Genomic DNA, 135899 nt, shown 5'->3' on the forward strand with positions numbered 1-135899 from the left:
CCGTTGCCTACCAACAACAATTCAGAGATTCTGCTGGTGGTTCAGACTTCAGAAACCTGAAGTGTGCATTTTCTTTTTTCTTTTTATCAACATGTGCTCTGCCATTCCAGATACCGGATCAAGAACCAACAGAGAAATTGCCAAACGCAGCGACATGCGCCCATTCAGGCATTCGCGTACGCCACCGCTAAGGGCTAAGGTAAACGAAAACCTTTCCTAAAGAAGGCACAGAGAGAGAAAACAACCACACCAAACAGAGCAATGCATTATGTACTGAAGAGCATGACGACTGATCACCGTTAGCTTCTGTCCCCGCAGCAGCAACGCTGACACCGCCACACCGGCCATGCACACTCATTTCATCACAAAAAAGGACTTCATGTTTTCAGGAATCGGCGGCTAACTGGATGGATAAGCCGTGTGTGAGTGTTCAATGAGGTGGCCGAAGAAGCCTCTAGGTACGGTGGCACTTGGATGGTAGAATTTTCCGGATAATGTACGTGTCACTAGTTCTTATGCAACCCACATGCTATATGCGCATATGGTGGCAGTAAAAAGAATAGCATGACGGCATGGTGTCCAACATGCAGAGTTTGTGCCATGTACATACGGTGTCTGATTTGCAGAAAAGAGAGCAAAAGGAAAAAAAAATCGAGATGTGTAAAAAGATTTAATGAAGCCTGTCAGACAACCTGTGAGCCACCCCAGCCAGGTAGACCAAACCGGGAACGATCCTCTACAGCACCGGATCGAGCATCAGAGCTCTGGTCGTGGCCGTTAATCACGCTCTGGCCCACAGGTCATGAGTCATCAACCAAGCTTTAGTGCTTGTCTCCTTATTAGTCAAGGATGCAGCAGTACGATCCTATAGAACAGATCCTGTTCAAGTAAGGTCGTGCTGGATGGTACAAGGCTCCGCTTATAAGCCGGTTGTGACGCGACAAATCTTCCGAGGTGGTATTTGTTTCGCTACGCGATGGCTCTCCCCGAGGTTTAGGCCGGGCGGGTTCAACTCATGGGGTAGCTCTTCGTATTGGGCCGCTGGCCTTTCTTCTGGCAAAAAACGGCCCACAATTCGCTATCCTGACTCGCGCTCGCTGGGCGCGTTTGTTTCATTCTTCCTTAAAGCTCAAGCTAAAACAAACAGCATCGAACAATCAGCTTGAAAAGAATTAGTTTCTCCAAATCCAATGTCTCAATCCACGATCGGTTCTTACAAAAGCCACAGAAAACTTGTCTGGTAACATGGTGTTAAAGGGAGTGGGCGTTAACAAGCATTAGCAACAGCAGTTTACCACCATGTCTGTCAACGCAGATCCACTGTCTCATACGCTAGCTACCAGGCTTGAGAGATCTGCCTCTCGAAATGTAGCCAGAATTCTACCATCGATCGTCGGCATCGTGGGATCATCAAGAACTAGGTCTGTGTTGCTTAACATTCGACAACCTCAGCCATTGATAGTCTGTCGTCCGGCTTTTCCTGGACGCAGCGCAGAGAAGCCCAACCTGGATGCAGTTCTCTGGTGAAGTAGTTGACTCCTTGTCTCCCAGCTAGTCCTTGTATGCGGGGATGCTACCCGGGTAACTTGCCCTGGAGTAGTTAATTTTAACACTGTTTTAGAGATAGAAAACTAAGTGAAGAAATTTAAGGTATGACACTGAGGTGTCATGAGCAACTATCAAGGTAATCCTCTTGGCAAAATGAAGAATACACAAAACAGTGGCAACCCTGATGTTACACTAGCCGAGCAGAGTAGATGGAGAGTAGACAGCTGATTTGTCCTAAAGCTTTCCCTCCTTGAGGAATGGGTCTGAACAAATGAAGGGTAATGAACTGTTAGGGTAGGGTTTCGTGCTATCCTTGTTCGCCCTTCAAGTCGGGTTAGGGCTTCGTGCGATTTTTGGTTCGTTCGATTTGTCGCGTTAGGGTTTCGTCCGATTTTAGGTTCGTATGATCAGTAGCAGTTATTTGTTTTGATAAGCTCTCTGGGTTGTAGAGATCGTTTGGTCCCGTCACAATCGTGGGCCTGTTCCTATTGTGTTCTAAAGCCTTCATATGAATCTGGTAAACTGCTTGGATCGGATCATGTGCGATTGAGAAATCTATTAGATGCTCTAACTCATCCCTTGGCTAATTGTTGTACTAGATATTTGTTGGTAGTCTGGTCCTGTAGATGCAATTTCCAGTTGATAATATGTTCTAGCTTAATGATTTGTTTCGATGAGCTCCTACATCATGGATTCATGTAGAACTGATTAGTGCTAAATTTCTTCACTAACTTGCAGTTGATTGAGTCTGTTAGTTGCTGGAATTAGGTGCTTCCGTTGTGATTTTGTTTTGTCGTTCAAAGACCAGGCTTGTTATCTAGCTTCGCTAAACAGTAATTGTCTACATGTCAGTTGCTAGTTTGGTGCTTTAATTACAGTTACTGGTTGATGATATATTCTGGGTAATTTGTGTGTGTGTAGCTCTTGGATCATGTAGCCTCATTTGGAAAATAGTTTGTTATCTAGGCTTCCTATACTGATCCCTTGTAGATTCAGATGTCAATATCACCCTTCCATGATTTGTACTTGTGATGTCCTATTACAGATGCAGATCTTCGTTAAGACCCTCAGTCCCTCACCGGCAAGACCATCACCTTGGAGGTCGAGTCCTCGGACACCATCTATAACGTGAAGGCCAAGATCTAGGACAAGGAGGGTATCCCTCCGGACCAGCAACGCCTCATCTTCGCCGGCAAGCAGCTCGAGGACGGTCGCATCCTCACTGACTACAACATCCAGAAGGAGTCCACCCTGCACCTTGCCCTCCGCCTCCGTTGTGGTCTGTGACCTTTTGCTGCGATGCAGCATTAAGTGTCCTGATAGTAGACTTTGTGTCACCGTGCTACTATGTCGGTGTGCAAGGCCGTGTGAGCTTTTTAGGTTGTGAAAACCATGTAGTTCTAAACAAATATTATCCATTTTAGTACCGTTAAATCTCTGGTGAATCTATTGCTGCTCTTATCTCTTTGTTTGTGTGTGTTCTTAGATGCTTGATTGCCATGGGCTTTCTATTGACCATTGGTGACACCATTTTTGTTGCTAAATCTTGTGCTTCTGTTGTTTTTTTATATCAACCTCTGATGTTGATTTATCTTGTTTGCATGAAGTTTCGAGGCTTCAAATTTGAGATACTATTGCAGATCATGATCATGTACCTTGTCTGGTGCATGAGAATTCTATTTGATACTCTTTTGTAATATAAAGAACTTGTAATATTTGTTCATGGCGTGCTCCTTGTAGGTTCACCCAATGTCGTGCTACTAGTCTTTCCATTAACGTAGCTGCAGGACTGCAGGAGGCGAATAACAGGCGTGCTCCAATGTCCTGGTTTTACCTTTTCCCTTTTGCTATGTAGTGCCATGAAATCCCAAGGTCCTTGACTTTGCTATGTCACACTGCTATGGACACATGTAACTCGAAGCATTTGTTATACACCTACCGTATGATGCTATCTCATATCTAGTTTTAGTTTTATTAAAATGATGATATGGCAATTATAATTAGGACTAGCATTTTTTTCTCATTTAGATACACTTCTATGTTTGCCTGTACTTGGTCACTTTCTGCAGTCCATTTAACTTATGCTATGCTATTGTTCACAATTCTCACTTAAATGGTAATATTCCTTGATGAGCAGCTAAAGAGTGCTCCATCTGAGAAGCAGACCTCGAGTCATGTACTGCACTAATCAATGGCTATTCCATGGATAAGAAGCCACAGTTGGAGATGCAATGAATCTCTTCTGTGACTGTGATATTCACCGTAAAGGTTTAAAGATCGACCTTGTCCTGTTAAGCTCCTTGCATGGACTTCGTGCTAACACCTAACATTGCATCATTCAGATTCAGGAGACAAATTTATGCTTATATGTCCAAGAAGCAGCCTATGGGGGGTGGTGTGGCAGTGGACAAAGGCACAAGAAGTATTTCCTATGAGCATCTTCAACTTTCCTAAATCTCAACCGACTTCTCAACCGTCTACTCAATTAAACAATGCGCAGCCATCCATCGTGTTCCTTCAGTGTAAGTGCATCCTTGTGAATGTGAGGGTTATGATCCTTGTGAATACACATCTTGCAACGGTTCTTGTTGTAGTCCTATATTGTTTGGACAGTTGTAAGAACTATGGGTCTGGGAGTGCACATTTGATTCAAAAATTTTAGTCAGTATTTCACATTTTTTAAGGGGAAACAGTAGGGGAAACCCCTACTGTGTTAGGATACTTTTATTATATATAAAGAAAAATACAACAAACTGTACAAGCCCCCAAAAAAGGAAACAGGAAAAAGAAAAGGAAAGGAGGAAAAGCTATACAATAGAGGTGAGCCAAGCAGAAACAAGAAGATTCAGAGACTCATTCATCGTGTGACTTTGCAGAATAACTTCTTTTTAAAAGGTTTTCCTAAACCTTTAACAGGAAGGACAGTAATTTTTATTAGTACTTTACTTGCGTAAACTCTCTCTTTTCTTAGAGAAGCGCAGGATTCCCTTTCTTCCCGGAAATCTTTTTTCTATCCTTGATAAGTAGGATTCATTTTCTGAAGATTAAATCATTCCTTTGTTTCCATATATTCCATGCAGCAATAATAAAGACAGAACTGTAGGGGTTTCACATTGGTTCCATAGTTTTGATTGTACAGACAGAACTGTTCTCTCTTAATCCTTTTCTTTTTATTCAAGTTGTCTGCATCAATTTTAATTCCCTTAAGAAAATTGTGAGAAACATACAGTAGATAACTAGATATGCAGGAAGTTACCGAACTCCGTGTTGGTATGAATGCTATCTTATAACCAGGTTGTGATTTTCCGTGGAAATGACTGAACCTATCGGTGTTGAGTGAAGCAGTCATGGCCCGAATTGTCTTATATACTCTAACTGGCGTTGAGTGAAGCAGTCACTGCAAGCCACAATGGGTCAACAGAATAGTTATGTATGATCTGTTAATGGCTTGGACTTTAAGTCTTGAACAACTAAAAGCCATCACGTTTCAGTTACTCAATGAACAGTTGAATACGTCCCTTTCAAAAACAGTTGAATACATTGTCCAATCCATGCGCTTAAACACCAGGTCGTTGTTAGTTTCTTAACTTGGTTTAACTTGTAAATTATCTTTATACTCACTAATTGTGATCTAAACACAAAATTCGAACTAAGTTTGTAGAAAATATGGGAGAAGTTTGCTTAAATTTGTGGAAAATTTCATTTCATCAGTAGCAGGTGAATGTATAGTCTGACTGATACACCAAGTTTGCTCAATCATGATAATTGATAGGGCATCACTTATATATAACTAGCGCATCAACCTGTGCGACTGCACAGACTAGAAATTTAACTTACAGCTGAATTTTAGATATTTGTGTTAATAATGGTTGTATGTTAAGATACATCAGCTATTTATATTTTAAATATTAGAATGTAAAATATAAATGTAATTTTTATTCATAATATTGGAATCATATTTATTATTTGTGAATAGATCTAATTTATAGTTTTCATTTTATGTGTTATGCAAATTGATTTTTATTTGTTTCTTGATTTTTTTGAAATTATTATTATTATTAATGTCGTCACCGTATCTCATATTTTTTTTTAAATACATTATAAATTCTTTGATATTACTTTTATGTGATAATCTGTAATATGTTTGCGTTCTGTTGTTTTAATTTTGTAATGTTTGATTACACGTATATTTAATTGGCATATTTTAATTGATTTAGAAAAGTGTGTTTATTGCTAACGTAACTAAGTTGGAGTTTGCTAATGTAATCTTGTTGGACAAAGGGTATCTATAAAAAAAAAAGACAAGGTAAGAAGTAGTCTTAGAGTTGGACTCTATGATTTATTTTTTAATTTTTTGTTTTTTCTGGTTGTTAATCTATGGTTACAGTTAGTTAATCGATCAATTCGACGGTTGGATGTTTTGCTTTTTTATGAGATTTTCTAGGATTTTTCTAGGATTAATGTGGAGGCACCAAAAGAAGCCTCCAATTAGTAAATATAAGATTCTTTTACACAAGTCTGTTTTTTTGGCTTCGGGCTTGAAAATGTGTTTTCAATACACCATGCTATCATATTTCTCGAGTTATATATACGCTTGACTAGACCTAAATTTTGCTTCAAAACGAAGTAGTATTTCTGTATACCAACTTTGGTACTACACCAACTTGATAAGCTTAATCATCAACTAGCGCCGATCTTATCTTGGTTATCTCCATTTTTTTACTTGATGATTTGCTTCTGTGAGATGAGCACAATCAACATGGATTTGAAATGCCTTTTCCTCAACTTTATTATTGAAAGATAAATAAATTTTCATCAATAGATTGTTGCTTCAATATATTGCCATAACTGCCTAGTGCTAACAGAGAACTAATTTTGTTGGTACGTTGTTGTTTGCCTAGGAACTGATAATGCAGCAGACATGTACAATATTTCGTGGTGTTAAGAACCGGAAAACAGACGTTTTGAAGAGGGGTCTATTTGGTAGAGCTCTTTTTTATCTGAATTTTTTGTGATAAGTAATTCTTTAATGAAAATGATTTTGTAATTGAAAATAATTCTCTAGGATAAACTCTATGGAGTAAATGATTCTGTAAAAAAAATGAATCAAGAGAAGCTAATTTTTTCAGCTAATAGCATTTAGTTTATTTTAGAGTATCACTCACAAAATCATTCTGGGAGCTCTGCCGAACAGGTCCGAGAAAAGGCCACTGATATTTTAAATACATTAACTCCTTTAAACTAGTAAAGGAGATAGAAATTCATCTTTTATTTCTTTTACTTTCCCGTGCGTGAATTAGATTTTCTTCAGACCGATGAAGGATAGAGTGGCAATCCGTAAATTCTACTGAGAAAATCATTCGGTAGTAAACCATGTGCGTCATCTTGAGAGTGTGGATTACACAAACGCACGAGCCACGAAGAATGCCCACCATTGAGCTATCACTTATGTGCAACGTAAGCAACTGAACTATAAAGCAGGTTGCAAGTCCTAGTTCACCTCAAAGATCATCAAGAAAGCAACTCTCTAATCATACCTAGTCGCTTTACATCACTCATGATGCACAGCGTGCTTTTCAGACTCTTCTTCGGATTTGCCCTTCCCCTCGTCCTACGAGCCTCATCATTGCAACCCAATCCATCAGGGTTGACGGTTGGCTTTTACCAGTACACATGCCCAAACGCAGAGGCCATTGTTCGCGATGAGATGGCCAAGATCATCTCCATCGTCCCCAGCCTCGCCGGCCCGCTGCTTCGGATGCATTTCCATGACTGCTTTGTGAATGTGTGTTATCATCTTAGTCTTCAGAAGAAGAAGAAATCATCTTAGTCTTTTATGAACTGTTTCGGTTGTGTTCAGAAGGTATGTGACTGAAGAACTGTTTGTGCTATGCTGCAGGGTTGCGACGGTTCTGTTCTGCTGAATAGCACACCGGGATCGCCGTCCGAGAAGGAGTCGGTACCGAACCTCAGCCTGCGAGGCTTCGGCACAATCGATCGTGTAAAGGCTAAGCTGGAGCAGGCCTGCCCTGGAGTGGTGTCCTGTGCTGATGTTCTGGCTCTGGTAGCAAGGGATGTCGTTGTACTGGTAAGAGCTAGCAGTCCTGTTCATTAATCTTGGTTCATTCTTTAAGTAAGATAAGTTATAAGCTTGGAGGAAGTGACCGGAATTGGCTTGTTCATGTCGAAAATGGCGGTAAAATCACACGGTTTTGACTGTCGTTGATTGAATTTGACCATCTTGCACATCACTGGCTCTCTCGCTGCTGATAATGACTGGAGCTGAAATGGTGAACTATAGTTAAGCAAGATCCTTTTTGCTCTTTTCAAACAGACCAAAGGTCCTCATTGGGATGTTCCAACGGGGCGGAGGGACGGGAGGAGATCGGTGAAGGATGAAGCTTTGAACAACCTCCCTCCACCCTTCTTTGATGCCGGTCGGAACCTGTACCAGTTCTTCATCCCCAAGGGCCTTGATGCAAAGGATCAGGTGGTTCTGTTAGGTAATATACTATTCTTCAGGAGCTAAACTCGATCCATTATCTTTAATAAAAAAGGGTACTTAGATGATTGACAATGCTGCATCTCCCACTGGTTCTCTGTTCTTTTAGTTTACCTAGGCTGTGCTGATCCCAACAGATCTGTAGGAGTAGCATTCTCCAATAAAGGCGATCATCTGTAGCACTAATTTTAAGCAACTTGTAAATGAAAGAAGGTAGCGTGTGCACGTACCAGATCGGCGGATATGGGGAAAACGAGACTACCTGGTTCTTAGTCTAATTATATGACATCATACTGTACCTTTGTGAGAACCCACTTTATTCTGAAAACAAATATTGAAACTTTTTTAACAGAAAGTTGTAGTAGTATATTGTTTCCTGTCCAGCACAATAGACATCAGTAGGAAAATGAAGGGAGAAGAGAAATCTGTACTTCACAGCAAACTAAGAAATGCTTTAGCACTTTATTTCTAACCATTTATTTCTTAACGTCTTGCTAGTATAGAGACCGGAAGTTGTATTTTCTTCGTCTGAAAAAAACATGTAAAAGATTGACATGCAACTCTTTGTTAGATGAAATTGACATGCAACTGAAAACCTCTCATCATGCGAATTTGCAATGATCCTGACTAACATGTTTACCATGCATGTTAATTATTGACGTCTGTCTCATATACGCATGGTTACTGAGACACTTGACTTGTTCATCCGCAACAGGTGGGCACACTCTCGGGACCTCCCACTGTTCGTCCTTCGCCGACCGGCTCTACAACTTCACCGGCACGCTCATGCCCGACCCGTCGCTCGACAAGCGCTACCTCCCGAAGCTCAAGAGCAAGTGCGTGCCAGGCGACGCAGCGACGCTGGTGGAGATGGACCCGGGCAGCTTCAGGACGTTCGACGCGAGCTACTACCGGCACGTCGCCAAGGGCAGGTCCCTCTTCACCTCCGACCAGACGCTCATGAACGACCCCGCCGCCAGGGACTACGTCCAGCGGCAGGCCGCCGTTGCCGACGCCGGTACCTACCCGGCCGAGTTCTTCGCGGACTTCGCGGCGTCCATGGTGAAGATGGGCAACATGCAGGTGCTCACCGGCGCGCAGGGGGAGGTAAGGAGGCACTGCGCCTTTGTGAACTAGACGCGCGCCGGCGCGCGCGTGTAGCTCCGTTAATTCGTGTGACCGTAAGAAGGATTACTAATGGTTAATTTCTTCCATGTGTAAAACTGGCGTGTTAAGTTACAGGGTGTATGCATCATAGCCTTCCTTCATTTGTATTATTGTGATGTCATCAAATAAACTGTTTGGTTGATCCAGTGACAAAATAATGGCGTGTGCATGCTCAAGTCACGCAAGAACATAGTTGTAGTTGTGGTAACCATTTTTTTTTTTGTCACGCTTTTTATATTTCATACTCCCGTGTTAACACGTTGCCACATTAAGGGGAAGGGGTTCAGGGTGCTACCTGATTGGGTGCTAGATTTAGAGGGAGACTAGGGGTGGCAGCTAGACTGGAAGTGGGCGGAGTTGGCAACGTGTATAGGTTGTTGAAGAAATTGCGTCGGGCGAGTGTCAAGAGGAGGCAGGCGTTAGGTTTTATCAGTGGCTCACAATCGTCGTCTGAAAAAACAAATAAAAACCAGCGTATGAGAAAAAAGCAACACCTTTTTTATCATGGGAGTGAATTTACTATGCCAACCAATTGAACATTGCTGGTATTTCTATTTATCAGCTGTAATAATAGGAAACTTGAAACATGCTCTCTGAAACACTTGGCGAGTAAAGTTTACCTTGTGCATTGGGTATCCATGAAGTGACCCTATCCAATGGATGAAGCATAAGAACTCGTTAAGCTACCTCCACATGGACCACGTCCACGTACTGGTCAACCTCTCAAGCCTATCTCGCACTCCTCCCAGGTGCACTTTCCACCCTATTGCCTTATCCAGTAAAAAATGTATAAGCGTCACTACATTCTTCGTCAAGATGCTATATCTTACATCCACATGCACATAGCAATGAGACCAGATCGAAATTACCACGGTAATTTTTCGATGTTATGTGAGTCAAGCACACGCTATTACGATGCCGGTGCAATAATCCTCCATGGACCATGGTGCAACGTTGCTGGCTTATTATTTACTTCAATCTTTTCACTACCTTTCCTTGCTCCTACAATCCCAACTGAAAGAACCAAGAAAGTGCTCGAATATAACCTACACCAAAGCACGAAGAAAACTGCTAGCTCGTCTAGCTATCATGGTTTCCTCTCCTTTTGTTCCTTCGGCTCTCTTCAAAGAATCATCATGCCCGCCAAGCAAAACCACAACAAAATTTAACCTGTGTCACGTGTACTTGGACGGCCATGCATGCTAATGCGTGCGAGCGCGCATACAAACAGAGGAAGCATCCACGCCGCAGGTACGTCGACCATGCCGCCGACGACTACCGCCACGGGCTCCGTCACGAGCCGCACCCGCCCGCTGCTGGCGGAGCGGTCGCACCTGACCCGCTGCACCAAGCTCCTGTGCTCGGCCTTCCTCACCGTGCTCCTCCTGGCCGGCGTGATCCTCTTCGTGGCCTACCTCGCCGTCCGCCCGCACCGGCCGCGGTTCCACGTGACGGCCTTCTCCGCCGCAGGCATCCCGTCCGGCGGGCCGGTGGTCCTCTCGGGCCAGCTGTCCGTCCACAACCCGAACCACGACGTCGCCTTCTTCTTCGACCGGCTCTACATGTCGGTGCAGTACCGCGGCGGCGAGGTGGTGAGCGACCAGGACCTGACGGGCGGGCCCCTGTACCAGCCGCCCAAGTCCACGTCGCCCGTCGCGTTCCAGGGCGTGGAGGTGGCGCCGGCCACGGTGGGCGGCCAAATGGCGCGGGACGCGGCGGATGGAGGCACGGTGGCGGTCACGGTGAAGGTGCGGTCGAGGATCCGCGCGCGCCTGGCGTTCTGGGGGAACCGGCACTGGCACCCGCTCCACGTCAGCTGCGACGTGGCCGTGGGGCCCGACGGTCAGCTGCTCCCGGAGTACCAGCAGAAGCGGTGCAGCATAGACTTCTTCTAGGAGACCAGAGAGGCGATAAAGTACAGATTTAAGAACTGGCCGTGTGATGCCGTGTGGGTATGTGATCTTTATAAAAAGTACGGGTGGCATTCGATCACCATGAGCAGAGCAGCCATGTACAGTGTAACGGGTATTCTTTCCTTGCAAGTATGGGCGAATCTTCCATTCGATCATGTCCATACAAGACGACAATTACTCGATTGCCAGTAGACTCCACAACATATCACAAAAAGCATGTGTTCGACATTAGCCTAAGCTAGGTTATTGGGCCAGAGACCCGTCAATACAGGCATAATAAAGTCTGCAACTGCATCAAGCAAAGGGCAAGGACTGATATATACACATCTCAGCGGAAAACGAAGTCAGCAGGAGCTACCAAATCTCTGGTGCACCAACCCTGTTCGGGGAGTTGATCACCGACGGAGCCATCACCTTTGGTCGAGAGCGCCATTGACATATATACATAGACTGGTCGAGGTCTTCCGGCGACGAAAACTGCAAGCCACCTTGGTACTTCACTGCAGCATGGCATGCACCCTGCCGGGATGGGAATCATCCGAGTCATCAGCACATCATTAGCTTTTATGGCGCTAGCAGAAACTGGGTGATATTTCAATGAACCGAGCTTTGCGCGTCATACAACTAACACTGCTATAAGTGAAGATGTGAAAAATAAAGTGCCTCAATTGTCTTGATACTAGGACTGAACAAAGTATAGGATCTTAACATTTTATCTCATCCAATCTCGAATACAAACAAGTGCCTCAATGGTCTTGATGCTTAATGTACTGTGGTGCTTTGGAATTACTGGTCCACTGCTACTGAATGCTGCTTCAGAATGAACAGCAGATACTGGGATCGCCAAGATGTCCTGTGCGATTGTTGCAAGCGTTGGGTACTTTGTGGTATGACACATCCACCAATTTAAAATATCAAAATCATCCTTCCTCGGAACTAGCCCATCCTCAAAGTAATTGTCAAGTTCTGTAGATATCTGATTGCTTGCTTGTTCATTGAGATGTTGATCCCAATCTTCCAATGAATCATTATCGACTGCATCAAAAGCTTCAGTACTTGAAGCATCTCCATTGGGCTGATCCATAGAGTTACAGTATTCATTGAAGAGTTCCCGGATTGTTTCACGTATGGCAGATAAGCAGCTTGCTGAATTTGTTCCAAAAGCTCGTTTCAGACGAAAATCAATGAAACTGATTTTGAATCTAGGATCTAGAATAACAGGTATTGACAACCACAAGTATGAATTTTGCCAATACACATTGAACGTTTCCTGCATCTCCATAACCATTGTAGCAAGTTCTCCGTGCTCATTTGATGCTTCTTCTTGCAAAACTGTCCTCACTTTCCATATCTCATTGAAGTATATATTTGCTGTCGGAGAGCTAGGGCTAGAAATGACTTCAATAACACGATAAAACGTCCTCAAAATCTTACAAATGGACTCAACAACTCTGATATCTTCTGGAGACACCACTTCTTCAGAAGGAAATGACTTCTTGAAATGCAAAAGAACTTCAAGCCTAAAATAAAATCTGTGCCACCACTTAGCATCTTCTTGTGGGCACTTCAAACTCATCTGTGAAATGACTTCCAGAAGCTGTTGTTGGGTCAATGATGAAGATGTATGCGCCACAAAAAAATCGGTTACCATGTCACCAACAAGGCGAAGGATATTTTGCTGCACTTTGGAAACAATACTGTTAAGAATATCATCCACACAAGCAATATTGTATAGCTTGCCTCTGAGAGGAAGGCACTTCTTCTCTACAAGTATTTCCATCAGCTTTGAGGTACTTGCGTCATTCCTAACCTCACCAACAGAAGTCAAGCTCAAAAGCTTCTGATCTAGATTCCAATCTCTAATGGCATCCCATATGACAATGTATGCTCCACTTTCAGACTCTGGGACACAAGCCTCCTTACAATGTATCATCCTTTCCACATCAGTAGGTGAGGACAAAAACATGCCAAATTTGATTATCATTCTGCGAACCTTCCAGTCTTCATCAATAAAATGTGCTGTCAAACAAAGGTAATTTACTGTTGGCTCAGCTCCATCAGGAGTCCAAATGCTTGCTGACAGAGAGACACGCCGGGAGGAAAGTGCAAGTTTATCCTTAAGATTAGCCTTTTCCTTCTGAAATAGAGCACAGCAATGTCCTTCCATATCATTATGAGAGAGTGTGTTAACCATAGGGTTGAGGTTCTCTACAAATCTTCTCATTTCTTCATGCTCTACAATTGACAAAGGATAACCATGCGAAGCTATCATTCTGGCTAGCTCTTGATAAGCTGTTTCTTGACCAACCTTCCTTGTGCCGATGTCAGTCATCGTGGTCATAAATGAGGTCCTCTGTATCTTCAGGCTTGGAAAATCTGGTGACGGCAAAGGTTGATGTGCCGGCACCACTTGAATGGGCCGGACTATAGGGGAGGTATCGCCAGAGCTACTAGCCCTTTGGAGCTTGCTGGAGTATTCTGCGATCTGAACCTTCCCATTTGTCAAGGCAGGTGAGAGCTCATCTTGCTCCCTGGACTTCAAATTAGGTAGACTAGAAGGGTAAAACATACCCTTCTGATGACTGTAGCCCCTTCCACTTCCTGCTTGACAGGTCTGAAGATGTCGACTTAGATGGCTTCGCCCCCCAAACTTATTTGCAGTGAGGCGCTTGTGGCAGTGAACACAGTCTGCAGCCTGGAGTTTTCCCTCAACATAGATAGGCTTAAACTCCTTCCACACCTTTGACTTGAATCTGCTGGGAATTACTAAGTTTATGTCCTCAAGTGTCTCTGTAATAATCTGGTTGACCGGATCATTTGGTGTCATCGGGTCATTCTCATTCTCATTCACCAAAACTGTACACAAAATATGGATGTGTCACACATATGCCACAGGTAAACTGTTTTTAAAAAAAGGAATATCTAGACAGCTAGATCCTAAACTACAACACCATGCTAACTGGAACTGAAGAGCACTTATAAACTCAACCAAACATCACGAACCAACTAGTAATGCACAAAGTCTGAACAGGAGAAAGCGAAAAATACCATATCGGAAGTAAGAATCCTTCTGCCGCCGCAGCGCCACTTCCTCCTTGCCCGGGCAGATCTTCTGATGCCGCCACAGATGGCTCGTGCCGTTGGAATCCTTGCAGCTCATGCGACTGCGGCAGTACAGGCACTCCGCAAACTGAACCTTCCCATTCAAGAAGATGGGCTTGTACTCCTCCCACACCTTGGACCTCTTCTTGTGCTTGTACCTGAACGGGGTGTGCACCCCCTCGAATGCCGCCTCCATCTTCATGCTGTTATTGTTATCCTCCTCCTCATGCTCGTCGGGATGCTCCACAACTTGCTGGATCATAGGGTGTTCCATAGCTGCACACGCGAAGTATCAGACAAGAGGATACGATCACCAGCATGCGGCTAACTACAGAATGGACAGAGCAGAGCATACATCTGGAGCAAGACACACGAAACAACCAGGAAAGAGCAAGATCTGCATACGCGTAGTACTCGGCAGTAATCACCAAAGCTAATGGATCACGACACAAGCGACACACTGTGAGCCCAAATCGCCGGAATACACGCGCATACAGGCCGCTAGAGCAAGAAAATTGAGGAGGAAATCCGAGCGAAATCGCGGCGCGGTGGGTACCTGGAGATGGAGAACGCTTGGGGAAGCTCGCGGGAGGGGATCGAGACTCTGGGCGGGATTAGGGCATCGAGTTGGATCTGCGGGCGGGCGGGCGGGCGGGCGGGCGAAGCATGGGCAAGGGTAACCCAGTTCGCTGACTCGGGCCGAGAATGGGTTCATCCTGGGCCCACGTTGTTCAGATTCGGAGTTGAACCTTATAATGGGCTGGCTTGTCAAGACATATTGGGTACATGGGCGGATGGGCCTCGGCTCAATAGGCTTACATTGGGCCCAGCTTTCGATGTTCCCCTCTCCTCTGGCATTTATTCTTTGGGAGCCCTGTTTAGATTTTATTTTATTTATGGGTTTTGGATCCTGCCACTAAAACTGGATTAGTAGATAAAGGAGAAATCACACAAAACGAAAGCTGGCAAAATCAATCTCGAACTGACAAAAGAAGTGTAAATATATCACTTTGATGAAATTATAAACTTCGATTTTAAGTACATATGCTTGCACAGCATAAACACCCAGGAGGGAACGTTTGTATGCGCAAATTTTTGTGTGTGCACATTATACATACAAATGGCAATTCCGCTCTTCCAAATGACTTGTTTGATTGTAATGCATTGCTACATGGCATTGTTTCAGCTACAAAATTTTCTTCCACTCCCTAACAGATTATTCCAACATGCTTGGGATAAAGGCTCTGTTGTCGTCGTCGTCGTCGCCCCTAACAGATTCTTCCACCCCCCCCCCCCCCCCCCCACACACACACACACACCTCTACCTTTATACACCCCTCAAGGAACATATAGAAATGTACACAAAAGATTAAGTGAATAAGCCAACAGGAAGTGCAGCATTAGCCACCTTCCAAGTATAGGACAGAACGACCCTGTACTGTACCCAAAAAAAAACATGTACAACTCAGATCAAAGTTCTCAATCGTGTCACTAAGGATTGCATGCCCTCGAGCTTTTCATTCAGTTGTCTGATATCCTCAGCGCAGTTGTGATCTTCCCTCGTGCTTGCCTGGGAAATCAGTGTCGCGCATTTGGCCTTGGATTCAGAAATTTCGGCTTGTAATGAGGAAATTGTTGCTTCCAGTATGTTTTTCGATCCCAAACCATCTGCGATTGCTTGCAGAGTTGGAGTCCTAGGAGTGCCTATGCTGCCAAAACTGTTCTGCCTGCTGAGCCTCCTGGGAGAGAAGATATTGTCCATGCCACCGCTTCCTGTGACAGCACAACTTCATAAAGACATTTGAATCCTCTAGAAAAGGGCACTTGCAAACCTTTTTTTTCTTGGTTAAAGCAAGCTGTAAGCGGAAGGGGAGTGAAAGAACATAAACAGGAAACATTATGAGAGCTACAACACTGAGAACCGTGAAACACGAGCTTGCCCTTCGTGATGCAAACTTAGTATAAACCTTTTAAATTTGCAATATCGTGGGTTCTTTTAGGAAAGAGAAAGCATGTCCTGTAAATACTCTAATAACCTAAGTTACTTGTGGGCAGCTCCATACCTAGGTTTCGGAGCTGTTCTATAGTTCCCTGGCCAAGAGATTTGTCAAGCTTAAGGAGACGAAGAATTCCAGCAGTGATCCTCCCCATCGCATCAGCTTCAGATCTGCAAAGCATGGCAAGGTGCTCTAGTTCTTCTTTTGTTGCAACTGCCTCGATCTGCACTCTCATATGGGTAAAATAGTTAGTTAAGTAAGCAGATTCAAATTTGAAACAGGTTTAGAGAAGTAATTAAGATGTGTTCATACCGGTTCTTTGACAGAAAATTTGACATTATCCATTGTCCACTGGGCACCATCAACCTCGTCTTCGCCAATAACCATGGATGCTTCAACATCAACACCTTGGTCACCAACAGAATTTGCATTATTAAATTCACTGCCCATTTGATGAGTGTTTGATGTTCCTTTTCCAGTGAGTTGATCTCTCAAGCGAGGTTTTATTGCCTGTAAACCTTCAATTCCAACCTGCAAGTACAGGGTATCACACAACTGGACAATATTGCCAAACTGAAATAGAAAAAGGCATGGCAGTCACGTATGTTGTACCGTAAAGCATTCCACTGGAAATGCCTTTTTGGGCAACACCTTTTCTGTGCCTCCCAAGTTAAGCCGATCACTGCTCTTGCCAGAGACATGTAGATTCCTGAAGGTTGAATGCCAACATTTTTCTTCTCTACTGATAAGATCACCACGAGCAGAAAAACAATCTCCTACTTCTTCTGTTCCTTCAAGTGCGAATAGCCAATTTCTAAGCTCAATTGACACATCAAGATCATCTGGCACCCCGAGGTCAAACTTTGAATTGTGGCCATCAACTTTGGACCTTTCATCTGTAATTTTAGGGGAAAGAGGAGAAATTCATGATTAATGCACTAGAAAAGCAGCAAAGTGAAAAATAAGAGAACTTGGCCTGCATCTGAAATAAGGACTAAATCATTTTCTTCATACACTATTTCAATAGTAATAGTTACTGAAGTTGGGTATGTTACAGTTAAGAAAGGAATCGCATTCTGGACTGAGATGCAAAGGAGACATGTCGATGGATGGTGGAGAATGAACAATAGTTATTGATCTCAAATCATGGATTTTGTGAATTTAAACACAATCATAATGCGAAGAGAAGTTAGCATCGGCTCATGCTAAACTATGTAGTAAAAACTATCCTGGGTACCCAAGAAATGCTGGATATACCTATCTTATTATCACATCTCAAATCTCACAACTGAGCACAAGCAATCAAGACTCAGGCATATAAACAAAGTTTACCTGAATTAACGAATTAATTGCAGTAATTAATTGGCACGGATGCAAGCACTTACCTTCCTTCTCGGTGAGGTGAGACGATTTGAATAGCTTCGCAAGTGGGCCAGAAGACAAATCCTTTAATCCCCTCAAGAGGCCTTCTCCTGGACCGCCATCAGGACCCAGGATACCAAATCGATGCAGCAAAGACTCAGTGTAAGTCATTCCACCTCCAAGACGAACACCAGATACCTTAGCTAATACATTCAAGCTATGGCACTCCATATCCCGCATGTCATAAGGCATTACATGGGTGATGTTTATGTCAATAAATTGAGCTTCTTTGGCCTGGTGTTTGCTCCGATGATCAACCCAAAAGACTGCTCTCATCTTGGAATGCCCATTTTCATGCAGCACAATGTTGTGTTCACCTGTCACTGCAGTGCCATTCTCACAAATCATAGCACTTTCTCCTTCCAAGCAGTTCACTGAGACAGTTCTCCACATCAAGTTAGTTGTGACTGCAAAGGCACCACCCAGAGTGCGATGAGAAACTTTCAGGAACAGATGCTCTCCACCAAACTGAACCAAGGGCATATGTAGGTCACTTGTTAACAAAGATTCCAAGAAATTGAGCTGGAGGTTATTCAAAGTTAAGCTCACAGCTGTATCACTTGGCAGTTTATTCTCAAATTTGTCAGCTGATGATTTGCTCGTCTCAGACCTGTTACCTTTGCTGACCTTTGAAATACGCTCTGCAACTTGACCAAAGTAAGTATAGAAACCTAAGACAAAAAACAATTGCTCAACTGAGGTGTTGGACACAAACTGTTCGAAAGCAACACCAATTCTCACAACACCCTCTGGGGGTGGCACATCCAACAAAGGGCTACCATCTGCTGTAACCATAGCTGCCTCAAATCGGATGTCATCTAGTTCAATACATTTCCACAAATTTGCAGGGGAGTCCCTAATTGCTCTCTGTCCATTTGAAGTGCTAGAAGTTTCAAGCGAGAGGCTTAGATGAGAAGCCCGAGTAGCCCACTTCATCTGACTTGCATCAACAGGTTGATATTCCCATAGAAGGAAGCAAGCTGGATCTCTATCAAGGTTTAGCAATGCACACTTTGTCGATGGTGACTGGCAGAAGTACAGGTCTTCCACATGAAGTCGTGCACCTGAAAATGATGATTGAGGGCTTGTATTCTTGGTTCCACTGCACCTTGTGATTTCCTCAGCATCTAATGGAACAGAGAGATCAAACTCTTTAAGTGAAAATGTCAGGCTGTTTATTGAAGAATCAGGCAACATGGAACTGCGATTGGGCACAACTCCATCAGCCAAGAATGAGGCAATTCTTAAGCAGGACTGCTCCTGGAGGGTTACCTAAGAATGACGAAGCAAAAGCAATATTAATTAAGCAGAAAAAGGCTAAACGAACATGCTTCATTGCTAATGTAAAGAAGACAAACCGTAAGAGGCTGGCATGTGATGACAGTTTTTGAAGCAAACTTTGGAGGTGATGGAGAAGGAGTGATCTGAAGACAATAGAGGGAAAACAAAGGAACTCCGGCAGCGAATTCTAATAGTTGATTCCCAAATGGGTAGATTGGAGGGCAAAAATTTTGACCTGAAAATCAAACTATGAGATCAGACTCAACCATATCATGGATACCTAATCTGCTACAACAATTAGAAATAATTAGGTCACCGAAGTCAGGCACAGGCGGAGGCTCTTGTGAAACTGCTTGCATAGACGGCTGTATCAATGTGCATGGAGGGCGAGAAAAGGTGTCCCTGCAGTAACATATCTGTACATGAGGCACAGCAAAGGTTCTTGAATTGATCCGATAGCTCAGCTAGATCAAATATTCCCTTATTTTAATTTAAATTAAATTTTGCTATTTTTTACATCATGAGCACCTTGTGTAACCTAATCGTGTGCACCTTGAGTAACCTAAGTGATACAATTGTCCTCACTATGATGGTTTTATGCCATTTGATACTTTCAACATGAACAGTCCCGATATCCTATATTCAGCTTGTATGCACCCTGGGTAACCTCCGCAGTGCATTAATCAGACAATATTGGTTTAATGCCATTTGATACTTTAGACATGAAGAGTCACAAAGCCCTCAATTTTAGCAGGGAGTAAGTGAATGACTATAAACATCAGAACTTGTGCAATCTCTAGCAACAAGGATATAGGATATACATAGTACCTCAGAAACAGCCCGCCGACCTTTATGCAAGACAAGTTCTTCGAACTCTCCCCATCTGAAATGCTCGCCTTTAAGATAAATAAAAACATAAAATCAATTTCTCTGTAAGGTCAAACAGTCTAAATCAAGCATATCATCAGCGGAGGGTATCCCCAGTGAGTAAATCATAATACAAAATACAATGCAGTTAAAAAAAAATACCCGTGAGAAGAACAAAGACTGCATGAGAAGTTCAAGTTGAAACTCTGTTGGCACAAATGGTTTAACAAACAAGTCACTATAGCAGCACTAAAAGTACCATATTTGAAGTAATCCAGTGCTACTACTAACCAGTATCTTTAATACAGAGGAATATGTGATCTACAATAATGGACACCAAGGAAGATCCTGCTGCTTCTGCAAGCTGGTCAAAAAATAACAGAACGAAAAGGAATAAGGATACAAATAAATCCTATACCCACCATACTGCATGCAATGCAACGATAAAAGTACACAGAAGAAAAGGTAAACCTGCTGAGATTTTGGATCCACATCTCCCCTGTTTAGGCAAACAGATACTCCAGTCAAGAATCGGAGAAAAGCCCGTAAGCCTGTCCAAATATTTTTCAATTTTGAATTATGCAAACAATAATTGAAGTACTGGACAGAATGGTCAAGCTTCATGGACAGGAACTGGTTACCAGGTTCACTTAAGGCAGGACAGACAGCTTCAGTAATATGCAGCTGAACCTCAAGCCCAAGTGGATTATTTTGTTCTGTCCGCTGGACCGTGATCTGATGGTCCATAGAAATGTGTAAGCCAAGAAGCCAGGAAAAGGGAAGTTCGACATCAAATGAACAAATCAATGAGTTTACACAACATATTCCAAAACTCAAAGCACTCACGTTAGCCTCCCCAGATATCCCTTCCAAAAATCTTTCACCGCCGAAGAACATTCGTTTCGCACCATCATCGTCTCGTTTGTTATCTTGACTGCTGGAAGAGTTAAATCTTGCATCGGTGAACATGTCAGGATGAGGTAATAGATCAACTGACAGTGATTGCCACTCCAATTTCTGTGAATTTTAAGAAGACATATGAGAGATCAGAAATCCATTTTGAGTTTTTGCAATAGATCAGTAAACAGTGAAAGCAGACATATGATCTTCTGGAATCAAGTAGGGGAGTATCAAACCTTGAAAACATAAATGAAACCTTTGTTGTTGGAGAAATCCCTTGCTTCTTTCAAATTTACTACCTATATGCAAGGCATTGAAATCAGGCAATGAAGCACAATCATTAATAAAATTAATTATAATTTAAAATTAGTATGAGTACCTGCCATTTTTCATTTGTTGTGTACAGTACAAGATCGCGAAATGTGATAGCTGCTAGTGGTGGTGACCTGAATAGAACGAAGAAATTAGGATTCCTGTTTCCAGGCGCAGCATTGCAGCAAAATCTACTTGGTGAAAAAATTAAGACAAACCAACAAGAACTGAGATATGCACAGAACCCATAAAAAAATAAGGGGCCAAAGTCACTGAAACAAAGGTTAATACCATGTTGCACCTCCTTGACGGCGGGCACCTCCATGTGTTTCCAGAAGCAGGTTCACAATACCTACTTGTACAGTCATTCCATCTGCAATCTAAGTCCGACATAGCACATTAAACCTCATCGCAAGTTCAGTTCTTGCAAGTATATTTTGCTTCGATAACTTTATGTATAGTCTAAAACAGGGTAATAGTCATAAAAGGGCAGAATATCAGGCATGAGAACAAAGAGGAAATATCAGATCATTGAGCAAATGGATAGATTGAATTTCAGCTATCATGGAACTGGCATTTCAGATCTTTGAGGAGCAGACTTGTAATATTAATGATTTTACATCATAAACATGTGGAATGTGTGAGTGGCTGTGTGCTGAACATCAAGCGCAAGGAAACAAACCTTATCAGCATAACCATATCCACTGCTTTTAGTTGCTGATGGAGATGATGCACTGCTAAAAAGGGAAGAAAATAATAGAAAGAACTACAATTACTGAATGGTCACACAATGGTACAATATCACAACGTAAAGAAATGAAATTACCTGCTAGGACTGGAAAGATTTTCAGAATCGTCCTTCTCTACAAGCACAAGATCAAGCTTATCAATGTTCACCACAATTGGCTCCACTTGCACATTTGACACAGATGGTAACTGCAGCGATAAACAAAAGATAATTTCGTTACTGAAACTACAAATACACGGTTATTAGCCATAGAGAATTGTCTAACTATTAGGCCATTTTTAATTTCAAACTCAGGCTTCAACTGTCAAGTGAATGCAAGTGTTCAATCTACCCGAGATGACCACCTAGCCACAATCAGCAACATCTGGACACCAAAAACACTAAGTCCCACCCTTCCCACTGGAAATTCCACAATTCTGACCACAGGTCAAAAATTAACAAGAGTGCAGCAAATTTCACACCAACGCCGAGCTGAATTCGAAGGAACACTTCATAAAATCATCATTTCATCATGACCCAAAATTATTCCACTTTAACTTTCCCAACCGAGAACTATAATGTATCACAGTGACAGTCAAAATAACAACTTCGCCACAAGTCTTTTTCTATCCACGAGCACAACTAATGTGCAATTTTTTTAAAAAAAATTACCCAAATATATGAAATTTTGACAACTTAGCAGCAGTATGGACAAACATCTACCACCAATGCGCCTTGAGACCCGAGAGAAAAATACAAAGGCAACTGAAACAAACAGAAGTTACGAGCCGAAAGTGGCGCCATTTTACCGTGATCTGGAGCTTCCCGACGCGCGCGGTGTCGACGGTGAGCGCCGGAGGCAGCCCCAGGCTCGCGTGCAACGCATCTCCATTGATATCTGCATACCCCCCAAATCACACCGGAATTAACGCCGAAATCACAAACCCCCATGAAATCGGCATCCGGGTGGAGGTTTTAGCGGGGCAAACGGATCCCACCTAGGTTGGAGAGCTGCGCAGTGCGGCCCTGGAGCTTGAACTGGTCGCGGGAGAAGGACTTGAGCCAGTACTTGAGCGTGTACTCCAGCGCCCGCGCTATGATCGACTCCATCCCCGCCTCCTAGAACGCCCCGCACCACCCCAGAGGCTTGTGGAGCGGCGGTAGGGGCTCCCCGGCGTCGGTGGTGGCGCGCCGCCGGATCGGAGGCGAGATGGAGAGGGAGAAAGAGAGAGTCACAGAGGAGGGAGGTGGAGGGTGGAAGGAGATGAGAAAGAAATGGTGGGCCCTTTTAGGTCTCAGACTGACACTTCCTTCTGGTTTAAGCTTTTTTTTATTTATTTCCTTTTTTCCTTCTTTGTGTAAGAGTGCCATTGGCTGTTTGGCCAACATTGCATTGCTGTGATTCTTTTTCTTTACTGGGGATCTATTTTGGGTACAGGTCAAGGTTAATATTGTACCATGGTTTGTTGATTTAGAGACGAATTCACCTTGTGTATATAGATAGGATGATACTGATTAAATTTTTGCTTTACAATGATTCATTATATATAATACTTTCTGGTTTAATAAGTATATAGATAGGACACCTGAACCACTAGCAGTTTAATCTGGAACATCCAGTTATTTTTGTTATGGGTTCACTCCTTGTTGATTTTTGGTAATTCAGTATGGTATCTTCATTGTTTGAGAAACAGATGAACTATCTGCAACAGAAGTGTTTGGTTAAAACTTTTTGTGGTAATTTAATTGTGTGGAAGTTCTAATTAGAAAGCATCATTTTTTATGGAGTGGAAGTAGTTCCTTGAAGCATTTCAAAAATAAGCTGATGATGTGAGCATATGTTTTAATAAATGAAATAGGCACTGCCTTTTAAAAAAAAATGATGTGAGCATCTTACCGTTCCTGATGTACCTTTACACCTCACTTTTCCCTACAATTATCCATTTTTAATTCCATATATCTCAACCCTATTCAAACAAAAGCGTATGATCGGGTAACCATGTTACTAACTACAAAAACAAATCTAACTGACGATCCACGAGCAAAAAAAGTTACTGAAACCTTCAACCAAAAGTAAGCTAATTCCGAAGCAATTACCAGTACTGTCAATCGCTGGCTCTACACGAAGCTTCATCTGACGGTAAAGCTTAATCAGCCTCGGAATCCACGGTCGCCTGCTCGTTCATCAGGGACAAAATCAAGTGCTCCCTGTCATAAATACATAATATTTTAGATAAAATATAGTGATCACTATTTTTTTATTAAAATATGTTTATAAAATATAATAAATTTATGATAATATGATAATATTTTTCAGAACAAATCTACGCATGTGATTGTAATGTTTCTAAAATAAATATTTTAAAAGATATTGTTAGTCAAAGTTATAAAAATTTGACTAAACCTTATAAAAACATCATGTTTTTAATGACAGGAGGAGTAGCTAGATTTATTGTACGGGGTTGGTTAAGTAGTTGGGTTAATTACTGTCACTGCGACACCGACAGATGGGCAGATCTGGACGTTTGTTCCCAGTGGGACCATGAAGGCAAGAACTGTGGTCTGCAGCACATGAGATGGGACAAAGTTTATTCCCACTCGCTCAACTCCTCTCAGTTATCAGGTTGAGAATAAATTAGAAGCAAGAGCCACGGTGATTAACTATGCTAAGCAAGGTAGAGAGGGACACTGACTGCGTGTCCCTACATGTCTGCTCACCTCTGTTCTACTGAAAAGTTGTTAAAACTTGGGCGATTTTATGACTGTGCAGGACCAAAGAACAGCTGAACTTTCATTATACCAGAGAGATTGGGAATTGCTGTGGACTCGTAGTGTAAGAAGGGTATCAGAATTTGGCTAGCGATTCTCTGAAGTGGAGTTCCAGCTAACATGTAGGCGAGTCCATCGCAAGAATTACGAAGATATATACTACTCGCAGTACGTAACTGTGAGTTGTCTAGCTCCATGCCATCGGTTCAGAAAATGTTCTGAACCATCGTCCTTTCCTGTCCTTGCTTGCTCCGTTGCATGATGCACCATCACATGTCAATTCAGTTGATCAGACATTCAGACCAGAAGACGATTAAGCCAGATTTGCAGCTTCAGGTTTTCCCAGATCGAGCCAGGAATCCAATGCACTGCACTGTCCTGCAGCAATCATAAAAGGAAAAGGAACGACGAACGAGGAAGGAGAAAAAGCCAGAAAACGGTTGTGGTTGCTTTCAGATGAGAGAGAGGGAGCTCAGAGTCAGAGGCCGGAAAACCACCGGCGCCCAGCTGGGCGACGTGCAGACATCGATCGCTTTGCTCCCACGTTGATCTTTCCCTGGATTCCCTAGCACACAAAGTGGCATGGCATGGCATTGGCATCCCAAGTTGACATGCTTGCTTCGTTCCCATGTGTGCTTGGTGGTGAGAAAGCGGGCAGTGAGCCAGTGACTCTCGTAAGAAAGCTGCTTTGACGTGTGAAGAATCTACTTCCTCTGTTTTTCAATACTTATCATTTTTATTATTTTATTTATTTTCAAATACTTATCATTTCATATTTTTTAAGACAGTTTCTAATTTTACCCCTATAAAATATCTCTTACCCGCCTATTTACGATATGTTCTAGAATATTTGGGTTGATTTTTAAGGATATTTTTGTTATTTCCCATTTAAAATTAGTACTACATTTAGTATGCCTTAGTATATGTGTTGGTCAAAAGTGATAAGTATTGAAAAATGGTAAGAGTATGTACTTGCAGGGCAGACTGCAGGGCACTGGACTGCTTTGATGGAGGGAGATAACGAAAAATATTTAAAAAGGACCAATTGGGCCTCGGGCTCAAAGACACTATTGGGCCGGATTGTCATACTGGGCTCATTCAAGTGCTACGCACGGGAAGCCCGGAAACACCGCACAGTCGCACACTACGAGCTTGGCTTAATCATTTCTGCATCACAGATTAAGATAGATTAAGATTCGCACTTTGGCTTGATCTGCCGACAAAACCGATGGAAGCAAGAAGAAGACTGTGCCTGCCGTCTACATCGAAATCAAGCGAAGAAAAGCGAAAGGATTTACGTTCCTGTTCCATCCGGTTTCGTGTGAGCCCAACGGGAGAAAGCTCCACCAGTCGAACCACATCGCATCCGACGGCCAGGCCCCACCGGCGGCTCCATCACCGCCGTCCGTAGCCGCAGCTAAACCACCGCCAAGCAAACACACCGAGCCATTGATGCGGCCACACTGGTCGGTGGTCTGTGCATGGACGCCCCCGGCGAGACCTCCCCGCCGACGTCGCCGCCGCCACCTCCTCCAGAGCTGGCCATGGTGGCGCGGGCCGTGCAGCGGCTCGTGGCGCGGAACGACGCGCTGGCGGCAGCGACGGGTGGGGGAGGCGAGGGCCGGAATCAGGGGATGGCGGCGTTCGAAGCTGCCAGGGGCGCGCCAGCGCCGCGCATCGGCGTGGCAGAGTACCTGGAGCGCGTGCATAGGTACGCGGCACTCGAGCCCGAGTGTTACGTGGTGGCGTACGCGTACGTCGACATGGCGGCGCACCGGCGGCCGGCCGCCGCCGTGGCGTCTAGGAACGTGCACCGGCTGCTCCTCGCCTGCCTCCTCGTCGCCTCCAAGGTCCTTGACGACTTGTAAGTACCCTCGCTTTTGCTAACGTGACTTGCTGCATCGATGCTTCCATACTTTAGTCTTCGGATTCATGCTAGGAAGAGTTCGTTTCAAACAAAAAAAAAGATTCATGCTACGAAGAAGACATAGATTTCTCACCATTTAATTATGTTCTTATATTTTCCGTGATCTCGTTCCTGCAAGAAAAGAAGTCCTACGAGTTATCATCGTTATCAAGAACTTTCAAATCATAACCACAATTACTTGTGTACGTTGATAATGTCGCGTTCTAAGGGCTGAGTTGACCGACCACGCATGGCCACAACTTTTTTTTAGGGAAAACCATGACCACAATTAATCGAGAATTAGAGAGTCTAGCTAATTTCCAAATCAGAAAAAGGAAGGCGTCTGCATCTTTCCTATTCTCAATAAGTTCATGTTACAGCAATTCGTTGGCTGCTGTACTCTGACAACGACATCGGACAAACATGTAGTCAAGTTGGTACTGGTGCGCTGTCAGCATGACAGCTTCATGACGCTTTCGAGATATAAAAGTTCAGAAAACGATAGTATCATACTATCATTAATTGGGGTGTTCAATCACGGCTTTGTCAAAACGTTCGACGACCAGGTGCACCTACACGTGAACAGTGAAATGAGGTTCTTGTTGGCAGACTTCTGATTCTAATAATTCGTAGAGCTGGATACTGAGTGTATTTTGATAATTCATCTTATTTTTATTTAAAACTAAAAATAATAATTTAAACTATTTTATTATAGTCTATAACTTCAAAATCCGATGCCAAGCTCTACAAAACAAGTTTGATTGTCTATAGCACTCATTTGTCCTACAAGTAAACAGTAAAAATGCATGGACGGTTTGGCAAAACCCGATATGTACACCCCTAACTATCATCATATATTTGCAAAGTTGCTGGTCATCCGCGTGTCTAACACCTAGTTATATTTATGGATAAATGTCAGGAGAGGGATATATACCGATGAATGTCATCGCATCCATGAGGGGTTCTATGTTTATTACTAATTTGTACTGTATCATGGTTTCTCACTAGCCGAGAATGGCGAATGCCATGGCCCATGTGCAACTCTCACTCCGCGCGCGCCATTATGCATGCAGCCACCACAGCAACGCCTTCTTCGCGCGCGTCGGCGGCGTGAGCAACGCGGAGATGAACAAGCTGGAGCTGGAGCTGCTCGACGTGCTCGACTTCGAGGTCGCGGTCGGCCACCGCGCCTACGACAGGTACCGCGAGCACCTGGAGAAGGAGAACCTCAGGGAGTACGGTCTGCCCGGCGCTGCATCCAAGGCGAGAGCGGCCGCGTCCATCAAGCCCCTGCCGCCGTTGGCGGAGGAGCGCTCGGCCGAAGTTGGCGACGGCCGCCGCGAAGAACACGACCGGATGCTGCCGAACGGCGTGCCGGCCAGGCCGTCTCTTAGAGAACTGTGGGCCTTCGATTACTAGCGACAGCAAGTAGCGATGTGCAAGCTGCAAAGCGTGTACATATATCTCTGCAGAGTTGTGTTATGCCAATGTGCCATACATGTACGGATGCTGAATTTGCTGGTGATTATTGGATTAATGTCGCGCATGACGCATCACCCGTACTGCATCAAAAATAATTATCGTGCCATGCCACTGCGATGCTAAATGGTTCGTGAGGTGAGCAGAGAGCCAGTGAGCTCGATCTCACATTCTCACCTGCACGATGGTAGACTGGTAGCTAGCACTCGTTGAAAAGAGTAGAGAGGATGGGTCAGGTAAGTTGGTTGGTAGTTGCAGCGCCAAACTCTGACCAGAAAAGTCATGCCCCCTGCACCGCACCGGTCCAAGGCAGACGCACGCATGGTTGGATGCGACGAGAGTGCATGTAGAGTTTCTCGTCGGATCTTGGAAAGCTGATGCGGCAGAGATGGAAACCAAATCGAACCGCCGGAAGAGGTCAGTGCGTTGCGCAGAAAAGGGTAGAGGTGTGACGAGGACAAGCGACGATGCTCGCGTTGCCTTTCCGTTCCATTTTAGCAAGGACGGCGACCGGGTATTTCACACCGATGCCCCCCCCCCCCCAGGCTAATCTTATTCCAACTGAGTTGTTACATCTTGCGTGCAGGTTTCAGTGACCGTGAGCATGATTTAGTATATTATGCTTTTAGTTCGATACTGTTTACAACATTTGATCATCAGATTTCTCTATTTCTGGTCTTTCTTAACAATTAGATCTAGATCAAACAATTATCGATCTCTCCCGTTACTTATGTATCAGATCTGGTCCCACTCTTAATCCTAACTTACCCTCTCATTTCCGTCCCCACCTACCTCACCACCACCTCTTTCTGTTTTCACTACTCCTTTTTTCCATCTATCTCATCGGTGATCTCTTTCCTCCACGACCACCTCTCTCATCATAACCATCCTCTCTTTTTTTTTTGTCTCTGTCACCTGTGTCTTCCTACCAGTCGCACCCTCCTCTGTCCTATGGTTGAGATCGGTAGCACCCTCTGGCATTTCCTCACTATAAGATCTGGATCGTGATGAGCACAAGCAACGTTACTCGCGTTGCCTTTTCATTCCATTTTAACAAGGACAACGATGCGAGTATTCCACATCGACACCCTGGAGACTCATCTTATTCCAACTGAGTTGTTACATCTTGTGTGCAGGTTTTAGTGCCCAAGAGCAGGATTTGGTACATCATGCTTTTAGTCTAACACTATTTACAATATTGGATCACTAGGGTTCCTCTATTTCTGATCTTCCTTAACCATTGGATCTAGATCAAACAACACTCGATCTCTCCCTTTCACTCATATATAAGCATAGCACCCCTCTTAACCCTAACTTGGCCCCTCACTTCGTCCCCACCTCCCCCGCCGCCGCCCGCCCCCTCCTATCTCCACCACACCCTATTCCGATCTACCTCATCAGTGATCTTCCTCCACCACCTTCCTTTCTCTTCGCCACCTTGCGCCTTGCTGCCAATCGCACCCTACTTCATCTTATGGGTGAGATCGACAGTGCTCCCTGACCTTCCCTCACTATAAGATCTATATTACGTTGAATCCAAACCCTTAACCCAACAACGGTGGGAGACAACTATGCTACTGTCGCTGGCGGCAAAGGGGGATGACAACCTTGGTCGAAGCGCGATTCTCATCGTCAATCCCATGGTGAGTAAAAATGACTAAGAATTTACAAAATTTTTAGCCATATGTGATAGCAAGTCCAAATTATTATTATGGAAATCATTCATAAAAATGGCGCCCCCGAGTTAAAAGGTTACATGGCTTTCATTCTTTTACTACCAATGTATTTTACTCTCTACCGTTTGTGGCATAGTTCCATTCATGAAAAAAAACCATGTTCCAGTACTGTTCCAAGAAAAACAGCACGGAAAGGAAGGGCGACAGCCAGCAGATGGTTGTTCTCCTGACAAATCACGGCAAGAAATCCGAAAAACATACTAGTAGTACTGGTATCAAAATCAAATTACAAGTAGGCCCAAAAGAGCAGACCCTTCCTAGAAATAATACAATCCTGAGGCCCTCAACTGCAAAAGGGCGCCTTCTTCGTGCTGACAAAAGCTCTCATCTCTTATTCCCCGTTCTTCCGACATTTCACAGCCCACCTCCTCGTACAACACCCCAAATTGCACTCCCCTCCCTAGCCACTCCCCACCCCTCGCCGGCGCGCGCGCGCCGTCTGTCCTAGGGTTTCCGCCGCCCCCACCCGGCTCCTCCTGTTCTCCCCTCGCCAGCGGCGATGGCGTCGGCGTCGTCCCCGGCACCTGCGGCGGGGGCGGGGACCGGAGCCGGGGGCGGGAAGGACGACGAGCTCGCCGATCTGGTGCGGCGCCTCGTGGACGCCCTCGCGCGCTACGCTGATCGCCTCCCCTTCGACCTCGATCGCCAGGTTCGCGCTCGGATCTGTGATCTCGTGGCGTGTGCTGATGCCTTTTTTGACCGGTTGGTGCCTCGCTGTTGGGGATTTGTGGGGTCCGGGTGCGCAAACGTGGCGCCTTGTTTGGGGGAAGATTGGGTTTATACCTATTGTCTAGGTTGGGTATTGTTCTGTTCTCAGGTTAGGTTGTAGATTCCCAAAATTTACACGTTAGTGTTAGCTCTTGTGTAAGCTTGGGCCCCTGTATGCCATGCTGGATACATATACGTGGTGATTGGCAGGTGTTCACCGCAAAAAATGGCTCCTTTTTTTAGTATCGTGGTCGGATTTTGCGAGATGTTAGGTGATTATTGCGGCCCCTGTGATGTCGATGTGTCTCTTATTTTTAGGTTTTCCAAAAAAAATGCTGCAAAACAAAATTTAATGTGAATCACTGGCTTAAGTAGAAGATTTATTTTTATTTAGAAGATGCGGAATTTTTAATGCTTTGTTTATGTGGTGTCAAGAAATGATCTACCTTAGTGGTCGGTTAATGAAAATTGTGTAGTGCCACAATTTTGTTTTGCTGTCTCTTGAGTGTAATGTACTATTAAGTTATATTCCCAAATACTATGTAGTTGCTAGATCGTGCTGATCATAGACTTAGTAATGGATGTAAATACAACTCCTTGCAAAACACTGAGGTCTGTGGCATCTATGTTGCAACAGTTTAAAGATTGACAAGATGCCACAAAGAAGTCGCTCAGTGCAAGCACTGGACGTGTTCGACATGGTTGGTTTGATTGGCAGCATCATAGTGTTGCTGGTTTAGCCGTGTGAAAATAAAAAACAGGCTCATAGGGATTTCACCGAAAAATGCAGGCATTGTACCAGAATGTTCTATGTCTTTTTGAATCTAGCTTATCTGAGGTTTTGGCTGGTCTTTTATGACTGATGTCAACGTGCATTACTTTGCTAGAGCAAAAGGATTTAGCAAATTTTATGGGACCACGGAAACAAACCCATCACTGACAAGTTTATGATGTATTAATTTCAGCCATTGCTAAAAGAAATATTTAATTTCTTCATGTTCATGCTTCAGAAACTTCGTTCGCTTACCACACTTGCTGCGATTGCGATCACACTTCTGTTTGCCTGGAAAATATTGAGAGCTCCTCAAGAGCAACTTCAGAGGCCACGTAGAAGGGCTGCCCCATCATCAAGTAACACAAGCAGTAGATCACGGCCAAGACCAGGTGCTTTGACCTCAACAGATGCTTGCACATCTTCAGCAGATTCAAGAGCACATGAAGCAATAAATCAGCTTTTCCAGCCAGTAAATGTATTGTTTGTTTCATTTGATGAATACTGAAATGATGTAGTCTTTTTAACCTTTAGGTTTGATAATTACTCGTTTTCTTCTGCAGTTGACTCTTGAGCAGCTTGTCAGGCATAGGCTGAGTGAAGGACGAAGGGTATTTTGCAAACTAACTGTTTTCTCAATGTTTTCATCAAATTTACTAGAGTAATATTCTGCTGATGAATGCTTTTCATAACAACTTTTAGGTCACATGCCGATTACTTGGTGTGATTTTAGAGGAAACAACTCCAGAGGAGCTTCAGGTAGGCAGTAATGCTGCTGCATTCTTTTTCTTCTTTTTTACTTATCAATTAAATGGATTTATGTCTTGTTACAGAACCATGTCACAGTGAGGCCTTCTGTTGTGGAGGTTCTCCTAGAAATTGCAAAATTCTGTGACATCTATTTGATGGAGTGCATTCTGGATGATGAAAGTGAGGTAAGTCTAGAAGGTGTCCTTATGTATTCTCGTTACTTTTATGTTGTATATAGTTCAAAAGATGTTTTTTTATTAGGAGTGTTAGTAGATAATGAAAGCATATGTTAGAACAGTTTTTTGTCTACTGTTTGAATTCCATAGGTTTTCAGAGTTTGCATTACTATGAATTAGTACTATCCGTTAATTACTCGAGAGCTTAGACTTGGGACCAGAGCATTATAACTGATGCCAGCAAATTTGAATGACATAACGCAGGAAAAGGTTTTGGCTGCCCTGAGTGAAGCTGGACTTTTTGCTAGTGGTGGCTTGATAAAAGACAAGGTAGGCTGAAATTTGATGCCATTTTGGAAATATAGCTGATCCATTGATATTCTAGCATTTGTGAAGCCAAGTTATTTGCAATGTAACTCTTAACATTTCTTGAAATCTGCAGGTTCTCTTCTGTAGTACAGAAAACGGCCGTACATCTTTTGTTCGGCAACTCGAACCTGATTGGCACATAGACACAAGTCCTGAAATTGTTCACCAATTAGCTGTAAGTCATACAATCATAGTTGCAACAATGTACTATTATTGTCACTTTCTAGGGATAGGTTTTGATTTGCCACTTTATCTTGTAGAGGTTTATCAAATATCAACTACATATTTCGCCACAGCGATCAGAAAGAATAGCATCCAATGTTTTCAGCTCTCAAAGCTTGGAACAGTATTTTGGAGGCCTGGATCAGAGATGATACGAGGTAGAGCAGGAGAAGAAATTAATTAACTTTACATGTGCATTGGTTTGTTATGATATTTTATAATTTGGCATGGAACATTTTTAAACAATAAGAGGACACGAGTCATGATTCTAGCAGAATGTCCTAATTTCTATTAAATTTCTTTACCTGCAGGTCGAACACAAGCAAGTCGTGGCATAGTGAGAACTGAGCACACCATTGTCCATTCTTTTTTTTTCTCCTTGAATGATGGAACTATTTTTCCTGTATCGTGTGTAAAAGTCTCGTGGCATGTACTACCCTTGTTCTGCAGTGCCTCATAAGCTATGGAAGCAGGTAGCATCTGTAGTATACTTGATGTATCAATTGTGTTCATGTTATCATGTAGAACCATATAGTACTTCTAACTGCCCCCTGTTCCTCTCGCCATTCATCCTGTGGAGACCATGCATGTAGGTCCCACGAGTCTGCTAACTGCAGCAAGCAGTTTCATGAAAAAGAGGGAAATCAAAGGCCACCTGGACGAGGCCAACGACGGATTGGCTGTAACATTTCAACATGAGCACCAGTATTCATTCGAGCAATAACATCCCATCGTGTTACAACTGGAAAAAAGGCCCATCTCATCTAACTCTTTTTGCATATCCTATCTCAATCTCTTAAAGCTATCAAAATTCCCCAATGAAAGAAACTACGAGAAGATACTCCCAAAATGCCTTGCAATATGTCATCCAAGTACAAACTGTCTGTCCCCTTTCAATTTGGTCGCTCTTCTCGGCACTTCGAGCACGTACATGTGAATCCATAATCTGCAAGCTGCGCCTGCCTCTCATCGTATGGAAGATCTTCGTCAATGTAGGAGATGGTAATCTGGAATGTTCACAGTTAGTAGGTGACAACATAGCGTAGCCAATTTTTTTTATTGCATAAACGATATGGTAATATGGAATGTTCATAGTTAGTAGGTGACAACATAGCGTAACCAAAAAAAAAATTTATTGCAAAAACAGAGTACCTCGTCATCCTTGCCGATAGGCCTGAGAGCGATTATCACTGCATGGCCATCCTTATCCTGCAGTGGTAGTTTTAAAGCTCACATCTGCATTGCTGATGGCAATTTGGTAGGAAATGAAGATTTTTTTTTAGTCCTTTTTAAACTAATATTTTAAAAACAGCACGTGCGACACTAAATTTCTATAAACTAGTTTATTTTATCACGTCATATAGCCAAAGTATATGGCATGACTCAACTTGGTTAAACCAATACATGTGGTGTGACCAAGGTGACCACACTAGTGTCCCGTCCTAACGCCTTGCTGTGTGGCCCTTTTTGTCACGACAAAGTACATAACATGAGTCACACCTTAGTCACACTATATGCATTTGCGTGGCCACGTGATGAGTCATACCATGCACTTTGGCATGACAAAAATGACTATTTACTTAAATTTATTGTCCCATATGCTATTTTTAAAATATTAGTTTTAAAAGGGCTAAAATAAAAAAAAATCCGAAACTGAACTAGTCAGCCCGATGAAAGTGAACGTACCGCATCTCTTTTAAATGCTTTAGCATTTGGACAGCATGAATGGTTCATGCAGCTCTGTAAAGGGAAGAATGCCGTCCCTGCCAATGAAAAGAAAAGGAATTTATACTGTTGAGCAAAATCGAAACAGGCAAATGTCGGTACTGTGGAAGAACTTGTGCATACCCTCGCAAGGAACTGAATAATCTTCACCTAAAGCATCTAGGAATGGTCCCGTTACCTTCTCTGCTTCCTCCTAGTTCACAGTGCAATCCAGATTAACAAAATTACTGGGTACATTTCAGATTAAAAATCTCACGAATCTGGGCCAACCATCAAACAAACCTTCTCGCTATCCGGAAGATCATCAATGTGTATGAAATAGTCTTCAACTGGTGATGCAACAACTAAATCACTGCAACAAAACAGAGGGGAGTATTGAGAGAATATGAATGCCAAATGCAGCACAGATATTTGTTTCCATTGTAGATGGAAACAAAAAACAATGAAAAAGAATGTACAATCATCAAGATGAAACAAATAGTTTGGATACACTTACAGATTGTTCAGTTCAAACATGCCAATTATATGGCCATAGACGTCAAGCGAAAACACTAGATATTGTCAAGGCAACTTCAAACTTGCATGAGAAAACAATGTCAATGAAACAAAACTTATGTGTCGAACAGATCCCGCGACTACTGAAAAGGATACAAGGTGCACACTCAGGATCAAAGATTGCATCCTTGAGAAGCTGCAGTGACTGCAAAATACATAAGATATGATCAGCACATCGTGACTGTCATTAGATACAGGACATCAGATTAGCGGAATATGTTGTCGTTTATTTAAAAGTTATCTACTTTCTCCTTGCCAGTACTATTTTTTAAATTGATACGTTAATGAAAAAAGCTCCAGTGAAGTGGGGCCCAGAGTACAATACCATCAGCAGAATATGGACTATTAGTTTCATAATGTCTCATAAAGTGAAAGATCTGCTGACATAATTACCGTAAATGCCAGATCTCTTATTTGCCGCCTAAATGAGTCTTCTTCACTGGAATCTACATCCTCAGGCAAAGCAACACACTCCCACCATCTGCAAGCACATGTTTGATTTTTTTCAGAAGTTTGTAGTAGATAAACAAAGGGTATCCCATTAAGGGACATGTTAGGTGGAAGCCATGCGGAGCTAGCCTGCTGGCTGTTATATAGTGCAAAAACTCCCACAAAAGAAAACAAGGGGAGGAATAAAGACTCAAACCATGCCATGGACATGTCATTGACTACTAAAAACGGGAGTGGAGTATAAATATACTAACTCCGTCGAATTGTTACTAACACAAGTGAAAAAGGACCATCAATATCAACAACTGTGTTACATAACACTGTTGCTTGGTGCTGTACAAAGAATTACCAATCATCTGAGGAGGAAATGTTACATAAGCTCATTCTTTGTACCTCTTTTTGAAGCCCATTGAAAGTGGTTTCCAAGCTTCCATAAGGAATGGAAAGCTTGATTCATCTTTTTTGCTTTGAGATGCAAGCTGCCTTTTAAGTTTCTTGTACCTCAACATGGTGACAGTGATAGCCTGACATATAACACACAGGTTTTTGGATGAGAATCGAGAAATGTTAGATGAATCGCAACCAAGAGGACAGAATGAAACCGCCTCTGATTCTTTGATTGCTATTTAGTATCTTATTGTGCAATGGTCGATCCTGGTGCACTAAAGATCAGTCAACTGCAGGTTTGTAGATTTTCTGAGTTCTGACAGATATTAGTGACTGATATCAACTCTAAGTTTGATGCCCAAAAGTTTTTGCCTTTGACCAACGCAAAGTTGCACTTTTCCCAAACAAATTAAGAAAATGCCACTGGGAGAATATTAGGAAATGAGAAACAAGATGGATATTTAGACGTGATGCTTGGAATTTTGGATGCTTAGATGCTAAACATTCGGCATATTTCCATCACTTACCTTAGCAGCAACCAAGAAAATATCATTGGTTCCTGAAATAAAGAACATTTATTGTTAGACAATAGATTTACAACCTAATGAAAGATGACAAAATCATGCAAGACTTAATCCAGTATCTGTAATGACTAATGAACAATGAACATACTGCTATAATGATACAGATCCATGAATACTTAGTGCTGGCTTACCATTAGCATGCTCTACAAATTTCTGAAGGGCAGATCTCCGGAATGGTCCAGTCTTGGATCCAGTACACAGCAAAGAATGATAAGAGTCCCAATCGGAATCTGCACATGATTGGCTATACAAAATTGCAGAAGCAATGAGCCAAGTTTTCTTCTCAAGATTACATTTATATGAAATATCTAAGAGATAACAAGAACAACTTCTATGCTCTACAGATGCACGTTTTTTATGAGGCAATTAGGTATGAAGTGATTATAACTTTGTGAGAAAAATATATATACATATATCACACCCCATTTGTAGAGAAAAGGTTTCAGCCCTATATAATTATCTCTAATATCACTACAGAGTATGCTGTCAAAGAGAAATGGATACTGTAAATTACTAGCAATTCAGACCTGCAGTAGAGTTCTCCCTCACATCCACCAGGGCAGGCAACAACTGACGGCAAACCAAACTGATCAGTAAAAGGCAGTGATGTGTCACCAGTCATAAGTGACATGAGGACCTCTTGTGGCACAGTATTACTATTTCCCTTTGTTGCACCAGAACAACCGATACTTGACCCAACACCACTTTCATGGCAATGTCTGTCATTAGTCCCATCAATGCTAGCACCAATGCTTTGCAAATACAATCTTCGTCCAATCTGGAACTCTATAGAGCCAATGAAGCGGAAGCAATAGCTACACACAATACAGTCAACCTGCAAAAGGGCACATAAAACCGATATAACTCTTCTGAGAACCTTCACATAAAAAGCTGGAAAGAAATTATTTACTTTCGATCAAACAGGATAACCTTGTTCAGACTGTGCTGAGCACCGACCAACATTCGATCCTTCAGAACAAAGTCCCCTTCAGCAAAGTCCTTGGTTGCACAAACACCTGGAAGAAGCAGTTGGTTGAAATGGCCGGCTTTTACCTTACGCACATTTTACACACGCATCCCGGATTGCAGGCCCATAAGGTAAGTAGTATTCAGTAACCGGTACCTTTCCCATGCTTGTCGCTGTAGCTCACTCTTATGCCATCGTGTTTCTTAGACTGTATAAGTTCATCATAATATTCCTGAAAAAATAAAAACCAGAATGGTTACGCACAGAAACCTATCATGGAGACAAACACCACCGAGACTACCACCCAAATAATGCCATCTCGAGGCGAAATTTTATCACACCAATGCCATGAAAGCCCTAAAATTTCGAATATTTAGATCAAACTAACAACTGCGGCGACACGAGACTGTTCGATTAAGGAATTCTCAAGCAAACACATGAGGGAACAGAGGAAGGAAGTGCCTGAGCGGATTGGAGAGGCGGCGCAGCGAGGAGCTGGGCGATTTGGGCCGCCAACTCCCTGTCCAGATCGCACGGGCTGACGCTACACCCACTCATGCCGTCGGCGTCGACCCGAGTTCCTTGCGGCGGGTTCGTCAGCGGCCGGCCGCCGGCCGCCGCCGCCGCTGCAGCTGCGTTGGCTGGCTCCTGGGGTTTTGGGGTTTTCGAGCTCTAGTGTACAGCGGCGAGGGGATGCGGAACGCGGAAGGGGTTGGTCCGGTCGCAAGTGGATACGCTCCCTCGCTGTGAACGCGTAAAGCAATCTATTACGCCTTTCATGAGCGAAAGTGTAAGCAGCGACATTTTCGTTTAGATTAACATCCGGCGTCTGCTAGCAGGTGATTTCTTAGCACAGGCGGCGATGGACGACGTGTTTCCTCTAGTTACGAACTTATTTATCTCTCCGATCACAAGAAAGTGGGGTAATATTTCATGAAAGACGTACGGCTAACCAATTTTATTTGATCTATAATGATGTCCTTCTATGTATTTAGAGTGTGTTTGGTTTGCAGCCAATCTTTACCAATATTTATACCTTACCAAAACTTAATTAGACACCTTTTCTTTTAAATTGATCATATGATAAAATGGTCTATATATTTATGTCTCGAGAAAAACCTTCAAAATATCATAATCTTATTTGGTTCCAATAAGCATATATTACTCCATATTCTAAAGGGAATTGATAATGTGCTGGAGACTATGACCATGTCGAAAACGTGAGCTTCGTCGTGATTCAAGGAAGTAGCATATGAGTAGAATATGCAGCGTATTTTCCCTTGGAGCATTCGAAATGGTCACCCTGAGAAGTGCGAACAGGTCCTCCTCGATCGGGAGGTAGGTAGGAGCGGAGTGAACGCACATACAATGATAGAGCATTACAGCCTAAGTACCGTACCACTTATTGATAAAGAACAAGTAAACGCCAACCCATCTAATCACATCACAGCACGAGTATTGTATAACATTCAAATGCGATAACTTGTCAACTCCCTTCTGATCAATCGATTCAACTAATTAACTCCGTCGTGCAGATCTCGTGAACTGCAACCACAAAAGACCCAATCAAACAACTGGCATTAGCATACTCTCGCCTTCCTGTTGGTGGCGATGCAAATGGGGCATGTGATACGGGCGACTTCCTAGCTCGTCGTCAACCGTACCAATCGTCATACATTGCGCGATGCAGCCACCGGCCGGCTGCCGCGAAGCTCCATATATTCGCGTGCCAGATGCACCGTACCATTTGCCTGTGCAACACATCTCGATCTCCAACTCTTCTGCAGCCTCTTCCAGCCATAGCTTGTGCGAGAATGTCAGCGCTGGCGAAGGCTCTGGTCGCCCTCACGGCGTTGGCCGCCATCGCCGAGCTCGCTGCCGCCAAGAACTTCACGATCGAGTGGGGGCTTGGCGTGGATTTTGGCGACTGGTCGACCAAGAACCCGGTCAGCGTCGGCGACACCGTCGGTACGTGAGCTCCCGAATCCTCCCTGCTGTATGTCACCCCGTGTCCCTGTATTTGGCTACATCTCGATCTGATATGTGCGTACGTGTCCATGGCGTGCACGGTGCAGAGTTCACTTACGGGTCAACGCACACCGTCGACGAGCTGTCGGAGGCGAACTACAATGTGTGCAGCTTCTCCAGCCCGGTGTCATCGAACAGCAGCGGCAGAACCGCCTTCAAGTTCGACACGGCCGGCACGAGGTACTTCGCGTGCAAGACGGGGACGCACTGCAATCAGGGCCAGAAGGTGGCCATAACGGTCGCGGACTCCGCCGCCGCGCCGCCGCAGGGCGAGAAGAGTCCGGCCTTGCCGCCGCCGCCGCCGCCGCCGCCGCCGACGCCGACGCCGACGCCGACGCCGAAGGGGAACTCGGCGGTGCCGACGGCCAGCGCGGCCGATCTTGCGGTGAAGCTGGTGCTAGGCCTTGGCGTCGGAGGAGCCTTGCTTGCTGCCTTCTGATCGAGCTCCCGCGTGAACATTTCACATTTGATTTTGGTTGGTCCATGGTTGTACTTGCACCGTTGTTTTGTGTACCCAGATAGCTCTTTTTCAATACATTGTATCTCCATGTGTCGCTGAGTTGAAATTTGAATATTCTTCATTCCGGTATCGTCGTTGTGTCGCAATTCTTGAATTCGAAACCTCATCGGGAAGGAAACATCCACTCCAACTGAATGTAGAATTCTTGCAAAATCCATGCTTTCAGAACAGGGCTCGGTAAATATACCATGCTTTCATAAGTCCAAAACCACAAAACAACGTCATATACCCTGTAGCATTCTACAACTTCTTTTTTACATAATGGAAATAATGTTCCGGCCTCTGCATGGTTCAATGCACGTAGCCTAGTCCTTATTACAATTTTTAGCATCCAGTTGAGTTCAGAGGGGAAAATAAATCGTTACATAAATGATGTCAAACATGGGAAAGTGTATTATTAATTCAAAAGGCACCAGCGGTATGAAGGCCTGTACGAAGCTGTAATCACACATCAAAGAGATATCTGAGTTCTTTGCTGAGCTTGTCAGTTGCGTGGTCACGGAATATGTCCCTGCCGATCCATCTGTTATAGGTGTGGATACACGGGTTATCTTATCCATTCATTTCATCTGATATTCATACACTCATTAATTCTTTTACTTATCTCATAATTTTTTTCACATACCATATAACACGAATATCAACACAAATAAATAATCCTGGTAACCTATATGTCGGAGAGTACTAGTGGAATTTTCACTTTCCTTTCATCATCCTTCTCTTGTTCGGACAAACTGACAAAACAAACACACACGTTTTGAAAAAGAAAATTCGCAATGATGGGGAGAAAGAGAAGACAAACACAAGCACAGTAAGATGATCCGCAAAGAGAAATTATCAGGGAAGTATAATCCAATTCGTATTGCATGTGCAATTATAATTAACTAAACTAACTCTCTAATGAACAGTCAGGAGTAAAAAGCCATTTAATTCTAAAAAAATGAACAGTCAGGAAAGAAATGAAAGTAGGACAGTGATTTGCATATCTACAAATTTAATAAATAAAAAAAGATGTTGTTCAACATAGATACATGAAATGATTTAGCAATTTGTGAAATCTAATTTTAGAAGAAAACTACTCAACAATTTGTGAAACCTCATTAATTTTTTTAGCAAAAACGTGCTCAATATTTTATGTACAATTTGTTAAAATACCTTCATTATTCACTCTTTTTTAAAAAAAAAATTGACTCAACATTTTGCAAAACATAATTCAACATTTAAAAAAAAGATTGGATCCATCAACATTGAAACATGAAATGTGAAATTTTTTAAATCAACATGGCTTGTAAAAAATGTTGAATCCTTATTTTTTCGATGACATAAAAAATGTTGCATCCACATTTTTAAGATGACTTGAAAAATATTGGATCCACGTAATGTAAAAAGTTAAATCAACATGTCTTGTAAAAATGTTGAATCCTCATATTTTTTAGATGACATAAAAATATTGGATCCACATTTTAAGATGACTTGAAAAATATTGGATACATGTAATGTGAACAAAGTTAAATCAACATGGCATGTGAAAAATATTGAATCAACATGGCTCGGGAAAAATATTGAACCAACAAGGCTTGTAAAAAATGTTGAATCAACATGGCATGTAAATACTGTAGAATCCAAAATTTTCTAGCTGACATAAAAATGTTGGATCCACATTTTTCCTTAAAAAAATGTCGAATCAAGTCCTTGTATTGTACCAACATAATGTGCAAAATATTGGATCAACATGGCTTGTGAAAAATATTGAATCAATATGGCTTGTAAAATATGCTGACTACCGATTTTCTAAAAGATATTGATCAAATAAATAATGCATGGAAAAGAAGGAAACAACTGACCAAAACTGGAAAAGCAACAAAGAAAGGCAGGCTGAAACTAGTCCATCATAGCACCTTAGATGGCCTGTAGAAAGAAACCAAACCAAGGAAAAAAGAAAAAGAAATGAATTAGTACTTGATTAACAAATTTGTTAATTCAAACACAACGTTTTCTGAGGGAAAGGAGGTACCTATTTATTAATTGAAATCAGAACACCTGATTTGAAAAGCTAAATAATTAAAACTTTTAAACAACCGAATTCACATTTGTCCCACCCCATCTATCTACAACGCGTCATAAGTAGCAGATAAAAAATAAAATAAAAAGAACGGGAAAGAGAACTAGGCTAGGCCACTGTTGACGCTAGTTGACCAAACGCAATTAGCAATCTATTCTTGTGTAGAACCAGATAAAGATTTCTCATTTCTGTGTTAGGTATGCCACGATGAAAGGAACAAATTCTACGGGTATCTATGTCGTATATACACACACAATTTCCTCATGCAGATGGAGGAGTTCTCTTACGAGCTCCCCTGGGCATAATTACAAAAGCCAGCTGAGCCCTGCATTGGCCAACATACAGAGCAATGCAAAAATGAGGCTTAGGCGGAGGCATCGACAATGGTGAGGTGCATAAACATGCACGACCTCAGCTCCAAAATACAACCTACTTGCATAACCAATGGTGCCAAAGACTCTGATCAGCTGTAACTAGCCTATGTGTAAGGATTGTCAGGGGAAAAAATCATCAGACCTACAAAGAATTACAAGGTGCCATCACACCATGAAGAGATATCTGAGGTCTTCTACGGTGAGCCGAGTAGCATTGCCGCTGGACTTGTCCTCGCCGAACACAGATTGGACCATCTTTCTCTTATTCTCCTGGCCAGAGAAATATACACATTGTGTTAGCAAAAGTGAGAAAAAAAAAGACAGAAGACAAACACAAGCATGGTAAGACGGTCCATAATGAATTGATCAGCAGTGTCTGCTCCATAATATGTAGAGTACCTCAAATAGAACTTCCAACAAACAGTATTTCGAAAAAAAGATATGTGTTTCAAATTGCATATGTGCGCAGTCTGCAGCTGCTTTGTGCCAATCATCAGCCTCACATTGATCATTATTTCATTATGGATCATCAGATATAAGATGTGGCACGGAATTCGGCTTCAAATTGGCTGACCACCTCCCAACACACAAGATTAAAAAAATAACTGAAAGTGGGAGACACATCAGGTGTCTTAAAAATTAGTACTTTTTATGATTCTAAACTGAATCTGACCATTTTGCTGTTGAGCTGTCAATGCCATCCAAACATTCCCTAAACTCATACGACTAATAAAATGTGTGTCCTCTAAGTGGAAAAAAAGATCATGATCTCAAAATGAAAATACATCAACAAAAGCATTACCTGCAGAGCTAAAATTCGATCTTCCACCGTGTCTTTAATTGTTAAACGGGAAACATTAACAGGGCGGGTCTGACCAATTCTATGTGCTCTATCAACTGCTTGGTCCTCTGCATAAGGATTCCACCAAGGATCAAGCATAATCACATGGCAAGCAGCTATCATGTTTAGACCAAGATTGCCAGCCTTCAGTGACATAATCATTACTCTCACCTGGAGAATGAAAATGATGAATGAACTCTATATTTACGTGGCGAATGTTTACACATAATGCTGAATAAGAAGAAAAAAAAGATAGAATGCAAGAAAACGGACCTCTGGGTCAGTCTTGAACTCTGTCACTGCGCTTTCTCTTATGTTCAGAGACATCGACCCATCTAGTCTCCTGAATTCAATATGATTGCTTTTCAGTGAAAGCTCCAGCAAATCCAACATGCCAGTCCACTGGGTGAAGACTATTGCTTTAACAGGAGCTGTCTCGCCTGGCACTGATTCTGTAGTGTCACCCCCTGTAAGGGTGCACGTGTTGATGATTGAGTTAAGTATGTCCACGGCTGCCCGGATCTTTGAGGAGATGTAACTACTTTCACAGATTGAGGACAGTTTGTCCGCAGCTGTAGAACAACTAGTTGTTGCATCAGACTCCAATTTAGACAAGATACAAAGGTTTAATGCTGCAGGTGAAAAAACAGATTGAGCACTTATTTCCTTTCTGCAAAGTGGAGAGGGGCAGACATTCTCATCGCTTATTAAGCTTCCATATACACACTGATAGCAAAAAACATGACCACATGTTGCTACAACAGCATCCTCAGGTGGGTCCTGCAAAATGGGGAGAAAATGAAATATTTTACTCCTCAAAACAGTTGTGGACTAAATAACATTTAGCTAAAATAAAACCCAGTGATCATTTGCTTAGTTCATAAAATTTTGAAAAGCCCTTGTTTAAGTTCACTTTTTTCTCTTCTTCATAAAATGAAATATTCGATGAGCAAACGAAAAAAAAGTTTAGGTATCAAACGGAAAACTATTTCAAGGTAACAAACTTTGCATGTACAGATTTTGAGTGACCTGATTGCTTACACTGCATATGGAACAAATTGCAGAATCTCTTTCCAGCTTTTCAAGCAAATTTGTCACTGTTTCCTTAGGAAGTTGCTTTGCCCTTTCTACAGAGCCATTGTCAATCAAATCTGATTTTTGCCCCTTCAAAAGAAGAGGATGGTCACAAGCCTGCCGAAGCCGCAACAGCAACACAAGGATGTTTGCATAATTTTCCTTTATCGTCCCAGCAGCATCATATGCCTGTATTGTGAACACAACATATGAGCATCAGACATTTCACGCTGAGATTTCTGAACAACTAAACCTATTTTGAAAGAGAAAAATGCAAACTGAATATGGAATAATTCATTAAAGGCTTGAATCTATTTTTATTTGATAATGGAAAGGTAAACCTAATGTTCATTAAGGTAATGCAAATATTTGGCTCATGCTCATCAAAAGTGAAGAGCTCTAAAGTATATTGCCCCACTATATCAACATGTATTTAATATTTGTCACGTAGGACGACCGGAGGACAGGGAAATCTATTGTACAGGAAGGAATGACTGAAACGAGAGAGCATTAAAACCATTAATTTTCTATGTTCAAAATTTCAGATAAGAAACGAGCATCCAGCAAGGATACTACATCTGAGATTAGACAGTATAATGCAACATGACTGCAAAAAGATTGCATAAGAAAAAGTTGATGTAAACTTGAAGGTACCTTGAACTTTTGCCGAGAGCCTTCTTCAAGTGTCAAGTAGAAAGCTCGCTCATCTTGGGTGAAATCTATTTTACTCAGCTGAATTGTCTTTGGTGGTAGTTTAATGATTGGTTCTCCATCAATAAGTGTTTCTGAATGGAAAACAGTTCAAGATAGATCAATGAAAAAATATCACAAACAATGAAGAACGAAGTAACAGTCAGATACTGAAACATCTAAAAGGTTAAGATACACGAAACACTAAGGATCTTTTTTGCAGAAAAACAAAGTACAGAACACAAAGGAAATCGAAAGGTGCCGAACAAAGTTTTCATGGTTGTGAGTAGTTCCAGGTTAAGTGGGGAATTACTAAGTTTTGTCGGCCAAAGCATTAAAGCGTGCACCGGTGCAGGTTTTATGGTGTAGCTCATAGGTCCAAATTGCATACAGATATATGTAGTCAACGTATTTTATTCACCTTTTGTGCGCCGCAGTAGAACTATCCTCAAGATAGCTTGAAGCTTCTTATAGCCTCGAACTGGATCTTTAGAAATTGGGTTCTTTATCATATCGGAAAACGAACTAAATTCAGAATATGGTTCGTATTTCAAGAAACAGAAATAGCTGTATAGATCATCAATTTTATTTTGTATGGGTGTTCCTGATAAGCACCATCTCCTTTCCGCGCTCAGTCCACAACAAGCTCTAGCCACTTGAGTCCGGTAATTTTTTATTGTCTGAGCTTCATCTAGTACAACTCTGAACCATCGTACCCTGGCAAGTGGCCCTCCATTTGGTTTATTTTCCTTTGCCTTGCTCTGCTCTAGTGGGGGTTGTTTTCTTTTGCTGCCGACGCAAAATTCCGGACATATTCCATACATTTCATTGTTCTTTTGCTCATCATCAGAGTTTTCTTTAGGCACTTCATGGGCCACAGTTGTGTATGTGGTGACAACAACATCATATGTTGCCAACTCAGTTGGATCTCTAGTCCTTGAACCTCCATGATAAACCAAAACAGACAATTTAGCACTTTCCATAACCTTCACAGACAACTCATTAGCCCACTGCTTAAGAACACTAGCGGGGCACACCACCAATGTTCCTGCAGCTGCTCTAGTATTGGACTTCAAGGTTGATGCAGTGGATCTCACTCTGGTCTTCTTCTTGGGTTCAACTTCAATGGTCTCGACTATACTATCCGCAGCAGCCCTTGACCGACTAGCACAGGACTTAAGACCGGTGGCAACATGCAATGGTGTAGAATTATCTAGCTTATTCTGGGGTTCGTCCTTCAGTTCTTTCTTGTCCATGACAACCACTACGTCATCATCGTCATCAACGCTTAGTACAGATTTCGTACGGTAAAAATCAGCCATGAACCTAGACTGCTGAACCCTCTCCTTCTGTATAAGTGCAATCGTTGATATTGTCTTCCCAAGACCCTGTGTAACAGAAATTTAAGTGCTTAGTATAAAGGAATCTGGTAGGAAGAACTAAAAGCTACTTCAATAAGGTAGAAAAAACATATAACCTGATCATCTGCCAAAATTCCACCTGGACAATGCGAACTATTCTCCTTGGAAATCATCCAAGCTAATGCTATTTTCTTTCAAACATAAAAGAACATATAAGTGAAGAGGGCTTTCAGAATAAGCATAATAATTGCATAACTGAGATTAAAAAAAGGTTACCTGATGCTTAAGGAGTGATACTGACATAACACCTTCAGGCAGATCTTCTTCCTTTTTTTCCTGACTGATATGCTGCATATAGTTTGGGAGAAATTAGTATGGTTCGTACCGAGTATGATAAGATAGAAATACCATTCAATTAGGTATCTATGTCATCAGAGCGCCATGTCTGTATCAATCAACCAAAGATCCATACCTGCAGGGCTTCTTCATATACAACTTTCTCATTAAAACCAAAAAGCCTTTTTTCAACGTCATTAGCAACTTCAGCATCATTAACAGAAGCCATGGATGGCATCGGCGGAGGGAAAATCCTATGTGAACGTGGACCTCCATATACATAGACATCATCTGACAGTTTCAAACAAAATTATCTTATTATCCACACTTCACACAAATACAAATCCTTATGTAGGATTACTCAAATCAGAATGTTTCATGGATAGCAGTACAAATCACCTGTTGGCATTGTAGATGAAGACATCCCATTTCCATTGGCAAGACATCTTTGAAAACCATTAGACTTCACAGTGAGCTCTTCCTTGATCCTGTTGTCACCTAAACTTGAATGATTGGGCTCAATTGATTGATGCAGAATCCTATTTTCACTGAAAATTCTAGAGCTTCCCTGAGTGAAAGATTGTGGAAACTGATGCGCATCATTTGAAGCATAGAAATGTTCAGATTTTGCAGCAGTACCATTTGTTAGTGACAATGGAAGAGTCTTCTTGTTATCGTCACTTACATGCAGTGTCCCCACATTATCAATCCACTGGCCAATAGGAATAGCATGTGCAGAATCATGTGGCATCCCCATAAAAGAACCATGGTTCACCGGAGCAAAAGGAACCTTGCTCATTTCAGTGGTTGACCTGTTCTCAGCAGGCCTATGGGAGGATGAAGCCTGAATACAACTTAACCAATCATAGTCTTCCAAGCTTATTGGTGGTTGTACGCTATTCTGGTCAGATGTTGTGATGGGAGAAACACGAAGCTGGTGAAAACTATTATCGGGATCCTCACAACCAAGATCATCTTCTCTGTCTGAATGCAAATCAATGTTGTCTTCACTATCTGAGCACAGGTCAATAATGTCTTCACTATCTGAACTTACATCAATAATGTCCATACTGCTTGCAAACATGGGCGTCGAATTTGTGTTTTGTCAGATATCTGTTATGTTTAGCTTTAACCACCAACTATAATCAAAGTAATCGAAATCAGCACGCTTGGATACCATCTCGTGAACAAATAGTGCACCAAGCACTCAAGCAGATCACATTGTGGTTAGATCTCAGTGGATCAACTAGCATGTAAACATCAAGATGGGAAACGAAATTGCAGCTACACATGTCAGGGTTGGCAATATTACAAGCTCTGAAGTCTAAATTCTAAACAAGAAAACAACACTTCCACAACAAGAAATGTATTTGCCTACACGAAAGGACGAGACAACAGTGTGCAAGAGGCAGTCAATAGTAGATACTCGACAGCAAGATGTAAATTCCAACGAAGTTAACAAAATGCATTTTTTCCCCTTTTTTCTGCTATACTGTGGTCGAGAAGTCGCCACTTCAAAAATAAAAGAATTGAAAACTCCAACGCAGTTATCCAAGGGCAACAACATAAGCGAAGTAGATTTATCACAACAGGAACAGGAAAAATATCATCGGATTGTTATTTCACTGTCACACCCGTTGCCACCGACGAGGTCGCCGGGACGTGAGCTATACACGATTCCCAGATAGGGGAGGAAACTTGGAGAAGAAGAAGAAGAATCTGAGAACGGAGGGAATTGGTTCAATCCATTTCTGTCTTAGTCTTTCACCCAGTACACGGCTGGGTTATAAACCCCACAGCCAGACACTGCCCTCCGGGCCCCACACACGCTATCTGACCACTCCCAACCCGACAACTCTTCAATTCGAACTTGCTTCGTTCCCACGTGCTCAGGTCGCCGCCACATCTTGCGCTAGTTCAAGGCCGGCCTGACACTTCCCCCCGCTTGAGACGTTGCTTGTCCCCAAGCAATGGCATGAGGAAAACGCTGCTGAACCACATAGAGGTCCTCCCAGGTAGCAAAAGCCGCCGGCAAGGTCGTCCATTTGAGCAACACTTGTGGAACAGCAGCATTTCCTTTTTTAACCAAACGACGATCCAGAATCTCTTCAGGTTCAACCTCCTTCGCATCCAATTCGGCCACCTGAGGCAGGACAGAGTAAACTGGAGAGTAATTAGGTGTAAAAGGTTTCAATTGGGAGACATGAAACACTGGATGCACCGCAGCCCCATCTGGCAAATCCAGCCGATATGCAGCCTCACCCACTTTGTGCAATACTTTGTAAGGACCGAAATACTTATAAGCCAATTTGGGAAAGGGCCTATGCACCACTGAAGACTGAGCATATGGTTGCAGCTTCAGCAAAACTTGCTCCCCCACTTGAAAAACACGGTCCGAACGATGGCGATCAGCTTGGAGCTTCATCCGATTCTGAGCTGTAGCAAGATGTTTCTTTAAAGCTTGGTGATGGGCTTCTCGTTCCTTAAGGAAATCAGCCACTGTTGGTTGTTCGGCAGAAGGTAAATCAGGCAGGGCTCCCAAATTTGGATCATGTCCATATAAAGCCTTAAATGGAGAACATCCCAATGACGAATGAAAGGAGCAATTGTACCAAAACTCAGCTAAGGGCAGCCAGGAATGCCACTGTTTAGGAGAATCATGCACAGCACATCTGAGATACATCTCCAAGCATTGATTTACCCGTTCCGTTTGACCATCCGTTTGCGGATGATAAGCTGTGCTGGTCAGCAACTTAGTATCCAACAGCCGAAACAGCTCACGCCAAAACGAACTGACAAAGACTTTATCTCGATCAGAGACTATGGTCTTAGGAACTCCATGCAACTTAACCACATGATCCAAGAAGAGTTGAGCAATTTGAGAGGCAGTGTAAGGATGTTTGACTGGTATAAAGTGAGCATATTTAGAGAATCTGTCCACCACAACCAATATGACCTCACATCCTGCAGATTTAGGCAATCCCTCCACAAAATCCATTGCAATGTCCTGCCAAGCTCCAGCAGGTATAGGAAGAGGCTGTAAAAGTCCAGCAGGGTGGATATGCTCATGTTTGGCTTGTTGACAGACCAAACAGTGCTTGATAAAACTCTCTACTTCTTGCTTCAAACCTTTCCACCAAAACAACTTCTTCACTCTATTGTAAGTTGCCTGAACTCCAGAGTGGCCTCCAATAGCACTAGCGTGCAGTGCAGCAATCAACTTAGTTTTGAGGGCAGAATTGTTGCCAATCCAAATTTGATTATGATGTCTAATAACCCCTTGAGTGAGAGAATAGCCATTTGAGTCTGGACTGGAGATAGCCAACTGTGCCAGCAAGGATTGAGCTTGTGGATCTGTAACATAGGAATTCACCACCTCTTGGATCCATACCGGAATAACTCCAGAAATAGCTTGCAATGTCAACAAGTGACCCACTCTAGATAATGCATCAGCAGCACTATTTTCACTTCCTTTTTTATAAATGATTTTGAATTGGAGTCCCATGAGTCTGGTCATAGCCTTGCGTTGAAGATCAGATTGCAGTTTTTGGTCACCCAAATAGCATAAGCTGCGGTGATCAGTTTTGATAAGAAATTCTTGTCGCTGCAAATATGATCTCCAACGGTCTACTGCCATGATGAGAGCCAAGAATTCTTTTTCATATATAGACAAGTGTGTATGTAAAGTTCCCAAAGCTTTGCTCATAAATGCTATGGGTTTTCCCTTCTGCATGAGGACTGCTCCAACTCCAGAATCACATGCATCGGTTTCAATTTCAAATTGCTCATTGAAATTGGGTAAAGCGAGTACAGGAGTACTGGTCATTGCCTTTTTTAACTGAACAAAAGCCTTATCAGCCTCCATATTCCATTGAAATTGTTTCTTTTTCAGCAAATTGGTTAAAGGTTTGGCCATAATACCATAATTCTTCACAAACTTGCGATAATATCCAGTGAGGCCTAAGAAACCCCTTAACTCAGTGACATTAGTAGGTTTTGGCCAGTTGTTCATTGCCTCAATCTTGCTAGGATCAGTGGAAACACCTTCAACCGAAATAATATGGCCTAAATAGATTAACTGTTGTTGGGCAAAAGAACATTTAGAAGGCTTGAGATAAAACTGATGTTCTCTCAACTTGTGCAACACTTGTTTGATATGATCCAAATGATCTTCAAAGGTAGGGCTGTAGATCAGAATATCATCAAGAAAAACTAGTGCAAACTTTCGGAGGAAAGAACTCAGCACATCATTCATGACACATTGAAATGTCGCTGGAGCGTTTGTGAGACCAAATGGCATAACACGAAACTGATAATGTCCATGATGTGTTTTAAACGCCGTTTTGAATTCATCGGCAGGTTGCATTCTCACTTGGTGATATCCAGCCGTCATGTCCAAGTTTGTAAACCATTGTGCTCCACTCAACTCATCCAAGATTTCATCAATAAGGGGCATAGGGAATCTGTTCTTGACAGTCAGAGAGTTTAATTTTCTGTAATCCACACAAAAACGCCAAGAACCGTCTTTTTTCTGCACGAGCAACACAGGAGAGGCAAAAGGGCTGGTGCTTGGAATGATGAGGCCAGATTCCAATAAGTGTTTAACCTGCCTCTCTATCTCAGTTTTATGAAATGGAGAATATCGGTATGGTTTGGAATTTACAGGGACAGCACCAGGAATCAACGGAATAGAGTGATCATAACATCTAACAGGTGGTAAGGTGGTAGGTGCGCCAAAAACATCTCGAAAATCCGACAATACAGACTGCACTTGGTCTGAAATTGGAGTGTCAGTAGGTTGGTCTAAAAATTGCAGAACAGCTAAAGCCCATACCTCATTGCCATGACACCATTTAAGCACTTGTTCAGCAGGCATTTCAGTGACACACGCATCAGGTGTCCCTATGCCTTGCAATTGAATTTGTGTACCTTTGTGGCAGAACCGGATAATCTGCTGCTCCCAGTGGCATATCATTGGGCTGTGAAGTTTAAGCCAATCAAAACCCAATATGGCATCATAAGCTCCCAGGTCAAGGATTCTCATGTCATGTTCAAAGGTATGTCCCTGAGCCCACCATGCCAATTGAGGTACCATGTGGTCACACACCAATATCGCTCCATTAGCTACTTTGACTGACACTGGCTGGACAGATATGGTCGAGAGACCTAGCTTATGCACTAATGCAGAATTCACAAAACTATGTGAACTACCACTATCCACCAGCATTAGCATGACTTGATTCTTGACCATTGCTCTTATACGCATTTGATCCTTCGCCATGGTGCCAGATATAGCATTGAGGGACAAATGATAGGAATCAGGGGACTGAGTATCCTCCAATTCCAATTGTTGAAGCACTGTATCAGATAATGGCATTGTCAGATCTTCCAAAACCAAAGCATGAAGTTGGGCTTGAGGCTTCTTAGTGCAAGTTTGGGCATGAGCAGCATCAAACTTGTCACCACAATAATAGCACAATCCATTTGCTCTTCTATAATCCCTCAATTGCCTTTCCTTCCATAGACCAGTCCCCATTGTAACTCCTTTGGACTCATCCTTGCCTTGAGGAAAGGAACCCTTAGCACCAGCACTGTGAGAAGAAAACTTGAATTTCCCTCGTGTCCATACCTGCTGCTGCACTCTAGCCAACAATGAGGCTCTGTCTACAGTGGTCGGGATCTGAGATTGCACAGCTCCTCTTAACTCAGATTTGAGCCCTTTTACAAACTGAGTCACAAAGAAGAGTTCATCATATCCAGAATTGTGCATAGAAACTTGATACCTCATATCATCAAAAGCTACAATATACTCCTCCACTGTTCCAGATTGTTTCAATTCCAACAAATCCCCAAGTGCTGTGCGATAATCCTGAGCACCAAATTTGTTCTCAACTGCTGCAATAAAACTCTCCCAAGTACCCAGGCCATACTGCAGTTTATAGAGTTGCAGCCATTTAGCCGCATTGCCCTCCATATGCAGAGAAGCAGCTGTTGCCCAGAAATCAGTGCTAATGTGATACAAATGAAAATAATCCAAGCATTTATCCTTCCAAATGCGGGGATGAGCACCATCAAATTTAGGGAATGATAACTTGGGCAATGAATTACGCGGAATATGCAGAGCATCATCTCCCATCCGAGATGGACCACCAGGTGAACAATGGATAGGAGGCGCACATGAAGAGGCTGGAGAAGGAAACTGGGGAACCTGTGATCCTGGTCGCGGCAGCAACGGATCGCCCTTGGTGTTGCCGAGACGAGGATGATTGGGGCCGTGGTGATCAGCAGGTTCCGCCAACTGGGTCAGCGTCATTTTCACCACCGCCTGCGATGTCGCCTCGACCTGATGTGCCAGAGCCAGATGGTCACGAGCAGATTGATCGACCGCTTTGGATGTGATCTCCAATTGAGCACGCATGTGCTGTTGCGCATCCTCCATCGTGCCCACCTTGGCGAACAACAGCTCCAAGCTCTCCAGAATACGATCCCATCGCTCATCCGTCCGCTTCTCCGCCGCCTCCATAGCTTCCAACACGAACGCTGTTTGAGGAGAAGGCTTTGGTGGCGCCGTGATCGTCAGGTGGTCAGAGAGGATCGGTTCGGACAACTCCTCCCCAATTCGTCCCCTCTGCCGAGTCTACCGCCGCCGTGATTGGGATTCAATCGAGGGATTTTACGCTCGAACAAATCAAGCAACCCAAATCGAAATCCAACCAACCTTCGTCACCACCGCGGACTCCGAATCGAGTAGGCTCCAGGAATTTTACGCTCGAACACCTGCCGAGCAACCCTGGCCGAAGCACGATTCCACCGCTGATTTGCCGAGGATCGCGTGAATCTGATACCACTTGTCACACCCGTTGCCACCGACGAGGTCGCCGGGACGTGAGCTATACACGATTCCCAGATAGGGGAGGAAACTTGGAGAAGAAGAAGAAGAATCTGAGAACGGAGGGAATTGGTTCAATCCATTTCTGTCTTAGTCTTTCACCCAGTACACGGCTGGGTTATAAACCCCACAGCCAGACACTGCCCTCCGGGCCCCACACACGCTATCTGACCACTCCCAACCCGACAACTCTTCAATTCGAACTTGCTTCGTTCCCACGTGCTCAGGTCGCCGCCACATCTTGCGCTAGTTCAAGGCCGGCCTGACATTCACATCGCAAGAATCGATACAAACTAGCGAATCGCGGCGCTACTGACTAACGTACAGAAACCAATAATATAATTCGCAACCCCAATCTCCACGATCGATTAAACCTGCCCCAACTGCCAATCAAACCAATCCCAAAGCCCTAATCTGCTCAAAACCACCGCTTTTCCGTCACAAACCGAACCAATACCGTCCGATTTTGCCGCCAATCGCAACACTCGCGTCCAACGAAAACATCTAATAATAAAGTTACATTTCAAACCAAGAACTGGCCAAAGAAAGCACAACAGGGAGCGAAATCGGCACCGGTTTACCTCGTCCGTGCCCGCGAATCGGCGGCTGGAGACCAACGGGAGACGGCACGCCGGCGCGGTGGCGGAAGCGAGGAACACGACGCGGCGAAATTATTCGGCGAGGTGGTTGCGTTGCTGAGTTTTGTCTGGCTGCGCCTGGGCCCCGGGCGTTCGGGCCCACTTGTCGGCGAGAGATCGCGAGCGGGAAACGGAACGTTTTGATTGGTCCAGATGTTTTTTTTTGGTGAGAAATGGTAGGTCGAAGATTTGGAAGCGAGGGAAGGGTGCCTTATGATAGAAGGAAGGCAGGAAGGGGCATTATTAATTTATATAAGACGCCATCAAAGACCGTTTAGGACTTTCACGGAACTTTCTTGGAAATTCGCAAGATCAAGTCTAGAAAATTCTGTTTCCGCGTCAAGCTGAACATAAACTGGAGGAAACTAGTAAAGTAACGATACACTCTAACCATAATCATTGGTCTATCCGTTCCACGAAATGACGAGGACACGACAGAGTAATTTACCAAGTTTTTTTTTTTACTCTTCACCACTGAATACAGCTGTAGTATCTGAACATGAACGCGCGCGCACTTACCCCTCACACACGCACCCACTCCACACACACCTAACGCACGCACATGCTAGCCCTACAACTACACACAGCTTGAAGAAAGCGTTCATCCAAAGATCACCAGGACCTATCAAGAATCCCGTAGACGACGAGCACGTCGTAATCCTTTCTGTAGCACCACGCTGAAGAAGCTGGAGAAATCTGAAATAAATCAGAACTCCCGTGCGACAGCCGGACTTGAAGCCTGGCTGGGTTCGGCACAACGCCGGCGCCTTACCATCGTGCTGAAGGCACGTTCACAGTAATTTACCAAGTTGTACAGCCGAACGAGTCAGACCTCACCTAGCAACGATATATCTGAACGGTATAAAACACGACTTTTATGTGTCATATCTTCTCTCTACTCACTTTTATCTAATAAAAATCTTTTAAATTTAAATAATTTATCTATTTTTATTATCATTATATTTCTTTAGCCTCTTCTTCCCTTACCGACTATAGATATGATACTCCTTTTATTAATAAAAATAAAAAATAATTAAAAAAATTAGTGAATAATCTCTTCGTTATTTTTAATTGTATCCGAGATCAAACTAAGTATTACTCTCAACGTATTTATTTAACAACACTTTATGACATATTAACATCTCTATACTTAGTTTAAAGGCACGGGCAGTTAGCTAGTTGAAAATAATGCACAGCGCATTTTTAATTTTAGAGAGATTCAAACCAAAAACCAACTCTGGCTCCCAGCAAAAAGAAAAGGAAAAGGAAAAGACAAGAAAAGAAACTGACTCTTCGCCTCATGCATGAGCCGCTGGGCCGAGGCCCACCGAGAGCGGGCCAGGCGGCCCAAAGGACGGCATGCTTGCAGGCGGCGCGGCAGCGGAAGAAGAAGCGGCCCCGGGGAACGCGGCCACGGCCGGCTGGGTCAGCGGGTTGGGCGGCGTGGTGGCGGCGTTCCCGGTAGCCGGGAGGAGCGGGTCGCCGAACACGGGCTCGTCAGGCTGCTGGCAGTCGGGCCACCGGCACGCGGGCTGGGCACTCCGGGCGCCCCACGTGCGGCGGGCCAGCCCGAAGCCGAGGACGAGGCCCGCGACGAGGAGCGCCGAGACGAGGCACAGGAAGATCTTGGTGGCCTTGCCCACGTAACAGCACATTGGAATGGAAGCTGGTTGCTCACTTGCTCTTCTCCTTCCTTGCTCCTCCGTTCTGATCTCTTCTTCTTGCTCTGCGACTCACTCTCTCTAGCTACCACTCTCTGACAAGCTCATGCAGAAGAGCACACACGGGGAGAGAAAGAGAGAGAGAGAGAGGTGTGGAGGTGATGGTGGGATGGATCCAGAGGAAGGGGCACTTGGCCACCTCGCTGTTTTTGGTGTTGGTGCTTGTTGTCGGATTAGTACTCGTGCATGGCTTCCCGTGAAGGAGAGAGATTTGTTAGTTGCTGTTACCAACGACCCATACAAAACAATATAGGATTGTATCATTATACTACGGGTGAGTAAACGATGAACAATCTTATTTTACTCAGTGTAGTTCAGTTTTCAGTTGCAGTGCTATGTGCTCTGTTGTTTTTGTGCAGTAGAAAGGTCAGAATACATCAAGATAAGTCATTTTCTGCGGTGTGTTCTGCACACATAATCTGCTGCATTCACCTGGCAAATTCAAGTATGTACCAGTTGCCATCAGTAGAAAGCAAGCAGAAATTCAGTCGACGAAAATAATTCTACCCATCTGTTGTAGCTTGTCAGTGATGGAACTTACTCTGCCGACACAGCTGGTGAAGGACAAGATGAAAAGAAAGTACGAAAGTTCAGGACAGATGTGAGATAATGGAGGTTATGGTGACAGCATTGTTCACCACAGTCCATGTAGTTTCTCCCAACAATGCTTTGCATCGTCCTCTTTTCCCCTTTCAGCTTTTCTTCTGTGTTTCTGATAAGAAGATAGAGAAATGAGCACGACGCTGAAGCCAACCTGTGACATCTCAATATTTGGTCACGAGTTGCACTGGGCCACAAACAGCTTGCAGTTTTGTGCATTATCCTAGGTGGTTAGGTGTGCTGCTTCAGGTCCATTTCTGTTGAAAACTCTTTTGATTCAGGTGCATAATTGCTTTGGTTACACTGACAGTCTGACACTGCTAATATGATACTCCCACCTACAAGCTAACCGCCCTGCCTACCAACATAATCTGGAATTTTACATGATGCCTGTCCCTGGGGATTTGCACAACTACAGTGCTGCAGACATCATAAAACTTTGATAGCTCATCGTCAGAGTACACTTTGGAACTAATATATCATTATCAACCATTGCATTGTGAGGTTGTGAAACCTGGAAAAAAAATAAGAAAAGTTTAGAGCATCCTGCATGGCGCACATCACGGTAACAGGCAAAGTGTGCTTGAAGCGAACTTTATTTTTCATCTCCAGAACACATGCAACATTCAGAGTCACACTACAGTCACAACTGCAGGACCGGACAAACAGGCAAGACTACTGCCAGTTGAAAGCGACACCCATCAGAGTCACGCGAGCGATATTGTACAGTCTGGAACATTCAGACGCATTTCAGAAGACCTGACCAAACAGTATTCACGGTCACAGAGCAGTTTCTGAAGACAAGACTGCGACGCCTATTCTAGACTATCTGAGTTTCCAAGGGAAGTGGATCAGCAGAAGCTTCCACCAGCTTCTTGAGCTCATCCGGATTCGCCCCAACGATCTTCCTCACCACCACCTTGTTTTTTATGAGAAAAAATGTTGGCATGGCCTTCACTCCATACTTGGATGAAACACTCTGCATGTATTTACAGCGCGTCAGTATGTCATGGTAGCAACACGTATTCAGGCCATCTTCAGAGCATTATACTACTACCTCCGTTTTTATTTACTTGTCACCAATTTTTTTACTGTAGCAATTTTGATCTTACGATTTTTTCCCAAAAAATTTATAAATAATTAAAACTTTCGTATCATTAGATTCATTATGAAATATACTTTATTAATATTAGATACTTTTAAGTATTCGTAAATTTTTCGTAGAAAAAAATAAGGTCAAAGTTGCTACAGTAAAAAAAGTTAGTGACAAGTAAATGAAGACCGAGGTAGTTCGTTGATAGACATGTTCGAAGAAGAGTACTTTTCTGACAAATGTTTATATCCTAATTTTCAGTAAGAAAGCTAAGAAACATATTAGTAAATACAAATTCCTCAAGATACAAAGAGATTCTAAAGATAATTTATACCAAAGCATCAATCTAGACTTTCCTTCCACCCCTTCTCTCTCTCTATATATATTTTTTTGGGAAGCAATGTGATCATGCGAGGTCCTTTTGCTAGAACATAAAAAGCCAAGATAGAAGATCAGCAAGATTGAAGAATGATTACCTGGACATCATCCACATCCACATGGAGGAACAATACCTCAGGGTGGGTCTGAGCTAGCTCCTCAAACTTGTAGTTCATGGACAGGGATGTCACACACCATGATGCCCCAAAATGAGCAACAACCTGCACGACATGGAGGGACAATATGAACAAGGTTTAAGTTTTTGTGCGGATAAAAATTTGGGTGCAGAATCACTGCTCCCTGGCGAAGACCCATGAGGCTAATCTTTTTCCCAATTCTACTCATTTCGCTGATTATAACAAAAAGAAAAGATGTAAAGGATACACAAACAGCAAGGAGCAAGGAGCAACGACGTTATGATATACATCTAGTCATTTATCATTTTAGCATAATCATAAACAGAAATAAAGAATGGACCAAACCAGAAATCATTGAGAGCCCACAACATCAGAGGGCATCATTAGAACTTTGAAAATTGAACAGAATCACAACAAGAAAGGAACCAGTCCAAAGGAAGGAGGTGGGGAAGAAAGGGGAAAGGAAGGGGAACTCACAGGGCGGGCTTCATTGCTTGCTTGGTTGGTGAACAGCCCCCATGCCTCCTCGCTCTGAACCTTCACAACTTTGGAATTGCCAACCCCCCGCTGCTGCTGGATCTCCATATGGCCTGGGAATACAACCCTCTTCCCCTTCTCTGCTTGTGTTCGTCTCCTCCTCCTTGACACCTTCCTCAACGAGAAAAGGATTTTACAGATTGTCTACAGGAAAGAAAAGTGTGGCAATCCACTCCACTCAGATAAGCATGGGAACATATTCTACAGCTGGTGGGCCCTGCCTTATTTTGGCTAGTCTGATTTTTCTGGGGTCGGGAGGATCCAATGCAGAATTTGAAAAGTTATGAGTCTATATGAACCACACAGAAGATATTCCCAGTAGTAATAAAAAACATAGCATAGAAATGGAGGCATATTAATACAGTGCTTATAAGGTAAAACTTGTAAAGTAAAAGTATTAATACAATGCTTATCAGGAGAGAAGTCGCAACATAAGCCTGTAACATGGGCTAGTCAATTAGCATGATAATAAATTTCGTCCATCAATTCTACACCATAGGATGTCGTTGGCAGTGCTAATTCTCCTGTGGTGTTGGTATTGTTAGCTTCTTGTAATTGACCATAAGATAATTGTTATGACACTGATTTGATTGAATATCCAATGCTAAAGCTTTACTTGGCCTACTTCATGTGCTATTATACAACAATTGAGTAGAGGCAGAAGATCCACATGGACGGAGGAGGAAAAAAGGCAGCTTGCTTACCTAAGATGGCACACAGCATCACACCAAGGAGAGCACAAAGCATTAACTAAAAAACACGGGCCTCACGAGATTAGGATTACTTTGGTGCCACTTCATGGAACCCTGCATGGTTAGTAATGGAAAAGTGCCATTTTCTGGAGTACCTTGTACCTCAGAACTAAAGACTGGGAAAATAAGTTTTCAAGTGTCATTTTTTTTAGAACACATGTGAGGCTATGCAGCATGTAAATCAAGTATGTAGTTTCTTACAAGCACTACAAAATAGGCTATGGCAAGAAAAATACTATCCGCAACCAGTAGCATTAACTTATCAAAATCTAACTTAATTTAGCTCGTATAGTTTGAAGTTGCATAAGACAGGACTTCAGGGAAAATTTAATCTGGACTCTGGGAGTATTACTAAGTTCCATCCTATCGTATCAGGATGACTTGCCTTTTTAGTGCTTTCAACTTTGAGAAATGACCTTCTTGAACGGGGAATTAAAAAAGATAGGCACCTAGAAGTTATTTTCTTAATTGTTGCAGAGACACAGATCCAGAATCATCCATACATTTTTAAGCATGGATCCAATTGATCTATTGAATCCGTGCTGGTGCTGCATCCTTAGGACAGACAGACTGCTTGGGTGCTAAGATCCAAAGTCGGGGGGAAACGGCCCCCATCCTGAGCTTAATGCAATGCTTCCGTATGATATAAGGAATAATTGAGCTGACAATCTTGGCTTAGCCCAATCCCAATCACTAAGTGCATAATTCCAGATAGTGGTGGACCACAAACAAACATGTAATGTCGAAATCAATCGTACAAGAGAACTAACCATCCAAGATGGAAATGGAACAGCCCCTAGCCGTAACTACACGGCAGCTTACATTGTAAACAAAACATCACTGTTGTCCGAAAGGTCTAATCATGCTTACAACTGAAGTTTACCTTCTTGTCTCATATGAAGCGCGTAATGTAGCATATTTTTACCCAAGGTTCGTGCCATCTTGACCCTGGACATGGCAATCGACAGTGATTTAGGAAAGGAAAGAAAGAGAGAGAAAAAGGAAATTTAGGAGCAGAAACTACCGTAAAACCCTAGCATTCTAGCTGTACACATACATTCACCAATTACCGCACGAGAGGAAAAGGAGATGCTCATCTTTGCCTCCTGTTGGTTTCTTCGGGATGGGATTCCTTCCATAAGGGGGGCGCGCTCGAGGTCACATGGCGCAGCGCCATCGGAGCCTCCGATCGCCGCCGAGAAAGAAACAAGCCGCCGCGGATTCTGACGAACTCCCTCGCTTGCAATGCCGCGGTTCGCGTCGGCGTTGCGCGGCCTACCCCTGGGCCGTAGCCGTGCGTGTGCCTCGGCCCATGACACGGATGGGCCGTACGGGTCGGCGCGCATGACACAGCCTCGTCCTGCTATGCTGGCCATTGTGGGCTTATGGCATCCTGCGTTATTTATTTTCTTTTCTTTTCAAAAATCCATCCTGCATACAGCCCAGGGGATTTGTGAATAATTTAAATAGTTTTCAAGTAAAATGGGAGACTAAGATTCCAGAGGAAATCGGAGTTACTTACACACCAAAAAGCTTGATTTTGGCTTTCAGTGAGAAGGATTATACAACTTCCCTTGCTTCTTCTTGTAGACCCAAAACAATTCAGAACAATCCGTACATAAAAGGGACGAGCAAGTGGAATACTCTATCCAGAATGTTTTACACAAGAATGAAAAGAGTTCAGGGATCACACATCACACATGAATTTATCTGAAAAACAGTCGTTCGTTGACTCGTAGTGTAGTAAAGGAGAAAACATGCTCTCAATTGTTCATCACCCTTAGTTCAGTTTCATAAGCTGGAAACTGTTTCGGAAAAGGATCAGCCGGAAACTGACTATTAGCTCCTCAAAATTATTTCTCCAGAATAATATATGGCTTCTTCCCAGGCAATACTTTAGTTTTCGTTGTGTTGTCTTTATGAAAAAAGAACAGCAGCTCCTGACTCAGCTAAGTACAAAGTAAACGAACAGAAATGCAGAGATACGGACATGTCCAATACTCGAAGGTTGCACAACTGGGTGCAAGATTTCTCAGTGGCATATAATATCGTTGCTGTTGTTACAAGACAGCAGCTGAGTTCTGCCTGGCAGAAAAAATATACAAGTTTCAACTCGCTGTTGCAGAGAACACAGAGGCAATTAATACTAGTCAAATCTGCTACAACAGAAGGAAATCATCACAAGATGTCAGCACTCGTACGCATGCTGTTCTCAGCACCTCGCCGACGTCCTACTGTACATGCTACAAGAAGCCAGCTGCCCAGATGTGGCAAAAGCCAACTCATTGTATAGCTACAACTACTTCACCCATAACTCAGCCTGGAATCCAAGGGTCGGGATTGTGTGTGACGTCTCGGTATTCCGATCTCGCAAGCATTCACCCTTGAAGCAAACCTCAACGAACATATCGTCTCCCCAACGGATGACCCCTCCGGTGAAATATTGACAAACATGAGAGTTTTTGAATCTCCTCCAAGGCATGGCTGCAAGGCAAAGTTAAAGCTAAGGACTTCTTTGACATGCACTCTTGAACATACAAATTTAAATGGGCATCCCCTTCTACAGAACTAACCTGCAACAGGTACGTAAGTTTAGAATTTCTGAAGGGAACATGGTCATCTCCTTTTGCGATCGCAAATATTACGTCACTTAGAGCTGATAGACTTTTATTTATTGCCTAAAACATAAAAATAATGTGATTGGTAATACATGCCGTTATCAAATACTGAGAATATTGTAAATCTGTATAAGCAAAAACTCACTTGAGTTTCCTTCAAGCGATCACCTGTGGAACCACTTTTAGCAAGACGCTCACTCCCAGCTAAATCAATCAAGTTAAGGACCCCTTGGACTTGTTGGCATGTGTTCTGCAAGATCAAAAGAAACATGTATTCTCAACCATTTATGTTTGTTTAGTAGGAAAATATTTATCTGGAAAAGAATTGAGACTCTTCTAACAGACAATAAAGCATAAGGTCGGATGCTATATATTTTGGTTTGTCTTGACAATAATGTAAGAAATTTAGTTAGTCTCAATACACTCCATATAAGAGACTTTGGCATACCTCGTTTGATCCAGATATCTTCAGCGTGAACACAAAATGGCTCCGAGATGATTGTTCATTCATCTGGGTCCTACCGACAGATCTGTTTAAATGCAGTACACAACATTACATCCAATAGAGATATGTAATCACAAAAAGACATATGGTAAATCCGAATGATATGTAAGACTCCATTATCTACATACTAAGTTGTGAATGTTCAACAAGGAATACGGATCATGTACTTCGTTGCAAACAATAAATATTACACTGACTTACCTGCTCTTGGATGCTTTCTCAAGAAGAGAAGTCACATCAGCGATATCGAAAACATCAATAACTGTGAGGTCAGACACAGTTGTATTTCCATGCGGGTCATGCTTTATAGAGTACTGTTTACTAGTGGTCATCTCAAAACTATTCGAGCGATCCGGTGCTAACAGATCACGAATTGTCTCATTATATATTTCCAGCATCGATGCCTGCACCAGAATAACATATTATACATTAAATGTATTAATATCAACACAAACTAATATAACACTTTAGAGGCTAAATAGCTATGCAATACTGACCTGCATAGAATACTTCCATCCTTGAGATTCTAGAGATCGACTTGTCTTAAAAATTTGCTCCAAAGACCGAGGTATGATGCCCTTTTTATCAACGCCTGGTTTGCCCATCATCGTGTATGTTTTACCGGATCCAGTTTGACCATATGCAAATATGCATACCTGTATCACAGAGATATATTAAGCATGATAATTGCTTCATAAATGAACAAATATTAGCAGATATGCTGAGATGTCTAAAGAAAGGCTTGATGAGCAATATGAGCTAAAAAAAATACAAGATGACGGTGACGTGTGTGTGACGAATAAGGCCTATCACATGTGAAGATGTGCGAAATAATATTACTATGGAATGTTTTTTAAGGATATGTTGAGATGAATAGATGAAAAAATCATAGTCAGCAGCAGACCAATAGACAAGATGAAAGATCGTACTGAACATATTAACTATTATTTTTGTTGCAACGCAAAATTATTACCCTGTACCCATCAAGTGCGCTTTGGACTAGTTGTGATATTTCCACAAATACATCTTCTTGTGAAGCATCATGGTCAAAGACCTTGTCATACGAAAAGGAAAGCTGCTGACCTACATAAGAATAAACAATAAAACAATATCCAATTAGTGTCATCATCTAAAGTTCATTGGAAAACCCAAGAAATAACAGTGTTGAACACATAGTTCACCTTGGTTAATCAAATCAATACCACGCCCAGCAGATTCTACTGATGTTGGATATGAGATAAAGGCTTCTTCAGAACCATTTGAATTACCATCAAACAAAAGTGGTCGAACCCGACAGAAAACTCTAATGTTCCCTTTCAATTCCTGAAAATATGAGGTCAATCAAAAACCAGAATATAAGGCATATACAATAATCTTTATTCTTTTATTCAATGACTTTTTAAAAATGAATAATAACTTGTATAAAGGGATAGCATGTCCTTTAGTATTACCAATATAGTATTGTGTAATTTTTTCCGCAACTTGTCACCTTCAATAATTTGGGATTCAGCATGTGCCAAACGGTCCTCGAGATATTTTATTTTCTCTTTCTGCTCTTCATATCCTGTCATCGCCTCAATTGCGGTCACATCAGCAAGCTGCATAAGTGAATAATAGAATCAAACAACAAAGAATGAAGCAATGTGTATGTTTCATAAATTTGATGTAAATGACACTAGTAGCATATGAAACTACTTGTAACCTTCAGCTTCTCAGTTGCAACTGCAAGTTGCTTCTGAAAATTCTGAATTTGTTCTTGTTGTGTGTTGCATGTTTCCTGATAACAAGAATAATTGTAAGACCAATAGTTATTCAAACGAGACATAAGGATGAATATGAAACTACAAACCTCAAGTGCTGATACTTTTACGCTCATGCTCTCACATGCCATTGAAGATTTTCCATATCGTTCCTTGTAATTAGCAAGTTCAATGTTCAAGTTGTTCAGTTGCACAACAGAATGATCACGATCATCTCTAACTTGATTCAACTCAGCTCTAAGGCACTCAACTTCTTTTCTAAGTTCTTCTTTCACCCTAATTGCATCTTGCTGAGAAACCTGAAAATATTAGTGGGGAAATCATAAATTTTAAACAAATAAATATATGTAATACATTGTGAAATATAGATATACATAAAGATTAAAGCACAAAAATATATCATTCAAATTCAATGAATATACTATGATTTTCCTTATGAAAACACACAAAATTCGTAAATGGTTTGTCAAAAGTATTCTGTTAAATACTCACTCTGGAAGATTCAAGCTGATTGTTCATTGAGCTATTACATTCTCTCAGAACAGCCATAGTTTCCATCATGGCGCTCTTCTCCTTCTGCAGTTTTGAGATAGCCTCGCCACTCTTTGAGGCATCAGCCTGAAGGTTACTGTTGTATTGCTGTAAGCTGGCGTTGTATTCTTGAAGCCTTTTGTTCGTGTCTTGGACCATTTTTAGCTGGTTTATCGGTTCACAACATATGTATATGTTAAGAAAGGGTCTCTAAGATACAAAACCACAACATTATACTAATCATTCCCTAAAAAACATTTTGTTAACCGTTACCTGCTCACTAAACCGCATTGCGTCATGAGTGACCCTTTCTAGGTCCACAGTCAGTAATTCCCGCGAAGTCTCGGCTGATTCCCGTTCCTTCTTCTCTTTCTCGTAATACTCCACAGCAATCTGGCATTTATAAAGTTGAGCAAATTAAATTTTACTTGAAGTATATTGCAAAACAATGGCACAAGATTATTCCTCACCGTTTTCTCGGACATCTCTTTGTTGAAGCTCTCCTCTAGAGAATCGCAACGTCTTGTCAAGTCCAAGTTAGCAGCTTTCAACTCTTCAATAGCATTGCTAAGCTTGGCCTCTGCATGTGAATGCATTAAACACCGTGACGCTGAGAGAAACTCAAGATGATCAACAACAATTCAGAATGCTAAATAGTGTTTATGTGCTCAAAAGGGTTAGATTTCCACCACACGAGATTAACCAAATGCAAAAGGACAAAAAGAGAGTTATGGTTCATTACCCAACTCGGTATGACGGGTATTCTCCGCATCCATAGCACCCCGGAGCTTCTCCTGCTCGGCCAAATAGCCATCCTCCAGCTCCATGTACCACCGGACGCACGCCCTCAGCTTCTTGATGTACTCACTCATCTGATCAACTCTCCCCTGCAGAAATCCAACCAATTCAAGAAGGTTCCAAACCTGCAACAAAAAACACACCAATAAACCCAACCTTGAAATCGTTCTTGCTCTTGCCCTTCATCTTCTCGGCAAGGAGCCGCTCCGCATCCTCCCTCCCACTGAACTCGACCACAGGCGCCGCCTCCGCCCCGCTGCCGCCGCCATCTGCCTGAGCCGACGGCGCCCCTCCGTTCGCCGCGCCGTTGTTGATAGCTGACAGCACGTTCCTTGGCGATGCCACCTTGAACCCCATCCCCCGCCGCGGAGTCCCCAAGTTCTCCTTCTTCTGCAGCAATAACACCACCACGACATTTCATCCCAAGAACTCAGAACGCAAGAAAGCGAGAAATTTCGAGGAGAACATCAAAAAAGACAAGGAAAATTACCACGTAGGGGCCGCGAGGCGGTAGCGACGAGGCCATGGACGGGATTACTAATGGGATTAAGGGTTATAGCTAGGTTTTTCTTGTCGTCGGTGGGGGAAGGGGAGCTTTCTTGGGGCGGGGTGGAGTGAACTCGAAGGCAAAGAATCTCGTGCCTTTGAAGCGCCGATGAACTCGCACTTTGGATCGGAAAAACTCCGAAAAACCTCAAGAGAATCGCGGAGTCGAGGTGCTCGCAGGAATTTGGAAGCGCCGAGCTGGCAAAAAAAGCCTCGATTTTTGATTTTCCGTTCGCCCGGATCCGAGCGAGAAGCGTGGAGGGGAGGAGCCGAGGCGGCGGCGTAGCTTTTCGAAATATTTTGAACTGAAACGACAAGGGGTACCCTCCCCAACGTGTGAGGGTGGGTATATTTACGCGGCTGCCACTGTGGGTGGTGCGGGCCGGCGCGGCTGGTGGTGACGGCACGCCGGCTGCTCATGGCAGGCCGGCCTGGGCTGGTGCCACTCTCGTGATTTAGCTTATTCATCAGGGGTGGTTCCGGTACATTCGCTGAGGGGTCAACGTCCGTGTCCTGGCTTCGAGACGGGCCGAATCTGGGCCGGGTCGAAGGAGTTGCGACGTTGCTCTCCTGCTTTTGTCGTTTCAGGTTCGGCGCGACTAGGACGACGACGAGCTTCCGTCACTTCAGTGCAGGACGAGGACGACGACGCCATGGCCATTAGCGGTAATTGCCGTTTGTTAATCGCTGTTTTGTCTCGTCGTGTTAGGGTATTAACTCATCTTTTCAGATGATTATTTGCTGTTAGGGATTGATTAGGGACTATTCAGTAAAGCTTCTTGGAGAGAGTATTTCTAACTTAAAAACTCATAAAGTTAGAATTAGAGCTGAGGGTACATTAAAGACAGACTCGGCTCTCAGCTAGGGCTAAAGTGCGATAACCTATGGTTAGACTCTAAACCCATGTGTATATATAAACTCACGTCAGTCTAATATCTAACTTTTAGCCAAGTTCAAAGTCTTTCTCAGACCAAACACTATACTGTAATTCCTAAAACCTTGGAAGCTAGCAACTTAGTAGAGGTAGGCAGGTAGTGCCTAGCAGCCCACAGATGATTTGCTAATATTCTTCTATGTTCTTCTCCTAATTCCTAGCTCTGATATGTTGATTCTCATCTGAAAGAAGTTTCTTAAAGTTAAAGTTATTCAAAAATTATTTGAGGTCAACTATGTCATAATAAATATTGAATGGTTTGGTTATACTTGTATTGAGAAGAATGTCTTGGATAATATTAATCTAAATACTATCCTTAATGTGTTTGCATCAATAAATGCTTGAATGAGTTGTTTTTTTATGAGAGACAATGGATGTTTGTGGTATCATCTTTTGCGAAGTGATGCCAATAGAGTTGTTCGAGTTTGGTTTTTATTCAAGGTAATTATATTAGTTTCATTTTGTTGATCTTTTAGTATTTCTATCATATTATTGATATTGTTCATCAGTGATCGAGAACTAAGATTCTGTCGTTGGAAGTTGACTCTTATTATTTGATTTATGTTATCAATGTTCATTTTTTCCACAATTTGTGAATGGATTATTTAAAATGTACATTTTGCAAGTGAAAAGTATATATAGCCTTAAAGGCTCATGGTGTTGAGTTCACCCTAGGGCCTTCTAAACTGCAAGGCCAGCCTTGACTGGAGGTGTTTAAGGCTTTGTCAGGGCTCTAACTCCTAATTTCACATCAAATTTTGAATTTCTAAACTTAAATAAAATAGTTTAAATCTCTATTTTTATACTAAAATAAAAACAAAATGTATCACCTACACACCCTCTGTTTACCCACAACTACAGTTTCACGAATTCTTTAAAAAAACCCAAAAAATTTTAAAGTTAGAACTCTGCCAAATAGACTATAAGTAAGTCATCTTTATTTATATTATAAATTAAAAATACTTAAATTATTTAATATTAACTATAAATAATATATTTATAGTGAAATTGGGAACTAAGGGCTCCCAAACAAATCTTAAAAGTCTGTGAGGTTTGAAATTTATTTTTAACCGAGCTCCTTTACCTGGTCTTTTTTAAGACCTTTTACAGGAGGTACGAACGTGGGATTCGAATCTGCAACTTGCAATGCGTCTTGCTAGTGAGCACGCGCGGCGTGGGGTTTGAGATTTACTTCCCATCTGCAACTTGCAAGCCATTTATTTCGCGTACCTCGGTGAGCGGCCGGCCGTGTTGTTTGTGTTGCCGGTCCTGAAGTTACTGTACAATGCAACGTTTTCTCCAAAGCACCACGTCGCCAAACACATGCCGCACGATCTTCAGAGTTCAGAGACATCAGGAATGCCTTTTTCTTATTAAAGATCTGAACATGTACGTCTGAAAGCGTTTCTCCGTCGCATTAGAAGTAGTAAAATGCAGCATGTCGTGCTTTTAGTACTGTCGATGCATCGGTATTACCTATCTGCTGATTCAGAGTACATCGGTCTGGATGCTGGATGGACACATTAGATAATGCGACTTGTAATCATCCAGCTTAGAGTAGCTGAGTGCCCACTTGCCCTGCAGGTTGCAGGTGAAGCTAGTATTATCTCGCAATAGTTTGGTGCCAGCTTGAGCTCTCTAGGCCTTGACTCTTGCCAAATCAAAGCTTTTGTTGCATCAGTACCGACCGGGACCATAAACGTTTCTGATGAGTACATTCTCCGAGAAAGATTTCAGCTGGCTGACTGACTTGCCGGTTGCTGCAGAGAGCACGATCGAAAGTCGCGATGATGAGCACGCACCACCTCACCTACAGAGAAACGAGGGAGGGAAAGGGCGATGCCCGCGTTTGGTTGCCGACAGCGGCTTCGAAACCGCACCGCATCGCGTGCCTCGCCTCCCGACGAGCCCCCTGCCGACACGAGGCACGCGCGATTAGCCCGTGGGTCAGTCCATTACGGTGGATCAGACGGAGACTGTCGCGGGGGTCACTAACTCGCTACTGGCGACGGCGACCGGGCGCGTGTCGGATCTCCCAACTCCGAAGGCGCGGGCGCACCAAATGGCCGAAAGAACCGTGGGTTGGATGGAGCGAGCGGAGGCATGGGCAGCGGAGAGCGACCGCGCAGCAGCGAGAGAGGGGTCGCGTCGGCCGGACGACGGAGAAATGCTTCTTGCGCGCGGAATGTTCTTGAGTTCGGAGCACGTAGGCGTGGGGCGATTGGGGACCCCGGTCGGCCGGGGAGGCTGAAACGCGAACGGATCGTAGGGCCAAGCCGGGCCATGACACGGGCGATGGATGTCGTCGTGCCTGGTTTTATTTGGGGAGCGTGGTGGGCTACTCCACGCAGATGGCCGAAATCTGCCACGCAGTAGGGGGGCTGTTTGGTTTTTGCGTTTAGTTAAGGGTGTGTTTGGTTAAATAACGAGGTTAGACAGGATATGATTATTTGTATTTTTTTTAAATGATGATCTAATTTTTTTGTTTGGTTGAGATAGATAGAATGAGAGTGGATAGGATTAACTATTTTTTTTTGGTGGAATTATATTGGATAATATGATCCATTCGTATTTATAATATATCACATGAAAAGAATATTAGTGAATTTTTTATTTTAAAAATTTTATTTGAGGCATTAAAAATTACTGGAAGTTACAAAGTAGACTTTTTTTAGAATTTTAATTAAATATTGACTCAAGCTTTTTAGACCAAATTAATTAAAATGGGTTGCTAGTAAGCTCTAATTTACTTATGAAAATATTTAGAATTTTTAAAACATTCATGTACTTATAGACAAAATGAAGAGTTAAATAAAAAAACATGAACTCATACGAACCTACCGAACGAAAACTTGGATGAGCTGGTCTGGTCGATTTCGTTAGACAGAGCCATCTGGCATAACATCCACCTCTCATCCATCAACTAAACAGCATAAAAATGGGATGATAAGCTTCCGGACGGCTCCGTCCCAGCCAACCAAACGCACGCTAAAGTGTCTGGCCTATGCTCATGCTTGTCATCTGCCGGAGGTGTGTTTGGTTGCAACCCTGAATCAAAAGTGTCTGATGCTATCTGCCTAAGAGTAGACGCTTGACTCAGGTGTAGAAAATCAGACGCCTGAGTTTGCTCTCGAAGTCTCGTTACTTGCTTGAGTAGAATCACCTCCCATATAAAAAACAATTCACATCCTCATTTCTTTTTCCCTCCACAACTGAAGCATAGCGTTCTCACTAGAGGGGAACTCCTCTATGAATCGGGTCATGGGGGTAATGGCTGCCGGCGAGATCGGTTGCTGTTGAAGGTCGCGTCAGGCCTGAGCAGACGATGCAGCTTTGCCGTACTGCGGTAGTTCTAGCTCGCGTTCTTCCTCTCTAGCTTTTCCTCTTCCCAGATCTATCGTTCAGCAAGATTGGACTTCACCAAGTTTAGTTTACAGCAATCATGTGTAGCTAGGTGAGAAGGGAGGTCCCCTATTTGTGCTCTCTTTTCCCCTTCCTTTTATTCCTTACGAATCAAGATCTCTATAGAATATGCATGGTAATTTTAAAAAAAGAGAGAGAAAACAAAGTATGGATATAGGTGGCATACTACTAAAATAGAGTATATATGTTTCCTTTTGAGTTTACATTTTCATAATTTTATTTTCAGTAATGTGAATAGGAAATGTGAATGTCCTGATAGTAAAAAATCTGATTCGACTCTATGTTATCCTTTTACAATGATTTTTTTTTATTTATTTCTATCATATAATTCCAGATGGATGTAGAATCTGCTAATTATATTATCCAACAGCGAGCTCGAACTTTAGGTGCTCTAGCTATTGTATTGGCTATTATCCGATAGCGACAGCTTAGGCATAATCGTAATAGAAGGTCTCCCAGGAAATATGCTCTATTGGTGAATAGAAATCTGGTAAGAAAAATAAGGTTATATGAGCTATACAATGGGACTGATGCAAATTGTATCAATCAGCTTAGGATGAGGAAGCCTGTGTTTTGGAAGCTTTCCTCATGATTACGTGATGCTGGTCTGCTACCATGATTCAATACATATCTCAGTTGAAGAACAATTAGCTATGTTCTTGTATACAATTGGCTACAATTTGAGAAATCATGTGATTGGATTATATGTAAAGAGATCTAGCGAGATAGTCAACCGATACTTCAATGAGATCTTGAAAGCTTTATGCATTCTCGCCAAAGATATGATAAAGTTTAGGTTCATAGATACCCATACAAGGATAACCAGTAGCCCTGGCCAGATCTATCCCTATTTTGAGGTACTTTATGGTACATTTGTGATTTGTTCAACATTCTAATTCCCATCCTTCTCTCACTTGAGTAATAAAAGTTTTTCTTTAACATAGGATTGCATTGGGTTTAGAGGTTTAGAGGCTGTAAGTCCTATGCAACTCAAAATGTGATTGCTATAGTGGACTTTGATTTGAGGTTTACCTATGTTCTTGTTGGATGGGAGGGTTCAGCGCATGACTCGGTAGTGCCCAAGACTGCCCTCAAAAGAGCAAATGGAATTCCAATGCTTGAAGGTGTGAAAAAAAGTCCTACTGGTTGAGTTGTGTAATATTTTTTGATAAGGCAATAAGCATATTCATCTTATATGCTGTAGGCAAATACTATTTAACTAATGCTAGTTATGCAGTAAGACCTGGTATGCTACCACCATATAGAGGTGTTCGGTACCATTTGAAGAAGTATGAAGGAGGGAGAGAACAACAAACATCGTAAGAGTTGTTCAATCTTCGTCATTCCTCACTGTGCACAACTGCTGAGCAAGCATTTGGAACCTTAAAGAATCGTTTCAAAGTCCTGGCGGGCCAGCCATTCTTTCTATATAAAGTGCAAGTTAAGATTGTGATAGCATGTTGTGTGGTACATAATTGGATCCTTGGTAATGGTCTTGACAATATCGTATATGATGAAGCTCGTATAGCTCACTGCCTAAGTCGTCTAGAGCAGCTACAAATCAAGGAGAGGAAAATAGACTTTGGTAGCAAAACGGGATTCTCTAGCTGACTTGATATGGAGGGAACATTAGTATTCTCCTTGTTTTGATTTGTAAAATTAATTCAACATGTGTAAACCACCGTTCTCTATGATGTATGAATTCTAAGACTTGTACTTCAGTTATTTATGGTACTTAACCTATTAATTGGTTCCCTATTTATGTCTGTTGTTTCCCTCTTTTATATTTTTCTTGTTGTAGTTTTGTCATATTTACTTACATGATTAATCCCTTTGTAGTTCATAAGATGGACACAACAGAAAGCAAAAAGATTGCCAAGGGCAAGGGAGGCACTAAAGTTGGGTTTTCGACCAGTATGGCTAAACCTACGAATTGGCTTGTACCTATATTTGAGTTTCTACTTGATTGGTACATTGAGAAGAAGCTAGAGTTACCATCAAAAGCTGTAATCAAGAAGATGCATCACACTGCTAGCTCAACTGCTGTGAATTCCAAGTTTGTCGCTACTTATAGTGTCGATCAAGTTCATTGTCACTATAGGCGCCATAAAGATAATTGGGCACTTGTGGCTTGCCATATGAATAGGAGTGGTGGTGGCTAGGATGATGAGAACAAAATGGTGATTCTATCTGAGTCCACTTTTGTCAGACTTTCGGTAAGTAACTTGTCATAGAAAAATAAAATATAACGTGTGTCCATTTTGAAATATTGTAAAAGGATATTCCTTGCAGATAAATTATCGTGGAGTGCTCACCAAACCAATTCAGTTTTTTGACAAGCTGAAATAATTGTTTAGCGGTTCCTCAGCTGATGGGACATTTATGCAGGATCCTACCACTGCTGATTCTGACCATGACTTAGAAGCATTTGACATTGCCGAAATATGTCTGGACATGATGAGTCAAAGGATCCAGAAGTAGATGACTGTGACAAATTGTCATCTGATAACGATGATTGTAAGGAGGTGGCAGCCCTGAGTGTAGCTAGTATCCAAGTTTCTTCATCCAATGTTGCTACTATGAAGACTATCAAGGAGAATTTCAAAAAGACTAGGAAGAAGACCTTACCTCTATCACACAATGACAAGGCTAACAAGTCAAGATCAAAGGCAACACCTACTGTGAATGATGATGGTGATAAAGATGTGGTGATCATAGATACCTTGATGGGGATCAAAGAAAGCCTTCAAAAACCAATACAAGTTGCAACCCCACCTGATCCAGATGCTCCTCTCTGGGACATGCTGAAGGAAATTATTATGACACCTGATCAAAGAATGGCAGTAGGGCTGCACCTTTGCATGGCAGAATTTAAAGTGCATCAAAATTTTCTTATCGGCATGGATAAAGCATACCTTGAGCATTGGGTGTACAAGTATTTATCTAGTGATGATCATGATACTAAGTGATGTTGTTGGTGGATGGTGGCAAAGCTTCTAACTACAGCTGACGGGTCTTCTTTGCTATACCCTTTTGATTTTAAAATTTATGCACTACAGTGTTTAAACAAATGCTAAATATTATACGTATCTAAGTATTAGAATGACTGCATGATAGATAGTATGAGAAGCTACTTAGTTGCTTCACAGTCTTATCTTTTGGACAAGTTGCTAACTTGATAATAATGTGTCCCCTCTGTTGGACATGTTAGCCTATTATAGTAACTCTCTTGTGTTATTGCTCTTCCAATATGAGCACACGTTTGAATTGTAATGTATATGCAATGGAAACTCCATCGAAAATATTAGCACGCATATTACTACAGTTTATGACTATCTTTCCATTTTATTGTTCTTCAAATACTCACACTTCTCTCATACAAAGATGAACATGTATCAAAGAGGTAACCTCACTGTGTTTCTAATAGATGGGGAGTGCAATCTAAGGCATATCATGAGCCAAATACTGTATGGCTGCTTTCTCTATATAGGCATCATTTTAGGTCATCAACAAAACATTGCCTTGCATTTTAAATGTGCTTGTTCAGGCAAATTGTCAAGCAAGTTCAGGCTACCTTCAGGCATGCAAAATGCTCGGACATATGGGTGAGGGAAGCAACCAAACAAGCCCTAGGTGACTGGGCCTAATTTGGTTAGGCGCAACTTGTGCATGTCAACACTCAACCGTGTTCCTCTCAAAAAGAAGATAGTACTCCTTCCATCCTAAAATATAGAATATATTAGAATTTAAAAAAGCCTCTGAAGGTATATTTTGATCATTAATTTATTTTGCAATATATTATCAATTGCAACAAAATCAATATCGTATTAAAAGATCTATAAAATATGGATCTATTGATACAACTTTTGTACATTAAACATGCATATAATTTCACAAATTGTTGGTCAAAATTTACGAAGTTTGAAATTTCCAAATCCTAATACGACTTATATTTTGGGACAAAGGGAGTAGTTCTGTTGCTCATCTTAAAAGAAGCAGTAGTAGGGTCGCGCCATTGCAAACCACATCAAACCGCGATTAGACAAAGCGATTTTACTCCGCGCTCAAGCATGCTCCAACATGGAAGCATGTTTTTCTTTTCAATTTAGGATCAATTTGGCATTGCGATGTTTTTAAAATCATTTATCTTTTTCTAGATCTAGACGTGGAGTTAGATAGAAGTATCTTATTATGGTTAGTAAAGATTTTTTTAACAGGCCAGATTCCACATCACAGCAACCACAAACTGGCACTACTACAAAATCAATAATCAGAAAAGGTTTGTAATCCCTCATCAGAAACGATATCGCAGCCGTTTCTACTCGAGTGTTTGTGATACTAAGAATTATCAGAAATAGTTAGGGAATCGTTTCTAATAATGAGTATCAGAAATGGCTCCAAATTAGAGTTGTTTCTGATATTCTGATATCATAAACAACTCAAAATTATATTGTTTCTAATATTCAAATATCAGAAAGGGCTCTAGTTTGGAGTTGTTTATGATAAGCATTTCCTGACCAATTCAAAATCTGGAATTGCACACTACATATATTAATTAGAAAAACAGCAACAATTCACAATTAACTGATTCAACCACATATATATGACACATCACAGAACCACACATCCACACGACATTATGCAAAAACCAACAAGTACGACATCAAATGCGCACAAGCACAAGTCCGACATCACAAAATCAATAGCACAAGTCCATATTTGCACATATCCACATATACTTTAGTAGTACAATTTTAATAGCACAAGTTCACGCAATAGATAGGACTATCAAATATGATTATCAGACACATAGTACTTTTCATGTTTGTTGATGACCTATCTGTTAATGAAGTTGTAAAGTTATCCTCAAATCCATTTTAAGTCCTTTTCCTGTAGGACATTTATTAGAATACTCCACTGCAGTTTGTCCATCTTGTCCAGCAAAAAGAAAATAAGAATGTCGCATACGAAAAGGTATTTAAATGTTATAAGATCTTAACTTTTCATATCCTATGCCATCACTATTAATAGATGAGTCAAATTTAAATCAAGTTAGAACAAAAAATAGTTCAGTGTAGTAGGGTTCCATTTCCTATTTCTGAGAATATATACAATCAACTAGAAACATATGAAGTTTTCAAAAATTTGACATCCATAAGTTTGCATGCCGTATGAAAATAATAATAATGCGACAATATTGTCATATATGCTAAAAATGGTCTTGTCTCATAATTTAGTTAACAGTAATTTAAAATATGATTATGTGACCGGTCATGACATGCACATGGAAAATAAAAATGAAGAGTAGAAGGTAAAAGATCAGAATTTTTGGAGGCATGATGGAGACTAACTGTTGCATGTACTAGCAAGTATAGAAGCTACATTGGTGATTATTTGGAGACTGCATGTTGCACTACAATGGAAATAATTAACAAATCTAATGGTGTGAGAAATGATTATTTAGTAAATAGCTATTACATACCTGAAAATTGAAACAATGGTAAAGCTTTTCATTCGGGCGCTTGGATATTCCTTGTTCTAGTTGATCTCTACATCTTGTAACATTTGCTCCATATTACGGTCTTTATCAAACATGTCATCATTATCCTCGGATAAGTCATCATTGGCATAGTCTGCCAACTCATCTTCTCCATCATCGACGACGTTCACACATTCCTCTCCATGCTCTGTCCAAACTACATAATTACCCATGAAACCCCTCTGGATTAAGTGTACTTGGATCTACCCTGAGCTTCTTCACATCTTTTTATGCTCATCGTCGATGCACGGACAATACATATAATCCATGTTGCTTTTCTTCATATGATCTTCGGCTACAATTAAAAATCCCTTCACGCCATCTCAAAACTCCTTTACATATCTTGTCTCAATATACATCCAACTTTGCCATCTACATAATATTATGTCATCATTGGTAAGGTGAGCATTAAATCAATAAATATATAACATTTTTCTGATAGCCCGTTCAATTTGTGTATTTTTTAATAGTGTGGCCCTTTGACTATTATGTGCATTGATGTCAGAATCTCAATTCTAGTCTGCACAATCTATGATTTTACTATCCGGATAGTTATGATTCTAGTCTGCCAATGTTCATCACCTATCGACCCCATCACCATCATGGCTCAAATATCGCACACTCGTGAAGAAAGTAGCCAGGGTCCTAAAGCCATAGGCTTGTCGCGAAGAGTGCAGAACAATTAGATTTGGGGCCATCCCTACTGATCACGGATGTGTCAACGTTGACAACCGATTGTGCCACATGTTCATACGGTTGTACCTAGTGCAAAGTACATCACTGTTGTTCTATGTTGTTTCTAAGCGCCCACATAAAATGTGATGCTAGATGCAACTTACAACCTCCCCAATAAGTTGTCTCTATATAGTCTTTTAATCCCCTCATGAGCTTTAAGCAGGGTTTGAAAATTCGTTGAAAATCGTTCGGTATCCATGATATTCAGCCAATTCAGCCTGCACCGTATTTTGAATTTGATTGGTTTTCGTATTTGAATTTAAAATATTAAAAAAATCACAAAAAATGTTCTAAAAATACTAGAGACAATTCTAAGACCTTTTTGTGATTTTTTTTTCAAAAATAATATCGTTTGCATCATATTTCATGGAAAAGAAGTTTGAAAAAAAGGAAAAATACTTAAATAGGCTGTATGAACAAGATGGTTTGGCCCATCACGTCAAGGAAAAGCTTAACATGTAAACATATTTTTTTGAATGTATCTTAAGAGGATCTTTAAAATTGGTTTCACTTCATTTAGAGTTTTATTAATTTCTCTATAATTTTTATAAAATTCACAAGCATAAAGTGAACATGTCAAGAAATAACACAATAATTAACTTTTTCATGTCGACCATTATTTTTCATACATAAATCATAGTATAAATAAACTACTAAAAGCGGTTTCATTAATTTTGGAGGTGTGACAGTTGAGTTATGAATTAATCTAGTTGCAACATATTTGTGTATTTAACTAGGTTTAGCAAATACATTTTTTGACAGAAAATATTCAACTTTTTATGAGTATAAATACTTTTATCATGTAGATCATTTTACAAGGAAACTAAAAAAAATTGTTTCACTTGATTTGAAACTCAGATGAATTAGTTAGCGATTTTACAAGGTTGAGTTATTTTTTGGTTTTTTTTATTGAACACCACTGCAATTCAGGAAATACGCTCGGTAATTGAGAAAATCGAACGATTTTTGAAGAATTCGTTTGAAATGCGTTCAACACGGAAAATTCAAAAAATACTGTTGGTTTTCGGTGTAACTCGATCGGTTTTCGGTTGAATTCGAGCGGTTATCAAATGGTCGATTCGATCGATTTCTCATTGAATTACAAATTTGACTGAGTGAATTTAGCTGAATTCTCACCGAACTTTGAGTGGTTTTTCCAATATTCACGAATTTCGGAAATTCGATAGGTCCTGATTTTCGACTATAAAACAAATTTGTAAACCTGGCTTTAAGACACCTCCTTCTCTTACATATGAATTTTTACTGATGCGAAGGCTCACACTTTTTTATCCTTGTTTCTTTCTCTGATGAGGTTGAAGGCCTTAGAGGTGATGGGAATGAAACCATCAAATATGAATCTTGACATTTCTAGGATCCAGATTTTCCTTAGGATTAATTTTTAAGAAATATAAGTGGATGTATTTAGTCAAAGCGTATACTTATACTATGTGAGATTATATGTCTGATGTTATTTAGATGGGTTTAGGACGGATCTACACGTGTGTACGCGCACGTCCTTATAAAAAAAGCATCACAAAAACTTTCATAAAACGAAATGACTCTGAAGGCGGGAAATAGCTTTACGCCGTCGTACCTTGAAAGAGTTATGAGCTACCCTTCCCCGATAGATTCCGCAGGAAAATGGGGGCGATTTCCACAGGCGCGCACATACCAACTGCCTCTCGGGTTTTAGCCCTCGCACATCGCCGGCGGCGGAGACCAATTTTACCGCGCCGATGCCACGCAAGCACGCGCCGGCATTCACGCCGGAGGCGGCCTCCGAATCCGCATCCGGCGGGGCGGGCGTGCGGCATAACCTCCCGGCGCTGCAGGCGAAGATGAAGCGCGACCCGGAGGGCTACGAGGAGGAGCTCCGCCAGCTCCACCGCCACTTCGAGTCCTCGGTGTTCCTCTTCCGGCAGCAGACCGCGCTGGCCACCACCTCCTCCTCGGGCGGCGGCGGGGAGGTGGCCAAGGAGCTCGGCGACCTCGCGCTGTTCCTCGCCCATGTCGCGCCGTTCTACCCGGATGACCTCGCCGACTTGCCCGACCAGACTGGGGGTTTGCTCGACACCAACGCGCGCGGGTTGCCGCCGGGGCTCCGGGCACACCTTGTGCAGGCGCTAATACTGATGGTGAATCGAAAGGTAAAATTATTTAGTGTTATTGTTGGTATTAGTTTTTTTAATCAAAATCCTGATAGGTTTGGTCCCTGTTTGCTTTGTTGACGGATAGGCAGGAAGGTTTTTTTAGTGGACTTTAGTATTGCAAAATATGTTGTCTCGATTTTTATGGAGTTAGTTGTCCTTGTTTTGGCTCCTAACTGTGAAGAACATATAATCTTCTGGCTGGCTTATTTGAAGGATGCCAACAAATTAGGCAGATGGGCTTTGCACAGAGTATGAATTTATGTTGATGTAACAAAATGACAAACTAATGTTCTGTTCTAGTAACTCTTATCCTTATGCTAAACAATAGGTTCCATATGTGTTGGGAACTAGGGTTACCGAACACAGGGACGGGCCTTCGGCTTCTCAGAGGGAACCGAAGGCTTTTTAATGTGACACACGCTTATGGGAAACTGTGCGATATCCTGTCTTTTCAGTTACAAAACCGGCCTATTTATAGCCTGTACTCAACCACTCCCAGTTATGGTTTACAACTTTACCCTTCTAACTGCCACATTCCCGACATATTCGAGGGTATTTTAGCACAATCCTAAGTATATTAGCATATTTACAACTGTACCCTTCACCATCCTCGGATTCCAGTGAATGCCGCTCCTTCGCCTGAGCTCCCGAAGGTCTATCACAGATGGGACCTTCGGCGTACCTTTGGATGGCTTTGTCGTGCCGTCGCGAATTGGCCTTCGGTTGACCTCTGAAGGCCCACCAGGCTTTGCCTGCGATGATAGCTTCGACGCTCTCTTTGGGGGATTTCCTCGAGGTGACGTGGGGAGGCCTTTCGTCGGCCTCCGAAGGCCTGAGTCGCTTGCCCGAAGGGTCCATTTGTCATCGAGCATTTCCTAAAATAACACAATTGTATTCTTTGTCAGTAAATAGTGTTCACCAGAGGTCTTCGACTCACCGTCCGAAGGGGGCCTGTGAGATCATTCCCCAACAATATGTTGATATGATTTCTTGTCAGCGTGTTTTTGTATAGTGAGAGTCACATCAATAGAGTTTTGATTCAGGTTAAAAGACATGGCCTCTATTACAATTTCAATAGAGTTTTAATTCTGATTAAAAGGCATGGACTCTGTTACAATTAATTGTAGTCTTAGACAGCTTTTGTTAGACTTGCATAGTATCAGTTCCCTTATTCAACTAAGCAATGGGAATATAGGTATCAATTTCACCACAACCTAGACTTTTTGAAAGATATGTTTTTAATCAGGTTAAAATATTTCCTTTGTTGCCTTGCTCCTTGACTATATTTACATCATGAGTTCTATTGACATCTTATTGTTGGTTTTGATCTCGGCTCCACTCTCCCTGACGTCTTCTAACTAACAAACGAAACGCATGGGAGCCGTTTCTCACATGCACCGTGATTGGGGGTGCATCCAACGTCTTTGGTTGCGGTCCCACCTCGTGCAGCACTGGATATATAACAGATGTGAGGGGTTTCGGAAGACACGATCCAATTCACGAAGTTAGCCGCCTCTCCTGATATCTTAACCCTAATCCAATCCTTAGAGTGCTGTCAACGAGGTGAAGACCGCCGCTTCTTCATCTAATACGTGCTGGTGATCGACTACATCGGCCAAAGCCTCTTCATCACGCCGGCAACCACTTCACCATCATCAGATGGCGTCACCGAACTCAGGTAAAGACCTCACGCTTCCGCATTTAGGGTGTTTGATCTTAGGGCTAGCTATTATGTTGATTAAGTGAAGCTTTAAGGTCTAACATTTGGTACCAGAGCCATCCTAGTCCCTAATCAAACCCAATTAGTCTTATTCATGTTGAATTACGATCGGTTGACGCCAATTAGCGGTCAATTGTTTCCAATTTTGATCGGTTTAAGTACATTGATGATAAATTATGCGATTTAAGTTCAATTTTAGGCTCGAATCAATGTACAAGTTCATGTTTATGTCTCGGATTAATGAAATTAGGATGAATTCTTGTATACACTTTCATAAATTAATCAATTCGGCTCGGTTATGATGTTTTGAGCCTTAATTGGACATTAGTTAGCGCTGTTGGTATGAGATTAAGGTCAATTAGTTTATGTTTAACGTGTTTTAGCTCTAATCGACCTCGGGTCAACTCAATCAGGCGACTCTTATGCTTATCTATTCATGTACTAAGCTTCTATATTGTGTTTATGTGTTCATGGGGGTCGGGTTTCGGTCAATTAGGCTCGGATTAAGTGGGATTAAGCAATTAGAAGGAGGGGAATTGGGGAGATTAAGAAAACCCTAAGAAATCCCCAATTCCCCCCCCAAATCCGAACCCTAAACCCCAATTTTTCCCCACAATCCCGAACCCTAAGCCCAATTAACTCAGAACTCAAAGCAATAGAAGGGGGGGGGGGAGGACTTACGGCTCCGGCTGTTCATGCCCGTCGGAGTTCTCCTCCGGCGGGATCTTCCTCGTGCGCGCGCGGTTCATCCGGCCGTTCTCGCCTCCTCCGTGGGACGAGATCTCCTCTCGCCGCGCGCTCATCTCCCTCTCCTCCCGGGCTCCACCGCAAACCAACCGACGGAGGCGCGCGCGATCTCCGTCGCACGCGCGCTCCGGCGGTTTGGCTAACAGAGGTGCCCTTTGCCCTCTTCTCTCTCGGGCGACCGGCGGCCGCGCTCGGCGCCGTCTCTCTCTCTCTCTCGGCCGGGCCAAGTTTTTCGTCGCCGACGAGCTCCGGGTCGGGCGGATTTTTTCGGGGAGAGAGAGAGGAAAATGAATTAGGGTTAGGGTTTCGGCCGACGGGGTTTTTATACCGGGCGATTTTGTCGGCCTGCCGTCGATCGCGATGAACGGCTGAAAAGCTCCGGGCCGGCGCGCGCGCGAAGGCAGATTGGGCCGTTCGCGGTGGCTGGGCTGCGCCCTCGCTCGGGCCAGCGCACGCGCGGAAGCTGGGCCGTGCCCTAGGCCGGGCCGGCGCGTGCACGCGAAAACCTCTGGGCCAGGCCGTGCTGATGGGCCAAGCTGGGCCGAAAAGCCTTCTTGGGTCGTTTTCTTTAATGTTTTGGGCTTTTTCCATTTATTTGGAATTTCCAGTGATTTCTAACGTTTTTTCATTTATGCACTGGAATATCTAATGAAATTAGCCCAAAATTAATGATGATTAATGCATAAAATATTGTTGTTAATTCTCTGGTTCAATTGGATCCAAAGGGAAAATTTTTCCGGAGAATTTTACGATCATTTTATATAGGTTCATAATTACTTTCTGACCAAAGTTGACTGTAATTATGTGCCATCTTTATGTGTTTATTTAAATTCTTTTCCGTTTTCTGCCCAACGGTGATCCGGATTGGAGTTTTATTTTTTTGCATGATTTTAATCAGACCAACGTAGGGTTATTTTCGTGCAAATTATTATTTTTTTTTATGATAAATTCACTAATCAGGCACAATTCTTCTCTTCAGCTCTTAACGCTTCCTCTATTGCCGCCACTATTGACGGCATAGAACAACTCACGGGCAATAATTTTCCTGCTTGGAAAGCTAAGGTGACTGTTGTCCTTGGTGTTTTAGACCTGGATTATGCACTCAGGGTTGACGCTCCCACAGCTTCTACCGTTGGCGTGGAAAATTATGATGAACTAAAGAAAACTTATGATACACTTTCTGAGAAGTGGGAGCGGTCCAACCGCATGTCTCTTATGATAATGAGGAACTCTATATCAGATGCTATAAGGGGAGCAATCCCAAACTCAGAAAAAGCTAAGACGTACTTGGCATCTGTGGAGGAGCAATTTAAAGGCACCTCCAAGGTTTATGCCAGTACACTGATTCAGAAGCTCCTCAACACTAAGTATAATTATGGGTCTGGTGGCATAAGAGAACACATCATGATGATGACAGATATGGCTGCCAAACTCAAGGGCATGGATATGGAAATCTCTGAGGGTTTCCTTGTCCACTTCATTATGACCTCTCTCCCTCCTGAGTTTACTCCTTTTAAGATAAATTACAACACTCAGAAAGAGAAGTGGAGCATGAGCGACTTGATCGCAATGTGCGTCCAAGAGGAAGAGAGGGTGAGGGCTGAAAATAAAGATTTTGTGAATCAAATAAGCAGCCCCAAGAATAAAAGAAAATTTCAAGGGGATTTCAAGTCTAAGAAAAAGTTGCATTTCGTCGCTAAACACGACAAGGCAGCACAGAGGGCGCCCAAGGCATTTGCTCCTTCTGCTCCTGCCTCTCAAGAATCTAAAGATGACGGATGCCACTTCTGCCACAAGAAGGACCACTACCAAAAGGATTGTGTTGGTTTCCTGAAGTGGCTTGCAAAGAAGGGTAATGATTTCATAACATTCATTGATGAATCACTTTATGCTGATTTTTCCCTTAATTCATGGTGGATTGACTCAGGTGCCACTGTGCACGTTACCAACTCCTTACAGGGATTCCTTGCCGCGAGAACATTAAGAAAGGGGGAGCGAAGTCTTAGAGTGGCCAATGGGAAGGAAGCTCAAGTTGAAGCTATCGGATCCCTTCCATTAGTTCTTAATAGTGGCTTCACTCTTAGATTAAATAATGTAGTTTATGTTCCTTCTATGAGGAGGAATCTCATTTCAGTTTCGATGTTAGATGATGATGGTTTTCATTGTAATTTCGGAGACAATAAATGTATTCTTAAATTTAATTCAGAGGATATTGGTCTTGCCATCCGACAAGACAAACTTTATATGCTTCCTCTTAATGAATCCTCTGTGACGATGAATGTCTATGATATAAGCCATAAGAGAAAGAGAAGTACAATTAATGAGACTTCTTCGAAACTGTGGCATTGTCGTTTAGGCCACATTTCGAGGGGGAGAATGGAGCGTCTCATTAAGGAAGATATTCTCCAACCCTTAGACTTCTCCGACTCTGACCACTGTATAGATTGCATTAAAGGAAAATACGTTAAGCAAATAAAGAAAGGGGCCACTCGGAGCACAGGATTATTAGAATTAATTCACACGGACATATGTGGTCCTTTTCCTGTGACATCAGTTGACGGTTTTGATTCTTTCATTACCTTCACTGATGATTTCTCCCGTTACGGCTATATCTACCCCATTAAAGATCGATCTGAATCTCTCGATAAATTTAAGATATTTAAGGCTGAAGTAGAAAATCAGCACAACTTGAAGATTAAAGTAGTGAGATCGGATCGCGGGGGAGAATATTATGGGAGGCATGCCACATATGGGCAAATCCCTGGTCCTTTTGCCAGATTCCTTCAGGAAAATGGCATAGTAGCCCAATATTCTACACCTGGTGAACCTCAGCAAAACGGGGTAGCTGAGCGACGCAACCGTACGCTTATGGACATGGTGCGAAGTATGCTCAGCTATTCTAGTTTACCAGTTGGACTGTGGATGGAGGCACTTAAAACAGCCACACACATTCTTAATCGAGTTCCCAGTAAATCAGTTCCAAAAACACCATATGAATTATGGACTGGGAGAAAACCCTCTTTAAAGTATTTACGTGTGTGGGGCTGTGCAGCTGAAGCTAAAGTCTTTAATCCACACATTGGGAAACTAGATCCTAAGACAGTTAGTTGTCACTTTATCGGGTATCCAGAAAGATCAAAGGGATATCGTTTTTACTGTCCAGATAGGATCACTAAGTTCGTAGAAACAAGACACGCTGTGTTTCTTGAAAACGGGGATATGGAGCCAAGGGAAGTTGATCTTGAAGAAAAACGGGTTTATGTTCCTACTCCACTGATACAAGAGTCACACATCCCTGTGCCTCAGGTGGTTGCACCTTCAGTAGAAACTAACGTCAGTACACCCCCTGTTGAGGTCTCTGAAATTCCTAATGATATACCTAACGATGAGCCTCAGCAGTCCCCTGCAGTACCCAGTTCTTGTCCTGCAGTGCATAATGAACCAATCAGGAGATCACAGCGTGACAGGAGACCTGCCATCTCGAACGATTATGTCGTTTATATGAATGAGGATGTTAATGACATAGGGAAGACAGAAGATCCCAACTCATATAAAGAAGCCATGATGAGTAAGCATTCGTCTGAGTGGCTTAATGCCATGAATGACGAATTAAAATCTATGAGCGATAATGATGTATGGGACCTAGTAGAAATTCCTGACGGAGCCAAAACAGTAGGCTGTAAATGGGTCTACAAAACAAAACATGACTCTAATGGGAACATCGAAAGGTTCAAAGCAAGGCTCGTAGCTAAAGGCTTCTCGCAAAGAGAAGGAATCGATTATAATGAAACTTTCTCTCCTGTATCAAGTAAAGATTCTTTCAGAATAATTATGGCGCTCACAGCACATTATGATTTAGAGCTGCATCAAATGGATGTAAAAACGGCATTCCTTAATGGTGACTTGGAAGAAAATGTTTACATGGCTCAGCCAGAAGGTTTTGTCATGAAAGACAACGAACATTTGGGATGTCGCCTTAAGAAATCAATTTATGGTCTAAAACAAGCGTCTAGACAGTGGTATCTCAAGTTTGACAAAGTCATCAGAAATTTTGGCTTTAAAGAAAATGAAGTTGATAACTGCATTTATATAAAGTTTAAAGGGGGGAAATTCACCATCTTAGTTCTTTATGTGGATGATATCTTATTGGCCAGCAGTGATAAGAATATGCTGTTTGAGACCAAGAGATTTCTTTCCTCTAATTTTGATATGAAGGATCTCGGTGAGGCCTCTTATGTTCTTGGCATTGAAATTCATCGAGATCGGTCCAAAGGAGCATTAAGTTTATCTCAAAAGGCATACATTGACAGAGTACTAAAGAAATACAATATGCATAAGTGCTCTGCCACGCCTGCTCCTATTGTTAAGGGCGATAAGTTTGGGACATATCAATGTCCAAGGAACCAATATGAAATTGATCAAATGAAGACGGTTCCTTATGCTTCAGCTGTCGGAAGCATTATGTATGCTCAAGTTTGTACACGCCCTGACTTAGCTTTCGTGACCGGGATGCTTGGCAGATATCAATCAAATCCAGGACCGGACCACTGGAAAGCCGTTAAGAAAGTCCTTCGCTATTTGCAAGGCACTAAGAACTACATGCTTATATTTAGAAAATCCGATAACCTTGAAGTCATTGGTTATTCGGATGCAGACTTTGCGGGGTGTGTAGACACTAAGAAATCCACATCAGGTTATATCTTCACCCTTGCTGGAGGAGCTATCTCGTGGAAAAGCTCCAAGCAGACACTTACAGCATCTTCAACGATGCAAGCTGAGTTTGTGGCATGTTATGAGGCTACCGGGCAGGCTGTATGGCTAAAAAACTTTATCCCGGGACTGAGAGTGGTCGACAGTATTGCAAAACCACTTACATTATACTGCGATAATCAACCCGCAGTTTTTTATACGAGTAACAACAAGTCGAGTGGTGCTGCCAAACACATCGACATTAAGTATCACGTTGTGAAAGATAGAATCCAGGATCAAACAATAAGTGTCAAGCACATAAGCACTAAGTCAATGCTTGCGGATCCACTCACTAAAGGCTTACCACCTCATATTTTTTGTGATCATGTTGCCGGCATGGGGATATTGGAAAGTCTATGATTCTGGATTAAGAGGACTATTAAACAAACCAACTCCCATCAAGTATAACGAATTTCCATTTCGAGATGGAATGGTACACTATAGGTATTTGCGTTTCAGTGGCATTTTATTGACCGCTGTAATACTTTGCCTTGGTATGCTGTTTCATTGAGAGTGGGCTTATGATGTTAGCCTTACGATCAAGGGGGAGAATGTTGGTTTTGATCTCGGCTCCACTCTCCCTGACGTCTTCTAACTAACAAACGAAACGCATGGGAGCCGTTTCTCACATGCACCGTGATTGGGGGTGCATCCAACGTCTTTGGTTGCGGTCCCACCTCGTGCAGCACTGGATATATAACAGATGTGAGGGGTTTCGGAAGACACGATCCAATTCACGAAGTCAGCCGCCTCTCCTGATATCTTAACCCTAATCCAATCCTTAGAGTGCTGTCAACGAGGTGAAGACCGCCGCTTCTTCATCTAATACGTGCTGGTGATCGACTACATCGGCCAAAGCCTCTTCATCACGCCGGCAACCACTTCACCATCATCAGATGGCGTCACCGAACTCAGGTAAAGACCTCACGCTTCCGCATTTAGGGTGTTTGATCTTAGGGCTAGCTATTATGTTGATTAAGTGAAGCTTTAAGGTCTAACACTTATCCCCTTTTATGCCATCTCATTTTTTTCTTAAAAAAGATCGTTGATCTTGAGGACACAATGGAGTTATTTATGGAGCTTCAAATTATTGGGGATCGAGCTGTCAAAAAGCTAGCATTTTCACATATTGTGCACAGTATCAGAAGAATGAATTAAAAGCACAAGAACGAATCCACAAATCGTAAACTGCAAAACATTCTTTTTAAGTTCTTGCAGGTTTGCAGCATCTCAGACTTGCATTGATCAATATTATGTTTAACATAGTGGAAAAAAGTATATATTTGATGTTTTCCCTGCCTCCTTTAACTATGTCCTATTTCTCAGGCCGAGGAAGAGTCACGAGCAAAGAGAGCATTTACTATTCTATGTGATCTTCACCGTCGGAAGGTCTGGTTCGATGAACGCACAACAAATGCAATATGCAATGCTTGTTTCCATGCTTCATCTAGGTACTTGCTGCTAGAACATCCTAGGGTTCTGCTATTGTCTGCTGCCCACCTAAACGATTGTCGTTTAAATGCAGGATTATGATAGCCGCTATTTCGTTCCTTCTTGGGTATGAAAATGCAGAACACGAGGATTATAGCGATGCATCAAGCAGTGAAGACGAGGCGAATGAAAATCCACAAGTTATTCTTAGTAAAGAGGATGTTTACAAGGTGATTGAAATGTTTTATCGTGCCTAAACTAAAATTATTAAATATACTCTTTATTTAGTTTCCCCATCTGATGAGTTTGTCTTCTGTTGGTATTTGAATCCTCAGGCAAGCCACAAGGGAACTGCTGCCAGTAAGAAAAAGAAGAAAGCTAAATTACAGCGTGTCATTCGTAGTATGAAAAGGCAACAGCGTAAATCTGCTGAGGAAACCGGTTCCAGTTACTATTCACACCTGACGTATTTAAAGGATCCCCAGGTGTGGTAATGTTCATGCTGTTATCACCTTAGATGACACATCCACTTGTTATCGTTTATTGCGCCCATCTATTATGCTGAAACACATTTCTTTTGGCTGACAGGGTTTTGCTGAGAAGCTTTTCTCTCGGCTGCAGAAATGCAATGAGCGCTTTGAGGTCATCCCCATTCTTTCTATATTGATTCATAGCCAACACTAGCATTCAAGCTTAAAGAAAATCCGTTCACTTGCAGGTAAGGATGATGATGTTGAAAGTTATCGCGAGGACTATTGGGCTGCATCACTTGGTTTTGCTGAACTTCTACCCATATCTTCAAAGATATGTTCAAGTATGTTATTTAACATAGTATGTTAGTCTGGCATTAGCCTTTGAAACATCATCTAGTTTGGTTATGCTAACTCTGGTTATAATTCTTGTACCTGTGTGTGCAGCCTCATCAACGAGATGTAACTACTTTACTTGCTGCAGCAGTGCAGGCGTGCCATTATATGGTAGCACTACCTCTCACTCCATTCCCTTTTATTTTAACTAACATGCTACTTATATTGCTCTTTTTAATGCAAAAAATAAAGATATGTTGAAATTTTAGGTGCCACCGGATGCTGTTGAACCACTGTTCAAGCAGATAGTAAATCAATTTGTGCATGACCGATCTCGTCCTGAGGTTTGCATGACACTTATTCAGCATACGAAATATATATATTTTCTTCTGGCTAGTATAGTTACATACACATGTCTAACTTCACTCCTTTTAGGCTTTTGCTGTTGGCTTGAATGTTGTGAGAGAGATCTGCATGCGAATGCCTTTGGTAGGTGTCTTGCTCTTTTTTGGATACCTCAAGTCTTTACTCTTGCCTGCGGTGCTATTGATCAGACATCCCTTAAGTTCACTGGATTCACTGAACTTTAGTTTTTTGATAGCCATGTTTCATGTATGACCCAGTGCTACTGACCAGACATCCCTTGAGTGCTGGATCCCCTGATCTCTAGTTCGTTTGATAGTCATGTTTCATATATGACCTATATATAACCTGTGCTTTACACACACACGCACAACAAGCAGAGGGAACCTTTGATCATTTTTTTAATCTAGTATTCGGTTGGTTTTCTGTACTTATGAATGATAGACCAAAAAGCTTGTGATGTTTGTGCTAAAAAGTTTTAAGCATGTAATTAAATGAAGCATAAACTCGTGACATGCTTTAGTTTGTGCTTGTCTGCCATTACTGCTGATCTTGAGTTGGAATGCTTTTTATTTGTGCTGTTCCTACTTGATACAAAACACACACGCAAGTCTGAATTTCTTGTGCGTTTTAGAATATCTAGAGAGATACACCCTTGCTATATTTGTTGAACTTATCTTTCTTTTTTCCCTCCCCTCTTCCATTAAACCTGCAGATGATGAATGAGGATCTTCTCCAAGACCTCGTTTTATACAAAAAGTCCCACGAAAAAGCTGTATCCATTGCAGCTCGTTCACTAGTCACTTTGTTCAGAGAGGTCAGGTTTTTTTCTTGCAAATTTTATATTTTTTCTGTCTGTTGAAATTCCTTGTAGCTAAACCTCTGTTAATTGAAATTCAGATCTGCCCTTCATTGTTAGTCAAGAAAGATCGTGGCCGTCCTGTTGATCCAAAGGCTCGGCCAAAAGCATTTGGAGAAGTCACTGTTGCTAGCGATGTGCCTGGAGCTGAGTTATTAAATGAAAATATTTCATCGGAAGGGGAAGGCTCGGAAGATGAATCCTATGCTTTTAATTCTGACGATGAGATAAACCTGCCATCCACAACTGGTACAAAAGAAAACTTGGAAGGTTCGTCTGATGCAAACGAACTTGATGCCAATGAAGATACTATAGAGGAAGATGATGTATCTGAGGAAGATGATACAGAGGATGTAGATGAGGATCAAGATAATAGTGATGACAACGATGATGAACTAGAAGATGACTCTGATATGGATGATATTACCGATATGTCTGATGAGGATAAAGATGACAATGAAGAACTGAATGAAAACATAAATGATTCAGAAAGCGAAGGTTCAGACCAGGATGAAGGCAGTGATGAAGTGGATAAGTCAAAAAACAGCAGCTCTAAGGCGCAGAAGAGGAAGTTAAGTGATTATATTGGACAACTTTATGCTGCTGATGCAAGCCTTCGAGCTCTTAAGAGATTAGCAGGAGCCAAGGAGACTGAAGTTTCATCGGGTGAAGCTGGTAAAATTTTATCTGATGAAGATTTTAAGCGTATCAAAGAGCTGAAGGTATGTGAAATTCTGATAGCTAATAGAGCTCCAATACTTCATTTTTTTCATTTATTCACTTCAAATTCTGTTCGAATCGCGAAATTCGGCATGCCTATGGAAAGTGAAAAGTTACTTTTGTCTATAACTAGCATTCTGCTTTTAGATGGATGTCTAAATGAAATTACTGAGTTTCAGGCAAAGAAAGAAGCAAAGCTGGCTTTGGCTCAACATGGACTAAGCAGGGGCAGTGATACAAGATCCGCAACCTTTAAGATTCCTTCTTCTGATCAGCTAAGCATGAAGCGGGTTGATCCAGCTCAGCTTGAGGTAATCTCTCTCTCTCTCTCTCTCTCTCTCTCTCTCTCTCTCACACACACACACACACACACACACACACACACACACACACACACACACACACACACACACATGACGTGCATAAACTTTTTATACAGGCTCACATCAGAAGAAAGCTTTCGAAAGAAGAAAGATTAGCGTTAGTGAGAGCTGGAAGAGAGGATAGAGGAAAGTACTACTCCAAGGCGGCTGTGAAGCAGAAGAAGGTAAACTTGTGAACTGCTATGTCTGTTTCTGGTGAAAACATGATCTAGGCCTTTGTCTGATTGCATGATTCTTGCCGTCTTCTAGACCGGTGGCCTGAGCAATAAGCAGAAACAACACAAGAAGAGGATGCCTCTGGCAGCAACTAGGGCGAAGGCTGCACGGTCTCGACAGGAGAAGAAGCAGCAGCGCAAACGATCCGGGAATCAGTTCAGGGGCTGGAAGGCGTGGAAATGAGAGCTCATACTTTGCTTCTTCGTTATTCCTGTAGCCTAATGGCTCAAATTTTGACTCTTCTAATGATCACTTTTGTCAGAAAATATTTCCATAGAATGTGTAGTTTACACCAAGCTCCATGATTTTGTGAAAAGGACGGGATCTTTTGTTTTCAGTGCCACGTGTGATAGGTTTTGACATCTCATTGTTCAGCCAGGTCTTGCACTGCTAGCACTGTATTAGGCATGTTCTCTTTGAAGTTCTGTCAAATCCCTAAAAATTTTCCCCTTTTCCTCTCTCTTTCTCTCTCCTCCCTCCCCTCCCCGTGACCCGCCTGCCGCGCCGCGCTGTCCCATCGCCGCGCCGCGTCGGCAGTCCTCGCGTCCCGCGCCTCTCCTTGTGCCCCGCGCCGTGCGGACCTCGTCCCGCGCGCCCACTCCATCGTCGGCCGTCGGGCTATATAAGGGTAAACAGTGCCTTCTTCTTCCCCCCATCCCTTCCTCGCACTCTCTCTCTCTCTCTCCCGAGCCCTTTGCCCGTCGTCGCCCCTCTCTCCGAGCGTGTCGCCGCCGGTGAGCACCTCCCTCTTCCTCTCCTCCTTTCCCTCTCCCCGAAGACATACCTGGGCCCCTTTCGTCGCTGGCCGCCGCCGCCTTCCCGACACTCTCCCGTCACCGAGCCGAAGCTGCTCCCCGCCGCCGGTCGCCCGCCGGCCAGACCCGACCGGCGAGGTCTGCCGCCATCCTCCACCGTCGGCACCCCGCCGCCAGCCCTCCGCCACCGCGCCAGTGCCGCCCGTCGCCCCTCCCACTCTCTCTCCCGCTCGCGCTCCTAGCTGCCGAGCCGCCCTTCTCTCTCTCTCTCTCTTTTATACCCTCTCTCCCTGTGTGGCTGACAGTGGGCCCCGCTGTTAGCCGAGCCGAGTCGGCCGCCGAGCCCACCGACAGTGGAGCCGAGTCGACTCCGCCGAGCCGAGCCCAAATAGAGCCGAGCCGCCCTCTGAGCCGAGTCTGAGCTGAGCCGCAAGCCGAGTCCAATTCCGAGCTAACTCACCAGAATATTCCAGGAATATTCTCCCCTTTTTCTTTTTCTGAATTTCTCTCCCGGCAAAACTTTCGAAGCCTGTTTCTCCTCCGTCCTAACTTCGTTTTCGTCGATTCTTCCACCGATATTCATCTAAATTCGAGATCTATCCAATCATATCAATTTCATAATTTTTGTAAATTGTTTAGTCCTTATTTTGGTTGTTTGATTGATTGAGACTCTGTCGTTGTTGCGATTATTAGAGGAAGGAGTATTCGAGGAAGACCCCGAGGACCCGGAGTTTGAAAAAGGAGCAGGCGAGGACTTCAACGAAGGCAAGTCCTACAACTGTTGATCATGTTGATCCTATGTTTTTAAATACAACCCGTAGAGCCATTGTTTCAAACAATAGAAGTATGCATGATTAGATTAATAGTTGTGATTCTTTTTTTAGAAATGCTAAAATAGTTATGACCCAGCTTGTTTATCCCATGTCTTGTCATTGTTACTTTTATTCCGTTGAAACCCTATAAGATTCCCAACATCAACTATAATAATTGTTTGAAAGAATGCTTGTTTACTAGTATGCTTAGGATTGCTTTGCCCAAAAGAAAGAACTGGATTATTTACATGTGATAATCATGCTTTACAATGTGAAGTGATGTGTGCTTGGTGCGTGTGCGTGTAAAACATTGTGTTCTTGGGAAAACTCTAGAGTAGTGTTGACGAGGGTGAGTAAGGTGCCCCACGAAGGTGGGAACTACCTTGGAGCAAGGTTCGCCTTTGTGGTGTTCTTGCTGGGAGATTCTTGCCTCGGTCATATAAGGACCGGTTCGCTGTGACATCTCACCTAGTATCCACTCGTACAATCACATGGTCTGTATGGGCAGGACTTGACTTAACCCCTCTGACTCAGTGCGGTACCCACCCGGAGGCCGGTAGTGGTAATGGGAACTAGGAGAAGACTTGGGTAGTGTGTAGCCCAAGGTCTGGCTGGTGATATTGTTGAGGCTATGTCAAAACCGTAGGATTGCTAAGTGATCTTTCCCGTGAATCTTCTAAGGCCCCTGGTATCTTAGTGCCCCATGGGTGGATATTGTGGCTTCGTTGTGAGGTCGTTGCGTCTCGTTATGACGGCTTCACCAGTTGCTAAGGTGGGAGCCTGTGGATATCTTGTGGGTAAAGTGTACAACCTCTACAGAGTATTAAACCTATCCGGATAGCTGTGTCCTCGATCAAGGATATGCTATGGTTTTGTCACAATGATTAGCTTTTCGGCGTGAGTATCTCCTTGGTGTGTGAGTGGGCTGTGTGCCCGTGTTTTCGAAAAGAAGGATTTTAGCTTTGTGCCCTAAGCCTCCTGAACTGTGTGTCCACTGGTAAAGTCTTGTGGGAACTGGCGGGACGGGTGTATCTCCCCCAGGGCCGTCAACCCTCGTAAGCTCAACTTATGTGTTCTCTTCGGAAATGTTTTTATTGAAAGTTAGTCTTTGTAAAATGAATCTTGCATCAATAAAACTAGCTTTCCGTAAAACCTAAAAGACTCTATAGCCTTATCCTTGATCGACCTTTAAGCATCTAATTTTTCCCCTTGAGGTAGGACTTGCTGAGTATCTTATGTACTCACACTTGCTAATTGTGGATCCAGATGATCTAGAGGCTGACTTCGTCGAAAGAGAAGATAAAGATTAGAGAAGCCGGTTTCGTCTGCACTCAAGCTACCTGTAGGGCTTGGATCGCTTTTGTGTGTTTTCGCTATGTTTTAAGGGTTTGTTAATTTATGCCTTCGGGCTTCTGTTGTAATGAACTCTGTATTGTACTTTATTATCGTATTTATTCGATGTATGACTATAATATCTATTTTTGTTGGAGTTTGTGCGTACCAGCTACTGATCAGAGACTGGTATGAGCTACACGAGGTGACCCCAAAGAGGGTCCGACAAGTTCACTGTTTCCGGACTGTTTTGTATGGATGCAGCTTCTGTTTGACATCGGATGACAGAAGCCGGAGTTTATATTGTGAATCCACGTCTTGCGCGCTTTATTCGGTAACTTTATGTGCGTGTTATCGCAGACCTAAAATTCGTCTGGATCATATGTGCTTGATGACTCGAAAAAAATTAAAAGAAAAACAATCGATCCTTTGCAACGTTAAGTGCGCACGAGAGCTGATGATTTGGTATGATGTACTCGAGCAGCTTAACCCCATCGGCGTCCAGGGCGACGGACGGCTCATCCAGAAGCCATACCTGGCGGTCGATGGCGAGCAGCCTGGCGAGCTGCAGCCTCTTCCTCTGTCCCATGGAGAGCATCCTGGCCTTCTCGTTCATGAGCCTGCCGAGCCCCATGAGCTCGATGGCGGGCGCCGACCTATCGCCGGGCTTCGATCCAAAATCCCCATTATCTTGCCATTTTGTCCACCCACGGTGGCGCGCCATCTTTTTTAATTCTCATTTTTCAGCTGACGTTACGTGCCTCCTGCAATTCTCATCTCGTCTGTCAGTTGAAATTACCAACGGCGACATCCCAACTTCCCAAGTACTAGTTCCCCCACACTACTTTCATCATCTACTCGCCTTCATACTTATCTTGTGAATAAACTAAGCTGCCGACAGTAACCAGCCCCACCGAGGTGGTGGTGACCGGCGTCCGGCCATGTCGGCGGGCGACAGGAAGAAGACGGCGTGCGTGACCGGAGGGAACGGGTACATCGCCTCGGCGCTCATCAAGATGCTGCTGGAGAAGGGGTACGCCGTGAAGACGACGGTCAGGAACCCCGGTCCGATAATTCTCTCCCATCTCTTGTTCAGTTCAGTATTAAGTGAGTGACTTGCTTAATTAGGCTCTGAGCTGTGATTCTGAAACCCCCAGATGACATGGAGAAGAACTCCCACCTCAAGAGCTTGCAGGCGCTTGGCCCCCTGACGGTCTTCCGCGCCGACCTGGACGAAGAAGGCAGCTTCGACGACGCCGTCTCCGGCTGCGATTACGCCTTCCTCGTCGCCGCTCCGGTGAAGCTCGCGTCCGAGGATCCAGAGGTGCACAAACGTGACCACGAATCTTCGTTTTCACATCACCATGGTGCTATCACTACCTATTGTGATGGGGGTGCTGGCTGTTTTCACGTGCTCGATTTGGTGAATTTCAGAAGGATCAGATTGAGCCGTCTGTCCGAGGTACTCTGAACGTCATGGGTTCGTGCGCGAAAGCTGGGACGGTGAGGCGCGTGATCCTGACCTCATCGGCAGCCGGAGTCTACATCAGGCCGCAGCTGCAAGGCGACGGGCACGTCCTGGACGAGGAGTCCTGGTCCGACGTCGAGTACCTCACAGCCGAGAAGCCACCAACCTGGGTCTGTACACCCATGCTCTCAGGATACATGCATGTTCACTCTGTCCTGAATCCGACAACATTTGCTGACGAAGTAGGGTGCCGTGTTTGGATCAGGGATACTGCGTGTCGAAGGTGCTCCTGGAGAAGGAAGCGTGCAGATTCGCGCAGGAGAATGGCATCAGCCTCGTCACCATCTGCCCCGTCATCACCGTGGGTGCGGCGCCAGCCACGAAGGTCCGCACGAGCGTCGTCGACAGCCTCTCCTTGCTATCCGGTGAGTGAGTTCCAACTTCCAAGCGCCAAATGATGACCGAAAGATAGCCTAGCCGCTCAGCTTGGGAGTTCCGGTGTATGATCCATGCATGGTGGTTTTTTTTCTTTGCGTAATCTTCAGGCGACGAGGCAGCGCTCGGCGTGCTCAAAGGCATCGAAAAGACCTCCGGCTCTGTGCAGCTGGTTCACATCGAGGACCTCTGCCGCGCCGAGCTGTTCATCGCCGAGGAGGAGGCGGCCGCGGGGAGGTACATCTGCTGCAGCCTCAACACTACCGTCGTCGAGCTCGCACGCTTCCTGGCCCAGAAATACCCGCAGTACAACGTGCAAACAAATCTGCTGTAAGAATCGGATCCAGAGCTCTGAATTCTGACACTTGCTTTGCACTGACCATGAGTGATTCAATGCTTGCACTTAGCAGCACCGACGATCAGCTCCTCGAGAAGCCGAGGGTCCTCCTTTCGTCGGCGAAGCTGGTCAGGGAGGGGTTCGAGTTCAAGCACAACAGCCTGGACGAGATGTACGACAACGTCGTGGAGTACGGCAAGGCCCTGGGAATTCTGCCCAACTGATCATGTGATGCTCCTCTGCTTTCGATCGATGATCACAAGTCGGAACACATCCCCAAATCATGTATTCTCAGAATAAAAGTCTATGCTACTAGTACGCCGAACTGCAGTTGTTCTATCTACCTATTATCTTAGTATTTAAATATTAAAAAAACTACCACATTAAAAAATTATCAGTTAATAGAAACAAAACTAAACCACTTATCATTATGAACATCTAACGGTCTAGATTAAATAAAAAATATAAAAAAAAATAATAAATAGTTAAATTTGAAATTAAAAATTATAGAAATTAATAGTTCTATTTCTGTACGATTTGGGAAGCAAAATATCTAAATAAAGAGTCCAAATAAAATAAAATAATTTATTAATCAAATTATTGTAAAATTATTTAGAATAGAAAAAAGAAGAATCCATAGAAAATATAGTCTTAGGAAAAAAATCAAATTATTATAAAAATAAATACTTGAATAAATAGTCTAATCAAGAAACACCGTGTAGCTCAAGTTTATCGCATAAGTAGGCAGCAGACAATGTACAAACCTATTTTGATTTTAATTACACTTCCTACACTTGACATAAGATTTTGGTAGTCGATAAAAACGTATACGAATCAAACCAATATATATACGATTCAGGTACAAGTTTGGAGCATAAATATTTTTCTCTTCCTCTAACATATTTTTTTTATCTCTTTTAATTTTATATGTTTTGTAACTAAATGATACTAACCTTATAAAAAAAGATAAAAGACTAATTTTTAATCAAATGTTATTATGATATAACGAGACTAGTTGAGTTATTAACGTGAATCAACTTGCTAGTTCACATATAACGTGCTTCTGTACTTGTCACATAGACGACGGCGACAAATGTATTGCCCAATATCACTTGAAAACTAAAGATAATTACTTTCCTAGTTCTACACGTGATCTATCTCCTACTTGAAACCAAATACATTTGACATCCTCTTGAAACTAGCAATTGCACACTGAAATCAATCTAGTATATAATAATGTATGGAAATTAAATATTAGATGTTTAGGTATAGAAGAAAAATAATAAGAGATTGAATGTATTTTTAGAATATATATAAGATAAATATTGGATATCTAGATTTGAAAACAATTAATGTGATATTAAATATATTTTTGGAATGAGGAATAGAGAGAATATTTGCACAGTGACTATTTTATCAACTCGGATGGATAATGAAGATCATTCGATTCTACTACAACTTGTACATTTTATATAAGTATAGACTATAACTAAAATAGTTCTAATTAATCTATACCGTGATTACCTCCGGTGAGATCCTTTCCCCATACAAAAATTGTTGCGATAAAGATCTGAAATTGTTCCATGGACAAAAAAAAAAGTTCCGACGAAGAAATCAAATTGTTCCGCGCCATTTAGCTCCCCACCTACTCTTCTTCTTCCTCTTCTCTGGCATGGAGACGAGTTTCACAGTAATTTGCACATTAAATCTGTAGTTTCACGGTAATTTTTTAAATTTGTTGTTTTTAATACAGTGACACGCTAATTTTTTGTATTATTGTGATACAACTTATTAAATATGTATACTCTCTTCATGTTGAACGCTCTTCCATTGCACCGATGCTCTTGAAGCCGAATGATGTGCATGCATGGAAGACCTAGCGCTTGCAATGGAATGGACTCTTCTCCCGACCGTGCAGGAAACGGGCTGCGAGAGCCATTCGTATGATCTGCTCAGTGACTTTGGTCTGGTCTAAATACTCCAAAAGAAGTAACTCGATCCTTGGAAATCTTCTAATCTAAACTATAAAGGTGTGAAGCCTGCAACGTCTGTTTCCACCCAAAAAAATTATACCCACATGTACCCACCACTCCCTCCACTCTCAGATCTGTAACAACTTGTAAACATCTCACACATCAAGGATCCAAATTCAATCATGTAAATATGTTTACACATCCAAAGGATCATATTGATTAGAGTAACTTTTCCTCACGGCGTTGAATGCACCATCGAATCTACCCTCTCTTTCCTTATTGACAGTAATGCTAATCAATTCCTCGTGATTTCTTTCCAAACCAAATGACTGCTACCTCCTGGCGATCTCTTTTTCTGTCCCGTCCCTATCCTTCCCTCCCCTCCGAACCCCGCTCTCCTGCGGCCGTCCTGGTCTGCGACCACCATCGACGCACGACAACACCACCTCGCCACCGTCCCGTGCCCTTCCAAACATCAGAGGAACCCTCGCCGCCGCCACTCCGCGCACACCCTCCCGTGCCCGTCCCTCGCCACCGCCACTACGCGCACACCCCCCGTGCCCGTCCCTCACTGCCGCCACTCCACGCGCCCTTCCCCCATGCTCGTCGCATCGCCGCCCCCATCCCACCTCGAAGTCGCGCGGCTACGAGCTAGCTGCCGTGGCCGCCCATCGTCCGCCGCGATCGAACGTCGACGCTGCGCCCCTCCTTTGCGGCGGTGATCCGACGCCCCTCCTTCACAGCGGTGATTCACCTCGACGCCGCGGCGATCATACGCCCCTCCTTCGCGGCGGCGACCTCCCCCTCCTGACTCAGGTCTTCATAAATTTGGAAAAGAATGTGCTCTTATCATGCGCATTCATAAATTTGGAAAAGAAGGAGTTCATCAAGCAGTTCTCTGAAATTTCATCAATAAGCCATCTCTGAAATTTCATCAATAAACCAGCGGATTTTGTTATCTGGTCCAGCAGGTATTTCCTTTGTTGTTGCATCTATATTCTTTTTCCATTGATTTAAATTGAGGTCATTGAGCCTTGAGGTGGCAGTGGCCATGCTTGTTTGGAAATTATCCCGATGCCTATTTTCCTGTATTCGTCTAATTTTTCTACTATGATGCATTTAGGTTCCGAAAAACCGCCTCTATTTCTCTAAATTGTTTGCTTCTGGATCCCTTCTTCTGGCAATATTTTTGAGGTTTTTGTGAGTGATTGAAAGAGGGCACAAGTATCCAATGTTTTCTTGCGCCTCAATCGATCATTTAAGACTAGAAAACAATTATTGAAGTACTCACGAGTTCTGGCTGCTAAGCTGCATAACCTTCTAAAATATTAACTGAGTAATTGTGATAGTGTTGGCTTTTTGAAGAAACCAAATGTGTGACAGTAAAGCCGGGAATGCACCATTGTTGGACTATATGCTCCATTGTTGGACTTGCAGCCGTGCCTGCCATATGCTGACATTTTGCATTGCAGAAAGTAGAATGGATCTAAACTTCCGAAGAGCTGATAGCTTGTTAGTACTTAGAAAGCCTTTTTGGTGTGTAAACAATGCAAACGTGTTTTCTTATGCTCTGTATGCCTACTGTGATATGTTCGGAACAAAGAGTTGACATTTCTTTGCAAACTCGCTGCTTTTGCATTGACATGTCTATGTTTGCATTTTGAGAAAAGGTTAAATTATCGAGCCAATTGATGTGCTGATGCCCAGTCAATTGTTTTAGATGGTTCTGTGTGACAGTATCACGGTACTAGCATGAGAAATTGCCTACAAAAGAACATAGTACAGTAGTGATGATTAATCGATACCGAGATTTCCCAACAATTATTTGGTATAGTCATGCTGCGTCCAACTTCCAAATTCCAAAGATGATCAATTCTTCCAGGTAAGTAAAAAAAAGGTTCAGGTGTATTGTTGCTCATGTAGGTAAATGCTTACGGAACAATTGCTGAATACACTGAGAAAACAAAGAGGAAAAGAATAAATATTGGACACTAGGGTCTTCTGTATGACTTTGAGAAATGAGTCTTCTGTATGATTTCTCAAAGCACCACTTTCTGCTGTTACTGACCATTACTGATGCACTACATCTGCCTGAGATTTGAAATAAGATTCAGGTGTCACTTCCTCACTTGCCGTCATGCAGGTATTAATTACAGAACAGTTGCAGGTGACAAGGCTTCAAGCAAAGGCAATAGCTGATGGTAGACAGAGTAGGGCATAGGGTAAACTGAATAACTCTTTTTTGTGAGTCGATTGATGATTATTTATATCTGGCACTATTATATGTAACTAACTTCTGCCTGCAGAAATTTGCATATTTTGTTAGTTCTGAACCTCTGGAAGAGCTTATCTGATGTTACAATGGCAGAAACAACACAAGGGATGTTGTAGTGGTAAATGAGTGTGACTGACTGACAAATGAACTTGTAGAATCCAGAGCGAAAACCGCATCACCGCGATGTGATAAGGTTACTTTGCTTCTTATAATTGGTAAATGATCTATCGGCTGGCACTACACAATCAACTAAAACTTTGGCATGCCTGCTTCTGTTTGTTGTGTTCTTATTGCTGTCTGTCTGGTGCGGTTATGTCGCTGAAGATTGTACGGCGTGAGTGTGACCTCCATGTTGTTAGGCCTTAGATGTGCAGTCATCAGGGTATTTCCATTTAGGAATCTCTGAGGATTTCTTGTTGGTTTTGAGCCACCATCTTGAGGTTTCCAGAATGAATCTCAAGAACCGGCACCATTGGCAGGCTTTTCTCGTTTCTGTATTTGCGATGGTTTGTATTGGTATGTTTCCATTTGAAATGCAAAATCAGAAACTACATCGTTACAGGAAGTTGCTGCTCCAGTGATCAATACATCCTTATCATGGTTGTCTGCCAATGGTGCCATATGATGTAGTGATGCACAATTACAGAAGATAACACTATCACAATTGTTGGACAGTACTCCTCATTATGCTATATGCTCCATTGTTGGACTTGCAGCCGTGCCTGCCATATTCGTTTTGCTATTTTTTTTATCCGGGTTTAATTATTTTCCTAAACGAATATTTTCCTACGTTAGCGATTTCATTGATCGTTGTTATGTTTAGGCATCATACAGGTGGCCAGATGTCACAGGAAGAAAAATGTAGAGAGCATCGTGAGTACCAACAAAAGTATCGTCAGCGCATTGTTGGACAGTACTCCTCATTATGCTATATGCTCCACTGTTGGACTTGCAGCCGTTCCTGCCATATTCGTATTGCTATTTTTTTATCCAGGTTTAATTATTTTCCTAAACGGATATTTTCCTACGTTAGAGATTTCATTGATCGTTGTTATGTTTAGGCATCATACGGGTGGCCAGATGTCACAGGAAGAAAAACGTAGAAAGCGTCGCGAGTACCAACAAAAGTATCATTAGCGCAAGAAAGAGGCATCACAGGATGAAAATCTTCAAATGGATTTACCCATTCAGATATCACGAGTAATGCCAGGTATTATGTTACCCAGCTCATACTACTTCCACACCCTACGCAATATTGTATCAGCAGACGATTGATTTGGCCATCCACTTTTTTAGTCACTCCAGCTCTAACGAGTATGTCGCAAGTTGAATGTCGGCCACATTCATCGCCGAACCCTAACCGTGGATGTTATCCTTTTAAAAACATCACAAATATCATAAACACAGGTACCTAGATTCGTTGTCCTTATAAATATTCAATGGTGCGACACATTTGAGAGTTTGTATTGAAGTGTTTGTGTGTAAAATAGGTGGCCGAGAAAATGGTGCACTGGTTGGTACTTCGTCGCCCATTGAGCAGCCACATGTAATGAAGTCTACGAGTGGCCATGGGGCCCAACTGACCGAAAAGGAGATAGATGAAAAACGGCAAAAGCGGAATGAGTACCAGCGTGGATATCGTCGACGCAGGAAAGAAGAAGCATCAGCCAGGGTCGATGACATAAATTATTACAGTCGAATGCGAATTTCTGCACTGTCCACACCAGGGCAATCCCATGAAGGTGATATTATATTCGAATGCCTAAACATTTGCAGTTTAAGTAATCAGACATTTGTAAAGATTGAAGTATCTTGGGCACAGGTGGATTGCGTGGTACTCATATTAATTTAATTGGAACAACGCAGTCTGCACTCACTAGCATTGTCGCGATGGGGCAATCACATAATGATGGAGGTGTTTTTTTAGTTCTAGATGATATATATAGCTGTTGTTTGGTTATATATATAAACAATTGTATGATTTTTTTTAATTTTTTTTTTTTTGCAGGTCCAAAGCATGGTACTCAAGCTTCCCAGATTTGGATGGCTCACTCTGCACTCACTAGAATGCACACACCAGGGCTATCATGTCACAATAAAGGTGACTGCCATAGTTGTTTCATAGCTTATTTTATCTAAACAAGTTTTGGCAAACATCTGGTTTGGTTTATTGGTTCATAATTGCTGTTATCAGCCGACGGAGGCATCAGATCACATGCACACTATGAGGGTTTCAAGACTCTATTTAGGGACGTGACCAATACCATCTCTTCAGGTAACACAGTACTTAATTTAAATTGTATTAATCTGAAAAAAATATGCTGTCTACGTGATCCTAAAAGCCCTTATTTACTGTTCAGTAGGCAAAACCATGGACGACAAGGAGGGGGATATTAAGGGGGATAGACGGCTGTATATGGTGGATTATCGCAAACGAAAGAAAGCCAAAGCGACAACTGTTACTGAGGATCCACATTCAGATGCAACCCCACATACGAGGACGCCCGGTACGGTACATGGAAGCATTTTGCCCCCTGCTTTTTTTAAAACAAAAATTGACAATATAGTATTGATATGTCATAATCATGTTACATCAATTACTGGCTGTAGGAAAGGAAAATTCATGTACTCATGGACCTGGGAAGCCAGTTGGTACAGACAGTGCTACTCCTTGTGAGAGTGATGGAGATAATTGGCTCCATAGAAATAATTCATACCTACGGCGAAACAAACCGCCAAAAAAAGCAGTTCCGGCTGTGGACGTGCCTTTGGTAACTCCTTGTGAGAGTGATGGTGATAATTGGCTCCATAGAAATGATTCATATGTATGGCCAAACAAACAGCCAAAAAACGCAGTTCCGGATGTAGATGTTCCATTGGTCAATGTAACACCACCGACTGGCCCAGTTGGTGATAGAAAATCCGAGAGTTTTTTTTATTTTTATATGTTTTCGATTAAAAAATTAAATAAATAGACTCCTGATAAAATAAATTACAAAACTAGACGCCTACCGCTCTCTCAGTGGGTCCTTACCGCCCCTTGAGAGGGCGGTAAGCATTCCCAAAGCCTCTTACCGCCCTTTCAGGGGGTGGGTAGGCTTACAGCCCTCTGAAGTTAGGCTAACTCCAGCAAAATCCTTAAAAATGATCGGTATTCCTGTATGCTACTGTAGAGGCTATCGTATTCATAGTATGTAAATTTTGTAGTACTCTCTCCTCAACACTGCTTAGAGAGGATGATTATGGCTCCCAAAGACAAAATGAGAGTAATAGAATATACGAAATAAAGTAGTTGGAGATGAAAAATAAAAAATAGTATAATAATATTAAAAAAATACTATAATAGTATTATAAGAAATAAAATTTTAAAATATCTATGTAAGACGACCTTAACATCGCTGAAGGTACGCGGCATCTTCCATTGCCGGATGTCGGATGTCGAATGTCTCGAGGACTGCTCTTCTGTTCCGTCCGGTGAAATTGACCTGCCGGTGGACAGCGGTCGGTCCCAACTGCCTCTCTCCGGATGCCCTCTTACAGATTTTGTGGCCATTGACATCCCTAGCCGCAGAAGATCCCTCCTAGCACTGTTTCGAGCACGAGCACTGAGGTCATCGCTAACGTCGGTCCCACGGCTCATCGACATCAGCCAACGCCAAATTTGCTACGCGCACCTGACAGTTTTACATACAGTTCTGTTTTGGCCAAATATTGTTGCGCGCAACCAGCGGAGCGTATCAAGAAATTTGCACGCACAATCTTTTTTTAGCTGAAAATTACTACTTGCACTTACAACATACCATGAAGTTTTTTCCTTCCGAATCAAACATATTTTTTACCTATAATTTTCCTTCACCATGTCATTCGATAAATTTAATATTAAGAAGTTTAATATCAAAATTAGTTTTTTCATATGATAAATTCAAATGAAAGTTATTTACACCAAGTCATTCTCTAGTACTAAGTTAAAGTATTGATTGAATTTAGATAGTATTCGTGGTGCATAGTATTGATTGAAGTTTCAGAGACATTCTGTTCATAAACTTTTTTATAAGAATTTTAAGTCAAAATGAGGTTTGTTGAATAATGCTTCAAACTAAGTGTTCTAGTAGAATAAATCTCATCAGACGCCTGTAAATGTAGTAACTTGTATTGAGTACCATCGTAATAATATAATCATCGCATATGGTTTTTATCTCTATATTGAAGATTTTTTCATATAATATCTGTGCTTTCAAAAAAAGATCCAAATTACAAGATCCTCGTTATCATCTTAGGTCATCTCCAACAGCTACCTCAAATTTTCATCCTAAAAACAATATTACAGCATCCTCTATCACTATTACAACATCCCTTATTTTTTCATCTTCAGCAGCTACCATATTTTCTACCTTCTACTCCTCTTTTTCTCCCTCCGATCCCGCTGTCAGCCTCTGTAAACAGTAATGCTACAGTGATGTGTACTGCTATAGTTACCGAAAAATACAGACCACCCCTCTCTCCACATCACTGTAGCAGCAATGTAGCACCAGATGAGGTAGCTGCTAGAGATCGATTTTCAGTGCTGGAGTTGGTGCCAACTCCAGCAAAGTCCTTAAAAACGATCGGTATCCCTGTATGCTACTGTAGAGCCTGAATCTGAGGCTATCGTATTCATGTGCACCACTCCAGTTGAGTCTTTTTTCACTGCTACAATGATGCGGCAGGAGCTAGTACTTAAAATTTGTAAATTTATAGTACTCTTTCCTCAACACTGCTCGGAGAGGATGATTATGGTTCCAGACAAAACGAGAGTAATAGAATATACAAAATAAAGTAGTTGTTGGAGATAGAAAAAAATTAAAAAAAATATTATAATAATATTTAAAAAAAATACTATAATAATATTATAAAAAATAAATTTTTAAAATATCTATGTAAGACGACCTTAACATCGCTGAAGGTACGCGGCATCTGCCATTGCCGGATGTCGGATGTCGAATGTCTCGAGGACTGCTCTTCTGTTCCGTCCGGTGAAATTGACCTGCCGGTGGACCGCGGTCGGTCCCAACTGCCTCTCTCCGGATGCCCACGGCTGAGCACGTGTGCCAACCAACCGATCAAGCACCACCGACTGCGCCTTCTCCTATAGTGGATTCTGGCATCTCCTTCTCCTATAGTGGATTCTGGCATCTCCTGGCCCTAAAAATGTTTCATTGATCTTCTCCGTAACGAGATCGTTCATTTTATCATCCATTTGTGCCTGCCTGCCTACTTGTCACTATATAAATGCAGGCTTCAGGCTGTCGCAGGCATCAGTCCACCAGGCGAATCTCAGTTTTTGAATTCCAGTGATCGAGCGAGCGAATCCTCTTTCCTTTTGTCAGGAGTGGTGGCGTCCGGCGATGTCGGCGGGTGGCAGGAAGACGGCGTGCGTGACCGGAGGGAACGGGTACATCGCCTCCGCGCTTATCAAGATGCTGCTGGAGAAGGGGTACGCCGTGAAGACGACGGTCAGGAACCCCGGTCCGATGCTTTGATCCTTCTTTTCAGTTCTGTATTTTGACGATGACTGGTTTAAGCTCTGAAAGTGCTAGGCGTTTTTGTGATTCCGAATTCCAGGTGACATGGAGAAGAACTCCCACCTCAAGGAGTTGCAGGCACTTGGCCCCCTGGAGGTCCTCCGCGCCGACCTGGACGAAGAAGGCAGCTTCGACGATGCCGTTGCCGACTGCGATTACGCCTTCCTCGTCGCCGCTCCTGTGAACCTGCATTCAAAGAATCCTGAGGTGCGCAAACGTCACCACGAATCTTCGTTGGTTTTAACATCACTTTTGAGTAACCATTTCTTGTTGGTCCAGTAGTTGGGATGTATTGTTCAAGTTGTCAGTTGTAACTCGCTCTCTGAGCCTTGTTATTCTTGTGAAGGTGCATTTTTTTACCATTTGCTCATCAGTTTGGTGATGGCAGAAAGAGCTGATCGAGCCTGCCATCCGAGGAACTCTGAACGTCATGAGGTCGTGCGCGAAAGCGGGGACGGTGAAGCGCGTGATCCTGACCTCGTCGGCGGCCGCAGTCTCCAGCAGGCCGCTGCAAGGCGACGGCCACGTCCTGGACGAGTCCTCCTGGTCCGACGTCGAGTACCTCACGGCCAGGAAATCTGGCCCCTGGGTACGCACACATTTGTTCAGCCCCGTCCCCTTGTTATCTTGGAACACAATGTTGAGTCCAGTCCTGCACGACACATCAGTTTCCTGACGATGAGTAGGGCGCTGTGCCTGCGTTTCGTCCCAGGGGTACCCGGTCTCCAAGGTGCTTTTAGAGAGGGAGGCGTGCAGGTTCGCGCAGGAGCACGGCATCAGCCTGGTCACCGTGTGCCCCGTCGTCACCGTGGGCGCGGCGCCGGCCTCAAATATCCACACGAGCGTGCCCGTCAGCCTCTCATTGTTATCCGGTGAGAACTTGTCCTGATCTTTCCTCATCACACGACCGCGGTGGATGATGCATGTGTGGTGGTTAATTTCGCGTGGTTTCAGGCGACGAGACACAGTTCGGCGTGCTGGAAGGCATCGAGATGGCCACCGGGTGCGTGCCGCTGGTTCACGTCGACGACCTCTGCCGCGCCGAGCTGTTCGTCGCCGAGACTGACACGGCCGCGGGAAGGTACATCTGCGGCAGCCACAACACGACCATCGTCGAGCTCGCACGTTTCCTGGCTGACAAGTACCCGCAGTACAGCGTGAAAACAAACCTGCTGTAAGAGCCGGCTCCAGAGTTCTGAATTCTGACACTTACTGTGCACCGATGATCGATGGTTTGCTTGCACTTTGCAGCTCCGGCGAGCTGCTTGAGAAGCCGAGAGTGCGCCTATCGTCCGCGAAGCTGGTCAGGGAAGGGTTCGAGTTCAAGCACAACACCCTCGATGAGATATATAACGACATCATGGAGTACGGCAAGGCCCTGGGGATTCTGCCCAGCTGATATGCTGAATTGCTGATCGCCTCATTCTCTGCCGTCGATCGGCGATCAGGAGTCATAACACCACACCATGTGGTTGTAAAATAAGCTTATGCTGCTAATAAGCCGAACCGTAGAGTTCAATCAGTTTGTATAAAGAAATAATTGCATATTTGTCACTTTCCCTTTATAAAACGGAGTTTTCTACTTATGTCGCGTCAAAAGGCAAAATAATTGCGGGTGGTTTGAGTGCTTTCGGAATAACTTGTGTGTCTGATAGTAGACTCAAATCACTCAAAAGTAGTTCAAACTAATCAAATATCCCGTGACATTTTGCAGCCAGATATGAAGTATAATTGCATCGTTTATAACATTCCATTGCATATAAAAAGGGAAGAAGTCCATTATTGACCATCAAACTATTGCAAAAGTCATATTTTCACCCTACAACTTCAAAACCACACAACATTGGTCCTCGAACTATTAATACCGTGCAAATTACCCTCTCGCAAGAAAACCAAATGAGGAGTGATAAAATTGTTCTCGCTAATTTAAACCTTTTGTGTTTCTAGGACCCTAAGAACATATGCATGTATTTAAATTAAGAAAGTAATTAATATCTTTTGCGACCATAAATATCATCACAAAACACTGATTAATAGTTGTATTTAACTTGGTCACTGATGACATGCTCATTTGCGAGGAAAGAATGTTAGTCTCTACTATATAAAGCACGAGTTGATTCATATCATTTCTTTCCCTACTCTCCTCACATCTAATAAAACTCTTAAAATTCGAATAATTTACTTATTTTTTTCATCCATACTAATGCCCTAGGCTCACTGCCTTGTTGCCGGCTAGGGATATAGAACCCGTTTACTAATATAAATAAATAAAGAAATTATGAGGAAAATTAGCGGATAATCTCCTTCTTTTTCGTATTTATCTGAAATTAAACTACGGTATCTTTTCCGACATATTTGTTCAACAGGGTATGCTTGATGTTATTGTGTCCAATACTTATATTTTCGTTGCAACATATAAACAATTAGCTAGTCACCGTGTTATGTATGAGTTGTTACTCGAGTATAAGTGACTACTAGCAGCGAATGGGACTGTCGTTACAATCAGTATTTTGTGACGGAAAATTGCCTTTTGTGTGATGATTTCTTTTGTAATGATTTTTTTGCCACAAAAATCTTTCTCTTTTGTAGCGTGGCTTACCTTCCTCGCCAATTGCTCACTGTTGAGCTCGTGGAGCGGACACGATGAACGTACTGATCAGGCACCCATTGGCCGTTGCTACATCGATTCTGTCGAAAGGGCGTTGCCACATCGTTTTCCAAGGGCAATTCTGCATCTTTGAACCCTTAACCCCTGCGTCCTTTTCCTGCAATAATTTCTGTCAGATATTTTTTCGCTCGATCCTTTTGTGAACGGGACGGAATCAGTCATTTTCATAGACTTACAACAAGTTCAGGTCGGATTTGCTTACAGGATATGCCAACAAAAATATAATATGGCCATACGAGATTAGCCCAATCAAGTGGCTCGATTATTCATGAGAACGAAAATACTTGCCAACCCGCATGGCGACTGGTATCTGTCACTGGCGGTATATATTTTTTTAAAATAATCAAACTTTATTAACTCTTATATTACATTAAGCTATCCAACCATATTATATACATATCATGTCATCTTCAAATTGTGAAATTTCCTAAGGACTGCTAGTGATAGCGAAAGTGACTCATCGGTGGGCGCAGCCCTAACAGTCATTCGCCTTGTTGAGACCAACCAACCGATCAAATAAGGGGATGTAATAGCGATTTTGTAAGGGAGGAGTACTTCCGAAAGCTATCCACTCATTTTCTTCTTCATCACTGCCTTCTTCCCTTCGGACCCACCCATCCAATTGCTACTTGCTTTAAGCTCACTGGTCCGGTTGAAACAACCCCTCCCCCTCCCCCCTCTACTTCCTTTAAGCTCACTGGTCCGGTTGAAACAATCCCTCCCCCTCTTCAGGAAAGAAATCTAGCCCACTCTAACCCTAATTCTCACCAAACTTCTTATGGTATGCTTTTAAACTTATTTTATCTTTCGGTGGTATAGGTCATTTATACTAAAAAGAATAAAATCCATGACTCCTAATGACTTTTTTTTTTGACAAATTGGCAGGAGCGCTGCCTTTCAATTAGAAGAAAGAAAGTTTACATGGTTGCAGCCCTGAACAGGGTTGAGGATTTGCAAAACATCAGTTGTATGTTTTTATTACAAGACAGAAAACAGGACAACAGAAGAACACCATAACCATACAAAAAATTTGCTAACCATTTGGTTGGTCTATTTGTAGCTCTCGGTTTGATAGGCCATTCTACGTGCCCTAATATCCTCTTGCACTCTATAAGCAACATGTTAGTCCTGCAATTCATTCTCTAAAAAATTTGCATGTTCATTTCTTTCCATATATTCCACCACATACATATACTATGCCTCCTGCTACCTCCCTCCTCTCTGATTTGGGAGCATTTTGAAGGCGTGTTTGCCACCATTTCGCCATGGTACCCTGTAGCATGGTGGCTGGTTGATTGCTCCAATTGTTCCATAGTTCGGTTTTTCTCCAAACCTCTTGCGTGAACTCATAATCTTTAAGCAAGTGTTCAGATGTCTCTAGTTCACGTTTACACAAAGGGCATATGGGGTTATGAGGTCATCCTCGAATCACCAAATTTTATACTGTTAAGACCTTGCCATGTAGTAGGATCCAAGCAAAAATTATTGCTTTTGGCTTGGCCTTAGCTTTCCATAAATTTTTTTGCATTGAATTTCGTTATGCCACCTGTGAACTGCACCCTGTATGCTGATTTTGCTATGTATTCACCATAAGTAGTCTATCTCCACACAATTGAATCTTCCTGATTTATATGAATAGTTACGGTTTGGATCTTATTCCTGAGGACAACAAATTCCCTGAGTTGTTGTGCACTTTGTAGTGATCTTACCGATCTTATCCAATTGTCGTTCTGCACCTCTTTATTGACTGTTCTATTTTTGAACCTTGCAATTGTCTCGTGACCATTTTTAATTTCTATAGAGAATATGGGATTTGATCTTTCCATTAAGAGAATTTTTATGCTCATTGGGAGGTACCATCAAATTATACCTTTGGAGATACCGAAATTTGCTACCTCCCAAGTACGGTAAAAAAAGCTCTTCATTTAAAATTACAAAATTATATCCCGCTGGCCAAACCAACCCATACCGGGACGAGGTTCACAAATCAAACACTATAAGCATTATGATTGATAAAATCATTCTCACTAAATTATACATTTTTGTGGTTTCAGAACCCACAGAAGGTACGCACGTCTTTAAATTAAGAAAGAATACCTTTTGCGACCACTAGTATTATAAAAAATACTCATTAGTAGTTAATTGTCATTAATGACCATGCTTTATTTGTGAGGAAAGAAAAATCAAACACTATGCTATATGTGAGCCGTGACTTGCAAAGTATTAGACTATTAGTGACTTCTTCATAGATCTGGTTGACTATTCTGGGAGCATGTTCCGGGAGCTAGCATGTCCATAGCAGGAGGGTGATGTGAAGCCAGCCCCATGATGTAGCCATTCGTCCGACACCAACCAACCGATGCAAGGCCACGTACGGCTTATCTCCATCTCTCTCACCCTCACATGATATTTATCTATTTTTTTATTCTACTCATTTATCATATAATTTTTTTATTTACTTCTCTAGTATAAATCTCAACACAACCGAATGATCTCACACCTAATCTACTATATCTTGTCCACTAATCTGTATATAATGTAGGTTTTAGACAGTCACAAACTCACAATTAGTCAATCACTGTACAACTCTGGTCATGCATATGTGTGAGTGTGTTGGGATTGTGTGTGCGCATATGTTGTGATTTAATTGAAAGACGTTAAAAGAAAGAAAGACTTTGGATAGTCACAAATTCGTAATTAGTCCATCACCATAGGAGTCTCGTGGTTCTAATTCTTTTTCTCTTTCTTTTAACGTCTCTCAATTAGTATAGCTGTAGTATCTGAACATATACGCATACACAACCCTAACACACCCACACACACTCAAACACATGCACACACTTGGACCTACACACTACATATAGTTTAGTCAATCACGTCTATAGTGCGATCGACATAATTATCCAAAGCTCTGCAAGCAACGAGCAAGTTACATTCTTATTGTGGCTTTACGTGTGAGAGACAATGGTTTTATTTTGGAAGCATGCCCCCATGAGACACTAGGGTTGAACCTAAGGCTATAACGCTCTTGGGTAGGAAGCGAACAAATGTTCTTACCACTGACTATCAACTTGTTCTCACGGTTCCACTTCTTGTGAGCGAGCGAGTGAATCCACCTTATTCCCCTTGGAGGAGAGGTGGTGACCGGTGAGGGCAGAACTATTCCACGCGTGCGTGTGAGAAGAGGAACAAGCAACTTTCCAAAATGAAAAAAAAATCCCCATAACTTTCCTTTTTTGGAAAGTTTTCCAAACAAATTTTGAGAGAAAAGTTACTGAGAAAAAGTTTTAAGAAAAAATTATCAAGAAAAAATTTTAGAGGAAAAATTGCCTTAAATGTTTTGAGAAAAAAGTTACCGAGAAAAATTTGACTCAAAATTTTTGAGAAAAAGTTTCCACGAGAAAAAGTTATCGAGAAAAATTTAACTTAAAATTTTTCAAAAAAAAGTTAATGAGAAAAGACGGCGTGCGTGACCGGAGGGAACGGGTACATCGCCTCCGCGCTCATCAAGATGCTGCTAGAGAAGGGGTACGCAGTGAAGACCGACGGTCAGGAACCCGGATTTGATTCTTCATCCCTCTTTTCAGCTCAATGATTTTTTTCTTTGTTTTTTTGGTTGATTTTTTCTCTGAGCAAGGAAAATCTTTGGCGTTGTAAAACGGACAGTAGCATAAGAATCTGAAGGCTTTTATTTCACACTTACTAATTTTTTAGATATATAAAATTTAGGATGTGCGATAAGATGACTATGTAAACATGTATGAACAAGTAACGGCTGTTGTGGTTAGGGTTTCAGTGTTGGTGGTGGCAGCTTTTCGATGAGGATTTGTCTGATGCCGAGTGGTGGAGGACAACCCAAAGGACGGTGCTAGGGCGCGGGCGAGCGTAGATTGACCGGTGGAGCTAGATTTGCGCTGCGGCGGGCGATACAGGCGAATCTGGCAGCAGGAGCACTGCTGGAGATGGGTGGGTGAGGGAGGGAGGCGATGGCGAGTACGTGGAGGGCGAGAGGCTGACGCGGTGAAAGAAGGTGCAGTAGAGAGTGGGAGGTTGGAGCAGAGAGTGGCGCCGTTGGATGCCGATAGGATGACTGAGAACGTCGCTAAAAAAAAGGAAAAACTGGAGTATAAAAATATAGCAAGTTCAGAGAGAGTAAAGATGAGAACCTGACTGCTATGCTCTGCTACATCGAAATGAAACGAACGAATTCTAAAGACCTAAACTACCAACCGATCGAGCTGAATTGTCGCAAGTCGTTATGATCCCCAGACGAGCCATGCTAATCAAGAAATTGAGGGTGATTGGTTTTGGCTCTGAAAAAATGCTTGGTCGTTTTGATTCTGCAACCCCAGATGACACGGCGAAGGACTCCCACCTCAAGGAGTTGCAGGTCCTCGGTCCCCTCGAGGTCCTCCGCGCCGACTTGGACGAAGAAGGTAGCTTTGACGAAGCCGACGCTGGCTCGTCGCCGCTCCGGTGAACCTCATGTCAGAGAATCCCGAGGTGCGCGGTCATCACTGTTCTTATGTACATTTGTCTGCTCTACGGCCAGTTGACGTTATATATTCACCGAGCGTTGAGTTGCTCAAATCAACCCGGTGATGCATTGTAGCAGCAACTGATCGAGCCAGCTGTCCGAGGAACCCTCAACGTGATGAAGGCGTGCGCGAAAGCGAGGACGGTGAAGCGCGTGATCCTGACCTCGTCGGCGGCCTCAGTCTCCAGAAGGCAGCCGCAAGGCGACGGCCATGTACTGGACGAGGACTCCTAGTCCGTCGTCGAGTACCTCATAGCCAACAAGACACCGATCTGGGTACGATACAGGATACACGCATATCCATGTTCATCACTTTAGCTCTCTGCTGCTGATGCTTTGCATAGTAGGGGTCCTGGAGAAGGAAGCGTGCAGGTTCGCGCAGGAGAACGGCATCAGCCTCGTCACCGTCTGCCCCGTTGTCACCGGGGGTGCGGCGCCGGCCCCGAACGCTTGCACCAGCGTACCGAAGTGCCTCTCCCTTCTATCTGGTGAGATCCAAAGCAGCAAAGAACTTGTCAGTTTCCCGCGCGTGTCGCACACGACTCCTCAGTTTTGCGTGGTTTCAGGCGACGAGGCGGAATTCGGCGTGCTGAGAGGCATGGAGATGGCGTCCGGCACGGTGTCGTTGGTTCATGTCGACGACGTCTGCCGAGCTGAGCTGTTCGTCGCCGAGGACGAGGCAGACTCAGGGGGGAGGTACATCTGCTGCAACCTCAACACGACCACCGTCGAGCTCGCACGTTTCCTGGCAGACAAGAATCGGCTTTTGAGCTCTGAATTCTGACACTTGATTTGCACTGCCGAGTGGTGAGTGATCGTGTGCTCGCATTTTGCAGCTCCGGCGAGCTGCTTGAGAAGCCGAGAGTGTGGCTGTCGTCCGCAAAGCTGATCGGGGAAGGGTTCGAGTTCAAGTACAAGACCCTGGACGAGATAATTTCTTTCCGTAATTCTCGGATTGTTGGCGCAAGCGCTCAACAAGTAGTTCACTAGTCAAACTGCCCGCACTATTGTGCAACTAGATTTGGATATACAATTTTATTTGTCGTAAAAATCCATTGGCTATAATAGAAAAGGCTGTAAACTAGGGGTGCTTGGTAATTTTCTAAATGGAGCAGCCTTTTGGTGGAGTAATTTCGAAAATGAAAACTAGTGTGTGTTCTTTTAAAAAATGGGTATTTTTTGGTGATACTGGCCTATTTTTCTAAAAAAATAAAAGAAAGGCATCCCTCGTTACCATAAAGAACGAGGGGTAGGAACAATATCCTGTGAATCTGTGATACCACAAATTAACGTGGGCACTTTGATTTGTGAGAGAGTGGAGTGGTTGTGTAACCGAGCAAAATTGTTATAGTTTGTGGATGGGTGGTTCAGATTTCATTGGTTCCTAGTTACACGTGCATGTGGTAGTAAATCTCAAGATTTTTATATTTTCTAACATAAATAATTAAATAAATATACTTCGAATGAAAAAATTCGTAGAATTAGACATCTACTGCCTTCTCATATCATGGTAAAGTGCATAACTCCCTCTTAGAGGCCGGTAAAAGCTCTTACCACCTACAGTTAGACTCGGATGAGCAATGCCCACCTTCTTTTTCTATTTTTTCTTCTTTTCTCTTTTTCTATTTGGACGGTGTAGTTGTTGTGCTCCAAAATTCACTAAACTTTTTTTTAATCTATAATTCACAATGAATCTATTTAAAAAGATTCACTCAATACTCATGTAGGTTTCAAAATAAAAAAAAAACTACAAAGAGGGCTATTTTTAGAACTTTTAGCAATTTTAAAGGCCTAAAAAATCCAAAAAATCTAGAAAAATTCACTAATATTCTCTCATATGTCTTAATAATATCTAAAATTATTTTTTTCACCAAGTAAGTTCTTTTACAATACTCCATTTATATGTATTTTTATCATTTAATGTGATATTATCTTTTTTACTTCAATTTGAATTCAAACAAATTCAAACATTCACAAATTAAAACTGAATTCGTGAAATAGAATCACATGAAATGATAAAAAATAGAATCTTTGTTAAATTTCCGTGCTCCTCGCATGCTTCGGCACCGGGCATATGGAAATTATACGTGCGTCTCGCGTACAGACCACAACGAACACCACATGCCAGAAGGTCAGGTCAGGTCAGGTCACGCAGAGCATGCGCTGATCGATGCGCGTGTTGCACGTTGTGGTCCGGCTTCCACCTTCAATCCAATCACCTTTTTGTCCCCCAATACCGCAATGTCACTGCCTTCGACATGTGAGATCCAGAAATTTCAATCCTATCCCAATCGGATTCAGGTTAGTGCTCGTGCCAATATTTTTTGTCGGGCCTCGCGACAAGAAAAAGGTAAGATATTTTTGTTGGGTATGGCGTACGTCTGGCTGAAAACTCTCGAGCCAGTGAAAAGTGAAGCGAGGCCAGCTCATGAACTCCCAGCCATTCCTATCCAAATAATGCCCACGTGGCTGTCGACAAATTCTATTGGTACACACCAAGTTATCATTTCACGTCTCTTTTTTCAAAGAAACCTTTGTGAGAATTACCTATTGTATTAATAAAAAAAGATCCAATGGGCCAACAAAATGTTTTTACATGTAATCGAGACTAAAAAAGAACCCAGGGATAAGACGACCCCCGAGTACTGCCAGAAGGTCTACTCTCGAGATATAAGACCCTGAATGGCGCACTCATGCAATAGCCAAGAAGGAGGCTTCCTCCTTAATAGAACAGAATATTTGAGCCGACGACTGCTCTCGGTGATCAAAGATGTAGCGATTTCATTCAGATCTCCTAGTAAACCAATAAGAGGATAGACCTTAAACCTTTTCGTGGAACGAAGCGCGCGGTTGCCATAGCTGATCACCAATCATGCATCGAATCTGATGGCAACTAGCTAGAGGGGTCGATCGCCAGTTAGGGAAGCCATATTGCAACAAGTCCCCAAATACGCCTAGTGAAACGACAGTCGACCAAGAGATGGTGTGAGGTTTCTTGATCTTGTCAGTATAAGGTGCAGATGGAGTTGGAAGGACACCTCCTCTTTGCTAGGTGATCCACAGTCCATGGTCTGTTCTGGATAGTGAACCAAGCGAAAACTTGCACTTTGGCGGCGCCCATACTTTCCAAAATATGGTGATGTAGTCTGTGTCGATGCATCCCAGAAATGCATCTTGTAGGTCGAAGAAGTGGAGTATTCCATGTTAGCGTTCATCCTCCATACGATAGCATCCGCTATGTTAGCCCGTAAGGTGACCTCACGAGAGGCTAGCCACAAACAAATTGCTTGGCTAACACGAAGACGTGATGTGATTTGAGAGATGTTGATATATGCGATCTAAGAGTTGTTGTGTGAGATCTCTCCTAAACTTTTTCGTCTATCCCTACTCGCATTGAAAAGGAGTGGAGCAAAATCCATTAACCGCAGACTGTTGGCCCAAGCTGATGCCAGAAAGAGATAGATTTCTCGTTGCCGATGACGATCTTGGTGGAAGCTGCGAAGAGAAATATGTCAGTTCTATCGCAAGGTATGTATTGTCTCTTTTAGTCTTCGTAAAAAGTAACTCTGTCTGTACATGGGAGGCTGGAATGTTACAGATAAGTATAAATGCAGAATGTTAAAATTATGTATTCGAAGTATTACAAGATGTAATCAACTATGTATTGTCTCTTTTAATATTCGTAAAAAGTAACTCTGTATGTACATGGGAGCTGGAGTGTTACAGATAAGTATAAATGCAGAATGTTAAAATTATGTATTTGAAGTATTACAAGATGTAATACAGAGTTAAACAATTACCGACGCCGAGATGGATAGAAGCTAGATGTGCATGCATGTGTGGACACATAGTAACCAACCTGATATTCGTCTTGTTATACGAGCAATACAAGTACCAAATAAACTTTGGTACTGATCGTGCGGCCAAATTTTTCCATGTTTAGCCCATCGAGGCCACCGAGCTCTTTCGGCCGGCAGACCCGATCCCATACAATCTTGCGCTTGAACCACTAGCCTCATCTGTGCCTGCCCATAACCAAGCTCGGATCAACCATTTGTCGGATGTGGGAACATCGTTTTCCACAGATTATTCTGCATCTTTCAAACCTATTAACAAACCTGCAACCTTTTCACGAAATAGCGTTGTTCTCGTACCTGCAAGCCAGTACGCTGTTGTTGACTGTTCAACTTGTGATTTACCTGCAAACCAGCCATCTTGTCTGTGTATATAACGCACGTTCCCCAGTTAGTGTGGCAACCAGCTGAGTAGCCACACTTCCACGCTCAGTGTTGGAATCCTCTCCATCGAGTGAGCCAGTCCTCGTTCCTTCTCTTTGTCAAGATGGCAACAGCTGACATGAAGAAGACGGCGTGCGTCACCGGAGGGAACGGGTACATCGCCTCGGCGCTCATCAAGATGCTGCTGGAGAAGGGGTACGCCGTGAAGACGACGGTCAGGAACCCCGGTCCGATAATTCTCTCCCATCTCTTGTTCAGTTCAGTATTAAGTGAGTGACTTGCTTAATTAGGCTCTGAGCTGTGATTCTGAAACCCCCAGATGACATGGAGAAGAACTCCCACCTCAAGAGCTTGCAGGCGCTTGGCCCCCTGACGGTCTTCCGCGCCGACCTGGACGAAGAAGGCAGCTTCGACGACGCCGTCTCCGGCTGCGATTACGCCTTCCTCGTCGCCGCTCCGGTGAAGCTCGCGTCCGAGGATCCAGAGGTGCACAAACGTGACCACGAATCTTCGTTTTCACATCACCATGGTGCTATCACTACCTATTGTGATGGGGGTGCTGGCTGTTTTCACGTGCTCGATTTGGTGAATTTCAGAAGGATCAGATTGAGCCGTCTGTCCGAGGTACTCTGAACGTCATGGGTTCGTGCGCGAAAGCTGGGACGGTGAGGCGCGTGATCCTGACCTCATCGGCAGCCGGAGTCTACATCAGGCCGCAGCTGCGAGGCGACGGGCACGTCCTGGACGAGGAGTCCTGGTCCGACGTCGAGTACCTCACAGCCGAGAAGCCACCAACCTGGGTCTGTACACCCATGCTCTCAGGATACATGCATGTTCACTCTGTCCTGAATCCGACAACATTTGCTGACGAAGTAGGGTGCCGTGTTTGGATCAGGGATACTGCGTGTCGAAGGTGCTCCTGGAGAAGGAAGCGTGCAGATTCGCGCAGGAGAATGGCATCAGCCTCGTCACCATCTGCCCCGTCATCACCGTGGGTGCGGCGCCAGCCACGAAGGTCCGCACGAGCGTCGTCAACAGCCTCTCCTTGCTATCCGGTGAGTGAGTTCCAACTTCCAAGCGCCAAATGATGACCGAAAGATAGCCTAGCCGCTCAGCTTGGGAGTTCCGGTGTATGATCCATGCATGGTGGTTTTTTTTCTTTGCGTAATCTTCAGGCGACGAGGCAGCGCTCGGCGTGCTCAAAGGCATCGAAAAGACCTCCGGCTCTGTGCAGCTGGTTCACATCGAGGACCTCTGCCGCGCCGAGCTGTTCATCGCCGAGGAGGAGGCGGCCGCGGGGAGGTACATCTGCTGCAGCCTCAACACTACCGTCGTCGAGCTCGCACGCTTCCTGGCACAGAAATACCCGCAGTACAACGTGCAAACAAATCTGCTGTAAGAATCGGATCCAGAGCTCTGAATCCTGACACTTGCTTTGCACTGACCATGAGTGATTCAATGCTTGCACTTAGCAGCACCGACGATCAGCTCCTCGAGAAGCCGAGGGTCCTCCTTTCGTCGGCGAAGCTGGTCAGGGAGGGGTTCGAGTTCAAGCACAACACCCTGGACGAGATGTACGACAACGTCGTGGAGTACGGCAAGGCCCTGAGAATTCTGCCCAACTGATCATGTGATGCTCCTCTGCTTTCGATCGATGATCACAAGTCGGAACACATCCCCAAATCATGTATTCTCAGAATAAAAGTCTATGCTACTAGTACGCCGAACTGCAGTTGTTCTATCTACCTATTATCTTAGTATTTAAGTATTAAAAAAACTACCACATTAAAAATTATCAGTTAATAGAAACAAAACTTTATCATTATGAACATCTAACGGTCTAGATTAAATAATATATATATATATATATATATATATAAATTAATAAATAGTTAAATTTGGAATTAAAAATTATAGAAATTAACAGTTCGATTTCCGTACGGTTTGGGAAGCAAAATATCTAAATAAAGAGTCTAAATAAAATAAAATAATTTATTAATCAAATTATTGTAAAATTATTTAGAATAGAAAATAGAAGAATCCATATAAAATATAGTCTTAAGAAAAAAATCAAATTATTATAAAAATAAATACTTGAATAAATAGTCTAGATCAAGAAACACCGTGTAGGTCAAGTTCATCGCATAAGTAGGTAGCAGACAATGTACAACACATAAGCAAGGTAAACCTATTTTGATTTTAATTAAGCTTCCTACACTTGACATACGATTTTGGTAGTCGATAAAAACGTATACGAATCAAACCAATATATATACGATTCAGGTACAAGCTTGAAGCATAAATATTTTTCTCTTCCTTTAACATATTTTTTATCTCTTTTAATTTTATATATTTTGTAACTAAATGATACTAACCTTATAAAAAAAGATAAAAAAGACTAATTTTTAATCAAATGTTATTATGATATAACGAGACTAGTTGAGTTATTAACGTGAATCAACTTGCTAGTTCACATATAACGTGCTTCTGTACTTGTCACATAGACGACGGCGACAAATGTATTGCCCAATATCACTTGAAAACTAAAGATAATTACTTTCCTAGTTCTACACGTGATCTATCTCCTACTTGAAACCAAATACATTTGACATCCTCTTGAAACTAGCAATTGCACACTCAAATCAATCTAGTATATAATAATGTATGGAAATTAAATATTAGATGTTTAGGTATAGAAGAAAAATAATAAGAGATTGAATGTATTTTTAGAATATATAGAAGATAAATATTGGATATCTAGATTTGAAAGACAATTAATGTGAGATTAAATATATTTTTGGAATGAGGAATAGAGAGAATATTTGCACAGCGATCGTTTTATCAACTCGGATGGACAATAAGGATCATACGATTCTACTACAACTTATACATTTTATATGAGTATAGACTATAACTAAAATAGTTCTAATTAATCTATACCGTGATAAACTCCGGTGAGATCCTTTCCCCATACAAAATTTGTTGCGATAAAGATCTGAAATTGTTCCATGGAAAAAAAAAAGTTCCGACGAAGAAATCAAATTGTTCCATGCCATTTAGCTCCCCACCTACCTCTTCTTCTTCCTCTTCTCTGGCATGGAGGTGAGTTTTACAGTAATTTGCACATTAAATCTGTAGTTTCACGGTAATTTTTTAAATTTGTTGTTTTTAATACAGTGAGACGCTAATTTTTTGTATTGTTGTGATACAACTTATTAAATATGTATACTCTCTTCATGTTGAACGCTCTTCCATTGCACCGATGCTCTTGAAGCCGAATGATGTGCATGCATGGAAGACCTAGCGCTTGCAATGGAATGGACTCATCTCCCGACCGTGCAGGAAACGGGCTGCGAGAGCCATTCGTATGATCTGCTCAGTGACTTTGGTCTGGTCTAAATACTCCAAAAGAAGTAACTCGATCCTTGGAAATACTAAGTACGCTCGAGGCAACCAGATTAGGCGTGCATGACGTGCAAGGTCAGCTTCAACTAACATGGCTACCAGTGGCGGAGGCACCAATATGGCGAGGTATGGCGCTCGCCATAGCTAAATTTTGCCGGCACCAATATCAACCTGTTTGCGTTCGATTCTTGTTGCATTCTGGATTAGTTTTCTTGGGAAGGAGGCTGCTTTCTCTCTTGATCTAGATGATGGCGAGCACGACGTCAGCTCCAGCCACTGCAGCATTCGTGGCCGCTGCGGCCGCAGGTGTCGGCGGCGGCTTGCTCGAGGGTGGCCGGCGGCGGTTCAGGGTGATGTTGTGTGACGCCGGCGTGGAGGCCCAAGCCCAGGCGCAGGCGGTGGCCAAGGCGGTCAGTATCGAAACGCTCGAGCAGTTCAAGATCTCCGCCGACCGTGAGTCTCTTGACCTTGCTTCTTGAATCTGCCGCCGTTGACGCGGTGCCTGTAGGGTTCGGGATTGTGCCGGTCTGGCGAAGTGAAATTGGTGGTGCACGAATCAAGGGATCTTTGCGTTGCTTAGCGGGTACTGTGGCAGTTGGGATTAGTTTTGGTGTGGTACAGGTCAAAAGGTGTGGTTGTTTGGGGAAGAAAAGGAGTAGGTGGGAACTAGGGTTCACGAATTCGTTTAGCCATCGAAATGCGTTGGCCGGAAATTCTCCAAAATTCACGAATATCGGTATGAATTCGATGAAATTCGGTAGAAATTGGACGAATTTTATCAATTTTTTTATTTTTTATTTTGATTTTGAATCGGACAAATATCGGTATGAGTTTTGAATGCGATACGGACTGAATTCATCAAAAACCATGAATTTCGAGTAGTTTTCGAACCCTGGTGGGAACTTTGCATTGTTCTGTTGCAATTTTGTCTTGAGTGGCTTAAGCATAACTTGAAATTTGCAGGTTACTGCTGCTCACTAGAAATGTTTGCAGCCTAACCGGTTACCTGAGTACCATTAGTTTGTGAGTTGGAGACCAGGTCGTGGAACTTCGGAGTGGAATTGGCTCATGTCATTTTGAATTGGTATATATTCTGTCATACTCAAATTTAATTCTATCTCCGTGGACTACCTCTGGTTGGATAATGCCTCAAAGTCTAGTGTCCTAGTAAAATATGTCTCATCAAACACCTATAAATACAAAAACCTCTGGTAACTTGTATCCAATACCATCGTAATAATAAATTTGTTTTTCATAATTTTTTACCTCTGTATTAGAGGGTTCCTAACAAATAGTATTAGAAAAGCCATATGGTATGTTCGTCTTCAACTTCATTATCTGTTGGCTTCTTGTGCACATCCCTATCGTCGAGCCCAACTTCTGGCTGATCCCGTCGTGCTTGGCCTATGCTCACGCCCACCGTGCAACTCACTGCACCTTCTCGCCATCACACCTCCTCGTGAGCCTCATCGTGTCATACCTCTATTCGTCACCGCCACCGCCACCGCCACCATCGGGACTTGCTTTGTGCGCCCCAACACCAGGATCCATCCCGATCTGTCGCCGCCAACACACGCCATCATCGCCGTCGTTTTTCCTGCTGACAGCTCATCGCGCATGTGTGTCGCTCGCTAGCCATCGCGCCACCGCTTATTGTCTGCCAGACTCATGCAACCGATCCCAATCTATGCCACAAAATTGGCTATAAAAGATTGTGCTATAGATAGGGATGGCAATAGTCATATATAACCCTCGTGCCTATGAGTAATATGTGCTAGTTTGAGTTGTGTTATTTGTCTATGGGTCTGGATACGAGTTTGTATCTAAACCCAATGACACACATATGCGGGAATAAAAAACCTTACCCATGCTTTTTTTACCCGCGTACCCACTCTAAGCACCGAATATATGTGCCCAAATACTTGTATAGTCTAGCGGGTGTATCCAAATACTTCTATGCTATTTTATTTTTGTTTTATTCCTTACCCTCGATTTCTTACTACTTTAATTTTTATAATGTAAAATTAGTTACCAGTACAACTTTGAATAGATATTCATTATATTTTCAAACATGAGTACTACCAGAGACGCAGTATCCGAAAGAGATGATCATCGGAGACACAAGAACTCACAGTGACCCTTCTTTCACCGTAATATGAGAGACCTTTTATATCATTGACGGGCATATGGGTGTGCTGTGTGTGGCGGACGTGTGTTTTATTTGGCGGGTAATAGGTGCTGCACGAGTTTAGAAATTAGCTCGCATGTATGAATTTGTATAACCCCTCTTACAGATTTTGTGGCCATTGACATCCCTAGCCGCAGAAGATCCCTCCTAGCACTGTTTCGAGCACGAGCACTGAGGTCATCGCTAACGTCGGTCCCACGGCTCATCGACATCAGCCAACGCCAAATTTGCTACGCGCACCTGACAGTTTTACATACAGTTCTGTTTTGGCCAAATATTGTTGCGCGCAACCAGCGGAGCGTATCAAGAAATTTGCACGCACAATCTTTTTTTAGCTGAAAATTACTACTTGCACTTACAACATACCATGAAGTTTTTTCCTTCCGAATCAAACATATTTTTTACCTATAATTTTCCTTCACCATGTCATTCGATAAATTTAATATTAAGAAGTTTAATATCAAAATTAGTTTTTTCATATGATAAATTCAAATGAAAGTTATTTACACCAAGTCATTCTCTAGTACTAAGTTAAAGTATTGATTGAATTTAGATAGTATTCGTGGTGCATAGTATTGATTGAAGTTTCAGAGACATTCTGTTCATAAACTTTTTTATAAGAATTTTAAGTCAAAATGAGGTTTGTTGAATAATGCTTCAAACTAAGTGTTCTAGTAGAATAAATCTCATCAGACGCCTGTAAATGTAGTAACTTGTATTGAGTACCATCGTAATAATATAATCATCGCATATGGTTTTTATCTCTATATTGAAGATTTTTTCATATAATATCTGTGCTTTCAAAAAAAGATCCAAATTACAAGATCCTCGTTATCATCTTAGGTCATCTCCAACAGCTACCTCAAATTTTCATCCTAAAAACAATATTACAGCATCCTCTATCACTATTACAACATCCCTTATTTTTTCATCTTCAGCAGCTACCATATTTTCTACCTTCTACTCCTCTTTTTCTCCCTCCGATCCCGCTGTCAGCCTCTGTAAACAGTAATGCTACAGTGATGTGTACTGCTATAGTTACCGAAAAATACAGACCACCCCTCTCTCCACATCACTGTAGCAGCAATGTAGCACCAGATGAGGTAGCTGCTAGAGATCGATTTTCAGTGCTGGAGTTGGTGCCAACTCCAGCAAAGTCCTTAAAAACGATCGGTATCCCTGTATGCTACTGTAGAGCCTGAATCTGAGGCTATCGTATTCATGTGCACCACTCCAGTTGAGTCTTTTTTCACTGCTACAATGATGCGGCAGGAGCTAGTACTTAAAATTTGTAAATTTATAGTACTCTTTCCTCAACACTGCTCGGAGAGGATGATTATGGTTCCAGACAAAACGAGAGTAATAGAATATACAAAATAAAGTAGTTGTTGGAGATAGAAAAAAATTAAAAAAAATATTATAATAATATTTAAAAAAAATACTATAATAATATTATAAAAAATAAATTTTTAAAATATCTATGTAAGACGACCTTAACATCGCTGAAGGTACGCGGCATCTGCCATTGCCGGATGTCGGATGTCGAATGTCTCGAGGACTGCTCTTCTGTTCCGTCCGGTGAAATTGACCTGCCGGTGGACCGCGGTCGGTCCCAACTGCCTCTCTCCGGATGCCCACGGCTGAGCACGTGTGCCAACCAACCGATCAAGCACCACCGACTGCGCCTTCTCCTATAGTGGATTCTGGCATCTCCTTCTCCTATAGTGGATTCTGGCATCTCCTGGCCCTAAAAATGTTTCATTGATCTTCTCCGTAACGAGATCGTTCATTTTATCATCCATTTGTGCCTGCCTGCCTACTTGTCACTATATAAATGCAGGCTTCAGGCTGTCGCAGGCATCAGTCCACCAGGCGAATCTCAGTTTTTGAATTCCAGTGATCGAGCGAGCGAATCCTCTTTCCTTTTGTCAGGAGTGGTGGCGTCCGGCGATGTCGGCGGGTGGCAGGAAGACGGCGTGCGTGACCGGAGGGAACGGGTACATCGCCTCCGCGCTTATCAAGATGCTGCTGGAGAAGGGGTACGCCGTGAAGACGACGGTCAGGAACCCCGGTCCGATGCTTTGATCCTTCTTTTCAGTTCTGTATTTTGACGATGACTGGTTTAAGCTCTGAAAGTGCTAGGCGTTTTTGTGATTCCGAATTCCAGGTGACATGGAGAAGAACTCCCACCTCAAGGAGTTGCAGGCACTTGGCCCCCTGGAGGTCCTCCGCGCCGACCTGGACGAAGAAGGCAGCTTCGACGATGCCGTTGCCGACTGCGATTACGCCTTCCTCGTCGCCGCTCCTGTGAACCTGCATTCAAAGAATCCTGAGGTGCGCAAACGTCACCACGAATCTTCGTTGGTTTTAACATCACTTTTGAGTAACCATTTCTTGTTGGTCCAGTAGTTGGGATGTATTGTTCAAGTTGTCAGTTGTAACTCGCTCTCTGAGCCTTGTTATTCTTGTGAAGGTGCATTTTTTTACCATTTGCTCATCAGTTTGGTGATGGCAGAAAGAGCTGATCGAGCCTGCCATCCGAGGAACTCTGAACGTCATGAGGTCGTGCGCGAAAGCGGGGACGGTGAAGCGCGTGATCCTGACCTCGTCGGCGGCCGCAGTCTCCAGCAGGCCGCTGCAAGGCGACGGCCACGTCCTGGACGAGTCCTCCTGGTCCGACGTCGAGTACCTCACGGCCAGGAAATCTGGCCCCTGGGTACGCACACATTTGTTCAGCCCCGTCCCCTTGTTATCTTGGAACACAATGTTGAGTCCAGTCCTGCACGACACATCAGTTTCCTGACGATGAGTAGGGCGCTGTGCCTGCGTTTCGTCCCAGGGGTACCCGGTCTCCAAGGTGCTTTTAGAGAGGGAGGCGTGCAGGTTCGCGCAGGAGCACGGCATCAGCCTGGTCACCGTGTGCCCCGTCGTCACCGTGGGCGCGGCGCCGGCCTCAAATATCCACACGAGCGTGCCCGTCAGCCTCTCATTGTTATCCGGTGAGAACTTGTCCTGATCTTTCCTCATCACACGACCGCGGTGGATGATGCATGTGTGGTGGTTAATTTCGCGTGGTTTCAGGCGACGAGACACAGTTCGGCGTGCTGGAAGGCATCGAGATGGCCACCGGGTGCGTGCCGCTGGTTCACGTCGACGACCTCTGCCGCGCCGAGCTGTTCGTCGCCGAGACTGACACGGCCGCGGGAAGGTACATCTGCGGCAGCCACAACACGACCATCGTCGAGCTCGCACGTTTCCTGGCTGACAAGTACCCGCAGTACAGCGTGAAAACAAACCTGCTGTAAGAGCCGGCTCCAGAGTTCTGAATTCTGACACTTACTGTGCACCGATGATCGATGGTTTGCTTGCACTTTGCAGCTCCGGCGAGCTGCTTGAGAAGCCGAGAGTGCGCCTATCGTCCGCGAAGCTGGTCAGGGAAGGGTTCGAGTTCAAGCACAACACCCTCGATGAGATATATAACGACATCATGGAGTACGGCAAGGCCCTGGGGATTCTGCCCAGCTGATATGCTGAATTGCTGATCGCCTCATTCTCTGCCGTCGATCGGCGATCAGGAGTCATAACACCACACCATGTGGTTGTAAAATAAGCTTATGCTGCTAATAAGCCGAACCGTAGAGTTCAATCAGTTTGTATAAAGAAATAATTGCATATTTGTCACTTTCCCTTTATAAAACGGAGTTTTCTACTTATGTCGCGTCAAAAGGCAAAATAATTGCGGGTGGTTTGAGTGCTTTCGGAATAACTTGTGTGTCTGATAGTAGACTCAAATCACTCAAAAGTAGTTCAAACTAATCAAATATCCCGTGACATTTTGCAGCCAGATATGAAGTATAATTGCATCGTTTATAACATTCCATTGCATATAAAAAGGGAAGAAGTCCATTATTGACCATCAAACTATTGCAAAAGTCATATTTTCACCCTACAACTTCAAAACCACACAACATTGGTCCTCGAACTATTAATACCGTGCAAATTACCCTCTCGCAAGAAAACCAAATGAGGAGTGATAAAATTGTTCTCGCTAATTTAAACCTTTTGTGTTTCTAGGACCCTAAGAACATATGCATGTATTTAAATTAAGAAAGTAATTAATATCTTTTGCGACCATAAATATCATCACAAAACACTGATTAATAGTTGTATTTAACTTGGTCACTGATGACATGCTCATTTGCGAGGAAAGAATGTTAGTCTCTACTATATAAAGCACGAGTTGATTCATATCATTTCTTTCCCTACTCTCCTCACATCTAATAAAACTCTTAAAATTCGAATAATTTACTTATTTTTTTCATCCATACTAATGCCCTAGGCTCACTGCCTTGTTGCCGGCTAGGGATATAGAACCCGTTTACTAATATAAATAAATAAAGAAATTATGAGGAAAATTAGCGGATAATCTCCTTCTTTTTCGTATTTATCTGAAATTAAACTACGGTATCTTTTCCGACATATTTGTTCAACAGGGTATGCTTGATGTTATTGTGTCCAATACTTATATTTTCGTTGCAACATATAAACAATTAGCTAGTCACCGTGTTATGTATGAGTTGTTACTCGAGTATAAGTGACTACTAGCAGCGAATGGGACTGTCGTTACAATCAGTATTTTGTGACGGAAAATTGCCTTTTGTGTGATGATTTCTTTTGTAATGATTTTTTTGCCACAAAAATCTTTCTCTTTTGTAGCGTGGCTTACCTTCCTCGCCAATTGCTCACTGTTGAGCTCGTGGAGCGGACACGATGAACGTACTGATCAGGCACCCATTGGCCGTTGCTACATCGATTCTGTCGAAAGGGCGTTGCCACATCGTTTTCCAAGGGCAATTCTGCATCTTTGAACCCTTAACCCCTGCGTCCTTTTCCTGCAATAATTTCTGTCAGATATTTTTTCGCTCGATCCTTTTGTGAACGGGACGGAATCAGTCATTTTCATAGACTTACAACAAGTTCAGGTCGGATTTGCTTACAGGATATGCCAACAAAAATATAATATGGCCATACGAGATTAGCCCAATCAAGTGGCTCGATTATTCATGAGAACGAAAATACTTGCCAACCCGCATGGCGACTGGTATCTGTCACTGGCGGTATATATTTTTTTAAAATAATCAAACTTTATTAACTCTTATATTACATTAAGCTATCCAACCATATTATATACATATCATGTCATCTTCAAATTGTGAAATTTCCTAAGGACTGCTAGTGATAGCGAAAGTGACTCATCGGTGGGCGCAGCCCTAACAGTCATTCGCCTTGTTGAGACCAACCAACCGATCAAATAAGGGGATGTAATAGCGATTTTGTAAGGGAGGAGTACTTCCGAAAGCTATCCACTCATTTTCTTCTTCATCACTGCCTTCTTCCCTTCGGACCCACCCATCCAATTGCTACTTGCTTTAAGCTCACTGGTCCGGTTGAAACAACCCCTCCCCCTCCCCCCTCTACTTCCTTTAAGCTCACTGGTCCGGTTGAAACAATCCCTCCCCCTCTTCAGGAAAGAAATCTAGCCCACTCTAACCCTAATTCTCACCAAACTTCTTATGGTATGCTTTTAAACTTATTTTATCTTTCGGTGGTATAGGTCATTTATACTAAAAAGAATAAAATCCATGACTCCTAATGACTTTTTTTTTTGACAAATTGGCAGGAGCGCTGCCTTTCAATTAGAAGAAAGAAAGTTTACATGGTTGCAGCCCTGAACAGGGTTGAGGATTTGCAAAACATCAGTTGTATGTTTTTATTACAAGACAGAAAACAGGACAACAGAAGAACACCATAACCATACAAAAAATTTGCTAACCATTTGGTTGGTCTATTTGTAGCTCTCGGTTTGATAGGCCATTCTACGTGCCCTAATATCCTCTTGCACTCTATAAGCAACATGTTAGTCCTGCAATTCATTCTCTAAAAAATTTGCATGTTCATTTCTTTCCATATATTCCACCACATACATATACTATGCCTCCTGCTACCTCCCTCCTCTCTGATTTGGGAGCATTTTGAAGGCGTGTTTGCCACCATTTCGCCATGGTACCCTGTAGCATGGTGGCTGGTTGATTGCTCCAATTGTTCCATAGTTCGGTTTTTCTCCAAACCTCTTGCGTGAACTCATAATCTTTAAGCAAGTGTTCAGATGTCTCTAGTTCACGTTTACACAAAGGGCATATGGGGTTATGAGGTCATCCTCGAATCACCAAATTTTATACTGTTAAGACCTTGCCATGTAGTAGGATCCAAGCAAAAATTATTGCTTTTGGCTTGGCCTTAGCTTTCCATAAATTTTTTTGCATTGAATTTCGTTATGCCACCTGTGAACTGCACCCTGTATGCTGATTTTGCTATGTATTCACCATAAGTAGTCTATCTCCACACAATTGAATCTTCCTGATTTATATGAATAGTTACGGTTTGGATCTTATTCCTGAGGACAACAAATTCCCTGAGTTGTTGTGCACTTTGTAGTGATCTTACCGATCTTATCCAATTGTCGTTCTGCACCTCTTTATTGACTGTTCTATTTTTGAACCTTGCAATTGTCTCGTGACCATTTTTAATTTCTATAGAGAATATGGGATTTGATCTTTCCATTAAGAGAATTTTTATGCTCATTGGGAGGTACCATCAAATTATACCTTTGGAGATACCGAAATTTGCTACCTCCCAAGTACGGTAAAAAAAGCTCTTCATTTAAAATTACAAAATTATATCCCGCTGGCCAAACCAACCCATACCGGGACGAGGTTCACAAATCAAACACTATAAGCATTATGATTGATAAAATCATTCTCACTAAATTATACATTTTTGTGGTTTCAGAACCCACAGAAGGTACGCACGTCTTTAAATTAAGAAAGAATACCTTTTGCGACCACTAGTATTATAAAAAATACTCATTAGTAGTTAATTGTCATTAATGACCATGCTTTATTTGTGAGGAAAGAAAAATCAAACACTATGCTATATGTGAGCCGTGACTTGCAAAGTATTAGACTATTAGTGACTTCTTCATAGATCTGGTTGACTATTCTGGGAGCATGTTCCGGGAGCTAGCATGTCCATAGCAGGAGGGTGATGTGAAGCCAGCCCCATGATGTAGCCATTCGTCCGACACCAACCAACCGATGCAAGGCCACGTACGGCTTATCTCCATCTCTCTCACCCTCACATGATATTTATCTATTTTTTTATTCTACTCATTTATCATATAATTTTTTTATTTACTTCTCTAGTATAAATCTCAACACAACCGAATGATCTCACACCTAATCTACTATATCTTGTCCACTAATCTGTATATAATGTAGGTTTTAGACAGTCACAAACTCACAATTAGTCAATCACTGTACAACTCTGGTCATGCATATGTGTGAGTGTGTTGGGATTGTGTGTGCGCATATGTTGTGATTTAATTGAAAGACGTTAAAAGAAAGAAAGACTTTGGATAGTCACAAATTCGTAATTAGTCCATCACCATAGGAGTCTCGTGGTTCTAATTCTTTTTCTCTTTCTTTTAACGTCTCTCAATTAGTATAGCTGTAGTATCTGAACATATACGCATACACAACCCTAACACACCCACACACACTCAAACACATGCACACACTTGGACCTACACACTACATATAGTTTAGTCAATCACGTCTATAGTGCGATCGACATAATTATCCAAAGCTCTGCAAGCAACGAGCAAGTTACATTCTTATTGTGGCTTTACGTGTGAGAGACAATGGTTTTATTTTGGAAGCATGCCCCCATGAGACACTAGGGTTGAACCTAAGGCTATAACGCTCTTGGGTAGGAAGCGAACAAATGTTCTTACCACTGACTATCAACTTGTTCTCACGGTTCCACTTCTTGTGAGCGAGCGAGTGAATCCACCTTATTCCCCTTGGAGGAGAGGTGGTGACCGGTGAGGGCAGAACTATTCCACGCGTGCGTGTGAGAAGAGGAACAAGCAACTTTCCAAAATGAAAAAAAAATCCCCATAACTTTCCTTTTTTGGAAAGTTTTCCAAACAAATTTTGAGAGAAAAGTTACTGAGAAAAAGTTTTAAGAAAAAATTATCAAGAAAAAATTTTAGAGGAAAAATTGCCTTAAATGTTTTGAGAAAAAAGTTACCGAGAAAAATTTGACTCAAAATTTTTGAGAAAAAGTTTCCACGAGAAAAAGTTATCGAGAAAAATTTAACTTAAAATTTTTCAAAAAAAAGTTAATGAGAAAAGACGGCGTGCGTGACCGGAGGGAACGGGTACATCGCCTCCGCGCTCATCAAGATGCTGCTAGAGAAGGGGTACGCAGTGAAGACCGACGGTCAGGAACCCGGATTTGATTCTTCATCCCTCTTTTCAGCTCAATGATTTTTTTCTTTGTTTTTTTGGTTGATTTTTTCTCTGAGCAAGGAAAATCTTTGGCGTTGTAAAACGGACAGTAGCATAAGAATCTGAAGGCTTTTATTTCACACTTACTAATTTTTTAGATATATAAAATTTAGGATGTGCGATAAGATGACTATGTAAACATGTATGAACAAGTAACGGCTGTTGTGGTTAGGGTTTCAGTGTTGGTGGTGGCAGCTTTTCGATGAGGATTTGTCTGATGCCGAGTGGTGGAGGACAACCCAAAGGACGGTGCTAGGGCGCGGGCGAGCGTAGATTGACCGGTGGAGCTAGATTTGCGCTGCGGCGGGCGATACAGGCGAATCTGGCAGCAGGAGCACTGCTGGAGATGGGTGGGTGAGGGAGGGAGGCGATGGCGAGTACGTGGAGGGCGAGAGGCTGACGCGGTGAAAGAAGGTGCAGTAGAGAGTGGGAGGTTGGAGCAGAGAGTGGCGCCGTTGGATGCCGATAGGATGACTGAGAACGTCGCTAAAAAAAAGGAAAAACTGGAGTATAAAAATATAGCAAGTTCAGAGAGAGTAAAGATGAGAACCTGACTGCTATGCTCTGCTACATCGAAATGAAACGAACGAATTCTAAAGACCTAAACTACCAACCGATCGAGCTGAATTGTCGCAAGTCGTTATGATCCCCAGACGAGCCATGCTAATCAAGAAATTGAGGGTGATTGGTTTTGGCTCTGAAAAAATGCTTGGTCGTTTTGATTCTGCAACCCCAGATGACACGGCGAAGGACTCCCACCTCAAGGAGTTGCAGGTCCTCGGTCCCCTCGAGGTCCTCCGCGCCGACTTGGACGAAGAAGGTAGCTTTGACGAAGCCGACGCTGGCTCGTCGCCGCTCCGGTGAACCTCATGTCAGAGAATCCCGAGGTGCGCGGTCATCACTGTTCTTATGTACATTTGTCTGCTCTACGGCCAGTTGACGTTATATATTCACCGAGCGTTGAGTTGCTCAAATCAACCCGGTGATGCATTGTAGCAGCAACTGATCGAGCCAGCTGTCCGAGGAACCCTCAACGTGATGAAGGCGTGCGCGAAAGCGAGGACGGTGAAGCGCGTGATCCTGACCTCGTCGGCGGCCTCAGTCTCCAGAAGGCAGCCGCAAGGCGACGGCCATGTACTGGACGAGGACTCCTAGTCCGTCGTCGAGTACCTCATAGCCAACAAGACACCGATCTGGGTACGATACAGGATACACGCATATCCATGTTCATCACTTTAGCTCTCTGCTGCTGATGCTTTGCATAGTAGGGGTCCTGGAGAAGGAAGCGTGCAGGTTCGCGCAGGAGAACGGCATCAGCCTCGTCACCGTCTGCCCCGTTGTCACCGGGGGTGCGGCGCCGGCCCCGAACGCTTGCACCAGCGTACCGAAGTGCCTCTCCCTTCTATCTGGTGAGATCCAAAGCAGCAAAGAACTTGTCAGTTTCCCGCGCGTGTCGCACACGACTCCTCAGTTTTGCGTGGTTTCAGGCGACGAGGCGGAATTCGGCGTGCTGAGAGGCATGGAGATGGCGTCCGGCACGGTGTCGTTGGTTCATGTCGACGACGTCTGCCGAGCTGAGCTGTTCGTCGCCGAGGACGAGGCAGACTCAGGGGGGAGGTACATCTGCTGCAACCTCAACACGACCACCGTCGAGCTCGCACGTTTCCTGGCAGACAAGAATCGGCTTTTGAGCTCTGAATTCTGACACTTGATTTGCACTGCCGAGTGGTGAGTGATCGTGTGCTCGCATTTTGCAGCTCCGGCGAGCTGCTTGAGAAGCCGAGAGTGTGGCTGTCGTCCGCAAAGCTGATCGGGGAAGGGTTCGAGTTCAAGTACAAGACCCTGGACGAGATAATTTCTTTCCGTAATTCTCGGATTGTTGGCGCAAGCGCTCAACAAGTAGTTCACTAGTCAAACTGCCCGCACTATTGTGCAACTAGATTTGGATATACAATTTTATTTGTCGTAAAAATCCATTGGCTATAATAGAAAAGGCTGTAAACTAGGGGTGCTTGGTAATTTTCTAAATGGAGCAGCCTTTTGGTGGAGTAATTTCGAAAATGAAAACTAGTGTGTGTTCTTTTAAAAAATGGGTATTTTTTGGTGATACTGGCCTATTTTTCTAAAAAAATAAAAGAAAGGCATCCCTCGTTACCATAAAGAACGAGGGGTAGGAACAATATCCTGTGAATCTGTGATACCACAAATTAACGTGGGCACTTTGATTTGTGAGAGAGTGGAGTGGTTGTGTAACCGAGCAAAATTGTTATAGTTTGTGGATGGGTGGTTCAGATTTCATTGGTTCCTAGTTACACGTGCATGTGGTAGTAAATCTCAAGATTTTTATATTTTCTAACATAAATAATTAAATAAATATACTTCGAATGAAAAAATTCGTAGAATTAGACATCTACTGCCTTCTCATATCATGGTAAAGTGCATAACTCCCTCTTAGAGGCCGGTAAAAGCTCTTACCACCTACAGTTAGACTCGGATGAGCAATGCCCACCTTCTTTTTCTATTTTTTCTTCTTTTCTCTTTTTCTATTTGGACGGTGTAGTTGTTGTGCTCCAAAATTCACTAAACTTTTTTTTAATCTATAATTCACAATGAATCTATTTAAAAAGATTCACTCAATACTCATGTAGGTTTCAAAATAAAAAAAAAACTACAAAGAGGGCTATTTTTAGAACTTTTAGCAATTTTAAAGGCCTAAAAAATCCAAAAAATCTAGAAAAATTCACTAATATTCTCTCATATGTCTTAATAATATCTAAAATTATTTTTTTCACCAAGTAAGTTCTTTTACAATACTCCATTTATATGTATTTTTATCATTTAATGTGATATTATCTTTTTTACTTCAATTTGAATTCAAACAAATTCAAACATTCACAAATTAAAACTGAATTCGTGAAATAGAATCACATGAAATGATAAAAAATAGAATCTTTGTTAAATTTCCGTGCTCCTCGCATGCTTCGGCACCGGGCATATGGAAATTATACGTGCGTCTCGCGTACAGACCACAACGAACACCACATGCCAGAAGGTCAGGTCAGGTCAGGTCACGCAGAGCATGCGCTGATCGATGCGCGTGTTGCACGTTGTGGTCCGGCTTCCACCTTCAATCCAATCACCTTTTTGTCCCCCAATACCGCAATGTCACTGCCTTCGACATGTGAGATCCAGAAATTTCAATCCTATCCCAATCGGATTCAGGTTAGTGCTCGTGCCAATATTTTTTGTCGGGCCTCGCGACAAGAAAAAGGTAAGATATTTTTGTTGGGTATGGCGTACGTCTGGCTGAAAACTCTCGAGCCAGTGAAAAGTGAAGCGAGGCCAGCTCATGAACTCCCAGCCATTCCTATCCAAATAATGCCCACGTGGCTGTCGACAAATTCTATTGGTACACACCAAGTTATCATTTCACGTCTCTTTTTTCAAAGAAACCTTTGTGAGAATTACCTATTGTATTAATAAAAAAAGATCCAATGGGCCAACAAAATGTTTTTACATGTAATCGAGACTAAAAAAGAACCCAGGGATAAGACGACCCCCGAGTACTGCCAGAAGGTCTACTCTCGAGATATAAGACCCTGAATGGCGCACTCATGCAATAGCCAAGAAGGAGGCTTCCTCCTTAATAGAACAGAATATTTGAGCCGACGACTGCTCTCGGTGATCAAAGATGTAGCGATTTCATTCAGATCTCCTAGTAAACCAATAAGAGGATAGACCTTAAACCTTTTCGTGGAACGAAGCGCGCGGTTGCCATAGCTGATCACCAATCATGCATCGAATCTGATGGCAACTAGCTAGAGGGGTCGATCGCCAGTTAGGGAAGCCATATTGCAACAAGTCCCCAAATACGCCTAGTGAAACGACAGTCGACCAAGAGATGGTGTGAGGTTTCTTGATCTTGTCAGTATAAGGTGCAGATGGAGTTGGAAGGACACCTCCTCTTTGCTAGGTGATCCACAGTCCATGGTCTGTTCTGGATAGTGAACCAAGCGAAAACTTGCACTTTGGCGGCGCCCATACTTTCCAAAATATGGTGATGTAGTCTGTGTCGATGCATCCCAGAAATGCATCTTGTAGGTCGAAGAAGTGGAGTATTCCATGTTAGCGTTCATCCTCCATACGATAGCATCCGCTATGTTAGCCCGTAAGGTGACCTCACGAGAGGCTAGCCACAAACAAATTGCTTGGCTAACACGAAGACGTGATGTGATTTGAGAGATGTTGATATATGCGATCTAAGAGTTGTTGTGTGAGATCTCTCCTAAACTTTTTCGTCTATCCCTACTCGCATTGAAAAGGAGTGGAGCAAAATCCATTAACCGCAGACTGTTGGCCCAAGCTGATGCCAGAAAGAGATAGATTTCTCGTTGCCGATGACGATCTTGGTGGAAGCTGCGAAGAGAAATATGTCAGTTCTATCGCAAGGTATGTATTGTCTCTTTTAGTCTTCGTAAAAAGTAACTCTGTCTGTACATGGGAGGCTGGAATGTTACAGATAAGTATAAATGCAGAATGTTAAAATTATGTATTCGAAGTATTACAAGATGTAATCAACTATGTATTGTCTCTTTTAATATTCGTAAAAAGTAACTCTGTATGTACATGGGAGCTGGAGTGTTACAG

General features: G+C 42.8%; 19 protein-coding genes, 1 long non-coding RNA gene and 1 other non-coding gene across 37 annotated transcripts; 13 read left to right on the plus strand and 8 right to left on the minus strand.

Moving 5' to 3' along the window:
- Positions 1-677: 677 nt before the first annotated feature.
- LOC133889891 (small nucleolar RNA U3) lies at positions 678-897 on the minus strand. The gene has a single exon (XR_009903970.1). It is a non-coding gene; the product is annotated as a small nucleolar RNA U3 (small nucleolar RNA).
- Positions 898-7039: 6142 nt separating this feature from the next.
- Positions 7040-9374, plus strand: LOC133888816 (peroxidase 1-like). The gene is made up of 4 exons (XM_062329188.1): positions 7040-7333; positions 7448-7636; positions 7883-8051; positions 8766-9374. The coding sequence occupies exons 1-4, from the start codon at positions 7106-7108 to the stop codon at positions 9185-9187; spliced, it is 1008 nt and encodes a 335-aa protein (XP_062185172.1). The 5' UTR covers positions 7040-7105; the 3' UTR covers positions 9188-9374.
- A 974-nt stretch (positions 9375-10348) lies between these two features.
- On the plus strand, positions 10349-11208 carry LOC133888693 (NDR1/HIN1-like protein 26). Its single transcript, XM_062329026.1, has one exon. It carries the CDS (start codon positions 10417-10419, stop codon positions 11110-11112), a length of 696 nt encoding a protein of 231 aa, XP_062185010.1. The 5' UTR covers positions 10349-10416; the 3' UTR covers positions 11113-11208.
- Positions 11209-11778: 570 nt separating this feature from the next.
- Positions 11779-14782, minus strand: LOC133888692 (zinc finger BED domain-containing protein RICESLEEPER 2-like). Its single transcript, XM_062329025.1, has 3 exons — positions 14588-14782; positions 14179-14508; positions 11779-13986 (listed from the first exon to the last, which is right to left on the minus strand). The coding sequence occupies exons 2-3, from the start codon at positions 14504-14506 to the stop codon at positions 11843-11845; spliced, it is 2472 nt and encodes an 823-aa protein (XP_062185009.1). The 5' UTR covers positions 14507-14508; positions 14588-14782; the 3' UTR covers positions 11779-11842.
- An 806-nt stretch (positions 14783-15588) lies between these two features.
- LOC133888099 (uncharacterized) lies at positions 15589-23009 on the minus strand. 3 transcript variants are annotated; one of them, XM_062328216.1, is made up of 20 exons: positions 22737-23009; positions 22548-22636; positions 21838-21947; positions 21694-21745; positions 21303-21391; positions 21079-21145; positions 20936-20998; positions 20646-20816; positions 20441-20534; positions 20271-20350; positions 20091-20163; positions 19962-20005; positions 19761-19828; positions 19249-19334; positions 19010-19167; positions 17615-18923; positions 16842-17125; positions 16542-16760; positions 16296-16452; positions 15589-16005 (listed from the first exon to the last, which is right to left on the minus strand). In XM_062328216.1, exons 1-20 carry the CDS (start codon positions 22846-22848, stop codon positions 15698-15700), a joined length of 3633 nt encoding a protein of 1210 aa, XP_062184200.1. In that variant the 5' UTR covers positions 22849-23009; the 3' UTR covers positions 15589-15697. The 3 variants fall into 3 exon arrangements, with proteins under 3 accessions (XP_062184200.1, XP_062184199.1, XP_062184201.1); XM_062328215.1 differs by having other exon boundaries at positions 21694-21748; XM_062328217.1 differs by lacking the exons at positions 21838-21947; positions 22548-22636; positions 22737-23009 and having other exon boundaries at positions 21303-21384; positions 21694-21729.
- A 2810-nt stretch (positions 23010-25819) lies between these two features.
- Positions 25820-27969, plus strand: LOC133887621 (cyclin-P1-1). The gene is made up of 2 exons (XM_062327566.1): positions 25820-26371; positions 27487-27969. Exons 1-2 carry the CDS (start codon positions 25989-25991, stop codon positions 27830-27832), a joined length of 729 nt encoding a protein of 242 aa, XP_062183550.1. The 5' UTR covers positions 25820-25988; the 3' UTR covers positions 27833-27969.
- A 1952-nt stretch (positions 27970-29921) lies between these two features.
- On the plus strand, positions 29922-33169 carry LOC133888264 (peroxisome biogenesis protein 22-like). The gene is made up of 9 exons (XM_062328434.1): positions 29922-30277; positions 31347-31586; positions 31672-31719; positions 31811-31867; positions 31942-32043; positions 32299-32364; positions 32477-32578; positions 32664-32783; positions 32937-33169. The coding sequence occupies exons 1-8, from the start codon at positions 30128-30130 to the stop codon at positions 32775-32777; spliced, it is 879 nt and encodes a 292-aa protein (XP_062184418.1). The 5' UTR covers positions 29922-30127; the 3' UTR covers positions 32778-32783; positions 32937-33169.
- Positions 33170-33299: 130 nt separating this feature from the next.
- Positions 33300-37981, minus strand: LOC133888263 (histone-lysine N-methyltransferase ATXR2). Its single transcript, XM_062328433.1, has 15 exons — positions 37756-37981; positions 37450-37525; positions 37257-37342; positions 36854-37161; positions 36458-36570; positions 36270-36301; positions 35749-35879; positions 35299-35386; positions 35002-35050; positions 34847-34901; positions 34633-34702; positions 34474-34543; positions 34312-34388; positions 33778-33834; positions 33300-33632 (listed from the first exon to the last, which is right to left on the minus strand). Exons 1-15 carry the CDS (start codon positions 37849-37851, stop codon positions 33519-33521), a joined length of 1422 nt encoding a protein of 473 aa, XP_062184417.1. The 5' UTR covers positions 37852-37981; the 3' UTR covers positions 33300-33518.
- Positions 37982-39024: 1043 nt separating this feature from the next.
- LOC133888077 (uclacyanin-2-like) lies at positions 39025-39910 on the plus strand. The gene is made up of 2 exons (XM_062328187.1): positions 39025-39261; positions 39369-39910. The coding sequence occupies exons 1-2, from the start codon at positions 39027-39029 to the stop codon at positions 39758-39760; spliced, it is 627 nt and encodes a 208-aa protein (XP_062184171.1). The 5' UTR covers positions 39025-39026; the 3' UTR covers positions 39761-39910.
- On the minus strand, positions 39911-54490 carry LOC133888075 (helicase-like transcription factor CHR28). Of its 7 annotated transcripts, XR_009903707.1 has the most exons (14): positions 54050-54488; positions 46979-47718; positions 46716-46870; positions 46520-46591; positions 46360-46434; positions 45304-46270; positions 44847-44977; positions 44148-44381; positions 43392-43898; positions 43080-43289; positions 42420-42547; positions 41686-41749; positions 40467-40575; positions 39911-40364 (listed from the first exon to the last, which is right to left on the minus strand). XR_009903707.1 is itself a non-coding variant. In XM_062328184.1 (12 exons), exons 2-11 carry the CDS (start codon positions 47661-47663, stop codon positions 42443-42445), a joined length of 3141 nt encoding a protein of 1046 aa, XP_062184168.1. In that variant the 5' UTR covers positions 47664-47718; positions 54050-54488; the 3' UTR covers positions 41371-41749; positions 42420-42442. The 7 variants fall into 7 exon arrangements, 4 of the variants coding, with proteins under 4 accessions (XP_062184168.1, XP_062184170.1, XP_062184167.1 ...); XR_009903706.1 differs by lacking the exon at positions 40467-40575; XR_009903705.1 differs by having other exon boundaries at positions 39911-40575.
- A 161-nt stretch (positions 54491-54651) lies between these two features.
- Positions 54652-56125, minus strand: LOC133889227 (uncharacterized protein Os04g0629400-like). The gene has a single exon (XM_062329719.1). The coding sequence runs from the start codon at positions 55759-55761 to the stop codon at positions 55405-55407; it is 357 nt and encodes a 118-aa protein (XP_062185703.1). The 5' UTR covers positions 55762-56125; the 3' UTR covers positions 54652-55404.
- An 882-nt stretch (positions 56126-57007) lies between these two features.
- Positions 57008-58823, minus strand: LOC133889349 (thioredoxin-like protein CXXS1). The gene is made up of 3 exons (XM_062329874.1): positions 58513-58823; positions 57997-58119; positions 57008-57406 (listed from the first exon to the last, which is right to left on the minus strand). The coding sequence occupies exons 1-3, from the start codon at positions 58618-58620 to the stop codon at positions 57248-57250; spliced, it is 390 nt and encodes a 129-aa protein (XP_062185858.1). The 5' UTR covers positions 58621-58823; the 3' UTR covers positions 57008-57247.
- A 2499-nt stretch (positions 58824-61322) lies between these two features.
- Positions 61323-66409, minus strand: LOC133888775 (kinesin-like protein KIN-14H). 2 transcript variants are annotated; one of them, XM_062329137.1, is made up of 17 exons: positions 66027-66409; positions 65693-65926; positions 65481-65625; positions 65209-65318; positions 65012-65131; positions 64700-64903; positions 64297-64506; positions 64150-64224; positions 63899-64045; positions 63629-63770; positions 63421-63530; positions 62945-63103; positions 62649-62851; positions 62391-62472; positions 62088-62192; positions 61898-62002; positions 61323-61808 (listed from the first exon to the last, which is right to left on the minus strand). In XM_062329137.1, exons 1-17 carry the CDS (start codon positions 66060-66062, stop codon positions 61629-61631), a joined length of 2367 nt encoding a protein of 788 aa, XP_062185121.1. In that variant the 5' UTR covers positions 66063-66409; the 3' UTR covers positions 61323-61628. The 2 variants fall into 2 exon arrangements, with proteins under 2 accessions (XP_062185121.1, XP_062185120.1); XM_062329136.1 differs by having other exon boundaries at positions 64150-64506.
- Positions 66410-78295: 11886 nt separating this feature from the next.
- Positions 78296-91282, plus strand: LOC133888997 (uncharacterized). The gene is made up of 14 exons (XM_062329424.1): positions 78296-78860; positions 87406-87530; positions 87605-87740; positions 87846-87995; positions 88099-88152; positions 88229-88324; positions 88428-88487; positions 88586-88660; positions 88752-88805; positions 89395-89496; positions 89580-90260; positions 90438-90569; positions 90698-90805; positions 90891-91282. The coding sequence occupies exons 1-14, from the start codon at positions 78450-78452 to the stop codon at positions 91038-91040; spliced, it is 2334 nt and encodes a 777-aa protein (XP_062185408.1). The 5' UTR covers positions 78296-78449; the 3' UTR covers positions 91041-91282.
- A 3021-nt stretch (positions 91283-94303) lies between these two features.
- On the plus strand, positions 94304-96321 carry LOC133888998 (anthocyanidin reductase ((2S)-flavan-3-ol-forming)-like). 2 transcript variants are annotated; one of them, XM_062329425.1, is made up of 6 exons: positions 94304-94821; positions 94914-95080; positions 95191-95394; positions 95490-95649; positions 95770-95989; positions 96067-96321. In XM_062329425.1, the coding sequence occupies exons 1-6, from the start codon at positions 94698-94700 to the stop codon at positions 96218-96220; spliced, it is 1029 nt and encodes a 342-aa protein (XP_062185409.1). In that variant the 5' UTR covers positions 94304-94697; the 3' UTR covers positions 96221-96321. The 2 variants fall into 2 exon arrangements, with proteins under 2 accessions (XP_062185409.1, XP_062185411.1); XM_062329427.1 differs by having other exon boundaries at positions 96070-96321.
- A 5932-nt stretch (positions 96322-102253) lies between these two features.
- LOC133889000 (uncharacterized) lies at positions 102254-102745 on the plus strand. The gene is made up of 3 exons (XR_009903850.1): positions 102254-102345; positions 102439-102519; positions 102605-102745. It is a non-coding gene; the product is annotated as an uncharacterized LOC133889000 (long non-coding RNA).
- A 2392-nt stretch (positions 102746-105137) lies between these two features.
- On the plus strand, positions 105138-107387 carry LOC133888999 (anthocyanidin reductase ((2S)-flavan-3-ol-forming)-like). Its single transcript, XM_062329428.1, has 6 exons — positions 105138-105749; positions 105846-106012; positions 106194-106394; positions 106518-106677; positions 106760-106979; positions 107057-107387. Exons 1-6 carry the CDS (start codon positions 105629-105631, stop codon positions 107202-107204), a joined length of 1017 nt encoding a protein of 338 aa, XP_062185412.1. The 5' UTR covers positions 105138-105628; the 3' UTR covers positions 107205-107387.
- A 5294-nt stretch (positions 107388-112681) lies between these two features.
- Positions 112682-114369, plus strand: LOC133888142 (uncharacterized). 3 transcript variants are annotated; one of them, XM_062328286.1, is made up of 5 exons: positions 112692-112976; positions 113089-113286; positions 113355-113498; positions 113577-113706; positions 113847-114369. In XM_062328286.1, the coding sequence occupies exons 1-5, from the start codon at positions 112826-112828 to the stop codon at positions 113998-114000; spliced, it is 777 nt and encodes a 258-aa protein (XP_062184270.1). In that variant the 5' UTR covers positions 112692-112825; the 3' UTR covers positions 114001-114369. The 3 variants fall into 3 exon arrangements, with proteins under 3 accessions (XP_062184268.1, XP_062184269.1, XP_062184270.1); XM_062328284.1 differs by having other exon boundaries at positions 112682-112976; positions 113355-113706; XM_062328285.1 differs by having other exon boundaries at positions 112686-112976; positions 113358-113706.
- A 2875-nt stretch (positions 114370-117244) lies between these two features.
- On the plus strand, positions 117245-118975 carry LOC133888135 (anthocyanidin reductase ((2S)-flavan-3-ol-forming)-like). Of its 2 annotated transcripts, none has more exons than XM_062328275.1 (6): positions 117245-117475; positions 117568-117734; positions 117845-118048; positions 118144-118303; positions 118424-118643; positions 118721-118975. In XM_062328275.1, the coding sequence occupies exons 1-6, from the start codon at positions 117352-117354 to the stop codon at positions 118872-118874; spliced, it is 1029 nt and encodes a 342-aa protein (XP_062184259.1). In that variant the 5' UTR covers positions 117245-117351; the 3' UTR covers positions 118875-118975. The 2 variants fall into 2 exon arrangements, with proteins under 2 accessions (XP_062184259.1, XP_062184260.1); XM_062328276.1 differs by having other exon boundaries at positions 118724-118975.
- Positions 118976-124349: 5374 nt separating this feature from the next.
- LOC133888137 (anthocyanidin reductase ((2S)-flavan-3-ol-forming)-like) lies at positions 124350-126550 on the plus strand. Its single transcript, XM_062328278.1, has 6 exons — positions 124350-124912; positions 125009-125175; positions 125357-125557; positions 125681-125840; positions 125923-126142; positions 126220-126550. The coding sequence occupies exons 1-6, from the start codon at positions 124792-124794 to the stop codon at positions 126365-126367; spliced, it is 1017 nt and encodes a 338-aa protein (XP_062184262.1). The 5' UTR covers positions 124350-124791; the 3' UTR covers positions 126368-126550.
- Positions 126551-131839: 5289 nt separating this feature from the next.
- LOC133888141 (uncharacterized) lies at positions 131840-133532 on the plus strand. 4 transcript variants are annotated; one of them, XM_062328283.1, is made up of 5 exons: positions 131847-132139; positions 132249-132449; positions 132518-132661; positions 132740-132869; positions 133010-133532. In XM_062328283.1, exons 1-5 carry the CDS (start codon positions 131989-131991, stop codon positions 133161-133163), a joined length of 780 nt encoding a protein of 259 aa, XP_062184267.1. In that variant the 5' UTR covers positions 131847-131988; the 3' UTR covers positions 133164-133532. The 4 variants fall into 4 exon arrangements, with proteins under 4 accessions (XP_062184266.1, XP_062184264.1, XP_062184265.1 ...); XM_062328280.1 differs by having other exon boundaries at positions 131842-132139; positions 132518-132869; XM_062328281.1 differs by having other exon boundaries at positions 131845-132139; positions 132252-132449; positions 132518-132869.
- Positions 133533-135899: the final 2367 nt, after the last annotated feature.

Source organism: Phragmites australis, chromosome 13 (genome assembly GCF_958298935.1).
Source record: "Phragmites australis chromosome 13, lpPhrAust1.1, whole genome shotgun sequence".
NCBI classification, from domain to species: domain Eukaryota; kingdom Viridiplantae; phylum Streptophyta; class Magnoliopsida; order Poales; family Poaceae; genus Phragmites; species Phragmites australis.

Bases quoted from the DNA above. Each gene is read 5' to 3' on its own strand.
- LOC133888816 (XM_062329188.1), top strand. From the start codon at position 7,106: ATGATGCACAGCGTGCTTTTCAGACTCTTCTTCGGATTTGCCCTTCCC. The intron at 7,334-7,447 runs GTGTGTTATCAT...GCTATGCTGCAG, and splicing joins TCCATGACTGCTTTGTGAAT to GGTTGCGACGGTTCTGTTCT. The intron at 8,052-8,765 runs GTAATATACTAT...CATCCGCAACAG, and splicing joins GGATCAGGTGGTTCTGTTAG to GTGGGCACACTCTCGGGACC.
- LOC133888693 (XM_062329026.1), top strand. From the start codon at position 10,417: ATGCTAATGCGTGCGAGCGCGCATACAAACAGAGGAAGCATCCACGCC.
- LOC133888692 (XM_062329025.1), bottom strand. From the start codon at position 14,506: ATGGAACACCCTATGATCCAGCAAGTTGTGGAGCATCCCGACGAGCAT. The intron at 13,987-14,178 runs GTATTTTTCGCT...TTTTGTGTACAG, and splicing joins GGATTCTTACTTCCGATATG to TTTTGGTGAATGAGAATGAG.
- LOC133888099 (XM_062328215.1), bottom strand. From the start codon at position 22,848: ATGGAGTCGATCATAGCGCGGGCGCTGGAGTACACGCTCAAGTACTGG. The intron at 21,146-21,302 runs GTATTAACCTTT...CGTTCTATTCAG, and splicing joins CGTCAAGGAGGTGCAACATG to GTCACCACCACTAGCAGCTA. The intron at 16,453-16,541 runs GTATGAACACAT...ATGAGAGTGCAG, and splicing joins AATTTTCTGTCAAAGAACCG to ATCGAGGCAGTTGCAACAAA.
- LOC133887621 (XM_062327566.1), top strand. From the start codon at position 25,989: ATGGACGCCCCCGGCGAGACCTCCCCGCCGACGTCGCCGCCGCCACCT. The intron at 26,372-27,486 runs GTAAGTACCCTC...TTATGCATGCAG, and splicing joins TCCAAGGTCCTTGACGACTT to CCACCACAGCAACGCCTTCT.
- LOC133888264 (XM_062328434.1), top strand. From the start codon at position 30,128: ATGGCGTCGGCGTCGTCCCCGGCACCTGCGGCGGGGGCGGGGACCGGA. The intron at 31,720-31,810 runs GTATTTTGCAAA...AACAACTTTTAG, and splicing joins GGCTGAGTGAAGGACGAAGG to GTCACATGCCGATTACTTGG. The intron at 32,365-32,476 runs GTAGGCTGAAAT...TGAAATCTGCAG, and splicing joins GTGGCTTGATAAAAGACAAG to GTTCTCTTCTGTAGTACAGA.
- LOC133888263 (XM_062328433.1), bottom strand. From the start codon at position 37,851: ATGAGTGGGTGTAGCGTCAGCCCGTGCGATCTGGACAGGGAGTTGGCG. The intron at 34,544-34,632 runs GTTTGTTTGATG...ACTGTGAACTAG, and splicing joins ATCTTCCGGATAGCGAGAAG to GAGGAAGCAGAGAAGGTAAC. The intron at 33,835-34,311 runs GTACGTTCACTT...CTACCACTGCAG, and splicing joins AAGCATTTAAAAGAGATGCG to GATAAGGATGGCCATGCAGT.
- LOC133888077 (XM_062328187.1), top strand. From the start codon at position 39,027: ATGCACCGTACCATTTGCCTGTGCAACACATCTCGATCTCCAACTCTT. The intron at 39,262-39,368 runs GTACGTGAGCTC...TGCACGGTGCAG, and splicing joins CAGCGTCGGCGACACCGTCG to AGTTCACTTACGGGTCAACG.
- LOC133888075 (XM_062328184.1), bottom strand. From the start codon at position 47,663: ATGTTTGCAAGCAGTATGGACATTATTGATGTAAGTTCAGATAGTGAA. The intron at 43,899-44,147 runs GTCACTCAAAAT...CCCATTTTGCAG, and splicing joins TATGCAGTGTAAGCAATCAG to GACCCACCTGAGGATGCTGT. The intron at 42,548-43,079 runs GTAATGCTTTTG...TTCTCTGGCCAG, and splicing joins ATCGAATTTTAGCTCTGCAG to GAGAATAAGAGAAAGATGGT.
- LOC133889227 (XM_062329719.1), bottom strand. From the start codon at position 55,761: ATGTGCTGTTACGTGGGCAAGGCCACCAAGATCTTCCTGTGCCTCGTC.
- LOC133889349 (XM_062329874.1), bottom strand. From the start codon at position 58,620: ATGGAGATCCAGCAGCAGCGGGGGGTTGGCAATTCCAAAGTTGTGAAG. The intron at 58,120-58,512 runs GTGAGTTCCCCT...CATGTCGTGCAG, and splicing joins CAAGCAATGAAGCCCGCCCT to GTTGTTGCTCATTTTGGGGC. The intron at 57,407-57,996 runs GTAATCATTCTT...AAATACATGCAG, and splicing joins TGGATGTGGATGATGTCCAG to AGTGTTTCATCCAAGTATGG.
- LOC133888775 (XM_062329136.1), bottom strand. From the start codon at position 66,062: ATGGCCTCGTCGCTACCGCCTCGCGGCCCCTACGTG. The intron at 65,132-65,208 runs GTGAGGAATAAT...TATAAATGCCAG, and splicing joins AAGAGATGTCCGAGAAAACG to ATTGCTGTGGAGTATTACGA. The intron at 64,046-64,149 runs GTTACAAGTAGT...TCACTTATGCAG, and splicing joins TTGCAACTGAGAAGCTGAAG to CTTGCTGATGTGACCGCAAT.
- LOC133888997 (XM_062329424.1), top strand. From the start codon at position 78,450: ATGCCACGCAAGCACGCGCCGGCATTCACGCCGGAGGCGGCCTCCGAA. The intron at 78,861-87,405 runs GTAAAATTATTT...CCTATTTCTCAG, and splicing joins TACTGATGGTGAATCGAAAG to GCCGAGGAAGAGTCACGAGC. The intron at 90,570-90,697 runs GTAATCTCTCTC...CTTTTTATACAG, and splicing joins TTGATCCAGCTCAGCTTGAG to GCTCACATCAGAAGAAAGCT.
- LOC133888998 (XM_062329425.1), top strand. From the start codon at position 94,698: ATGTCGGCGGGCGACAGGAAGAAGACGGCGTGCGTGACCGGAGGGAAC. The intron at 94,822-94,913 runs GTCCGATAATTC...TGAAACCCCCAG, and splicing joins GACGACGGTCAGGAACCCCG to ATGACATGGAGAAGAACTCC. The intron at 95,395-95,489 runs GTCTGTACACCC...TGTTTGGATCAG, and splicing joins CCGAGAAGCCACCAACCTGG to GGATACTGCGTGTCGAAGGT.
- LOC133888999 (XM_062329428.1), top strand. From the start codon at position 105,629: ATGTCGGCGGGTGGCAGGAAGACGGCGTGCGTGACCGGAGGGAACGGG. The intron at 106,013-106,193 runs GTGCGCAAACGT...TGGTGATGGCAG, and splicing joins TGCATTCAAAGAATCCTGAG to AAAGAGCTGATCGAGCCTGC. The intron at 106,980-107,056 runs GTAAGAGCCGGC...TGCACTTTGCAG, and splicing joins AGCGTGAAAACAAACCTGCT to CTCCGGCGAGCTGCTTGAGA.
- LOC133888142 (XM_062328284.1), top strand. From the start codon at position 112,826: ATGACACGGCGAAGGACTCCCACCTCAAGGAGTTGCAGGTCCTCGGTC. The intron at 112,977-113,088 runs GTGCGCGGTCAT...GCATTGTAGCAG, and splicing joins TCATGTCAGAGAATCCCGAG to CAACTGATCGAGCCAGCTGT. The intron at 113,707-113,846 runs GTACATCTGCTG...CGCATTTTGCAG, and splicing joins GAGGCAGACTCAGGGGGGAG to CTCCGGCGAGCTGCTTGAGA.
- LOC133888135 (XM_062328275.1), top strand. From the start codon at position 117,352: ATGGCAACAGCTGACATGAAGAAGACGGCGTGCGTCACCGGAGGGAAC. The intron at 118,049-118,143 runs GTCTGTACACCC...TGTTTGGATCAG, and splicing joins CCGAGAAGCCACCAACCTGG to GGATACTGCGTGTCGAAGGT. The intron at 118,644-118,720 runs GTAAGAATCGGA...GCTTGCACTTAG, and splicing joins AACGTGCAAACAAATCTGCT to CAGCACCGACGATCAGCTCC.
- LOC133888137 (XM_062328278.1), top strand. From the start codon at position 124,792: ATGTCGGCGGGTGGCAGGAAGACGGCGTGCGTGACCGGAGGGAACGGG. The intron at 125,558-125,680 runs GTACGCACACAT...GTTTCGTCCCAG, and splicing joins CCAGGAAATCTGGCCCCTGG to GGGTACCCGGTCTCCAAGGT. The intron at 125,841-125,922 runs GTGAGAACTTGT...GCGTGGTTTCAG, and splicing joins CAGCCTCTCATTGTTATCCG to GCGACGAGACACAGTTCGGC.
- LOC133888141 (XM_062328280.1), top strand. From the start codon at position 131,989: ATGACACGGCGAAGGACTCCCACCTCAAGGAGTTGCAGGTCCTCGGTC. The intron at 132,450-132,517 runs GTACGATACAGG...TGCTTTGCATAG, and splicing joins CCAACAAGACACCGATCTGG to TAGGGGTCCTGGAGAAGGAA. The intron at 132,870-133,009 runs GTACATCTGCTG...CGCATTTTGCAG, and splicing joins GAGGCAGACTCAGGGGGGAG to CTCCGGCGAGCTGCTTGAGA.